Raw genomic sequence first — 104,694 nt, forward strand, 5'->3', positions numbered from 1 at the left:
CAAAGGTCATTATCATTAAGTAAAATGGCCTGTTGAGAAACACTACTTTTGAGGCACTGGAAGGGGTGATCTCTCATCCCAGATCTCTCATGAAGAGATCTGGGACGAACACTATCGTTTTTAAACTTAAAACTTTTACATTTGAAGATATTATGAATTGCATTTAGCAAAAAGACTGTTGCTTAATTTCTCTTACAGAATGTTGTGTTAAATATTTATAGAATTGACCTGAATTCATCTGCCGTTGTGTGGAGAATTTCAGCATGGTAGCTTACATTATCGGATCAGGAGCTGTTTTGCTGCTTGCTAGGTTGAACAGTGTCAGTGACTGAGTTTGAAGAGGACACTCTGTACCCGGGGGTTATCTTTTTATTCCTATATTGTAATTGATTGTGTGGTATCTGTGTAACTGCTAACGTTTTATTGATAATATATTCACATTAAATTGCATTCTGTATGTGTTTGTATTGTCTTTGAGTCATTCATTTTGTTGCATCGGAGAACATTCTGGAAACAGTAATATAAGCCTTTATTTATCTATTAGTAATATCTCTAGCCTCTTGTTTTTCCTCTAGCAAGCAGTGGTGAAAAAAGTACCCAATTGTCAGAATTGAGTAAAAGTATAGATACCTTAATAGAAAGTTACTCAAGTGAAAGTCACCAAGTAATGTACATCTTGAGTAAAAGTCTAAAAGTATTGTCTCCTTTGTATGAAGGAGACCAAGGCGTAGCGTGATATGCGTACAATCTATTTATTAAAAGAATGAACACCAAACAAACAAACAAACCGTGCATCTATACAATATAGTGCTGACAGGCAACTACACATAGTCAAGATCCCTCACCAGAAAGTGGGAAAAAGGGCTACCTAAATATGATCCCAAATCAGAGACAACGATAAACAGCTGTCTTTGATTGGGAAACACATCAGGCCAACATAAATATACAAAACCCCTAGACCTACAAAAACCCTAGACATACAAAAACCCTAGACATACAACAAAACCTAGACATACTAAAACCCCTAGACATACTAAAACCTCATAGACATACAAAAAACCAGAGTACCCACCCTAGTCACACCCTGACCTAACCAAAATATTTAGAAAAACAGAGATATCTAAGGTCAAGGCGTGACAAGTATTTATTTTTAAACATACTTAAGTATCAAAAGTAAATGTAATTGCTAAAATATACTTAAATATCAGAAGGAAAAGGAAAATTATAAATCTTTTCAAATTCCATATAACAAGCAAACCAGATTGCACCATTTTATTGTTTTGAAAATGTATGATTAGTCAGGGGCACACTCTAACACTCAGGCATAATTTACAAACGATGCATTTGTGTTTAGTGAGTCCGCCATATCAGAGGCAGTAGGGATGACCACGTGTTCTCTTGATAAGTGTGTGAATTGGACCATTATCCTGTCCTGCTAAGTACTTTTGGGTGTCAAGGAAAATATATGGAGTAAAAAGTACATGATTTTCTTTAGAAATGTAAAGTAAAAGTAGTCAAAAATATGAATATTAAAGTAAAGATAAACAAAGTGTTAAGTAGTACCTGAAATCATTTTTACTTAAGTACTTTACACCAGTCAATATCATACAAGTTCATACACTGAGATGTGTTTTTCACCCTTATTCCCTTGCTGATCTATCCAAGTCTGTGGTGAGAGGGTTACATATAAGTATCATATTAGTATCAATAGCATATGGATATTAGTCTTACCTGGGGTTGTGCCTGGCTTCAGTTGAGAATAGACTGAATCTGCCTCAGGTGGGGTTGTTGTTTCTGTACGGAGTGAGGATAAAATACAGAGATATTCAATATGTGGTCAGAGGTGTAAGGTTCTGAAAGGGGGAATATGGAGGGAGGGATGACCAGTCTTACCTCTTCTTCTTGGCTTTGTTCTTCTTTTGGAGGACAACCTCAGCATAGGTCACATCAACAGGTCCAGCTGCTGATGACAATGGACATTTACAGTCAACAAGTGAAGGAATTGGTTATTGCATTTCCCGCCTCTTCATCAAAACTCTCAAATTGTGAATTTATTGACTAACTGCCAACTAGTAGAATGGGTCTTACTTGTGGCTTTCCCTGTCTTCACCTCAGAGTAGACTGGACTTCCTTTTGGATCAGCTGGCTTTTCTGAGAAGGAGGAAGAGGAGCAGAGATTTTGTAGATTTTGTTGTATTTTTTAAAAATATATTGAAATGTTTCAACTAATCATTGATACACTGCACATTATTAATTGATGTCACAGTTGAGTCACCTTTTTCTAGTCCAACTTTTTGAGTTGAATCTGGGCGTATGTCAAATGACTTGGTCCAACAGCAGCATCTGAAACATACAGGCGATACGCTAATATCTCTACTTAGGACTCTATTCAGTCTGTATTGATGAAGGGTTACAGATTGACAGGCAGAAATGTAAAGGTCATTTCTGATTGAGTCTAAATATACAGTGTTTATCTTGAATGTAGTCTCCACTAATGGGGGAACATTGCCTTTAAATTTAAATCCACTGTAACGCTGAACTTCCATGATACGGACTGCATACAGCCCTTAGTCTTAGTGTGTTAGTCATTTTAAACACATGAAGAACAGCAGCAGTATCTATACTGTATTCATATTAAACACATGAAGAACAGCAGCAGTATCTATACTGTATTCATATTAAACACATGAAGAACAGCAGCAGTAATATACTGTATTCATATTAAACACATGAAGAACAGCAGCAGTAACTCTATACTGTATTCATATTAAACACATGAAGTACAGCAGCAGTATCTATACTGTATTCATATTAAACACATGAAGTACAGCAGCAGTATCTATACTGTATTCATATTAAACACATGAAGTACAGCAGCAGTATCTATACTGTATTCATATTAAACACATGAAGAACAGCAGCAGTAATATACTGTATTCATATTAAACACATGAAGAACAGCAGCAGTAACTCTATACTGTATTCATATTAAACACATGAAGTACAGCAGCAGTATCTATACTGTATTCATATTAAACACATGAAGAACAGCAGCAGTATCGATACTGTATTCATATTAAATACATGAAGAACAGCAGCAGTAACTCTATACTGTATTCATATTAAACACATGAAGAACAGCAGCAGTAACTCTATACTGTATTCATATTAAACACATGACGAACAGCAGCAGTATCTATACTGTATTCATATTAAACACATGAAGAACAACAGCAGTATCTATACTGTATTCATATTAAACACATGAAGAACAGCAGCAGTAACTCTATACTGTATTCATATTAAACACATGAAGTACAGCAGCAGTATCTATACTGTATTCATATTAAACACATGAAGAACAGCAGCAGTAACTCTATACTGTATTCATATTAAACACATGAAGTACAGCAGCAGTATCTATACTGTATTCATATTAAACACATGAAGAACAGCAGCAGTATCTATACTGTATTCATATTAAATACATGAAGAACAGCAGCAGTAACTCTATACTGTATTCATATTAAACACATGAAGAACAGCAGCAGTAACTCTATACTGTATTCATATTAAACACATGACGAACAGCAGCAGTATCTATACTGTATTCATATTAAACACATGAAGAACAGCAGCAGTATCTATACTGTATTCATATTAAACACATGAAGAACAGCAGCAGTAATATACTGTATTCATATTAAACACATGAAGAACAGCAGCAGTAATATACTGTATTCATATTAAACACATGAAGAACAGCAGCAGTATCTATACTGTATTCATATTAAATACATGAAGAACAGCAGCAGTAATATACTGTATTCATATTAAACACATTAAGAACAGCAGCAGTAATATACTGTATTCATATTAAATACATGAAGAACAGCAGCAGTATCTATACTGTATTCATATTAAACACATGAAGAACAGCAGCAGTATCTATACTGTATTCATATTAAATACATGAAGAACAGCAGCAGTATCTATACTGTATTCATATTAAACACATGAAGAACAGCAGCAGTATCTATACTGTATTCATATTAAACACATGAAGAACAGCAGCAGTATCGATACTGTATTCATATTAAACACATGAAGAACAGCAGCAGTATCGATACTGTATTCATATTAAACACATGAAGAACAGCAGCAGTAACTCTATACTGTATTCATATTAAACACATGAAGAACAGCAGCAGTATCTATACTGTATTCATATTAAACACATGAAGAACAGCAGCAGTAATATACTGTATTCATATTAAACACATGAAGAACAGCAGCAGTAACTCTATACTGTATTCATATTAAACACATGAAGAACAGCAGCAGTAATATACTGTATTCATATTAAACACATGAAGAACAGCAGCAGTAATATACTGTATTCATATTAAACACATGAAGAACAGCAGCAGTAACTCTATACTGTATTCATATTAAATACATGAAGAACAGCAGCAGTATCTATACTGTATTCATATTCAACACATGAAGAACAGCAGCAGTAACTCTATCCTGTATTCATATTAAACACATGAAGAACAGCAGCAGTAATATACTGTATTCATATTAAACACATGAAGAACAGCAGCAGTAATATACTGTATTCATATTAAACACATGAAGAACAGCAGCAGTAACTCTATACTGTATTCATATTAAACACATGACGAACAGCAGCAGTATCTATACTGTATTCATATTAAACACATGAAGAACAGCAGCAGTAATATACTGTATTCATATTAAACACATGAAGAACAGCAGCAGTAATATACTGTATTCATATTAAACACATGAAGAACAGCAGCAGTATCTATACTGTATTCATATTAAACACATGAAGAACAGCAGCAGTAATATACTGTATTCATATTAAACACATGAAGAACAGCAGCAGTATCTATACTGTATTCATATTAAATACATGAAGAACAGCAGCAGTAATATACTGTATTCATATTAAACACATGAAGAACAGCAGCAGTAATATACTGTATTTATATTAAATACATGAAGAACAGCAGCAGTATCTATACTGTATTCATATTAAACACATGAAGAACAGCAGCAGTAACTCTATACTGTATTCATATTAAACACATGAAGAACAGCAGCAGTATCTATCCTGTATTCATATTAAACACATGAAGAACAGCAGCAGTATCTATACTGTATTCATATTAAACACATGAAGAACAGCAGCAGTATCTATACTGTATTCATATTAAACACATGAAGAACAGCAGCAGAAACTCTATACTCTATTAATTTTAAACATAACATACACTTTACAGTACCATTGTCAATGTTATCTGAGCGATTGATCGTATCGTAGATGTGATCACCACCTGTTGGTCAAAGAAGAGAGAGACAGTTTAGTTTGGTTGGTTCTCCCTCAGGGGCAGAGAGTACAGTAACATGTTGTTTTATAAAGTGGATGTTGATGAGTCAGTGTATGAGGTTACAGAGAGTGGTATAGTCTGGGCTGAGAAACTGACCATGCTGCAGACATGTATACCCAGCATCAGGAGCCTGACCCTGGGTAGATCCTTGGTCCTGTTGGGGGTCCTGGTTGGTGCACTGGGGCTGGGGGTGTCTAGTGGGAAAGATACTCATGAAGAACTAAGACGATATGTTACTGAATAATCATAGTTGAGAGACAGGTGTACTCACAAGTATATTCTGTTAAAACTGTAACCTGTAATGAGAAATGCAAACTATTATATATAGTGTAATTTATGTTTTAAACTATTGTACTTAGATATGTTTCTAACTAAACATGAACTAAAAGGTTAAATTATTATAAAAACACCAAAGGTGAGATTGTTTTGTTATCGACACAGCAGGACCAGGAGAATGACCAGTGGAACACCAGCAACAGCCAGACCCACAACCACTCCTACTAGGACTGATGTAGAGGATCCAGGAGCTACGGCTGGAGAGAATACAGCAAAACACCAGACTCCGAACAAAAATATAAACTCAACGTGCAACAATTTCTATGATTTTACTGAGTTACAGTTCAAATAAGGAAATCAGTCAATTGAAAAAAAATCTATGGATTTCACATGACTCTCTCTTGGTCAGGGAGAGAGATGGTGATGGTTTCACTGGTCTGACTGGGCCTGGGAGGGCATAGGCCCACCCACTTTGGAGCCAGACCCACATACTGGAGAGCCAGGTACAGTCAATCAGAATGAGTTTTCCCCCGAAAAGTGCTTTATTACAGAGAAATACTCCTCAGCACCCACAACAACCCTCACCCCTGCCACCCCCCCTCCCCACCCCCCCACCCCCCTCATATGATCTGCAGGTGAAGATGTCAGATGTGTAGGTACTGGACTGGTGTATAGACCGGCCTATATCTTTTGATAATTTTTTTGAGAGATCATATTTTCTATGGAGAACAAATCCAAATGTATGTTAACATCAACACTAAAATAACTATCACACAGATGATGAAAAGGTAACTTGTGATCAGAATCGTTTTCTCACCTCTCACTGTCATCCAGCTCTCTGGTGATTCTCCTTTGTCAGGGGATTTGCATTTGTAGAATCCTTCATCTGACTTGGATACTGCAGGGATGGTCATCTCTCCTGTGGTCTCATTCTTGATGAGTATTCCATCTTTGTAGAAATCAGCCTTGATGTTTGAGCTGGTTGTCCTGTATTTGCAGCGCAGAGTCACAGAGTCTCCTTCAGTCAGAGGATGGACAGGGCTCTCCAGGATCACATCACCAGCTGTTTAACATAATATATAAATACTGTAAATCTGCATACTGGAGTCATCACCCTCAAAATATTATGATCTTGTATTTTATAAGAGATGCAATTCAGTTACAGAATTGAACATCCTATCATACATTGAAATGTTGTTGTTGTGTGTGTGAATGTCATACAATAGACGTACCATGCACTGTGATGTTGACAGCATTACTGTACTCTCCTGATCCAGACACACACCAGTACACTCCACTGTGCCATGTGTATGTGGACCTGATGGTACATGTGGACCCTGTTATTGATCCCCAGTTAGAGACACACCCTGACTCTACTCCTCTCTCTGTGTATCTCATCAGTCTCCATCCAGTAGAGTTCCCCTTCTCCTCACAGCTCAGTGAGAGAGACGTTGATCTAAAGTGTTGAGTTGTGTTGGGACTTATTCTGAGAGACACTGAAGACTGCAGATCTGAAACAATGAGAGATAGTCAAATCTTTAGTTATATAGACATGAGGGTGACTTAAATATATGATTCACAGCAGTTTCAAAGCAGTAATTTACATCCTGACCAGAGAAACTGAGGTTCACTGTAGAGTGTGTCATAGACTGGGTCTCCTCTCCCAGCTCTACACACATATCCTCCTGTGGGAGTAGGACCAGCAGGGATCAGAGTGTAGGAGTCTTCACTAGTCACATTGTCAGATAGGGGCTGTAGAGAGTAAGACTTGTCTGATAGGGAGGGTGACCCAGCTCTGTAGGGAACAGTCCTGTACCAGGAGAACCTCCAGCCTGTAGACATCTTGTCAACTTCACAACTCAGAGACACTGAGTCTCCAGGGTTCAGCCACTGAGGAGAGATACTCAGGACAGGTTGAGGTTTCTGTTTTTAGGCCAGAGAGAGTCAGTTTTCAAACTTTCAGTCTTAGCAACCCATGGAGATGTTGGCATGATTAGATAGACTTACCAGACACATTCAGTTGTACATCATCACTGGTCTTGGAGAACTTGTTTCCCTTTACACCCTCACAGGTATATGAACCACTGTTAGACATGTAGACAGGACTGATTCTGTACTCAGGCTTTGTGTTAAATAGGATCACTAACTGACTATTCTTATACAATCTGTCTCCTCCTGCCTGTATGTCACATCTCATAGGAACAGTCTCTCTAATGAATATTTGGGTCCAGTTGGGTTGGAGGGTCAGAACAGCCACATGTCTCTGCACACACAACTAAATAAAGAATTACACCATTTTAAATGTATTTATTTATCAATAGGTCTACTCATGAATATAGCTTCAAGTTAGCGACAGTTGTTGGGATACAGTAAGTAGACAAAATATTACACCCTAAATTATATTCGATCAATGTAAAATGGTTTCAATTTATCATAAAACCATTTTAGACTCACCAGTAACATGTATCTGGACTGGGTCACTGTACAGGGTGTAGTAGACTGGGTCTCCTCTCCCAGCTCTGCACCAGTACTCTCCAGCACATCTGTCTCCAACCATACAATCACACAGAGAGGGGGAGGGGGAGAGAGAGTACAGGCGAGAACTGCAGGTCACCGGATGAACACCAGAGGGCGTAGCAGGAGCAGATGTGACAGATGTGGGTCTGGATCTTCTCTCTCCCTGACACCAGTAGAGACCCTGGTCAGACTCAGCAGCTCCACTGATGGTGAGGGTGTGTCCTGTTATAGTGTGTCTGACAGACTGGGATACTACATTATCATTCCTGTCTTTGTACCACTTATAACTCTAGATACTGTCAGACCCTACTGAACACATCAGAGTAACTCTCTCACCAGAAAACACAGGTTTTGGCTCTACAGTCAGTGTAGTTTCAGGCAGAGCTGATAAAATTCAGAGCAGAATATTAAAACATCTGCATATATGCATGGTGATTGAAAATAACTGAGCTGTTGCTGTAAAGTTTTGATAAATTATAATTCCATAGGGTGTATGTTGACTCTATTTAGTTAGAATTTACGGTATGCATGTCTGTATTCAGTAAGATTAACCCACATTGGCTCAGACTTGAGAATATCTAGATTGAAAATAGCTCACTAGTGACGATGATGGGGAGAGATGAGCTGAGATTTGACCACCGGGGCTGACTTGTCCTTTTCCCCTGACACTGGTACTGACCAGCTTGGTCAGGGAGAGAGATGGTGATGGTTTCACTGGTCTGACTGGAAAGCTGTTGGTTGTCTCTGGACCAGAGGCACGTCCAGTCTGTGTAGTCTGATATGTCACACTGCAGAGTGACTGTCTCTCCAGGGTAGAGGAGACCCAGTGGAGACACACTCACAGGCCACAGGCAGAGCTGTAGAAACACAAACGAGATGTATCCAATATACACTGATTGTACAAAACATGAGGGACTTTCCATGACATAGACAGATCAGGTAAATCCATACGTTACCTGTTAAATCCACTTCAATCAGTGTAGATGAAGGAGAGAGGACAAGTTAAAGAAGGATTCTTAATCCTTCAGACAATTGAGACATGGATTGTGTATTTGTGCCATTCAGAGGGTGAATGGGCAAGACAAAAGATTGAAGTGCCTTTGAGAGGGGTATGGTAGCAGGTGCCAGGTGCACCAGTTTGCGTCAAGAACTTAAACGCTCCTGGGTTTTTCACACTCAACAGATTCACTTGTGTATCAAGAATTGTTCACCATCCTAAGGACATCCAGCCAACTTGACACACCTGTAGAAGGCATTGGAATCAACGTGGGATAGCATCCCTGTGGAACACTTTTGACACCTTGTAGAGTCCATGCCCCGATTAATTTGAGACTCTTTCAAGGGCAAAAAGTGGACGGTTGCAACCAATATTAGTAAGGTGTTCTTAATGTTTGTACGCTCAGTGTAAATGATTCTAGTTACCCATGTAGATGTTTAAGTGATTAGTTAGACTTATCAGAAATTGTCAATTGTACAGCATCACTGGTTTCAGAGCGCTTGATTCCCTTTTCACCCTGACAGGTATATGAACCACTGTTCAAACCAAGTTTACATACACCTTCGCCAAATATATTTAAACTCAGTTTTTCACAATTCCTGACATTTAATCCTAGTAAAATATTCCTGAATTAGGTCACCAATTTATTTTAAGAATGTGAAATGTCAGAATAATAGTAGAGAGAATGATTTATTTCAGCTTTTATTTATTTATTCACATTCCCAGTGGGACACAAGTTTACATACACTCAATTAGTATTTGGTAGCATAGCCTTTAAAATCTTTAACTTGGGTCAAATGTTTTGGGTAGCATTCCACAAGCTTCCCACAATAAGTTGGGTGAATTTTAGCCCATTCCTCCAGACATGTAACGGTTCTCGTCTGGTGAAGGAGAAGCGGACCAAAATGCAGCGTGGTATTTTTGAGACATGTTTAATGACAATGAAAAAACATGAACAATACAAAAACAACAAACGGAGCGTGAAAACCTATACAGCCTATCTTGTGACAACAAACACAGAGACAGGAACAATCACCCACAAAATACTCAAAGAATATGGCTGCCTAAATATGGTTCCCAATCAGAGACAACGATACACACCTGCCTCTGATTGAGAACCACTCCAGAAAGCCATAGACTTTGCTAGATAACCCCACTAAGCCACACACCCAACACCCCACAAAACCCCAAGACAAAACACACCACAATAAACCCATGTCACACCCTGGCGTGACCAAATAAATTAAGACAAACACAATATATTACGACCAGGGCGTGACAAGACAGAGCTGGTGTAACTGAGAAAGGTTGGTAGGCCTCCTTGCTCACACACGCTTGGCTGATTTCTTTAGATTTTCCCATGATGGCAAGCAAAGAGGCACTGAGTTTGAAGGTTGGCCTTGAAAGACATCCACAGATGCACCTCCAATTGACTCAAATGATGTAAATTAGCCTATCAGAAGCTTCTTAAGCCATGACATCATTTTCTGGAATTTTCCAAGCTGTTTAAAGGCACAGTCAACTTAGTGTATGTACACTTCTGACCCACTGGAATTTTGATACAGTGAATTATAAGTGAAATAATCTGTCTGTAAACAATTGTTCGAAAAAATTACTTGTGTCATGCACAAAGTAGATGTCCTAACCGACTTGCCAAAACTATATTTTGTTAACAAGAAATTTGTGGAATGGTTGAAAAACGAGTTTTAATGACTCCAACCTAAGTGTATGTAAACTTCCCACTTCAACTGTACTTGTGGTGGTGGAAATGTGTTGTCTGAATGCATCTGTATCAAACCTTTGGTAAGAATTAAACTTGGTTAAGCTTTTCTAGTGTCTGTTGAGTGTTGTACTCTGAAAATTAGAACCTAGCAATATATTTACATCAACAAATAATTTATTAAAACGATTGTTTTGCAATGAAGGTCTACAGTAGCCTCAGCCGCATTCTGTAGGCCAGCACCATGGTATAGCTGGAGGACAGCTAGCTTTTGTCCTCCTCTGGGTACATTGACATTAATACAAAACTTAGGAGGCTCATGGTTCTCACCCCCTTCCATAGACTTGCAAAGTATTTATGACAGCATCCAGAGGATGTCCTCCAAACTATCAGAGCTCTTGCAGCATGAACTGACATGTTGTCCACCCAATCAAAGGATCAGAAAATGAATCTACATTTTTTAGATTTAAGTAAAGTTTTTTTGCAGGCGCTTTTATTCAGAACAATTTATAGTAGTGAGTGCATTCATTTTCATATTTGTTCGTACTGGTCTGTACTCTAAGCATATGCTACATATAGCTAGCACTGCAGTGCATAAAATGTGGTCAGTAGTTGACTCAAAGAGAGAGAAAGACAATAGTTGAACGGTTTTGAACAAATAAAAAATATAAATGCAACATGTAAAGTGTTGGTCTGTCACGCCCTGACCTTAGAGAGCCTTTTTATTTCTCTATTTGGTTAGGTCAGGGTGTGATTTGGGTGGGCATTCTAGTTTGTATATTTCTTTGTTGGCCGGGTATAGTTCTCAATCAGAGGCAGCTGTCTATCGTTGTCTCTGATTGGGGATCATACTTTTTCCCACCTTCAGTTGTGGGATCTTGTTTTTGTTTGTTGCATGTGGTGCACGGCAAAGCTGTATGTTCGTTGAGTTGTTTATTTTTAATTTTTTGGTGGAACATTTAATAAAGAAAATGTATGCCTACCACGATGTACCGTGGTCTGGTCATTCTTCTACAAACGAGGAGCGTAACATGGTCCCATGTTTCATGAGCTGAAATAAAAGATCCCAGAAATGTCCAATACGCACAAAAATCTTTTTTCTCTTAAATGTTGTGCACAAATTTGTTTACATCCCTGTAAGTGAGTATTTATCCTTTTGGCCAAAATAATCCATCCACCTGACAGGTGTGGCATAACAAGAAGCTGATTAAACAGCATGATTCTTACACAGGTGCAACTTGTGCTGGGGACAATTAAAGGACACTCTAAAATGTGCAGTTTTGTCACACAACACAATGCTACAGATGTCTCAAGTTTTTAGGGAGTGTGCAATTGGCATGCTGACTGCAAGAATGTTCACCAGAGTTGTTCCAGATAATTTAATGTTAATTTATTTTCCATAAGCCACCTCCCACATCTTTTTAGAGAATTTGTCAGTATGTCCAGCCGGCCTCACAACCGTAGACCATGTAAATGGCGTCATGTGGGCAAGTGGTTTGCTGATGTCAACGTTGTGAACAGAGTGCCCCATTATGGCGGTGGGGTTATTGTATGAGCAGGCATAAGCTACTGACAATGGACACAATTCGATTTTATCGATGGCAATTTGAATGCGCAGAGATATTGTGACGAGATTCTGATGCCAATTGTGGGGCCCATTTCTTCTAAGTTATCTGTGACAGACAGATGCATATATGAATTCACAGTCATGTGAAATCCATAGATTGGGGACTAATGAATTGATTTCAATTGACTGATTTCCGCATATGAACTGTAACTCAGTAAAATCTTTTAAATTGTTACATTTATATTTTTGTTCAGTATATATTTTGTAGTATATATTTTCACTTTCACTTACTTAGCTAGCATCAAATGCAGATAGCTAGTTTAGCCTACTCAAACACCCAGCTCAAACAGATAGGGATGATATGTTAGATATGGCTATGGCTATCCAACACTGGAACTCTTCCAAGTTAAGGTAAGCTTTTGGTTTTATTCATTTATTGCCATCAGGACCTGCCGGTGTAACTGCTAAAGTGCTTGCTGCTGACTGTACACTGTACTGCAAGATTATAGCAGGTTTACTAGCACGTTAGATCTGGTAGCTACGTCGTCTATGATGTGACAACGATGTTGGCTGTGTGCAGCAGTTAGTGGTCATGATATAAAGGTTTCGGTTGGAAAGTTTTTTATCGTCTCGGCACAGACAGCTGATGTGTTTTGCACTGAAGTCCACAAGCCATGGGAAAAGGCGGGAGGAGGAGAGTGCGTAGATGGATGCAAGAAGGAATTATATATACAACAAGCTGTTTGTATGTGGCTGCTATGAAAGTGAACTGTGTTTGCATGTGATTCTGTTTTCTAAATGGAAGCAAATGGAACAATACAGAGATAAACATATCTGAATTTGTCCAATAGAAACTCTTGTTTGCAACTGTTGGACTATTGATTACACCCTACATCAGCAGGCAAGAGTGTGCAAAGGGAAAGTTTGAGTATCATGTAGTAGCCTAAACCTATCAATGTTACATTGAACTGTGTGAATGGAATATGAATGACAGTCATCCAATATATATATTAATCCTCCCTCATCTTCAACAGCAACGACCGCCACTGGTGTACATATACACATGGGTCTTTATGGTTTCTTAATTCGACTAGTTTCTTACAGCAGGAAATGGATCCTGCATTAACAGGAAATGTTAATTATTATGTGGATAATAATTAATGGACATTGTTGTAGGGGTTGATTCATTTTTTAATCTGATGAGGACGGTTCCACTGAGTTGAGACTGCTGGGGCCGATCTCTCCTGGTCCCTTTACACAGGTACTGACCATCCTGGTTGGGGAATCCACTAATTTGAAGTCGTGTCCACATACTTTTGTATATGTTGTATGGATCTCAAATCAAATCAACGTTTTTTTTGTCACAACAATTGTAGAGCTTACCGTGAAATGCTTATTTACCAAATAAACTAGAGTAAAAAATAATAAAAAGTAACACAATAAATTAACAATAACAAGGTTATATACAGGGGGTACCGGTACCGAGTCAGTGTGCGGGGGTTCAGGTTAGTCAAGGTCATTTGTACATGTACTGTAGGTACAGTAGGAGTGAAGTGACTATGCATAGATAATAAACAGCGAGTACCAACAGTGTATAAAACAGATGGAGAGTGGTGGTTGTCAGGTGGCCATATATTCACTGGTGAGGCCATATCTGGTATAAAACTATAGATTCCTAATGTTTCTCAGGTTCTTATATAACCTGATTAAAAGCTGCAATGACCAACGACTCCAACTCTCACACTTGACTTTTTCCCCTCTTACTAGATCCGACTTTGCTGATAGCTACTTTACTGAGGAAAAATGTACTCGCTATGACTGTGATATGTGGATGTCTCATCTAGTTATCCTAAGATGAATGCATAAACTGTAAGTCACTCTGGATAAGAGGATCTGCTAAGTGACTAAAATGTACATGTAAATGCTCTATAAAGGGTAAACACAGTGTAACCAAACAACGTCATCTGTTCCCACATTTATTGTGCATGTATGACATACTTGATATTCTATAAATAAATAAATAAATGTATTGTCCAATAAAGGAAATAGTTAGCTAACAACATTCATAAATACAGATAAATACATGAATCATAATGTAATAGTCACAGAGCAGCATATCAAGTGAAGGGTTCTCCATTCTGAGCAGCTGGTAAGTGACTGAAGACACCAGCATTTCTTCTGGACCAGAACCCTACAGTTCCTATGGTTGTGACACAAACGGGTCTTTGTCAGAATTAGAAAGTTACAGATCCTTAAAGAGAAACAGAATAAATGAGCATCTGATGTCGTGTTAATCTTGACTCAACTTCTTTCTGTAAAAGCAGTGTACAAAGCAACACTCTTGTCTTACTGGAAGACAGAACTAATTAAACTAAATTACACATCTGTAAGTATCAGGATATAAGAGAGCCTACAATTATTTTGTTTATTTTGAAAACTTTTATTTCAACCTTTTTTTTAACCAGGTAGGCCAGCTGAGAACAAGTTGAAGAACAAATCCTGTTGTTGCAGGAAATGCAAACGTGTGTATTTGAGGTTTAAAAAGTATCCTAAAGTTAGTTTTCTCTTAAAATGGTAGTCTTGATTTGCCGATGAGATGTGGGCAGTGGGAAGGCAGGCCCCTAAATGGTGGGCAATCCAAGAAAGAAGACGGGTAGACAGCCAGCACGTTGCAATAAACCTTAGTGAACTATTAACAGAATATATTTCCATAAGAATAGATGTAGGAGCAGTCAGCACAGTACATCAGGACACACAACTGCAATGCGTTTCAACTACGATAGTCCACCGTGGTAACGGCTGGAGGGGAATTAGTGGAATGGTATCAATTACATGACATTCCATTTGCTCCGTTCCAGACATTAATATGAGTCGTCCTCCCCTCAGCAGTCTCCAGTTATCCTCAGGCAGCATTGGTTGATTTGCCCTAACAAAAATGCCAGCAAACTGGCTCAAATTAAGATCTTACATCTGTACTTAACTGACATAGAACATTTAATGGTCCTTGTGTTAGTCCTTGTGTTGTCCCATGTAAGATGATTGACACATTGTAACTACAGCCAGCTACTATCCGACCTACAGTAAATTCTACAGGCCAAAAGAGCATGATAAGCCAATTGTCTTGGCACTGCCTTTCGAGATGGTAACAGTATGAATACCGGGTTGTTAGTTTACAACATATTCAAATGAAGCTCAGGGGAAAAAGGGAACTGAATATGAGTTCGGTATTTGCACCTTGCCCACTTACTCAGCATTCTCCTGGGACGTGTGTGTGGAGTGCTTGTGTGTGCGCAGTGTGTGTGAGGGAATGTTCCTACTCCTCCCAGCTTCAGTAACCTTGTTTGTGTTGTCATGTGTTATAACATATTTATTATACTGTATTATGAGGCTATGGCTAGCTTTTTTTGGCCGTGGGATGGTAGGTCTTTTTGACTTCCCTTACAGTTTTGTTGTCATGTTGTGTTGCTGTGGGTTGTTGTGTAGTTGATTCATCCTGTTTTGAGTTGTTGTGTTGTGTAGTTGAGTCATCGGTGACGTGTTATTGTGTTGTGTAGCTGAGTCATCAGTGTTATATTATTGTGTTGTGTAGTTGAGTCATCCTGTGTTGTGTTGTGTAGGTGAGTCATCCTGTGCTGTGTTATTGTATTTTGTAGTTGAGTCATCCTGTGTTGTGTTGTGTAGTTGAATCATCCTGTGCTGTGTTATTTTGTTTTGTAGGTGGGTCATCCTGTGTTGTGTTGTGTAGCTGAGTCATCAGTGATGTGTTATTGTGTTGTGTAGCTGAGGCATCAGTGTTATTTTATTGTGTTGTGTAGTTGAGTCATCCTGTGTTGTGTTGTGTAGTTGAGTCATCCTGTGTTGTGTTTTGTAGGTGAGTCATCCTGTGTTGTGTTGAGTCATCCTGTGTTGTGTTGTGTAGTTGAGTCATCAGTGATGTGTTATTGTGTTGTGTAGCCGAGGCATCAGTGTTATTCTATTGTGTTGTGTAGTTGAGTCATCAGTGTTGTGTTGTGTAGCTTGGGTGGGCTGCACCCCCGGGGTCAGGTGACCAACACAGATGAGAAAGGTCAGGTGAGGACCCTGCAGACACACTTGAAATATTCATATCAGTCTCTCCCAATATGTTTCTGTGGTGTTATATCATGCTATACCCCTATCTCTCTTTCTCTCTCTCTCTCTCTCTCTCTCTCTCTCTCTCTCTCTCTCTCTCTCTCCCCCCCCCCCTTTCTCTACACATATCTAATTTCTTTCACTTCTCTCACTCCTCTCTTCACCCTTCTCTCTCATTTATCCTCCTTCTCTTTAACACTCTCTCTCCCTTAAACTCACCCGCTTTTTAACACTCGCTCCCTTTCTCTTCCCATCTCTGTCTCTCTCAACCCCCTCCCCTCCTCTCCCAGGATGTAGGTTCTAGTGTCCTCTTACTGGGAGTCCAGGGTGTCCAGGGTGCTGCAGGGTTCCATCATGGCTGCTGCCCTGGGAGAGCCAGCTGTGGTGCGGGTCGACCTGGTCACCCTGACCCCCCTCCAGGACACAGACTGGTACTCTGTAAACCACAGCCGAGCACAGATCCTAGTGTGGGGAGAGGGTAAGGGATATATTCTTTGTGCCGGTACATTGACACGGTTTATACCAACAACTTTTCATAAATGAACCAAAGAGATACAGTAGTTAGAATATCTGTCAAAATCAAGGAGTGGAAGAGAGGAATGTGGTGTTGTATGAGTGATCTATGTGTACCTGCTTAGTGGTCATAGTGATTTAGTGGGTGTATCTTCTGTAGGTGAGGGAGGAATGTTTGGATCACTGTCCTGTCCACCAGCCATGACAACTCCTCCTCTTTCTTCTGCATGGGCATGTAGTGTATTCTGACACAGAGCCTGGGACTGAGGAGAGCGTGAGATGTGAGTTTATATGAATATCCCACTCAACCATCCTTACAGCAAACAACAGTTTCTCCATTCCTCAATGTTTTCTATATCTATTCTGTAACTCAACCTCACTCTCTGTTTGACTTGTGTTCTGTGTCAGCTGTTTAGGGTGTCATTGTCTCCACCTCCACAAGGGGAGTGCTAGACTGATCTGGATGGTGTCTCATTTATAAACCTCTGATAAACAGGGTGAATCTTCTGCTCTTCTTCACCTATTTGACTTTTCTCGTATCCTCTGCTCTCCATGACAAACCACTATTTCAAACATGCTTCCTTCTCTTCACTTCCTCTACCTTTCTCTCCAATCCAAAATTAAATCTAGAATCGGCTTCCTATATCGCAACAAAGCAACCTTCACTCATGGTGCCAAACATACCCTCGTAAAACTGACCATCCTACCGATCCTCGACTTCGGTGATGTCATCTATAAAATAGCCTCCAACACTCTACTCAACAAACTGGATACAGTCTATCCCAGTGCCATCCGCTTTGTCACCACAGCCCCATACACGACCCACCATTGCGACCTGTACGCTCTCGTTGGTTGGCCCTCGCTTCATACTCATCACCAATCCCACTGGCTACAGGTTATCTACAAGTCTCTGCTTTGGTCATCTTTCCTTCCAGTTCTCTGCTGCCAATGACTGGAACGAACTGCAAAAATCTCTGAAGCTGGAAACGCTTATCTCCCTCACTAGCTTTAAGCACCAGCTGTCAGAGCAGCTCACAGATTACTGCACCTGTACATAGCCCATCTATAATTTAGCCCAAACAACCACCTCTTCCCCTACTGTTTTTATTTATTTATGCTCCTTTGCACCCCATTATTTCTATTTCTACTTTGCACATTCTTCCACTGCAAATCTACCATTCCAGTGTTTTACTTGCTATATTGTATTTACTTTGCCACCATGGCCTTTTTTTTGCCTTTACCTCCCTTATCTCACCTCATTTGCTCATATTGTATATAGACTTATTTTTCTACTGTAATATTGACTGTATGTTTTGTTTATTCCATGTGTATCTCTGTGTTGTTGTATGTGTCAAATTGCTATGCTTTATCTTGGCCAGGTCGCAGTTGCAAATGAGAACTTGTTCTCAACTAGCCTACCTGGTAAAATAAAGGTGAAATAAAGGTGAAATAACATTCAATCCCATTTACTCCTCTCTCTCTCCTCTTTCTCTTCCCTTACTCCTCTCTCTGTGTTTTCCTGTAGAGTGAGTGCTGGAAAAAGGAGAATGAGAGGCAGATTCTGTGACAGAGGACTGAAGTGTAGAGATGTACTGTTTACACATCCGCTACTTCTTCTCTAACCTGAGCAGAGAGGTCTGTGTGTGTGTGTGTGTGTGTTTCTGTGCAGCATGTTTTTGGAGAAAAAGTGTGTGAAAGTGACACCTACCCATTATTGTAGTTTCTCTCGACCTCTCACTCTCTGTCAAAATGCATCCCTCTGTCAGTAACTCTTTGGTGGGGCGCTGCTACAGATACAGGTGTACTGGGCTGAACAGGTACCAGATAACAGTGTCTGGCTCTGACTGGATGGACTGGCCAGTAGGAGGTGCCATTGAGGTCACTGAGTTTGATGAGCTTGAATGACTTTTTTTCCAAATACCTCTCCGTATCTCTGTCATTCAGTCATTCAATCATTCATTCATCAAGTGACATGTTACAGGGGTTTAGTTTTCTGTCATGACTTCGATTCGACCACCAACAACAAACAGGTCCCTCACTCTCCAACTGCCTCTATTACAGACCCAACGATCACTGAGAAGTGAGTATAGCCGAGTAGGAAGTGGAGTTACAGAACAATCTGTTTCTCACAGAACAATACATAATTGCAATGCAATACATATATTCAGTATAAATAAAGTCTTTCTTCTCATCTCTTCCTCCGTGATTCCCTGTTACATCAGAACACAACCCCTTTATATATTTTATACATAAATCTTCCTCTAAAAATGCTTTCACCACCTTTGATGTCACTACCAAAAAACACACAAAAGACTAGAATGAACAAACAATTATACCCAGGAAATGGGATTGCACCCCTCTGCGTCACGGTCACATGGTGAGTAATCTGTCTGATAACATTTTGAAGAAATTGAGTAAACAAGTTAATAAATCTTGTATTTTTAAGTAGTGCCAATACAGAACATATAATATAAAAAAAGATATGTCATAAGTTTTTGGGATGTACGTCTGTCTGAAGGATAGCTAGCTAGCAATGGGGATTCATTAAAGTTAGAAATAAGTCTAAATTGCGAAGAATTGACACATAGAGATGGACAGTTTTCTCTTTGTGTCATTAAGGCGTCTGTGGATGCATGGGCAGCAACACTGAGGATATCTCCATTTTAAAGTTGCAAGCGCCATGCTCTGCCAACTGAGCTACAGACAACCACCATGTGGGTAGTGGACAAGTGCACTTCAGATGATACAGTATCATAACATTTTGTGTGCAGTTCTTCATGACCCGAAGTTACTTTTTGTAGCAGGTTAGGAGAGCATTTTAGCTAACCTTAACCCTAACTATTTTCCTAACCTTAACCTAAGTCTCTTATCCTGCCACGTTCATTATACTAACCTGCTTCGTAATTCTCCTAGCCTGTCACAAAAAAGTCAGAATCACGTTTCAGGTAACATCTTGTGGTGTTTCCACTTCCTGTGTCTGGTGGTGTCCGTGAGGAACTGCTTATGTCTGGTGGTCTCCGTGGGGACCTATTGTCTGTCTGTCTGACCACATAGACACAGAAACCCCCTAACTTGAGCAACGGCCTTACCAACCATGCAGGGACACTGAAAATAGCGAGTCAGACAACCACAAGCTTAGAGTTTTGCTATCAGCAATGTGGTTGAAACTTGCCATCCTGGCACTTTGTCTGTAATGTTAAAGAGGAAGTGATGCACGGTACCAGTACTGACCAGCTCTTCAGAACTGCTGCAGAGGGGAGACACAAAGACATTTCTAATTTATGTTCTTCAAGATTAAATGGGTATATAATATGGATTTAAAAGTTTTAAAAAATGTACGTACCAATTACATATTGCCCATTTAACTCACACTTTGAGGTCTCCAAGAACTCTATTAGGCTGAAAGGACGGCTGGCCAAAGTTGGTTGGCTGTATGAAAGAGTTGACCATAATGACAGGATGGCAAGTTTCAACCACATCCATTTACTGTAAAAAATAACAAATGCTATCTGGTGGATGAAAAAAAGATGAGCTTAATGCAAAGATATTGTCAAAGTGCAGCTCATTAGGAGAAAACATGTATAATACTTATAATATTTTGAGAAATTCATATACAAATATTATTATTGTTATTCAATACATTTCAATACTTTTACAACACAATAATTTCATTCACAATATAAAGCAGATACAATTGTTGTAGTTGCAGATAAGATACTGTATGTTATCCCCCCCAACTATGATGACATATCTACAGTATTTAACTTTTTAATGTGTATAGTATTGCTTACCAGTTGTTGTCTAATGAATTCTGTAACCACTCCCTCTTCAAACCAGGGCTGATTGGAAAAAGCTGTTCAAAAGAGGACATTGTACTATAATTGATTTGTACTCCCTGACAAAGGCCGTGCAGCCAAAATGCATCAGAGTACTTAAACATTGTTTCTATTGAACATGCCATACAATATTAGGCATTTCAATTAATTACATGAAGAGTGCCTTGGTCCTCCTTTCTTTTTGATGACCATTTATTTGTACTGTTCTAATTACGTTGGTAACCAGTTTATAATAGCAATAAGGCACCTCTGAGTTTGTGGTATATGGCCAACATACCACGGCTAAGGGATGTGTCCAGGCACTCTGCGTTGCGTCGTGCAAAAGAACAACCCTTATTCGTGGTGGATTGGCAATATAGCACACCCCCCAGGCCTTATTAATTAATTAAATCAAATATCAAATCAAATCAAATTTTATTTGTCACATACACATGGTTAGCAGATGTTAATGCGAGTGTAGCGAAATGCTTGTGCTTCTAGTTCCGACAATGCAGTAATAACCAACAAGTAATCTAACTAACAATTCCAAAACTACTGTCTTATACACAAGTGTAAGGGGATAAAGAATATGTACATAAAGATGTATGAATGAGTGATGGTACAGAGCAGCATAGGCAAGATACAATAGATGGTATCGAGTACAGTATATACATATGAGATGAGTATGTAAACAAAGTGGCATAGTTAAAGTGGCTAGTGATACATGTATTACATAAGGATGCAGTCGATGATATAGAGTACAGTATATACGTATACATATCAGATGACTAATGTAGGGTATGTAAACATTATATAGGTAGCATTGTTTAAAGTGGCTAGTGATATATTTTACATCATTTCCCATCAATTCCCATTATTAAAGTGGCTGGAGTTGAGTCAGTGTGTTGGAAGCAGCCACTCAATGTTAGTGGTTGCTGTTTAACAGTCTGATGGCCTTGAGATAGAAGCTGTTTTTCAGTCTCTCGGTCCCAGCTTTGATGCACCTGTACTGACCTCGCCTTCTGGATGATAGCGGGGTGAACAGGCAGTGGCTCGGGTGGTTGTTGTCCTTGATGATCTTTATGGCCTTCCTGTAACATCGGGTGGTGTAGGTGTCCTGGAGGGCAGGTAGCTTGCCCCCGGTGATGCGTTGTGCAGACCTCACTACCCTCTGGAGAGCCTTGCGGTTGTGGGCGGAGCAGTTGCGGTACCAGGCGGTGATATAGCCCGCCAGGATGCTCTCGATTGTGCATCTGTAGAAGTTTGTGAGTGCTTTTGGTGACAAGCCGAATTTCTTCAGCCTCCTGAGGTTGAAGAGGCGCTGCTGCGCCTTCTTCACGATGCTGTCTGTGTGGGTGGACCAATTCAGTTTGTCTGTGATGTGTATGCCGAGGAACTTAAAACTTACTACCCTCTCCACTACTGTTCCATCGATGTGGATAGGGGGGTGTTCCCTCTGCTGTTTCCTGAAGTCCACAATCATCTCCTTAGTTTTGTTGACGTTGAGTGTGAGGTTATTTTCCTGACACCACACTCCGAGGGCCCTCACCTCCTCCCTGTAGGCCGTCTCGTCGTTGTTGGTAATCAAGCCTACCACTGTTTCGTCCGCAAACTTGATGATTGAGTTGGAGGCGTGCGAGGCCACGCAGTCGTGGGTGAACAGGGAGTACAGGAGAGGGCTCAGAACGCACCCATGTGGGGCCCCAGTGTTGAGGATCAGCGGGGTGGAGATGTTGTTGCCTACCCTCACCACCTGAGGGCGGCCCGTCAGGAAGTCCAGTACCCAGTTGCACAGGGCGGGGTCGAGACCCAGGGTCTCGAGCTTGATGACGAGCTTGGAGGGTACTATGGTGTTAAATGCTGAGCTGTAGTCTTTGAACAGCATTCTCACATAGGTATTCCTCTTGTCCAGATGGGTTAGGGCAGTGTGCAGTGTGGTTGAGATTGCATCGTCTGTGGACCTATTTGGGCGGTAAGCAAATTGGAGTGGGTCTAGGGTGTCAGGTAGGGTGGAGGTGATATGGTCCTTGACTAGTCTCTCAAAGCACTTCATGATGACGGAAGTGAGTGCTACGGGGCGGTAGTCGTTTAGCTCAGTTACCTTAGCTTTCTTGGGAACAGGAACAATGGTGGCCCTCTTGAAGCATGTGGGAACAGCAGATTGAGATAGGGATTGATTGGATATGTCCGTAAACACACCAGCCAGCTGGTCTGCGCATGCTCTGAGGGCGCGGCTGAGGATGCCGTCTGGGCCTGCAGCCTTGCGAGGGTTAACACGTTCAAATGTTTTACTCGGCTGCAGTGAAAGAGAGTCCGCATGTTTTCATTGCAGGCCGTGTCAGTGGCACTGTATTGACCTCAAAGCGGGCAAAAAAGTTATTTAGTCTGCGTGGGAGCAAGACAACCTGGTCCGTGACTGGGCTGGTTTTCTTTTTGTAGTCCGTGATTGACTGTAGACCCTGCCACATACCTCTTGTGTCTGAGCCGTTGAATTGAGATTCTACTTTGTCTCTATTCTGACGTTTAGCTTGTTTGATCGCCTTGCGGAGGGAATAGCTGCACTGTTTGTATTCGGTCATGTTTCCAGTCACCTTGCCTTGATTAAAAGCAGTGGTTCGAGCTTTCAGCATTTCACGAATGCTGCCATCAATCCACGGTTTCTGGTTTGGGAATGTTTTAATCGTTGCTATGGGAACGACATCTTCAACGCACATTCTAATGAACTCGCACACCGAATCAGCGTATTCATCAATGTTGTTGTCTGACGCAATACGAAACATATCCCAGTCCACGTGATGGAAGCAGTCTTGGAGTGTGGAATCAGCTTGGTCTGACCAGCGTTGGACAGACCTCAGCGTGGGAGCTTCTTGTTTTAGTTTCTGTCTGTAGGCAGGGATCAACAAAATGGAGTCGTGGGCAGCTTTTCCGAAAGGAGGGCGGGGCAGGGCCTTATATGCGTCGCAGAAGTTAGAATAACAATGATCCAAGGTTTTGCCAGCCCTGGTTGCGCAATCGACATGCTGATACAATTTAGGGAGTCTTGTTTTCAGATTAGCCTTGTTAAAATCCCCAGCTACAATAAATGCAGCCTCAGGATGTATGGATTCCAGTTTTCAAAGAGTCAAATAAAGTTCGTTCAGAGCCATCGATGTGTCTGCTTGGGGGGGAATATATACGGCTGTGATTATAATCGAAGAGAATTCTCTTGGTAGATAATGAGGTCGACATTTGATCGTGAGGAATTCTAAATCAGGTGAACAGAAGGATTTGAGTTCCTGTATGTTTTTGTGATCAGACCATGTCTCATAGCCATAAGGCATACGCCCCCGACCCTCTTCTTACCAGAAAGATGTTTGTTTCTGTCGGCGCGATGCGTGGAGAAACCCGCTGGCTGCACCGACTCCGATAGAGTCTCTCCAGTGAGCCATGTTTCCGTGAAGCAAAGTACGTTACAGTCTCTGATGTCCCTCTGGAATGCTACCCTTGCTCGGATTTCATCAACCTTGTTGTCAAGAGACTGGAAATTGGCGAGAAGAATGCTAGGGAGTGGTGCACGATGTGCCCGTCTCCGGAGTCTGACCAGAAGACCGCCTCGTTTCCCTCTTTTACGGAGTCGTTTTTTGGGTCGCCGGCGGTGATCCATTCCGTTGTCCTGGGTGAAAGGCAGAACACAGGATCCGCTTCGCGAAAGTCATATTCTTGGTCGTACTGATGGTGAGTTGACGCTGCTCTTATATTCAGTAGTTCTTCTCGACTGTATGTAATGAAACCTAAGATGACCTGGGGTACTAATGTAAGAAATAACACGTAAAAAAAACAAAAAACTGCATAGTTTCCTAGGAACGCGAAGCGAGGTGGCCATCTCTGTCGGCGCCGGATGTGTGTGTGTATGTGTGCATGTGTTTTTGTTTGAGTGTGTGCTTGCTTTATTTACAGTGCCTTGCGAAAGTATTCGGCACCCTTGAACTTTGCGACCTTTTGCCACATTTCAGGCTTCAAACATAAAGATATAAAACTGTATTTTTTTGTGAAGAATCAACAACAAGTGGGACACAATCATGAAGTGGAACGACATTTATTGGATATTTCAAACTTTTTTAACAAATCAAAAACTGAAAAATTGGGCGTGCAAAATTATTCAGCCCCCTTAAGTTAATACTTTGTAGCGCCACCTTTTGCTGCGATTACAGCTGTAATTTGCTTGTGGCATGTCTCTATCAGTTTTGCACATCGAGAGACTGACATTTTTTCCCATTCCTCCTTGCAAAACAGCTCGAGCTCAGTGAGGTTGGATGGAGAGCATTTGTGAACAGCAGTTTTCAGTTCTTTCCACAGATTCAGTGGTAGGCTTGATTACCAACCACGACGAGACGGCCTACAGGGAGGAGGTGAGGGCCCTCGGAGTGTGGTGTCAGGAAAATAACCTCACACTCAACGTTAACAAAACTAAGGAGATGGTTGTGGACTTCAGGAAACAGCAGAGGGAACACTCCCCTATCCACATCGATGGAACAGTAGTGGAGAGGGTAGTAAGTTTCAAGTTCCTCGGTGTACACATTACAGACAAACTGAATTGGTCCACCCACACAGACAGTTTCTTGAAGAAGGCGCAGCAGCGCCTCTTCAACCTCAGGAGGCTGAGGAAATTCGGATTGTCACCAAAAGCACTCACAAACTTCTACAGATGCCCAATCGAGAGTGTCCTGGCGGGCTGTATCACCGCCTGGTACGGCAACTGCTCCGTCCACAACCGTAATGCTCTCCAGAGGGTAGTGAGGTCTGCACAACGCATCACCGGGGGCAAGCTACCTGCCCTCCAGGACACCTACACCACCCGATGTCACAGGAAGGCCATAAAGATCATCAAGGACAACAACCACCTGAGCCACTGCCTGTTCACCCCGCTATCATCCAGAAGGCGAGGTCAGTACAGGTGCATCAAAGCTGGGACCGAGAGACTGAAAAACAGCTTCTATCTCAAGGTCATCAGACTGTTAAACAGCAACCACTAACATTGAGTGGCTGCTGCCAACACACTGACTCAACTCCAGCCACTTTAATAATGGAAATTGATGGGAAATGATGTAAAATATATCACTAGCCACTTTAAACAATGCTACCTAATATAATGTTTACATACCCTACATCATTCATCTCATATGTATACGTATATACTGTACTCTATATCATCTACTGCATCTTTATGTTATACATGTATCACTAGCCACTTTAACGTGTTCACGCTACACGTTCCCCAAGGGCACCCCCCCAGCAACTCAAAAGATGGCGCACAGAATGCAAAAATATTCTTAGAAATATTTAACCTCCATACTTTAACAAGTCCAATAGCTCAAATGAAAGATAAACACCTTGTTCATCTACCCAGCGAGTCAGATTTCTAAAATGCTTTACGTCGAAAACATAGCACATATGTATGTCAAACCACCACAAAGACACAGATGATATTTAGCCATTTTGTCGAACAAAAGATGCAATCACAAACGCTGGATTAAAAGAAAAATAATTCACTAACCTTTTGAAAATCTTCATCAGATGACAGTAATAGGACATGTTACACAGTACATTTATGTTTTTTTCAATAATATGCAATTTATATCCATAAATCTCCGTTTACATTGACGCCATGTTCAGAAAATGCTGAAAAATGTCCGGAGAAATGATAGTTTGCTCCGCCAGATAACGCCAGATAACAGCAATACACATCATAAACTTTGACTAAATATACATGTTCTACATATAGTTAGAAAGATACACTGCTTCTTAATGCAATCGCTTTGTCACATTTATTTTTAATGTTACAGAAATCGTTCACTATTCAATAATCTGAGACTGCGCTCAGACATAAGCAATATTTCTCCGCTATGTTGGAGTCAACAGAAACACAAAATTACAACATAAATATTCCCTTACCTTTGATGGTCTTCGATCAGAATGTAGTGGAAGGAGTCATACTTACCCAAAACATCGTTTGGTTTCAAGTCGTGTGTCTTTGTATTAGCATATGCTTCAAGTTCCAGCTGAAATGCATCCAAAATGACTTCTGGTCCCGAACAGTTGCACATCAAAACTTCAAAATTACATATTATATGTCGACTAAACTGTTCAAACTAAGTGCAGAATCAAGCTTTAGGATGTTATTAACGTACAAAACAATTGGCGATACAACCGGACAAAAGCAATTATTCTCAGACAATCTGGAACGGAGGAATGACTGTGTACAATTCGCGCCCGAACGCACATCTATTTTCTCGCGACACTCACAATTTTGCCTGCCAAAGGGTCAAAGCTCGCGTGATTTGCACAATTAAACACTCTACTGATAGAGGACATCTCGCGGAAGACATAGAAACTGTTCCCAGATCCATAGCTGGTTGGGAAGGGTGGGGGGGATGACGTCAAAGTTGGCCCGACTTTCTGGATGAGAAAACTAGTTTGGGAGATTGGTTGCCTTGTGAGTTCTGCTATACATACAGACTCTAACGGTTTTAGAAGCTTTAGAGTGTTTTCTATTCAATAATAATTATTATATGCATATATTAGCAATTTTGGACAGATTTGTTTTCAGTTTACTATGGGCACGCAATTCATCCAAAGGGGGCAGTATTGTCCCGAGCCTTAACAGGTTTTAACTATGACACTTTGTTTACATACTCATCTCATATGTATATACTGTACTTGATACCATCTACTGTATCTTGCCTATGCCGCTCTGTACCATCACTCCTTCATATATCTTTATGTACATATTCTTTATCCCCTTAGACTTGTGTCTATAAGGTAGTAGTTTTGGAATTGTTAGCTAGATTACTTGTTGGTTATTACTGCATTGTCGGAACTAGAAGCACAAGCATTTCGCTACACTCGCATTAACATCTGCTAACCATGTGTATGTGACAAATAAATTGGATTTGATTTTGATTCATAGCTTTACCAGTAAAACTGCATGCCAGCCATTTGATCTCAATCCGTTTCATGGTAATATGCATTTAGATCTTCTTAGTAATGGACAGAGTTGTTTCAACTTGTTTACAGTAAACACATTTTAGAGCAGATAGTGTTAAACTGTAACATACTGTACCTGTGCTGTACCCGTTTTTTGTTTCAATCATAGTGTGTAAGAGGTGATTAGCTTGTCTGTGCAGAATAAGATAGATCGAAGGCCCAACTGTCTAACTGCGGTTGCCACAGCTCACACTATTCTCTGATCCTTTCCACACAGTTCTGGCAGAAGTGAAAAACGGGATGTGTCACATTAGTGGCTGTCAGTGCTGTTTATGATGAGGGAGGACACTTTTTTTTTCATGAGCATGGCCTTATTTCTATTACAGCATATTGGATGACTGTCATTCATATTCCATTTATCCAGTTCAATGTATGATTGATAGGTTTAGGATACTACATGATACTCAAATTTCCCCTATACCCATCATGAGGCTGCTACAACCTAGCCTATGAATGAATGTTTACAACGTAGGAACATACAGGTCAAGAGAGTGACACATGGGTGCATAGAGGTTGACATACAGTGACACATGGACAGACAGTGACACATTCAATACCACCTTGCACACTCTTGCCTGCATCTAGCTTATCTAAGGTGTCATTAGTCCCAACAGTTGCAACCAAGAGTTTCTATTGGACAAATTCAGGTATTTTTTTATCCTCGTTTCATTTGCTTCCATTTAAGAAACGTTATAACATACCTTAGAGTGTTAGGCTTTCACAATCTAATTCAGGGAAACAGATCTTAATTGTGTTGCCAGAGAAAGGAGTCAGAATGAGTGCATTCAGGTGTGTGTCATGTGTCACGTTTATCACAAAAAACAAACAAACCAACACCTCAAGACACAATGCCTCTCCCCATGTGACCTACTTGTTGTGTGTATGCACTGACATGTAGAACTGATTGATGAACAGACAAACACACTACATGTTCATGTTTTTAAATGTATGTCAATTGTAAAGTATTAGTGTGTTTTTAGTTATGTGTCGGATCCCAGTAAGATTAGCTGTCGCCATTGGCGTCGGCTAATGGGGATCCCTATAAAAAATAAATCTAATCAAAATAGACAAAAAGGCAAGTTATTATTTTAATTATTTTAATTTCGGTAGACCAGTTGAGAACAAGTTCTCATTTGCAACTGTGACCTGGCCAAAAGAACACGTACAGTCAATAACACATTAGAAAAATCTGTATACACTGTGTGCAAATAATGTAAGGAGGTTGATTACCTCTTGAAGCTAGGGGGCACTATTTTTATGTTTGGAAAAATAACGTTCCCAAAGTAAACGGCCTATTTCTCATGACCAGATGCTAGAATATGCATATAATTGACAGATTAGGATAGAAAACACTCTAAAGTTTCCAAAACTGTAAAAATATTGTCTGTGAGTATAACAGAACTGATATTGCAAGCAAAAGCCTGAGGATCGAATGAAGCCTGTTTCTTCGTGATGTTTTCTGTCCTCTGGTACAGAGAGCTGTCTGCAGATGAAGAGGTCCCAATGAATGTCCTAAGAGAATAAGGATACATACTTGTATTCCATGGGTTATATGTGTACCTATGTTAGCAAATGTTGTGAACAAAAATATTGAATCAAAAGTCACACACACAATGTATAAAACTGTTACAACTGGAGCAGGTCAACCCTGCTGGGTGGGCAGGCTACTGTTCTAGCCCAGCACTAATACACCTGATTTGACTTATCAAACCTAATTAGTTGGTAATCCAGTTTGCTATTGCTGGGCTGGAATAGAAGTCTGCTCACTAAGTAGATCAGAGATCAGTGGAGTGAGGTTGGCCACCTCTGGAATTTACTTTCTTTACTTGAAATTACGCTTTAGTAATAGTCTACTTCAGGGCTATTGAACTTACCCTATGAGGTCCAGAGTCAGCATGGTTTCCCCCCATGATTAAAGGGGGACATGACTGAAAGTGTTTGGGATGCACTGATCCACAGTGCCTATAGAAAGTATACACCCCCCTTGGATTTCTTTACATTTTATTGTGTTACAAAGTGGTATTAAAATGTGTAGAATTGTCTTTTCACTTTGACATTATAGAGTATTTTGTGTTGAATTACCAATAAAAATACAATTAAATCTATGTAAAGTAACAAAATGTGAAAAAAGCAACCCCATGCTTCAGCCTTTTTATTTATAGCCATTATGCTGCACCATTGGGGCTACAGGTGATAATGCTTATTGCTAAATGGCGCAGCAGCCTGATAATATGGACCAATATGTTGTTAGGCTCATTTCTGGAGGGGGAAATTATATTTTTGATGGTGTCAGCATAATTTTATATTAATAAAAAAAAATGACATGCCAAGCATGGTGAAGGGTACACAAATAAGAATAATGTGTTATGACATTTAAATGTAGTTAAAGAGGGGGTTCGGTGGTGACTATTTGTACTGTTATCAAATCAAATTGTAGTAGTCACATGCGCTCTATACAACAAGGGTAAATCTTACAGTGAAATGCTTACTTACAAGCCCCTAACCAACCATGCAGTTTAAAAAATACAAATAAGAATAAGAAATAAAAGTAATTAAAGAGCAGCAGTAAAATAACAATAGCGAGACTATATACAGGGGGTACCGGTACAGCATCAATGTGCGGACGCACCGGTTAGTCGAGGTAATTGAGGTAATATGTACATGTAGGTAGAGTTGTTAAAGTGACTATGCATAGATAATAACAGAGAGCAGCAGCGATGTAAAAGAGGGGGGAGATGCAAATAGTCTGGGTAGCCATTTGATTAGATGTTCAGGAGTCTTATTGCTTGGGGGTAAAAGCTGTTTAGAATCCTCTTGGACCTAGACTTGGCGCTCCGGTACCGCTTGACATGCGGTAGCAGAGAAAACAGTCTATGCCTAGGGTGGCTGGAGTTATTTAACAATTTTTAGGGCCTTCCTCTGACACCGCCTGATATAAAGGTCCTGGATGGCAGGAAGCTTGGATCCAGTCATGTACTGGGCTGTAAGTATTACCCTCTGTAGTGCCTTGCGGTCGGAGAGCGAGCAGTTGCCATACCAGGCAGTGATGCAACCAGTCAGGATGCTCTAAAGGTGCAGCTGTAGAACCTTTTGAGAATCTGAGGACCCATGCCAGGAAAAGGAGGTGCATGGACCATGTTAGATTGTTGGTGATGTGGACACAAAGTAACTTGAAGCTCTCATCCTGCTCCACTGCAGCCCAGTCGATGAGAATGGGGGCGTGCTCGGTCCTCCCTTTCCTGTCGTCCACAATCATCTCCTTTGTCTTGATCACGTTGAGGGAGAGGTTGTTGTCCTGGCACCACATGGTCAGTTCTCTGACCTCCTCCCCATACGCTGTCTGGTCATTGTCGGTGATCAGGCCTACCACTGTTGTGTCATCGGCAAACTTAATTATGGTGTTGGAGTCGTGCCTGGCCGTGCAGTCATGAGTGACCAGGGAGTACAGGATGGGACTGAGTAGGCACCCCTGTCCAGGATCCAGTTGCAGAGGGAGGCGTTGAGTCCCAGGGTCCTTAGCTTATTGATGAGCTTTGACGGCACTATGGTGTTGAACGCTGAGCTGTAGTCAAAGGTGCTCCTTTTATCCAGTTGGGAAAGGGTGGTTTGGTGTGCAATAGAGATTGCATCATCTGTGGATCTGTTAGGGTGGTTTGCAAATTGGAGTGGATCTAGGGTTTCTGGGATAATGGTGTTGATGTGAGCCATGACCAGCCTTTCAAAGCTCTTCGTGGCTACAGACATGAGTGCTACAGGTTGGAAGTCATTTAGGCAGGTTACCTTAGACTTCTTGGGCACAGGGCCTATGGTGGTCTGCTTTAAACACGTTGGTATTACAGACTCAGACAGGGAGAGGTTGAAAATGTCAGTGAAGACATTTGCCAGTTGGTCAGCACATGCTCGCAGTACACGTCCTGGTAATCCATCTGGCCCTGCGTCCTTGTGAATGTTGACCTGTTTAAAGGTTTTACTCAAACCGGCTGCGGAGAGCATGATCACACAGTCGTCCGGGACAGCTGGTGCTCTCATGCATGTTTCAGTGTTATTTGTCTCGAAGCGAGCATAGAAGTAGTTTAGCTCGTCTGGTAGGCTTGTGTCACTGGGCAGCTCTTCGCTTTGCTTCCCTTTGTAGTCTGTAATGGTTTGCAAGGCCTCCACATCTGACAAGAGTCAGAGCCGGTGTAGTACGATTCAATTTTAGTCCTGTGTTGACGCCTTGCCTTTTTGATGGTTCGTTGAAGAGCATAGAGGGATTTCTTATAAGCTTCAGGGTTAGAGACCCACTCCTTGAAAGTGTCAGCTCTAGCCTTTAGCTCAATGCAGATGTTGCCTGTAATCCATGGCTTCTGGTTGTGGTATGTACGTACGGTCACTGTGGGGACGACGTCATAGATGCACTTATTGATGAAGCCAATGACTGTAGTGTTCTCCTCAAGAATCGGAAGACTCCTGGAACATATTCCAGTCTGTGCTAGGAAAACAGTCCTGTGGCTTAGTATCTGATTCATCTGACCACTTTCTTTTGTTGGCTAAGTCACTGGTGCGTTCCTGCTTTAATTTTAGCTTGTAAGCAGGAATCAGGAGGATAGAATTATGGTCAGATTTACCAAATGGAGGGTGAGAGAGAGCTTTGTACGCGTCTCTGTGTGTGGAGTAAAGGTGGTCTAGAGTTATTTTCCTGTGGTTGCGTATTTAACATGCTGTTAGAGTTACTCTTAGAGCTCTTAGGCCAACAGTTTAAATTAATACATTATTTTTTTTCAGTGGTGGTAAAGATGGACAAAAAAATACTATATTAAAAAAATACTACCCTTAATAAAGATGAACAAAAAATACTATATAAAATAAATAATACATGTACTGAGCTACAGTATATTGTATGGTAAAAAAAGATTGTGAACAAATTATCTTTTGTTTAACAATACAAATTATTGGATCCCTTGTTTTCAATACTCCAGCACCCCGACACTGAGCTGTTTTCTAAAATGTTTCATGATATTGGAGAACACATTGGGAGGGATCTTAGACCACTCCTCCATACAGAATCTTTCCAGATCCTTGATATTCTTCGTCTGCACTTATGGACTGTCCTCTTCAATTCAAACTACATGTTTACAATGGTGTTCCAGTCTAGAGACTGAAATGGCCATTTTAAAATGTTGATTTTGTGGTCAATTAACAATTTCTTTGTAGATTCTGATGTGTGCTTCGGGTCATTGTCTTGCTGTGAAGATAAACCTGCGGCCACGTTTCAGCCTCCTGGCAGAGGCAAACTGTTTTTTGCTAAAAGGACTTGGTACTTGGTAAAGTTCATGATGCCGTTGAACAGTCCTAGGACCAGTGGATAAAACATAGCTACGTTACATCAAATATCTACCACCATAATTTACCATTTTAAAGTATTTATATCTTCCAGGGGGAGGGTGGGGTTATGGAATGGAATCTGGTGTGTTGATCCCGGAACCCATTGACCCTGACCCCCAATATGCAACATAGAGTTATGCCCTTGCTTATCCCTTGTCCTCCTTTGTTTGGAATTTGCCACCTACATGGTACCCTCTGCTGAAAAATGAACTCCTCTGAAATCAGCTGACTTGGTGAGAGGGGGAGTACTATACTGGTGAGGTGGGAGGAGAATACTGGGAAATATAAGACCTTGCCTCTTTCTCTCTCTCCTTCTCTATTCCTCTGACTGCAGAACTGAGTCAAAGCATTTCCTGGCACAGAGGTAAGTTTAAAGGTACAATATTCAACCTGAAATATATTATCCCCAGCACCATAGTGTCTATATGTAAAAACAGTTTTTTTTGTGGTGAAAAAGATACAATTTAAAAAAAAGTTGAGTTAAGCCCCATGCACAAGGCAAGTTCAGGTGGTCCGGGCGTGCTGTCCTTGGTTGGACCACACATGTTGTCCTGTACTTGCTGTCTGGGTTGCTCCATGTTGGTCCGTGTCGGAGTTGGTCCGTGCACATTGTCTGGTTGGTCTGTGCGAGAGGATGAATAGGTTTTTATAGTTTATAAGGCTATGCTTGTTAACATAGAGGAAGGGTCATGTAGAATGAACAGTAACAGTCTAGGACAAGAAAGTGGATTTTTTAGAATATGACTGGGAGTTAATCACACAATGTACTGTATGAAGCTATATCATAAAAGTACAGTGTGGCAAAAAAGTATTTAGTCAGCCACCAATTGTGCAAGTTCTCCCACTTAAAAAGATGAGAGAGGCCTGTAATTTTCATCATAGGTACACTTCAACTGTGACAGGCAAAATTAGAAAAGAAATCCAGAAAATCACATTGTAGGATTTTTAATGAATTTATTTGCAAATTATGGTGGAAAATAAGTAAGCTTATATCGGGGATACTTATTAGTATATGTTACTTTGATATGGTTATTTAAGACAGATGGTTACTTACAGCAAAACTGTCTAGCAACCCAAAGGTTGCGAGTTCAAATGTCATCACTGAGATTCCAACATGGATTGTCTACTCAGTGAAAACAGGGTGATGAGGGAGTCGCTACTAGACATACAACCCGTAGCATGCGTGAAAAAGTAATATTTTAGGGGATTCCTCAGGACGCATCCCAATGATCCAGAAGTGGCAATCAGAGAGTTCTTGCAATCCGCCTTGAAACTTCCTCTAGAGACTAAACAAGGTGGTATTCCACCGAGGGTTACAGACTGAGGGTCCCTGACCTATCTTCGCAAAAATCTGAACACTACCAGCAAAAGGAGCTGAACAAAAGCAGGGGAAGGGAGCCTAAAGGGACCAAATTCGGTCTCAATTACCAATTTCCCCATGAGTTAAATTAAGATCTCAAGAGGCTGTATCCTGTGCAGAGGCAACAGAGGGAGAGGGGTAAGCGTGCCTTTCTCATTGTGGACAAACTCTTTATAGCTGGACAGCTCTTCTGAGACAGCTCCATAACACTATGGCTGTACTAAATTCTTCAGGGACGTCAGGTTACAGAAAAGTGGGTACTGTAAAAATATCTGAACTCTATCAAGTTCATATGCGCACACACACTTAATTACACGCTCGCTTACACATACGGATGCATACACACACACTTGATCTCTCTTTCTTCTCTCCCTCTATTGTCGAGACCTAATTTTATATGTTTTGTTTGTCTATCTTTTGTACGTCTTTGTCTACATGTTTATCTATGTTCACAATAAACAATGGGAAGATATCAGAATAGGGACGTTGGGGAATAATGACATATTGTACGGGATACATTTGTACTGTAGTGAAGCTGTTTCTAGAGTAATGCAAGGTCTCTTTCATAATGTGAAACGTCAATTGCCATGGAAATGCTGGGATGTGTTTTTCTATGAAAATTATGTTAAATGTAATTATGATGCAACTATGATGGTGATATGATATGGATTACAATTATCATCCTGAATATTAAGGCTATACTCACTTCATGTTACACACATAACCATGCAAATTGGCTGGGTTATTATTTATTTGGACATCACACATTATATTCTTACTCTTATCCAGACATCATATACACTCACTAAATCACATCCAATATCACAAACATCAACCTACTCAGATTTACTACACACATATCTTGACTACATTTTTTTATATCTGTGGCATTGGCTCACAGGCAAGGGAATAAAACTAATATTGCTTGAACCTGTTTCTTGAATTCTAAACATCAGACATTTGAAAGCTCTAGTTTTGACCTTCATAATACCTCTGATGGCAGTAACTTTACAAACACTAATTATGGTCAATTTTGACTGAGAAAAGTATATAGTTGTGGTAAGGGGTGAAATAAGTTATAAAGAGCCAGTTATAATTGTAACGGTTTAGCAGATTATTAAAAATAAGATCACTTTACATGGCTCAAAGAAAAGGAATATAACATATACTGTTTACAGAAAACTCACTCTACATCCTTAGAATAAGTTGTTGTAACGGATCTCCTCTTCATCTGAGGAGGAGTAGGAAGGAGGAATCAATATTCAATCATATTCAATCAATCCCTATACCAGTCTGCTGTTCCCACATGCTTCAAGAGGGCCACCATTGTTCCTGTTCTCAAGAAAGCTAAGGTAACTGAGCTAAACGACTACCGCCCCGTACCACTCACTTCCGTCATCATGAAGTGCTTTGAGAGACTAGTCAAGGACCATATCACATCCACCCTACCTGACACCCTAGACCCACTCCAATTTGCTTACCGCCCAAATAGATCCACAGACGATGCAATCTCAACCATACTGCACACTGCCCTAACCCATCTGGACAAGAGGAATATGTGAGAATGCTGTTCATCGACTACAGCTCAGCATTTAACACCATAATAACCTCCAAGCTCGTCATCAAGCTTGAGACCCTGGGTCTCGACCCCGCCCTGTGCAACTGGGTAATGAACTTCCTGACGGGCCGCCCCCAGGTGGTGAGGGTAGGCAACAACATCTCCACCCCGCTGATCCTCAACACTGGGTCCCCACAATGGTGCGTTCTGAGCCCTCTCCTGTACTCCCTGTTCACCCACGACTGCGTGGCCACGCACGCCTCCAACTCAATCATAAAGTTTGCGGACAACACAACAGTGGTAGGCTTGATTGCCAACAACGACGAGACGGCCTACAGGGAGGAGGTGAGGGCCCTCAGAGTGTGGTGTCAGGAAAATAACCTCACACTCAACGTCAACAAAACTAAGGAGATGATTGTGGACTTCAGGAAACAGCAGAGGGAACACCCCCCTATCCACATCGATGGAACAGTAGTGGAGAAGGTAGTAAGTTTTAAGTTCCTCGGCATACACATCACAGACAAACTGAATTGGTCCACCCACACAGACAGCGTCATGAAGAAGGCTCAGGAGCGCCTCTTCAACCTCAGGAGGCTGAAGAAATTCGGCTTGTCACCAAAAGCACTCACAAACTTCTACAGATGCACAATCGAGAGCATCCTGGCGGGCTGTATCACTGCCTGGTACGGCAACTGCTCCGCCCACAACCGTAAGGCTCTCCAGAGGGTAGTGAGGTCTGCACAACGCATCACCGGGGGCAAACTACCTGCCCTCCAGGACACCTACACCACCCAATGTCACAGGAAGGCCATAAAGATCATCAAGGACAACAACCACCCGAGCCACTGCCTGTTCACCCCGCTATCATCCAGAAGGCGAGGTCAGTACAGGTGCATCAAAGCTGGGACCGAGAGACTGAAAAACAGCTTCTATCTCAAGGCCATCAGACTGTTAAACAGCAACCACTAACATTGAGTGGCTGCTGCCAACACACTGACTCAACTCCTGCCACTTAAATAATGGGAATTGATGGGAAATGATGTAAAATATATCACTAGCCACTCTAAACAATGCTACCTAATATAATGTTTACATACCCTACATTATTCATCTCATATGTATACGTATATACTGTACTCTATATCATCTACTGCATCTTTATGTAATACATGTATCACTAGCCACTTTAACTATGCCATTTTGTTTACATACTCATCTCATATGTACAGTGCCTTGCGAAAGTATTCGGCCCCCTTGAACTTTGCGACCTTTTGCCACATTTTAGGCTTCAAACATAAAGATATAAAACTATTTTTTTGTGAAGAATCAACAACAAGTGGGACACAATCATGAAGTGGAACGACATTTATTGGATATTTCAAACTTTTTTAACAAATCAAAAACGGAAAAATTGGGCGTGCAAAATTATTCAGCCCCCTTAAGTTAATACTTTGTAGCGCCACATTTTGCTGCGATTACAGCTGTAAGTCACTTGGGGTATGTCTCTATCAGTTTTGCACATCGAGAGACTGACATTTTTTCCCATTCCTCCTTGCAAAACAGCTCGAGCTCAGTGAGGTTGGATGGAGAGCATTTGTGAACAGCAGTTTTCAGTTCTTTCCACAGATTCGTGATTGGATTCAGGTCTGGACTTTGACTTGGCCATTCTAACATCTGGATATGTTTATTTTTGAACCATTCCATTGTAGATTTTTTTTGAAGAACACCCTTACCTGCCGATCTATAAATGATTTCTCTGTAATCTAGCATGGGTAGGATGGTCATCTGAATCAGGGTTCGTTTGGCAGCTGGGGTGAAAGAGGAGCAATTACGATAGAGGAAACCATGTGTAGATTTAACTATAGACTGCAGCTTGGATATCTTCAGAGAGAAGAACAGTGTACCTTCTAGCCATACTCCCAAGTACTTGTATGAGGTGACTACCTCAAGCTCTAAACCCTCAGAGGTAGTAATAACACCTGTGGGAAGAAGGGCATTCTTCTTACCAAACCATAAGACGTTTGTTTTGGAGGTGTTCAGAACGAGGTTAAGGGTAGATAAAGGTTTTTAGACACTAAGAAAGCTTTGTTGGAGAGCATTTAACACAAAATCCAGGGAGGGGCCAGTTGAGTATAAGACTGTATCATCTGAATATAAATGGATGAGAGAGCTTCCTACTGCCTGAGCTATGTTATTAATGTAAATTGAAAAGAGAGTAGGGCCTAGGATTGAGCCTTGGGGTACTCCCTTGGTGACAGGCAAAGGCTGAGATAGCAGATTTTCAAACTTTATACACTGCACTCTTTAAGAGAGGTAGTTAGCAAACCCGGCCAAAGACCCCTCAGAGACAACAATACTCTTTAGCCACAAGAATGGAATGGTCTACCATATCAAACGCTTTGGCCAAGTCAGTAAAAATAGCAGCACAATATTGCTTAGAATCAAGGAAAATGGTGACATCATTGAGTACCTTTAAGGTTGCAGTGACATATACATAACCTGAGTGCTAACCAGATTGCAGACCCGAGAGAATACAATAGTGTATATACTGTACTCTATCATCTACTGCATCTTTATGTAATACATGTATCACTAGCCACTTTAAACTATGCCAATTTGTTTACATACCCTACATCTCAAATGTATATACTGTACTCTATACCATCTACTGCATCTTTCCTATGCCGCTCTGTACCATCACTCATTCATATATCTTTATGTACATATTCTTTATCCCTTTTCACTTGTGTCTATAAGGTAGTAGTTTTGGAATTGTTAGCTAGATTACTCGTTGGTTATTACTGCATTGTCGGAAGTAGAAGCACAAGCATTTCGCTACACTCACATTAACATCTGCTAACCATGTGTATGTGACAAATAAAATTTGATTTGATTTGATTTTGATTTGTTAAGAAAGTTGGAGATAGGCTTGGCAATTATAGGGGCAGCAACCATAAAGAAGAAGGGTCTAAACCATCTGACCCAGTTTAAGGAGCTCCTTTAGCACCTTGGACTCAGTGACTGCCTGCAGGGAGAAACTTTGTAGCGGGGCAGGGGAAAAAGAGGGAGAAGCATCAGGGATAGTTGCATTAGAAGGGGTGGAAGATGAGGAAATGTTGGAAGAGTAAGGGGGGCATGGCTGAGTCAAAAAGATATCCTGACTTAATGAAGTGGTGATTAAAGAGCTCAGCCATGTGCTTCTTGAAGTAACAACCATATCATCAACATTAAGAGACATGGGCAGCTGTGAGGAGGAGGGTTTATTCTCCAGGTCTTTATTAAACGTTTTCCAGAACTTCTTAGGGTTAGACCCACAGAGAGAGAACTGCTCCTTAAAAAGTAACTAACTTTGGCCTTTCAGATAGCCTGAGTGCACTTATTTCTTATTTGCCTGAATGATAGCCAGTCAGACTGAGTATGCGTGTGCCGAGCTTTTTGCCAAATACAATTCTTGAAGTGGAGTAGCTCTGCAAGATCACGGTTGAACCAGGGTCTGAACCTGTTTTTAATTCTTGGTTTCTTTATGGGGGCGTGTTTGTTAACAATACCACTGAAAATATAAAAAAGAAGGTTGGGGCGTCTTTGACAAAGGGGATCAAGCTGGTTTTATACCATTTTACAGAGGCCAGTTCATGAAGGAAGGCTTGCTCATTACATTTTTTTAGCAAGCGTCCATGACAAATCAGAACCGGTCGTTTCACTGAGCAGCCATTACGAACACAGGCTGTAAAACAGTGATCACTAAGGTCATTACAGAAAACACCAGACTGATAACTAACAGGATTATTTATGAGGATAACATCGAGGAGAGTAGCCTTTTCTGGGTGTTTGGAGTCATACCTTGTGGGATTGGTAATAATTTGAGAAAGATGTCGGGAGTCCCATTGCTTTAGGACTTGGTCAGGTGGTTTAAACATGTCCCAGTTTAGGTCACCTAGCAGGACAAATGCAGACTTAGTTTAAGGGACCAGGAGAGTGCTTAGGGCAGGTAGGGTACAGGCTGGTGCTGATGGAGGGTGATAGCACCCAGCAACAGTCAACAAAGAGCCATTTGAAAGTTTAATGCTTAAAACCATCAAATCAAATTGTTTGGGGACAGACTTGGTGGAGACAACTGAGCGCTGAAGGTGATACTTGGTAAAGATTGTCACTCCCCAACCTTTGGAAGAGCTGTCTTGCCAAAAAAGGTTATAACCAGAAAGGCTAACATCAGTATTCAAAACACTCTTCCTTAACCACATCTCAGTAATGACCAACACATCTGGAATGGAGCTGTGAATCCTCCCTTTCAATTGATCCATTTTACGTAATACACCTCTAGTGTTAACGTGCAGAAAACCCAGGCTTTTACGAGAGCAGAAATCAGTGAAGCAGATATCAGAGCACAAGTCAGAATTGGCGCTAGCAACAGTAGATGGGCAGGGTGTACATGCACATTTTCAGATATCATCAACAGTTATACAATCAAGGCACAACATAGTACAGGAGGAGCTCTGCAGTGCTGGTTTATGACATCTGAATGTGTATCAGATGGCAACAAGATCTTAAAAACACATTTTGCCTGTGCTTAGCTCTATTCCATTTATTTTTTACACTGAACAACTCCCTAGTCTTTACTGGTGACAAACATACCCATAGCATGATGCAGCAACTACCATACCTGAACATATGAAGAGTGGTACTCAGTGATGTGTTGTATTGGATGTGCCCCAAACATAACACTTTGTATTCAAGACATAAAGTTATGTAATGCCACATTTTTTGCAGTTTTACTTTAGTGCCTTATTGCAAACAGGATGCATGTTTTGAGATATATTAATTCTGTACAAGCTTTTTTTTACTCTCTCAAATTGGTCAGTTTTGTGCCATAAATACAATGCTGTTGATCCATCCTCAGTTTCCTCCTATCACAGCCATTAATTATCTAATTGTTTTAAAGTCACCATTTGCCTCATGATGGAATCCCTGAGCGGTTTCATTCAACTGAGTTATGAAGGACAAATGTATCTTTGTAATGACAGGGTGTATTGATACACCATTCAATATGTATTTAATAACTTCACCATGCTCAAATGGATATTTTTACCCAGCTACCAATAGGTGCCCTTCTTTGCGAGGCATTGAAACACCTCCCTAGTCTTTGTGGTTGAATCTTTGTTTGAAATTCACTGCTTGACTCAGGGATCTTACAGAATATTGTATGTGTGAGCTACTGAGACGAGGTAGTCATTCAAAAATTATTTTAAATGCTATTATTGCACACAGAGTGAGTCAACGCAACTTATTATGTGACTTGCTAAGCATATTTTTTACTCCTGACCTTATTTAGCTTTAACATAATAAAAGGGGTTGAATACTTATTGACTCAAGACATTTCAGCTTTTCATTTTTTATAAATTTATAGAAAATTCTAAAAACACAATTCCACTTTGACATTATTGTGTATTGTGTGTTGGCCATTGAATTTAATACATGTTAAATTCAGGCTGCAACACAACAACATGTGGAAAATGTCAGGGTGTGTGAATACTTTCTGAAGGCACGGTACATTCATTGAATACCTGGGTGAAAGTGAGTTGTTGCTCTTGTTGTTTGTATTGTTATTATTGGGTTATCTATTTTATATGTTCAGGTGTTTACATGTGTATGTTCATGTTTACATTGACATTTTTACAGTCGGTACTTCATTCATTCATCATTTATTAATTACTTTCTAAACATTAAACACACTCGGAGCTAAAAAAAAAATGATGTTGTGTGAATTTGTACATTCATATTTTAACTTCAAATAGCTAGGTTGACTGGACAAGGAGTTTAGTTTGCTGAACTTATTTAGCCTCAACTTTTCAACAATTCAAATTGTGTTGGGGGTTTCAAAAAAATAAATAGATATATTTGGATCATTTGTGAGGGATTGTTAGGATTTGTTCCTTTTGTCCTTGTCAATCATTGGCTCATTGGTGAAATTAGCATTATGACTATCTTTAATTAAATCATTCAAAAGCCTTTATTAATGCAATTGCAGACAGAAGTTGACAATCAGGAACATATCACTCATGTGTCCGAGTAAGTTCTGCACCAAACAAAAGGTCTTCATTTGTTTTGTTAACCTGTTGTGACTAGGGGGCAGTATTTTCATTTTTGGAAAAATGATGTTCCCGTAGTAAACGGGATATTTTGTCAGGACAAGATGCTAGAATATGCATATAATTGACAGCTTAGGATAGAAAACACTCTAAAGTTTCCAAAACTGTAAAAATATTGTCTGTGAGTATAACAGAACTGATATTGCAAGCGAAAGCCTGAGTAAAATCCAATCCGGAAGTGACTCATGTTTTGAAAGCTATGCGTTCCAATGCGTCCCTATAGAGCAGTGAATGGGCTATCAACCAGATTACTTTTTCTCCGTATTCCCCAAGGTGTCTGCGCATTTATGTTGAAGAATATCCGTAAGCGGCTGCATTGCGCAACTGGTCACCTGATGGCTCCCAGAGTGATTTTCGCGTAAAAAACAGAGGTAGCCATTATTCCAATCGGTCCTACTGAAAAAAAAACAATTGTCCCGGTGGATATATTAATCGAATAGATATTTGAAAAACACCTTGAGGATTGATTATAAACAACGTTTGCCATGTTTCTGTCGATATTATGGAGCTAATTTGGAATATTTTTCGGCGTTTTAGTGACTGCAATTTCCGGGCGATTTCTCAGCCAAATGTGAAGAATAAATGGAGCTATTTCGCCAACAAAAATAATATTTTGGGAAAAAAGGAACATTGGCTATCTAACTGGGAGTCTCGTGAGTGAAAACATCCGAAGCTCATCAAAGGTAAACGATTTAATTTGATTGCTTTTCTGATTTCCGTGACCAAGTTACCTGCTGCTAGCTGGACAAAATGCTATGCTAGGCTATCAATAAACTTACACAAATGCTTGTCTAGCTTTGGCTGTAAAGCATATTTTGAAAAGCTGAGATGACAGGGTGATTAACAAAAGGCTAAGCTGTGTCTCAATATATTTGACTTGTGATTTTCATGAGTAGGAATATTTTCTAGGAATATTTAAGTCCGTTGCATTATGCTAATTAGTGTCCGTTGATGATTACGCTCCCGGACCCGGGATGGGTAGTCACTAGAGGTTTAACGAAAGGCTAAACTGTGATTTCATGAATACAATTTTTTTTCTAGTAATATTATTTGACTGTGGCACTATGCTATTCAGCGTTGCTGATGACAATTATCCCGGATCTGGTATGGGTGGTTCAGAGAGGTTAAACCCTAAGTCTAGCCCTGGTGACGTTACTACCTACGTCATTACCTTTTTACGCCTGAGACCAAAACCATGCCTACAAAGCTATATAAACAACTGCTTTTAGTGTTATCTAAAAACTTAGCAGTGAACGTCCACTCCCCAAAGTAGATTTATTGTAGAATGTTTGCCTAGTCTTATCTTATAGAGAGAGAGAGAACTAGAAAACAACTGTGGAACAATTCTAAACCTCTATAATGAAAATATATATTGTTAATCTGTAGTCTAGGACCCTATAAATGTAAGGAGGGAGGGGTTTTATAACTCCCCTTCTATTAATACAATATAAGCATAATCAATTATTCTAATACATCAAGCATTTTGGTACAACCCTTATCGTGACCCCTAGGTGAACCCAATAGGATCATGAAAAAAAATGTTGAGTTTTACAGCAGCCTTTCTTCAACATAAATTACTTATCGTTCCATATTATAGTTAATCCCATTTAAAATTTATAGTACTAGAAATCATAACATATTTTCCCAACTCATTAATGTAAAATGTTTATTCCAAGTTGCCTACTGTCATAACTCTCCTGTGGTGATCTGAAGGATCAGGTTATAGTGGGTACGCTCTACAGTGCCCTCTCTCCCCCACAGAGGTGGAGGTGAGCGCTTTATGGCGGTTGAAAAATACTCTACTTCTGGGCTCTGTAGTATCGAGATTGAAATGTGACTGTTTAGCACAGAGCGACACCTGGACATCAAAGGTATTTGATGTCCAGGTGTATTTCTTGTTGTATAAAATAAATGATTGAGTATAGGAATACTTTTGGAAAGATACCAATGTGATCTTAGTTTTCATAGTAACTAGGATCAGTCATTGGCCACGCTCCCGTGAGCACAGACATTACACTGCGTCATGGAACACCCCCTTTCTTCTCCAGTATGAAACCCACTTCCGACAAAATGTACATTAGACCAGAAAAGATGGAAGCTGTCGCTACATGTTGAAATGTTTGGCAACTCTACCAAAAGATAAGACAAGAGAACGTGGAGATCATTCCCACGTTGAAACGTCTAAGAAATCTACGAACTGAAGAATAATTACGCAGACTGCAGCTGTTTAAGTACTTTTTCTGGTAAACAAAACCGGTCAAATGACCGAATGGTACTCTGACATATCCGTTATAACAAGCTACAACAACGAAAGACTTTGATCACTGGTGGACAAACCAGAGATTTTCTGATGATTGACTATCCAGCAGAGGGACCAGCGATCGCAGTGAGGGACAACATAGGCTACACTCGTCAATATGTCATTTGCTATTTATTTTCGAATGAGCGGTTGTTCATGTTCAAAGTATATGCATTTCCATGAGTGTAGTGTAGTCGACGTAATGATAATATAACGGTCTTCACATTTAATGACAGCAAATGCCACGACACTACATTAAACTTACAAATGCAGTGAAACCAGCTACCTTGTCTTTTTAAGTTGGCATGAAAGTATACTAACATTCCTGCTTTCTGTTTACAGAGCTTAATCACCGGTCAACTGTATCTTCCTTGAGTGGATCACACAACCAAGAGACCATCATGGCAAGCAAGTGAGTCTCAGCAGATTTCATTGTTATTACAAATGTTATTGAATGTATATTTTTTTTACTTCTAACCTTCCACTACTCTCAACCCCTCCCATCTATTTCTGAATACCATCCAGATTGATTTATATTTGCCATATATTTTTAACTGTTCTGTTTCACAAACGTTTTGTACCTATATACATTTTACAGACAGATTGAACGTTTTATAGATTATTGATGAATGCAAACCGTACAAATCTATTTTCCGTTTTGTCAGACCCAGGTTAAGCCTAACTCTGGTCTAAAATGCATTCTGAATGGAGAATCTCCATTGAAAGTGTTGTTTTTTTGTTAAGGAAAAGGCTTAATCTGGATCTGGAAAACCCGTCCCCACAGTCCACTTGATTTGATAAGTGCCATTGGTTGAAAGCTATATGACATTTTAAACAAAACAAATTGCCTTATTGGTAAAGTCTTCATCTTTTTGCCCTCTGATCTCTGAGATCTCTCAGAGAACTTATGATTCTTCCTATACAGTAAAACAAAATTATAAAGTACATTTTATATTATATTATATTATAACATATGTTAATTTATTTCCCATGATTAGAGACACATCGTCAAACATTCAAGACATGATTGCAAGTAACCTTATCGACGAAGGACCTCCTGCAAGGTATCAGCTGGAAACAAAGAAACAGAAGCTAGATGATGAAGGCCTGCTCAGAAGATGGACCTTTGGAGAGAGAGATTCCACCAAGGTTAACAGAACCGTTCTGATAGTGGGAGAGACAGGAACAGGGAAGTCATCTCTCATCAATACCATGGTCAATTATTTCCTGGGTGTAAAACAGGAGGACAAAGTCTGGTTTGAGATTGTGGAGGAGGAAATAGAGGATGATAAAAAGTCTGAAAGTAAAAAAAAAACTGAAAGTGAAACTACAGGGATTACTGTTTATGAGGTATTTTGGTTTGAGGGATCTAAATTGCCATACTCTCTCACCATCATCGACACTCCTGGGTATGGAGACACCAGAGGGATTCAAGAAGACCAACTAATCGCTAAAAAACTATTTGAGTTGTTTAGATCTGAATACGGAGTCCATCAAATTGATGCTGTTGGTTTAGTGGTGAAATCAAGTGCAAATCGACTCACTGTTGAACAGAAGTACATATTTGATGCAATTTTGTCCTTATTTGGCAAAGACATGGAGAAGAACATCGTGGCCCTCATCACACACTCAGATGGTTTTGAACCTACTGATGCTCTACAGGCCTTAGAAGATGCTCAAGTCCCCTGTGCAAAAGATGACAGCAATCAATCTATTTATTTCCTATTCAACAACTCTCAAAGAAAGAGTGTCACCTCTGTGAAAGCAACCCAGGCCAAGAAAGAAGAACGTATCTTGAAGAATTTATGGGACGTATCAGAGGAGAGCATGAATGAATTCACAGAGTTCCTGGGTAGAATTACACCTCAAAACGTGAAGATGTCTGAAGGAATTCTGAGAGAGCAGAAACACCTGGAGGTGTGTGTCAGCAGCATACGCAAGCAGGTCCACCTGATTGATCTGAAACAGAATGAAATCAAGCAGACTCAAGAAGCACTCGATAAACACAAGAAAGACATGGAGGAAAACAAGGACTTTACATATACTGTTGACGAGAAATACAAAGGAAAGGCAGATACAACAGACGGTGAGGCTACCACCTGCACAGTCTGTGAGGAGAACTGTCACTATCCAGGCTGCTGGTGGGTCAAAGATCTCTCATGGTGTACTGTGATGAAGAACTATCACTGCACAAGGTGTACTGGGAAATGTCACTACACTGAACATGTCAAAGAAAAGAAAAGGTATGTTTTTATGACCAGGACGGTTATAAGGACGAATGAGAAATTGAAAAAGAAATATGAAATCATTGAGAAAGCGGCTGGGGAGAAAGAGACTCTGATCAGCAGACTTCAGTCAGAGTTGAAGCAGTTCACATCTGAGAAAGCCCGACTGGTGGAAGAATCATACCAGTGTGTCATCAACCTTGAAGAGAAAGCCTTAAAGACCAGCTCACTGTCCACTGCTCAGCATCTGGACTTCCTGATTGAGAAGGTGAAGGAGACAGGAAACACAGAGAAGGTTCACAAACTGGAGAAGATGAAGAAGAGAGCTGAGGAGGAATACAAGGGAGCTTTAGATTACTTTAAAGCTGGTATGAAGAAACATTGAAATCATCTCTTACAGAAGTACTGAGATAGTAAAGCAAAAAAATAACATGTGAAAAATAAACATGACCGTAGGATAGAAAAGAGATGCTGGGTGGAAATGAAAGTTGTTCTTCTTAATTATTTTTCTCTTCAAGAAATAATGTACATTTAATGTCAACTACATAATGTGTTGTATGAGAATAACCAATGCTATTTTTTGTTTCTTAATCATAACCTCAGATGATGGATACCTGCCTACATTAATAACACTTTCTTCAATAGCTTGCATATATGGCATTCTTTGTAAATAAAACACCCACAAATGGGGAGATTAATGAAGAAGTTCAGAGAGAACACAAACAACTGGAGGCATTTGGCAGCATCTTACGTGAGTGAATCCACATGACTGATCTGAAGCAGGATGAGATCAAACAGACTCTAAACAACCATGGAGGAACGCAAGAAAGACATGGAGTAAAATAAGGACTTAACATATACTGTTGAAGAACATTACAAAGAGAATGTCCCCATAGAATCACCATGGTGGTATTAAACTAAATGTGTAGTATTCTGCAGTCTGTGAGGAGAACTGCCACTTTCCAGGCTACTGGTGAGTTATCGTGTAGTGTGATGAATAACAAACAATGCACTTTGTATAAAACTAAATGTCACTACACCAAGCATGTCAAATAATACAAAATGTATGTTACCAAGAACAGATCGGTTCTCAGGACATGTGAGGAATTTAAGAATAGGTTTGAAATCAATAAGAATGCAGCTGTGGAGAAGGGGGGTCTGATCAGTAGACTTCAGACAGAGTTGGAGCAGCTCACACCGGAAAAAGACAGACTGGTGGAGGAATCCTATCAGTGCTTCATCAAAATGGAAGAGATCATATTTTAAGGCTGTCTCACTGTCCACTGCTCTGCATCTGGACTTTCTGATTGTGAAGATGAAGGAGACAGGAAACAGAGAGATGGTTCAAAAACTTGAGGAGGTGAAGAAGAGAGCTGAGGAACACAAGGGAGTTGGGGATTTTATTAACGCTGGTGTGAGTAAAGGGTGGAATCATCTCCAGGGAAAGTAGTATTGAAACATATAGTAAAGCAAAAACAATGATGTGGATGTATGTTACATGTATGTAACCTATATACATGTATTTATATACTTTTTTGTCACTGGAATTGCATTTTATCCGATAGTATCATTGATTATCTTCATCAAAATGTATGGGAACCTAAAAATCAAAAATCTTTCAGAATATATTTGTTGTGAAGTATTTCTCACATACTGTTGATAGGGAACCCTGAAACATTTGTGCATGTGGTCTAGATGTTTCCACTAAGAAATATATTAAATAAATCATCACAAGTGAATTATATACGTTCTGACTCTTTTTATATTGTCACTGTCTAAGCTTTTAACTGCCATAATTTGACCCATTTTTCTAGTGATTCACCAAACCAGGCGTATATGACTTTGATTACATCAACACTGAAAACAACAACAACACTAACAGATAATAGTTGGGGTTTGTAGTATTTTGTGAAAATTGAGACTGATGAGACACCTAGTGGAATGTATTGGATGTTCACTATACCAGACAGTATAACATTATTGTAATATGGAGAACTGAGGACGTCAGTAAGATATTTCTGAAGCTCAACATTGTCGTCTCTGAATTTCAGCTGTCTCTGACTGGAATAGAGGGGTAATGTACCTCCTATTGTGCAGTACACCGTGTGTCTGGTTTGTTGACATTATTCCTAAATGCTTCTGCTTTTAGCTGTAATTGACTGTCATACTTTTGTAGTTCCTCCACACAACCAACTGGATGTGACAGAAGTTACTAAAATTGATATATCGCTTTTCTAGATATGTTCAGGGTTGGGTAGGTGACATTTGAAATGTAATGCGTTACAGTTACAAGTTACCTGTCCAAAATTGTAATCAGTAGCGTAACTTTTGGATTACCCAAACTCAGTAATGTAATCTGATTACATTCCACTACTTTTAGATTACTTTCCCCCTTAAGAGGAATTAGAAGAAGACAACAATGTATATTGCCAAATGATTGACATTTATTGCAGGATAAATCAATGTTAAAGTTTACATAGCTGACCATATATGGATGTTAAATGTTACTTTATGGGTTGGTTATGTAGGTTTCTTCTAACCTATCGCTTTCTACTACATATAATAATACGATTAAATTATATCTTTACATTAAAAAAAAGAATTCCAGTCATTCCAATAAATTATATACCCCTTGATCTTCAAGAGTAGGACTTGGAAATGTGGATGTATAGAATTGTTTTACCTGAGCATGACCCCAAAACGAAGGACTTATTAGCCAGCCCTACTCTGTTGTTTATGATTTTGTTGTCATGGAGGACTGATTGGGCTCAATGATTCAAGTTGAAAAATAAATGCTGTGTTCATGGAATGGCATGCTTTGCCAAGAGTGTGCAAGACTGTCATCAAGGAAAAGGGTGGTTACTTTGAAGAATTCAAAATCTAAAACATATTTTGATTTGTTTAACACTTTTTTGGTTACTACATTATTCCTTATGTGTTCTTTCAAAGTTGTGATGCATTTTCTATTATTCTATAATGTAGGATAATACATGGATGTAGCAACTACAGATTGCCTCTCTCAGTCTATCAAAAGTGTGCAAGTTTGAGCATGTGTCCATGAGGCCTATTGATTTTTTTGATTAATCAGCATGAATTAGATTGAGCAATAAAAGCCCCACTGTTATTCCATAGGCTTGGATCCGCACTATGCAGCTGTTGAAAGAGCGCATTTCCACTGGCTGTCCACTGGTTTCAGAAACAATGATTGATAGGCAGTTTAAACTTCTTGAATTCAAACATTATTGGGTTCAAATACACATTTAGATTTGTGAACAGCCATCCACAACAACCACAATCAGTAAGGCGCAAATAACTAAATGAGAGCAGCAGTGTGATTCACATCAATGTGCTATGTAGAGATCAATAATAAGTGATATCCGTATCGCCGTAGACTACAACACTACTGTCATCCTGACCTCCAAGCGTTTATTCAAGTTGGATCATCTTTGGATGCCGACAGCAGTCACACCATTGGAACACACATCTTGGACTGTCGCCTACAAAAGTTTATTCCTGCTCTTTCCCCGGGATCCATCAAAAAATTGGTGTGTCATCATAGTGGTCTCTGATTTGTGGTCAGACTCGCTCAGGTGGGTCAAACTTAAATGTGCACCTTTTTTCAATGCTGATTTGAATGTCATTGAGAAAACAGAGAAAGATATGTTTTTTCTCGCAACCATCCTTTCTGAATTTAAAAGTAATCCACGATGTAATCATCTAGTTTTTCAAAAGTATCGGTAATCTGATTACGATATTTTTGCTGGTAATGTAACGGATTACAGTTACTGTTTTTTTGTAATCCCTTACATGTAATAGGATTACATGTAGTCTGTTACTTCCCAACCCTGCATATAGGCTACTGTTCTAATCATTCAATCATGAATTTGTTAATATCACTACACAGCATACAAGTCATTCATGTTTTGAAATCAATCATTTTAGTTTTCAAGTGAATTGACAAAGAGAGCCTTGAATAATTATCCTAAACAATATATGCACTGCAATTGCATTCAGGAATGCATGTGACTGTTTTTAGTCTTTGCAGTTATAAAGGCTTTACCTTTTTTTCTTGTTAGAACAGACTCGGTTACATTTCTAATTTATTTAGTATGGTTTACACTGTTCCAAACAGACAGATTTATTTTGTTATAATGTAAGCCTCCACAACTAAGTCAAATGTCTTCCATTCATCAGACTTCCCCTTTCCCTCCTGAGACACCAGTAAACATTCCTCTATTTCAAGCTTATTTTTCACATCATCCGCATCCATTATGTTGTCACATGTGTTATGGTATTGGAGTTTGTTATAACCAATTTATTGATTTGATTATGATATGCGTTTAGCTCCTATTGGTCACGTATGTGATGCATTCGTGTCATATGAAGAGAGCAAGGGTTGAAGGAATAGGGAATGTTTTTCGGTAACAGGGAATGGATTTCGGTAACAGAACTTTTCAGTCAGAGAAGGCAAGAAACATGAAATTGCTGTAAATATGTTGCTGCTTCAGCACCATGGATAGCGCGATAAACCAGGTTGCTATGCTATGGTCCCTAGTCGCTGCAGCAGGGAGGAGAGAGAGAATGTGTGCAAGTCACACAGTCACTCGCTGTCATTTTTTTTGACACAGCAAGTCAGAGCCTGGCACAAATCCATTTCCATCGGGCTCCCTCTTGAGTCATGTGTCTCTTCATTATTTCATCAAACAGTGTGTGTAGTTGATTTTATTACAACACATAGGCCTAGGGTGTTTTTATAGGCCTATAGAAAAATACAAATGTTTTAATTTGATTGGTCGAAAGAATAGTTGACTCGCGGACGACCAAGACCGACAGCCCTGCTCCTGATACATTGCAGGCTTACCCGGTATTGAAGGCTTAGCTTGACATTCTCAATGTCATGTACCTTTTTGGTATATTGTAACAGATGTCTCTTTTCATTCATAAAATGGCCGCTGCACAGTTTTGATTTATAGTTTTTTTTTTAAATAAAGAAAATACATATAAAATACAAAGATTTAAAAAACTGGCTGAGATTGCACAATAAGTCGACTTAATTATATTGTTTCCGTATTATTTCAATTTTGGGTCGCTACTTTTGACAGAAACACAGTGGGGAGAACAAGTATTTGATACACTGCTGATTTTGCAGGTTTTCTAACTTACAAAGCATGTAGAGGTCTGCAATTTTGATCATAGGTACACTTCAACTGTGAGAGACGGAATCTAAAAGAAAAATCCAGAAAATCACATTGTATGATTTTTAAGTAATGAATTTGCATTTTATTGCATGACATAAGTATTTGATAAATCAGAAAAGCAGAACTTAATATTTGGTACAGAAAACTTTGTTTGCAATTACAGAGATCATACGTTTCCTGTAGTTCTTCACCAGGTTTGCACACACTGCAGCAGGGATTTTGGCACACTCCTCCATATAGACCTTCTCCAGATCCTTCAGGTTTCGGGGCTGTCGCTGGGCAATACGGACTTTCAGCTCCCTCCAAAGATATTCTATTGGGTTCAGGTCTGGAGACTGGCTAGGCCACTCCAGGACCTTGAGATGCTTCTTACGGAGCCACTCCTTAGTTGTCCTGGCTGTGTGTTTCGGGTCGTTGTCATGCTGGAAGACCCAGCCACGACCCATCTTCAATGCTCTTACTGAGGGAAGGAGGTTGTTGGCCAAGATCTCGTGATACATGGCTCCATCCATCCTCCCCTCAATACGGTGCAGTCTTCCTGTCACCTTTGCAGAAAAGCATCCCCAAAGAATGATGTTTCCACCTCCATGCTTCACGGTTGGGATGGTGTTCTTAGGGTTGTACTCATCCTTCTTCTTCCTCCAAACACGGCGAGTGTAGTTTAGACCAAAAAGCTCTATTTTTGTCTCATCAGACCACATGACCTTCTCCCATTCCTCCTCTGGATCATTCAGATGGTCATTGGCAAACTTCAGACGGGCCTGGACATGTGCTGGCTTGAGCAGGGGGACCTTGCATGTGCTGCAGGATTTTAATCCATGACGGCGTAGTGTGTTACTAATGGTTATCTTTGAGACTGTGGTTCCAGCTCTCTTCAGGTCATTGACCAGGTCCTGCCGTGTAGTTCTGGGCTGATCCCTCACCTTCCTCATGATCATTGATGCCACACGAGATGGATCTTGCATGGAGCCCCAGACCGAGGGTGATTGACCATCATCTTGAACTTCTTCCATTTTTTATTTTTAATATATTTATATAAAATAAAATAAAAACTGTTTTTTTTGTGTTGTCATTATGGGGTATTGTGTGTAGATTGATGAGGGGGAATAAGGCTGTAACGTAACAAAATGTGAAAAATGTCCAACGGTCTGAATACATTCCGAATGCACTGTACATAAGATGGTACATCACCCAGAGACTAAGTCTGCTCCTCAAGAAGTTTGACGCCCACAGGATGTCATATGTAAAACATTTATAGTTTTGTGGAGGTGCCTTACATGTTACAGACAAAGGTAACTACAAGTTTTTTCTTGAACATGTTATGTTTTGTTATAACACACTTTTTCATTAGGTTGTATAATTTAAGGCATTTAGGTAGATTGCCTTTTTTTTAATAGTTGCATTGTAATGTGTGTTTTTCAGTGTGTTCCTTTATAGCCCTCATCCTCGATCTGTACCTTCCCTTACTTTGGCTCTATCAGTGATTTTCCAATTTACCTTTTGATTTATGAACAGAATTGTTATATGAACTCTGCAGTTGCGGGGGGTCTAAGAGGTGGACATTAAGCTGCTATGAGTCCTATGAGAAATACATCTGGTATGTCTTTGACACCTACATCAGTCAGGTAAGGGACACTTCACTTTTAAAATCTAGGATATACTGTACCACCACAAAAACCATGCTACTCCCTCAACATGCATACCATCCCTAGTTATAGTTGAATGGATTGCTTCTCCTCTCTTACGGCTCAATTCAAATCTATTTGAACAAGATTGGAGTTTTAGGTAAATCTAACTTAAATTTTAAGAAGATGCTGGTGTGCTTTATTTGCTAACTTGTGTCTGTTTAAAGCTATAATCGTTAGTTCCTACATCCATTTTGGAAAAATGTATGTTATATACCCATTGATTCTTGAATAATAAAACGTATAAATGCCTCATGAGCTTAAGGATTCTAGCTTTAATGAGGTGTAATTGTCAAATTTGGAAGGCCTTTAGGTAAATCATTCTTATTCCATTAATGTAGGTATCTGCACAGGAAATGTAAGTTAACAAATGTGAACTATCTTTTTGTATCTATGTGGTCCTATTTTATCCATGTAATTCACGTGATTCAACTTCTCCATATGGTAAAACATTCCACTCTTCAGAAATCGCAGTGAACCTACAGTGCCGTGAGAAAGTATTTGCACATTTTCTAATTTTCTCTGCTTTTGCATATTTTTGATACTGAATTTGATCAGATCTCTATCCAAAACCTAATATTGGATAAAGGTTAACTGAGTGTACAATTACATACTTATTTAATAAACAAAGTTATGCAACACCAAACGCTCCTGTGAGAAAATATAATTGCCACCTTACACTCAATAACTGGTTGTGCCACCTTTAGCTGCGATGACTCCAACCAAATTCTTTCTGTAGTTGATCAGTTCCTCATGCCACTGTGGGGGAATTTCAGCCCACTTTTCCATGGAGAACTGCTTTAACTCAGCAACATTGGTGTTTTCCATGCATGAACTGCACATTTTGTGTTTCAGATGATTGTCTTGCTGCATGACCCAGCTACGCTTCAGCTCACATTTTTTTTTTACATTTTATTTAACCTTTATTTAACTAGGCAAGTCAGTTAAGAACAAATTCTTATTTTCAATGACAGCCTAGGAACAGTGGGTTAACTGCCTGTTCAGGGGCAGAATGACAGATTTGTACCTTGTCAGCTCGGGGATTTGAACATGCAACCTTCCGGTTACGAGTCCACCACTAGGCTACCCTGCCGCCCCATCCATAAGGATGACCTGACATTCTCCTGTAGAATTATCTGACACAGAGCAGAATTCATGGTTCCTTCTATTAATGCAAGTCATCCAGATCCCGAGGCAGCAAAGTATCCCCAAACCATCACACAACATCACCATGCTTGACCGTTGGTATAAGGTTTTTACTGTGGAATGCAGTGTTTGGTTTTCATCAGGAAAAATGGGATCCATGTTGTCCAATAAGATATACTTTGACTCATCTGTAACGAGATAATCACTGACATGATGTCAGCTGGTCCTTTTGAGGCATGGCTGAAATGCAGTGGAAATGTTTTTGGGGGATTCAGTTAATTTGCATGGCAAAGAGGAACTTTGCAATTAATTGTAATCCATCTGATCACTCTTCATAACATTCTGGAGTATATGCAAATTTGCATCATACAAATTGTGTCATTCTCAAAACTTTCGGCCACGACTGTAGGTTATATTACATAGAAGTGTAGGCTACACCTACATGTACGTTTTATATTCATTATTATAATCATCCACTTCGTTACATATGCATTATTTGAAACGAGCATCGAGGACCAGCCGTGAACAATGTTTTTCTAACAAAAATGCCTCACGCATGCCAAAACCACGTTCAATGTGCACTGTCGTTTTACAGTCAACCGCTTCAGCAGTGTGTGCCACCAGGAAGCTATGATGATAACGTTACATAACAGCTATTTGACAAGTCCTTAAGTGTCTTCTGCTTTTTTTCTACAATGTACTATAACCTTAAATGCTGTATAGACCTCCTTTATCTTTGTTTCCTTAAAGCACATGTGTGAAACAGATGAGTAAAAACGTGGGATATTGTCATATATGCAAAAAAGCGTGCTGAATTTTGTCTCATGTTTGTAGCAGGAAGCCTTATCAATAATGCATCATGCAATATAGGCACTACACCTGAGATGGACCAAATGGAATAGGTTGAAAATATCTCTCTGGTGGCCCAGTTGACCTATTTTATGAAATGCCATTGGAATTTGTTACAGTATATAATCACTGCCTTCTACTCAGGTTAGCATAGGGCTAAATGTTATGTCATGTGGACAGCTAACATGTAGTGTTTGATCACATGCAACTACATCAATGATGGAGAAACAGTTTAAACCTAAACATTTTCTAATGTTCTCAAGTATGGCGAGGGATCCAAGAAGACCAACTGATCTCTGAAAAACTGTTGGAGATGTTTAGGTCTACCAATGGGATTCATCAAATGGATGCTGTGGGTTTAGTGGTGAAGGCAACTGAGAATTGACTCAATGACAGACAGAAGTACATCTTCGATGCAGTTTTGTCTATATTTGGTAAAGACATGGAGAAGAACATTGTGACCCTTATCACACACTCAGATGGGAGGCCCCCAAAGAATGCCCTTGAAGCTATTACAAGAGCAAACGTTCCCTGTGCCAAAAATGACAGGAATCAACCTGTTCATTTTGCATTCAACAGCTGTCAATGTGAAGTCTTTGATGAGGATGATGAGGATTGTGAGGAGTATATGTCTAGTCAGAAGACATCCTGGGACAAGGGAGCAAAGTCCATGGACAAGTTTTTAAACTATAAAATAGAACCGAAAAATGTGAAGATGACTGAAGGAGAACGCAAACATCTGGAGGCGTGTGTCAGCAACCTACGCGAGCGGATCCACATGGTTGATCTGAAGCAGGATGAAATCAAGCAGACTCAAGAAGCACTCAAGGAACACAAGAATGACATTGAGGAAAACAACAACTTTACATATACTGTTGAAGAGCCGTACAAAGAAAAGGTTCCTACAAAAGTGGGGAATGCAACTACCTGCACAGTGTGTGAGGAGAACTGTCACTATCCAGGCTGCTGGTGGGTCAGTAATCTCTCATGGTGCAGTGTGATGAAGAACAACTACCTGCTTAGTGTGTGAGGAGAACTGTCACTATCCAGGCTGCTGGTGGGTCAGTAATCTCTCATGGTGCAGTGTGATGAAGAACAACTACCTGCACAGTGTGTGAGGAGAACTGTCACTATCCAGGCTGCTGGTGGGTCAGTAATCTCTCATGGTGCAGTGTGATGAAGAACAACTACCTGCACAGTGTGTGAGGAGAACTGTCACTATCCAGGCTGCTGGTGGGTCAGTAATCTCTCATGGTGCAGTGTGATGAAGAACAACTACCTGCACAGTGTGTGAGGAGAACTGTCACTATCCAGGCTGCTGGTGGGTCAGTAATCTCTCATGGTGCAGTGTGATGAAGAACAACTACCTGCTTAGTGTGTGAGGAGAACTGTCACTATCCAGGCTGCTGGTGGGTCAGTAATCTCTCATGGTGCAGTGTGAGGAAGAACAACTACCTGCACAGTGTGTGAGGAGAACTGTCACTATCCAGGCTGCTGGTGGGTCAGTAATCTCTCATGGTGCAGTGTGAGGAAGAACAACTACCTGCACAGTGTGTGAGGAGAACTGTCACTATCCAGGCTGCTGGTGGGTCAGTAATCTCTCATGGTGCAGTGTGATGAAGAACAACTACCTGCACAGTGTGTGAGGAGAACTGTCACTATCCAGGCTGCTGGTGGGTCAGTAATCTCTCATGGTGCAGTGTGATGAAGAACAACTACCTGCACAGTGTGTGAGGAGAACTGTCACTATCCAGGCTGCTGGTGGGTCAGTAATCTCTCATGGTGCAGTGTGATGAAGAACAACTACCTGCACAGTGTGTGAGGAGAACTGTCACTATCCAGGCTGCTGGTGGGTCAGTAATCTCTCATGGTGCAGTGTGAGGAAGAACAACTACCTGCACAGTGTGTGAGGAGAACTGTCACTATCCAGGCTGCTGGTGGGTCAGTAATCTCTCATGGTGCAGTGTGATGAAGAACAACTACCTGCACAGTGTGTGAGGAGAACTGTCACTATCCAGGCTGCTGGTGGGTCAGTAATCTCTCATGGTGCAGTGTGATGAAGAACAACTACCTGCACAGTGTGTGAGGAGAACTGTCACTATCCAGGCTGCTGGTGGGTCAGTAATCTCTCATGGTGCAGTGTGAGGAAGAACAACTACCTGCACAGTGTGTGAGGAGAACTGTCACTATCCAGGCTGCTGGTGGGTCAGTAATCTCTCATGGTGCAGTGTGAGGAAGAACAACTACCTGCACAGTGTGTGAGGAGAACTGTCACTATCCAGGCTGCTGGTGGGTCAGTAATCTCTCATGGTGCAGTGTGAGGAAGAACAACTACCTGCACAGTGTGTGAGGAGAACTGTCACTATCCAGGCTGCTGGTGGGTCAGTAATCTCTCATGGTGCAGTGTGAGGAAGAACAACTACCTGCACAGTGTGTGAGGAGAACTGTCACTATCCAGGCTGCTGGTGGGTCAGTAATCTCTCATGGTGCAGTGTGATGAAGAACAACTACCTGCTTAGTGTGTGAGGAGAACTGTCACTATCCAGGCTGCTGGTGGGTCAGTAATCTCTCATGGTGCAGTGTGATGAAGAACAACTACCTGCTTAGTGTGTGAGGAGAACTGTCACTATCCAGGCTGCTGGTGGGTCAGTAATCTCTCATGGTGCAGTGTGATGAAGAACAACTACCTGCTTAGTGTGTGAGGAGAACTGTCACTATCCAGGCTGCTGGTGGGTCAGTAATCTCTCATGGTGCAGTGTGATGAAGAACAACTACCTGCTTAGTGTGTGAGGAGAACTGTCACTATCCAGGCTGCTGGTGGGTCAGTAATCTCTCATGGTGCAGTGTGAGGAAGAACAACTACCTGCACAGTGTGTGAGGAGAACTGTCACTATCCAGGCTGCTGGTGGGTCAGTAATCTCTCATGGTGCAGTGTGAGGAAGAACAACTACCTGCACAGTGTGTGAGGAGAACTGTCACTATCCAGGCTGCTGGTGGGTCAGTAATCTCTCATGGTGCAGTGTGAGGAAGAACAACTACCTGCTTAGTGTGTGAGGAGAACTGTCACTATCCAGGCTGCTGGTGGGTCAGTAATCTCTCATGGTGCAGTGTGATGAAGAACAACTACCTGCTTAGTGTGTGAGGAGAACTGTCACTATCCAGGCTGCTGGTGGGTCAGTAATCTCTCATGGTGCAGTGTGATGAAGAACAACTACCTGCTTAGTGTGTGAGGAGAACTGTCACTATCCAGGCTGCTGGTGGGTCAGTAATCTCTCATGGTGCAGTGTGATGAAGAACAACTACCTGCACAGTGTGTGAGGAGAACTGTCACTATCCAGGCTGCTGGTGGGTCAGTAATCTCTCATGGTGCAGTGTGAGGAAGAACAACTACCTGCACAGTGTGTGAGGAGAACTGTCACTATCCAGGCTGCTGGTGGGTCAGTAATCTCTCATGGTGCAGTGTGATGAAGAACAACTACCTGCTTAGTGTGTGAGGAGAACTGTCACTATCCAGGCTGCTGGTGGGTCAGTAATCTCTCATGGTGCACTGTGATGAAGAACAACTACCTGCTTAGTGTGTGAGGAGAACTGTCACTATCCAGGCTGCTGGTGGGTCAGTAATCTCTCATGGTGCAGTGTGATGAAGAACAACTACCTGCTTAGTGTGTGAGGAGAACTGTCACTATCCAGGCTGCTGGTGGGTCAGTAATCTCTCATGGTGCAGTGTGATGAAGAACAACTACCTGCTTAGTGTGTGAGGAGAACTGTCACTATCCAGGCTGCTGGTGGGTCAGTAATCTCTCATGGTGCAGTGTGATGAAGAACAACTACCTGCTTAGTGTGTGAGGAGAACTGTCACTATCCAGGCTGCTGGTGGGTCAGTAATCTCTCATGGTGCAGTGTGATGAAGAACAACTACCTGCACAGTGTGTGAGGAGAACTGTCACTATCCAGGCTGCTGGTGGGTCAGTAATCTCTCATGGTGCAGTGTGATGAAGAACAACTACCTGCACAGTGTGTGAGGAGAACTGTCACTATCCAGGCTGCTGGTGGGTCAGTAATCTCTCATGGTGCAGTGTGATGAAGAACAACTACCTGCTTAGTGTGTGAGGAGAACTGTCACTATCCAGGCTGCTGGTGGGTCAGTAATCTCTCATGGTGCAGTGTGAGGAAGAACAACTACCTGCACAGTGTGTGAGGAGAACTGTCACTATCCAGGCTGCTGGTGGGTCAGTAATCTCTCATGGTGCAGTGTGAGGAAGAACAACTACCTGCACAGTGTGTGAGGAGAACTGTCACTATCCAGGCTGCTGGTGGGTCAGTAATCTCTCATGGTGCAGTGTGAGGAAGAACAACTACCTGCACAGTGTGTGAGGAGAACTGTCACTATCCAGGCTGCTGGTGGGTCAGTAATCTCTCATGGTGCAGTGTGATGAAGAACAACTACCTGCTTAGTGTGTGAGGAGAACTGTCACTATCCAGGCTGCTGGTGGGTCAGTAATCTCTCATGGTGCAGTGTGAGGAAGAACAACTACCTGCTTAGTGTGTGAGGAGAACTGTCACTATCCAGGCTGCTGGTGGGTCAGTAATCTCTCATGGTGCAGTGTGAGGAAGAACAACTACCTGCACAGTGTGTGAGGAGAACTGTCACTATCCAGGCTGCTGGTGGGTCAGTAATCTCTCATGGTGCAGTGTGATGAAGAACAACTGCTGCACTGTGTGTACTGGCAAATGTCACTACACCGATCATGTCAAAGGATATAAAATGTATGTTGCAAAGACCAGGCAGGTTACAAGGACATTTGAGGAATTGAAAAAAAAGTATGAATTAGAGAAAGGGAATGTGATCATCAGACTTCAGGCTGAGTTGGAGCAATTCACTCTCCAGAATGCCACACTGGTGGAGGAATCATACCAGCACCTCATCAAACTGGATGAGATTGCTTTGAAGTCCCTCTCTCTGTCCGCTGCTCTGCATCTTGGCTTCCTGATTGACAAGATGAAGGAGACAGGAGAAACAAAGAAGGTTCAGAAACTGGAAGAGATGAAGAAGAGAGCTGAGGAACACAAGGGATCTTAAGATTACTTTAAAGCTGGTGTGAGTAAAGGGTGGAATAACTTATGGGGAAAATAAAACTGAGACATAGTAAAGCAAAGAAGTTGTTGAAAAGAAAAAAGGAGTGCTGTTGTTATTCAGGATTTTTCTATTCAAGTTCTCTGTGACATTTTATAGACACACTCTTATACTCCTATACACCCCAACACACACACACACATATGAAGAAGTTCCACTACCACACACACATAGAGAACAAAGAAGAATGAACATTGAGAGAGAATTGATATTGAAAGAAAGTTTAAAAAAAATACATTTGGACTGGAATTTATTGAGATAATAATGAAAGGTTAAATATGTTAGATACATGCTGAAAGTATGAGGAAACATACAGTAGGGGGATAATAAAAGGGGGAATAAAGTAATGCAGTAAAATAGTTCATGTGACACTGTTGTTTAAGGTATGACACATATCGACTATGTTTGTTAATGAAGGTTGCTAATGAAAGGCCATATTGTTGAGATGTTGTAATGATGAAATGTTTGTGTTGTTGGATATTTAAGATGTAATGGGAGTAATACATTGAGTTGGAGTAAGATTATAATTGGGTGAAGTAAGGAATGTTAATGTTTAAACATTTCTGTTTAGAAATGAATGGTTTAAACTTAAACTTCTATTGGGAACCCTAAAGTTTAGCCCATTGATTTAAGTGTGTTAAAGTAGTGGTTAGGGTTTTTAGACTCTGTCTGAGGGACTGATCATCCTGAGGTAGGAGCCCAAAAACTGCTGATAGAGTTGCAGAAGGTAAGAAACTGTTTTTCTTGTTATTAAATATTGTGCATCTCATAAAATTGTAATATACAACAAATATTTTATTTGCACACCCCAATAAGGGTTTAGTTAAGGGCGCTGAAAGGGTCTATCAATTTCATTTGATGTTTGACTATCATTGATTGGTGATATTGATTTGTGATTGTTCGATTGTTTTGGGAGTTTTTATGCCTGTAATTTTGAATAAACCTGCTTTACTGTTCTGAAACCCTGCGTCATCAAAGATTCATACAAGTGCGTGTTGTTTTACTTTCTGTCTCTGGAATAGACTTGATTAATTGAGGATTTTTTCAGCATATGGTTAGTTAGTCTATCAGGGACCGTAGTGGCTGGTATAAAGGAACCTTACCTGAGAACCAACTACAGGTACTGAGTGCATTGTTAGGAGTCGTAGGGAGGGGTGTCTCTGGGCTAAAGCCAACACAGGGGAGGGCAACCCACTCATAGTGTGCTGAGGTTGAAATTCTGGCCCGGACAATCTTGAGAAGGCGCTGGGTTTATAAGGTTCAGGGTGAGAGAGCGTAGGCACTTGACTTAGGGGATAGCCCACTTTACTCTAAGGCCTTTACAGTTCAGTTTGAGGAACTAGTCCCTAGCTGTAGACTAGCTCAGTGGTAAGGCAGAATGGCATCTATTAGATATGTAGGGATTAATGAGGACTGATAACTGACCTGCCGTTGAGTTGGCAGGGTTGAATTGTTATAATGTACATTTTATGTTACCAGATAATTTTATTTTATGTTACCAGATAATATGCTGTATGAGACTATATACAGTATAAGGAGGACCATATTTCTTTTTCTGTAATGTTTTGTGTATTAATCTGAAAAGTGTTATTACATTATCATTGAGCTATATCCTTAGGTATTATTTAGCTGTCTAGTTGTCTACACTGGAAAGTTTTAAGTTCCTCCGCGTACACATCACGGACAAACTGAAATGGTCCACCCACACAGACAGCATTGTGAAGAAGGCGCAGCAGCGCCTCTTCAACCTCAGGAGGCTGAAGAAATTCGTCTTGTCACCAAAAACACTCAAACTTTTACAGATGCACAATCGAGAGTATCCTGTCGGGCTGTATCACCGCCTGGTACGGCAGCTGCTCCACCCATAACCGTAAGGCTCTCCAGAGGGTAGTGAGGTCTTCACAACGCATTACCGGGGGCAAACTACCTGCCCTCAGGGACACCAACACCACCCAATGTCACAGGAAGGCCAAAAAGATCATCAAGGACAACAACCACCCAAGCCACTGCCTGTTCACCCCGCTATCATCCAGAAGGCGAGGTCAGTACAGGTGCATCAAAGCTGGGACCGAGAGACTGAAAAACAGCTTCTATCTCAAGGCCATCAGACTGTTAAACAGCCATTATTAACATTGAGTGGCTGCTGCCAACATATTGACTCAACTCAAACCACTTTAATAATGAAAAATTGATTCCACTTCATATAATGTTTTCATACCCTACATTACTCATCTCATATGTATATACTGTACTCTATACCATCTACTGCATCTTGCCTATGCCGTTCGGCCATCACTCATTCATATATTTTTATGTACATATTCTTTATCCCTTTACGTGTGCGTATTCATATTCATTCATTTACACTTGTGTGTATAAGGTAGTTGTTGTGAAATTGTTAGGTTAAATTACTTGTTAGATATTACTGAAGATTACTCATTGGTTATTACTGCATGGTCGGAAGTAGAAGCAAAAGCATTTCGCTTAACTCGCATTAACATCTGCTAAACATGTGTATGTGACAAATACATTTGATTTGCAAGTCTATAAATGCCTACAATAATATTCAAACTTTTGCCAATGTTGTTCATATGCATGTATACCCTTCTTCGTAAATGCTTTTTGGGGGGGGGGGGGGGGGTAGATCTGCTTTAATAGTACAGATACAGTTGAAGTCGGAAGTTTACATACACCTTAGCCAAAGACATTTAAAATAAGTTTTTCACAATTCCTGGCATTTAATCCAAGTAAATATTCCCTGTTTTAGGTCAGTTAGGATCACTACTTTATTTTAAGAATGTGAAATGTCAGAATAATAGTAGAGAGAATTATTTATTTCAGCTTTTATTTCTTTCATCACATTCCCAGTGGGTCAGAAGTTTGCATACACTCAATTAGTATTGGGTAGCATTGCCTTTAAACTGTTTAATTTGGGTCAAATGTTTCGGGAAGCCTTCCACAAGCTTCCCACAATAAGTTGGGTGAATTTTGGCCCATTCCTCCTGACAGAGCTGGTGTAACTGAGTCAGGTTTGTATGCTTCCTTGCTCGCACACGCTTTTTCAGTTCTGCCCACAGGGTTTGAGGTCAGGGCTTTGTGATGGCCACACCAATACCTTGACTTTATTGTCCTTAAGCCATTTTGCCACAACTTTAGAAGTATGCTTGGGGTCATTGTCCATTTGGAAGACCCATTTGTGACCAAGCTTTAACTTCCTGACTGATGTCTTGAGATGTTGCTTCAATATATCCACATCATTTTCCTTCTCATGATGCCATCTATTTTGTGAAGTGCACCAGTCCCTCCTGCAGCAAAGCACCCCCACAACATGATGCTGCCACCCTGGTGCTTCACGGTTGGGATGGTGTTCTTCAGCTTGCCAAACAGTTCTATTTTTGTTTCATCAGAACATAGGGCATTTATCCAGAAAGTACGATCTTTGTTCCTATGTACATAGTCTGGCTTTTTTATGGCGGTTTTGGAGCAGTGGCTTCTTCCTTGATGAGAGGCCTTTCAGGTTATGTCGATATAGGACTCGTTTTACTGTGGATATAGATACTTTTGTACCTGTTTCCTCCAGCATTTTCACAAGGTCCTTTGCTTTTGTTCTGGGATTGATTTGCTCTTTTCGCACCAAAGTACGTTCATCTCTTGGAGACAGAACGTGTCTCCTTCCTGAGCGGTATGACTAATTGTCTGTATCATTTCTAATCCCTATATTTTGTATACATATATATATATATATATATATATATATACACATATATATATATATATATATATATATATATATATACACATATATATTTTTTAAATATATTTTCCTTTATTGTTTTCCCTTACACCTACCACCCTCTCCTATTTGGAGTAAACTAATGGACAACAACACTTAGGTGTCTATTTCCAGCTCATACAGTTGTAGTCGGAAGATTAAATACACTTAGGTTGGAGTCATTAAAACTCATTTTTCAACCACTCCACAAATTTATTGTTAACAAACTATAGTTTTGGCAAGTCGGTTAGGACATACTTTGTGCATGACACAAATATTTTTTTACCAGGATTAAATGTCAGGAATTGTGAGTTTAAATGCATTTGGCTAAGGTGTATGTAAACTTCCGACTTCAACTGTACATACTATATACATTTTACGGACACAATGTAATTTACATTAGTTCTCTTTTGTTTGTTTTTTATCCTATACTTCAGCTCCACTCAACCGTTCCCATCTATCTCTTAACACCATCCATTCTTTATTTATTTTGACCATAAACTCAGCCAAAAATAATACGTCCTCTCACTGTCACCTGCATTTATTTTCAGCAAACTTAACATGTGTAAATATTTGTAGGAACATAGCAAGATTCAACAACTGAGACATAAACTGAACAAGTTCAACAGACATGTGACTAACAGAAATGGTTTAATGTGTCTGTGAACAAATCAAAAGTAACAGTCAGTATTTGGTATAGCCACCAGCTGCATTAAGTACTGCAATGCATCTCCTCCTCATGGACTGCACCAGATTTGCCAGTTCTTGCTGTGAGATGTTTCCCCACTCCTCCACCAAGGCACCTGCAAGTTCCCTGATATTTCTGGGGGGAAATGACCCTAGCCCTCACCCTCCGATCCAACAGGTCCCAGACTTGCTCAATGGGATTGAGATCTGTGCTCTTCGCTGGCCATGGCAGAACACTGACATTCCTGTCTTGCAGGAAATCACGCACAGAATGAGCAGTATGGCTGGTGGCATTGTCATGCTGGAGGGTCATGTGTCAGGATTTGGCCAGGGTTGTTCCGGGTTTTGGTCAGTAGATGCCCCCATTGTGCTTTTTGTCCCTATGTTTTTCCCTTGATCCCCATTATTATTTGCACCTGTGTCTCGTTTCCCCTGATTGTATTTAAATCCTTTGTTTCCCTCAGTTCTGTGCTCTGTGTTTGTATGTTAGCACCCTGCCCTAGTGTTCTGTGTGCTCTTGTCGATTCCGGGTGACGTTCTTGTGGTATTCTGTTTTTTGTTTTTGTTTATTTTTGGTGAGTTTCTTTTGAGGTCTTTTTGTGTTTTACCTACCACCTTTTGGATTTGCCATTTTTTGTATTTTAGGATTTTTTCTTTATTAAATACACCGTCTTAAGTACTGCTGTGTCTGCCTCATCTTCTGGGTTCTGCTGTCTATTCGTGGCTCAGTTGGTTAAGTGACTGTTTCTCACTCCGGAGACCCAGGTTCGAAACCGGGTCCTGACAGAAACACAGAGCCAAAAATGAACCCAGTGGCAGCCAGTTCCCAGGACCTTTTTGCCATGCTGTCCCACCACCAGGAGACTGACCAACGCCACGAAGCCGCCCTGGTTCAGCAAGAGGCCTTAATGGCTAGACATTCTCAGCTTCTGTCGGAGATGCTGACTTCCATTAAGCAAATATCTGATCGACTTACCCCGGCAACAGTTCCCGTTCCAGTACCTCAGGTTCACGTACCCATGGCAGTTAACCCCCTGGCTGAACCTCGTCTTCCACCTCCCCAACGGTTCTCAGGTGATCCAAGTGCTTGTAAAGGCTTTCTCACTCAATGTTCTCTCTCCTTTGAGCTGCAACCCTCGTCGTTTCCCACCGACCGGTCTAAGATCGCATATATCATCACCCTGCTGTCGGAAAAAGCCCTGGCCTGGGCTACTGCTGTGTGGGATGCCCATAGTTCCTGCTGTGCCAGCTACTCTGCCTTTGCTGAGGAATTCAAACAAGTGTTTCAAGGCCCAAGCAGTGGTTCTGACTCAGCCAAACAGCTCCTGACTCTCCATCAAGGTTGGCGCAGCGTGACGGACTATGCCATCCAGTTCCGCACGGTGGCAGCAGCGAGTGGCTGGAACAACGAGGCGCTCACGGTGTGCTTTCTGAAAGGCCTTTCCGACACTATCCAAGATGAACTGGCCACTCGGGAACCACCGGACAATCTCGAGTCCCTGATCAAGTTGGCCTCACGCATTGACCAGCGTCTGAGAGAGAGAGAACTCAACCGTAGACCTCTAGCCCCTATCAGTCCCAGCTCCGAGTCCCCACCTTTATCATCGCTGGCTCCACCGGAACCCATGCAGATTGGACGCATCTCCCAGGCTGAGAGAGACCGCCGGATGAGGGAGCGACGCTGTCTATATTGCGGCAAACCGGGCCATTTCCGTTCCACGTGTCCCGGGCTCCAGGGAAACGCTCTGTCCCGTACAGACCGGGGGAACTGTAACGGGAAACATAACCTCCTCCCATCCGTCCAACTCCCGTCTGCTCATTCCAGTCACCCTCTCCTGGGACAACCACAAGCTTCACCTTCAAGCCTTGGTAGACTCTGGAGCCGCAGGTAACTTCATGGATGGTGTCTGGGCGAAGGAGAATGGCGTTCCCTCTGAACCTCTAAGTGACCCCATGAGGGTTACTACATTGGATGGAAGCCCTTTGGGATCTGGACTTGTCACTCATGTCACTACCTCCTTGAGACTTTCAGTTTCACAACACCAGGAATTGATGAACTTTCATTTGATCTCCTGTTCCGAGTTCCCTCTCGTCCTTGGATACCCCTGGCTTCACAGCCATAACCCTCACATCGACTGGTCTGTGGGCACTATCAAGCAGTGGGGTCCTACGTGCCAAGCTACTTGTATTTTCCAGAATTCTCCGAGTTCTACTCCCGAGTCTTTAGAATCCATCGACCTGACCCGAGTTCCCGAGTGTTACCATGACCTCAAACTGGTGTTTAGCAAACAGAGGGCCACCATGCTACCACCCCATAGACCTTACGATTGCCCCATCGACCTGTTTCCGGGCACTTGCCCCCCAGGGGTCGGATCTTTTCCCTATCTCCACCCGAACGAGCTGCTATGGATACCTACATCAAGGACGCTCTGGAAGCAGGCCTCATGCGTCCATCCACCTCCCCGGCGGGAGCAGGGTTTTTCTTTGTGGCCAAGAAAGACGGTGGATTACGTCCTTGCATCGACTACCGGGGACTCAATGACATAACCGTCCGTAACCGTTACCCGCTACCCCTTATGGCCACAGCCTTCGAGCTGCTCCAGGAAGCAGTTGTTTTCACTAAGCTTGACCTGCGGAACGCATACCATCTTGTGCGGATCAGACCTGGTGACGAGTGGAAGACCGCTTTCAACACGCCTACTGGTCACTATGAATACTTGGTGATGCCCTTCGGCCTGACCAACGCCCCAGCGGTGTTCCAAGCGCTCATAAACGATGTGCTTAGGGATATGCTTAACATATTTGTGTTCGTTTACTTGGATGACATCCTCATCTTTTCGAGCTCCCTTCAAGAACACACTAAGCATGTCAGACAAGTACTCAAACGCCTCCTGGACAGCCATCTGTACGTTAAGCCGGAAAAATGTGAATTCCATTCATCCCGAGTACAATTCCTGGGATTTGTAGTGGAACCCGGTCGAGTCCAAATGGATCCTAGGAAGGTAGGGGCGGTAGCGGATTGGCCCACCCCCAAATCCGTTAAGGATGTTCAGCGTTTCCTGGGCTTCACAAACTTTTACCGCAAGTTCATCAAGAACTTCAGTTTGGTGGCAGCTCCTCTCTCAGCTTTAACCAAAGGTGGCAATGCAAGGTTTTTGTGGGGAAGAGAAGCTGAGACGGCCTTCCAAGGACTCAAGATGCGCGTCCTCTCTGCTCCCATCCTGATACTACCGACTACGGATGAACCATTTGTGGTGGAGGTAGACGCATCAGAGGTTGGTGTTGGAGCTGTCCTGTCTCAGAGGGGTGAAGACAAGAAGCTTCATCCGTGCGCTTTCTTCTCACACCGGCTTACCCCGACTGAGAGGAACTACGATGTGGGGGATCGTGAACTCCTAGCGGTTAAGATGGCATTGAAGGAATGGAGACACTGGCTCGAGGGGGCTTCTCACCCGTTTCAAGTGCTTACGGACCACAAAAATCTGGAGTATATCCAGCAGGCGAAGCGATTGAACTCTAGACAAGCTAGATGGTCTCTTTTCTTCAATCGATTCCAGTTTATCCTCACCTATCGGCCCGGGTCGAAGAATCTCAAACCGGATGCCCTGTCCCGAGTCTACGCTCCTGCCATTCGAGATGACACGGACATGCCTGTCCTTCCTGCTGCTAAGATTGTGGCTCCGATCTCGTGGCAAGTTGAGGATACCGTGAGACGTGCTCAAGCTAGCGAACCGGACCCTAAAGGAGGCCCTGCCAATCGGTTGTTTGTCCCCAAGGCAGTGAGGACTCAGGTCCTTCTGTGGGGGCACTCCTCTCGCCTCACCTGTCATCCGGGCGTAGGTCGCACCTTGGAGTTCATCCAGCGTAAGTTCTGGTGGCCTACCATAAGAGAAGACGTTGCCACTTTCGTCAATGCCTGTCCCGTGTGCTGCCAGGGCAAATCTTCTCACCTCCGCCCTCAAGGACTCCTTCACCCTTTACCTGTTCCCCACAGACCCTGGTCCCATATCTCATTGGACTTTATTACTGGACTTCCTCCATCCCATGGCAATACTACTATCCTAGTCATAATCAACAGGTTTTCAAAGGCGGCCAGGTTCGTCCCTCTGACTAAGTTACCTTCTGCCAAGGAAACGGCTGAGTTGGTAATTAATCATGTGTTCCGAGTCTTCGGCATTCCTCAAGATGTGGTTTCTGACAGAGGTCCCCAGTTCGCCTCAAGGTTTTGGAAGGCCTTCTGCCAACTCATGGGGGCTTCTGCCAGTCTATCTTCAGGGTACCATCCGGAGTCCAACGGCCAAACAGAGAGGATGAATCAAGAGCTGGAAACCACCCTCCGATGTATGACTCGTGACAACCCGTCCACATGGTCATCCTTTATTGTTTGGGCAGAATACGCGCACAACACCTTGCGCTCCTCCTCCACTGGTATGTCCCCGCACGAGTGTCAGTTTGGCTATGCTCCTCCATTGTTCCCGGACCAGGAGGCAGAAGTCAGAGTGCCTTCAGTCTTGAGGTTCGTCAGACGCTGTCGGCTTATGTGGAGGAAGACCCGTCTTAATCTGATGCGTTCCTCACAGAGGTATCAACAACAAGCCAACAGACGTCGCCGTCCCGGGCCTACCCTGCGCCCCGGCCAGAGAGTCTGGCTTTCCACAAGAGACTTACCTCTATGGGTGGAGTCTCGCAAGCTGTCCCAAAATACATCGGTCCCTTCAAGGTTGCCAGGAGAGTTAACCCAGTTTCTTATCGCCTACACTTACCCAGATCCCTTAAGATTAATCCCACATTTCATGTGTCATTGTTAAAACCTGTTGTTTTTTCTCCCCTTGTCCCGGCAGACAGACCTCCCCCTCCGCCTCGTGTCATTGGAGGCCAGCCGGCTTATACCGTCCACCGGATACTGGATTCCCGCCGGGTGCAGCGGTCCTGGCAGTATCTGGTGGACTGGGAAGGCTACGGTCCTGAGGAGCGCTCCTGGGTTCCTGCCAAAGACATCCTGGACCCTGACCTCATTCGTCAGTTCAGGGCCCTCCACCCTGAGAGAGCTGGTAGGAACGTCAGGAGCCGTTCCTAGGGGGGGGATTCTGTCAGGATTTGGCCAGGGTTGTTCCGGGTTTTGGTCAGTAGATGCCCCCATTGTGCTTTTTGTCCCTATGTTTTTCCCTTGATCCCCATTTATTATTTGCACCTGTGTCTCGTTTCCCCTGATTGTATTTAAACCCTTTGTTTCCCTCAGTTCTGTGCTCTGTGTTTGTATGTTAGCACCCTGCCCTAGTGTTCTGTGTGCTCTTGTCGATTCCGGGTGACGTTCTTGTGGTATTCTGTTTTTTGTTTTTGTTTATTTTTGGTGAGTTTCTTTTGAGGTCTTTTTGTGTTTTACCTACCACCTTTTGGATTTGCCATTTTTTGTATTTTAGGATTTTTTCTTTATTAAATACACCGTCTTAAGTACTGCTGTGTCTGCCTCATCTTCTGGGTTCTGCTGTCTATTCGTGGCTCAGTTGGTTAAGTGACTGTTTCTCACTCCGGAGACCCAGGTTCGAAACCGGGTCCTGACATCATGTCAGGATTAGCCTGCAGGAAGGGTACCACATGTGGGAAGAGGATGTCTTCCCTGTAACACACAGCGTTGAGATTGCCTGCAATGATAAGTCCAACAAGTCCAATGATGCTGTGACACATCGCCCCAGACCATGACGGACCCTCCACCTCCAAATCGATCCCACTCCAGAGTTCCTTCGTCGATAAACGCGAATCCGACCATCACCCCTGGTGAGACAGAACCGCAATTCGTCAGTGAAGAGCAGTTTTTGCCAGTGAGCACTGGTCCAGCGACGGTGGGTTTGTGCCCATAGGCGACGTTGTTGCCGGTGATGTCTGGTGAAGACCTGCATTACATCAGGCCTACAAGCCCTCAGTTCAGCCTCTCTCAGCCTGTTGCAGACAGTCTGAGCACTGATGGAGGGATTGTGCGTTCCTGTTGTAACCCGGGCAGTTGTTGTTGCCATCCTGTACCTGTCACGCAGGTGTGATGTTCGGATGTACCGATCCTGTGCAGGTGTTGTTACACGTGGTCTGCCACTGCGAGGATGATCAGCTGTCTGTCCTGTCTCCCTGTAGCGCTGTCTTAGGCGTCTCACAGTACGGACATTGCAATTTATTGCCCTGGCCACATCTGCAGTCCTCATGCATCCTTGCAGTATGCCTATGGCACGTTCACGCAGTTGAGCAGGGACCCTGGGCATCTTTATTTTGGTGTTTTTCAGAGTCAGTAGAACTGCCTCTTTAGTGTCCTAAGTTTTCATAACTGTGACCTTAAGACACTAACAGCTTACAGATGGTAGGCAATTAACGACCGTTCCACAGGTGCATGTTCATTAATTGTTAATGGTTCATTGAACAAGTACGGGAAACAGTGTTTAAACCCTTTACAATAAAGATCTGTGAAGTTATTTGGATTTTTACAAATTATCTTTGAAAGACAGGGTCCTGAAAAAGGGACATTTATTTTTTTGCTGAGTTTATATTTTCCAACTGTTTTTGCTGTGATGGTTCAGAAATTTTGTGAAACTTTCTAAATGCATCTTTAAAATTAAATATATTTTTGTAACTCACATCCCGTTGTGTTAATACCAAAAATACAGCCAATTTTGACTTTGCAATTGGCCCATCAACTAAAATCGCTCAGTTCTGCCTGTAGGGGCAAGAATCACACTTATTGTCAACTGGCCCATCAAATTACACCCATTCAACCATTCCATTTGTGTCCCGCTCTTCCTTGCGTGCCAAACACAGGATCCCAGCACTATCTCCCCGATGATAGTATTATGGGGCTGCAGGGTTAATGTTTAGCCAGCCCTTTGACTGTGTGCACCTTATTTTCTATCTAGAACCAAAAAGAAGAACCCCTTTTCGGGTTCCCAAAATAGAACACAAGGGCTCCAAAAGGGTTCTGCGGCTGTCCCCATAGCAGAACCCTTTTTGGTTCCAGATAGAAATAAGAGCGTGGCCATGTTAGGTGGATTCCAGTGGTATGCTCAGCTCCAACACAAACCAACCAGCAGTCATTATGAAAAGTCTCAATGGGTAGAAAAATTGATGGACCAATCAATTCTCCCCTTTAACATAAACATTGTAGAGCCCAAGGACACTATAGGCTAAAAGGAGGGATGACCAAGAGCTGACTGACAATCAGTTTACTGTAACAGTGCACCATCAAGTGGATTATCAAAAGAAGTTTATTTAAAAAAGCACAATGCAACGATATTGTAAAAGTACAGGTCATTAGAAGAAAACATGTATATGTGAACTGTATTAACAAAATGTTATTCTATCATCTGAATGACAGAAATAATGAATCAATGACAATACATTTCAGTACATATTACAACCCAACAATACAATACACAATACAAAACAGATAGAATTGCTGTAGCTGCAGATCAGATCCATCATAATGAAATAATATAATGTATGTTACAGTAATAGACAATTAAACTACGATAAAAATATATATGTTCGTAAATAAAATAAGATAAAAATCCTTCATGTACAAGGTGTTGTGTGTGTGTGTATAACCCATGTTCCCAGATTGCTCCTACTTAACCTCTGATGTGTCCCTCCATCTCTCAAGGACCTGTAACATATCACCACAAAGTTATTTATCCCTCAAGGACCTGTAACATATCACCACACAAAGTTATTTATCCCTCGACCTGTAACAAATCACCACACAGTTATTTATCCCTCCATCTCCCTCCAGGACCTGTAACATATCACCACACAAAGTTATTTATCCCTCCATCTCCCTCAAGGACCTGTAACATATCACCACACAAAGTTAATTATCCCTCCATCTCCCTCAAGGACCTGTAACATATCACCACACAAAGTTATTTATCCCTCCATCTCCCTCAAGGACCTGCAACATATCACCACACAAAGTTATGTATCCCTCCATCTCCCTCAAGGACCTGTAACATATCACCACACAGTTATTTATCCCTCCATCTCCCTCAAGGACCTGTAACATATCACCACACAAAGTTATGTATCCCTCCATCTCCCTCAAGGACCTGTAACATATCACCACACAAAGTTATTTATCCCTCCATCTCCCTCAAGGACCTGCAACATATCACCACACAAAGTTATGTATCCCTCCATCTCCCTCAAGGACCTGTAACATATCACCACACAGTTATTTATCCCTCCATCTCCCTCAAGGACCTGTAACATATCACCACACAAAGTTATTTATCCCTCCATCTCCCTCAAGGACCTGTAACATATCACCACACAAAGTTATTTATCCCTCCATCAAGGACCTGTAACATATCACCACACAAAGTTATTTATCCCTCCATCTCCCTCAAGGACCTGTAACATATCACCACACAAAGTTATTTATCCCTCCATCTCCCTCAAGGACCTGTAACATATCACCACACAAAGTTATTTATCCCTCCATCTCCCTCAAGGACCTGTAACATATCACCACACAAAGTTATTTATCCCTCCATCAAGGACCTGTAACATATCACCACACAAAGTTATTTATCCCTCCATCTCCCTCAAGGACCTGTAACATATCACCACACAAAGTTATTTATCCCTCCATCAAGGACCTGTAACATATCACCACACAAAGTTATTTATCCCTCCATCTCCCTCAAGGACCTGTAACATATCACCACACAGTTATTTATCCCTCCATCTCCCTCCAGGACCTGTAACATATCACCACACAGTTATTTATCCCTCCATCTCCCTCCAGGACCTGTAACATATCACCACACAGTTATTTATCCCTCCATCTCCCTCAAGGACCTGTAACATATCACCACACAGTTATTTATCCCTCCATCTCCCTCCAGGACCTGTAACATATCACCACACAGTTATTTATCCCTCCATCTCCCTCAAGGACCTGTAACATATCACCACACAAAGTTATTTATCCCTCCATCTCCCTCCAGGACCTGTAACATATCACCACACAAATTTATTTATCCCTCCATCTCCCTCCAGGACCTGTAACATATCACCACACAACATTTTTAGTGCCTGCAGGTAAACAAAGTCCTAAGAATAAAACAGAGATATACTGTCAATAGATACATTATACTATGATATATGAGCATCAGTTCCATGTAAGTGTAATACCCTAATAAACCATTTCTTAGAAACATGTTGTTTTACTACAGCCTCTGCTGTTAAGCCTATGTTATATTATTTTCATGTGAAAGCATCAAAGAAATTACACGTAACAAAATTCCGTCCCACTAAAACATGCTGAAGCGTCTATCAGTCTTTTCAAAACAGCTCTTAAAATGAATGGGCATTATTGTAATTTTAACAATTTCAGAGTATTATTGCAACATTATCCCCCAAAGCCAATTTTTCCTTTGGTCGCCTCTCCTTCCAGTTGTCTGCTGCCAAATACTGGAACGAACTGCAAAAAATTCTGAAGCTGGAGACTCATATCTCCCTCACTAGCTTTAAGCACCAGCTGTCAGAGCAGCTCACATATCACTGCACCAGTACATGCACCTGTGCACAGCTCATCTGTAAATCGCCCATCCAATCTACCTCATCTCCATACTGTATTTATTTACTTATCTTGCTCCTTTGCACCCCAGTATCTCTACTTTCACATTCATCTTCTGCACACCCTACCATTCCAGTGTTAAATGGCTATATTGTAATTACCTCGCCCCCATGGTCTATTTATTGCCTTACCTCTCTTATTCTACCTCATTTGCACATGCTGTTTATAGATTTTTCTACTGTATTATTGATTGAATGTTTGTATATTCCATGTGTAACTCTGTTGTTGTATGTGTTGAACTGCTTTGCTTTGCCAGGTCGCAGTTGCAAATGAGAACTTGTTCTCAACTAGCCTACCTGGTTAAATAAAGGTTAAATAAAAATAAATAAAATTCATAGTGTGGAAATATATAAAACATAGGAAAATCATGTTTTTGATTGCACTGGGCCTCTCAGAGTCACAGTTTGTTGAATTATTTGATGTACAGTCCACTCAATTATTTGGACATTTTATGTTCATGTAAACTAAGTAAACTGATTTGGTTTAACCGATGAGAAGCCTTGTTAAAGTTTTGGGACAATCGCGTAAACTCCTGGTTTGCTGTGGCAGAGTACTTTTGAGGCACTAGAAGGGGTGATGCTGCTGGAGACATGAGGAGAACTGAGACGGACACTATTGTTTCTGAACTTACACAACTTTTCCATTTGAAGCGATTACGGACTGCATTTAGCAAAGTGACTGTTGCTTAATTTCACTTACCTCTTACAAGTCTACAGAAGGTCTTGCTAAATATTTATAGAATTGACCTGAATTCATCTGCCGTTGTGTGGAGAATTTCAGCATGGTAGCTTACCTTATCGGATCAGGAGCTGTTTTGCTGCTTGCTAGGTTGAACAGTGTCAGTGACTGAGTTTGAAGAGGACACTCTCTGTACCCGGGGGTTATCTTTTTATTCCTATATTGTAATTGATTGTGTGGTATCTGTGTAACTGCTAACGTTTTATTCAAAATATATTCACGTTAAATTTCACTCTGCATGTGTTTGTATTTTCAATGAGTCATTCATTTTGTAACGTCGGAAAACATCCTGAAAACAGTAATATAAACCTTTGTTTATTGATTAGTAATATCCCTAGCCTCTTGTTTTTCCCCCGAGTAAGTCAATATCATAAAAATTCATACACTGAGATGTCCTTTTCACCATTATTCCCTTGCTGATCTGTCCAAGTCTGTGGTGAGAGGGTTACATATAAGTATCATATTAGTATCAATAGCATATGGATATTAGTCTTACCTGGGGTTGTGCCTGGCTTCAGTTGAGAATAGACTGAATCTGCCTCAGGTGGGGTTGTTGTTTCTGTACGGAGTGAGGACAAAATACAGAGATATTCAATATGTGGTCAGAGGTGTGAGGTTCTGATAGGGGGAATATGGAGGGAGGGATGACCAGTCTTACCTCTTCTTCTTGGCTTTGTTCTTCTTTTGGAGGACAACCTCAGCATAGGTCACATCAACAGGTCCAGCTGCTGATGACAATGAACAGTTCCAGTCAACAAATGAAGGAATTATGTTATTTAATATTCTGCCTCTTCATCAAAACTCCCAAATTGTGAATTTATTGACTAACTGCCAACTAGTAGAATGGGTCTTACTTGTGGTTTTTCCTGTCTTCACCTCAGAGTAGACTGGACTTCCTTTTGGATCAGCTAGCTTTTCTGAGTAACATAATATGTTACTGAAATAACATAGTTGAGAGACAGGTGTACTCACGAGTATATTCTGTTAAAACAGGATCCTGTAATGAGAAATGCAAACTATTATACCGGGTATTATCTGTATTAAACTATTGTAATTTCACATTTTTCTAACTAAACATGAACTACAGAGTTAAATTATGAATAATAAAATCTCACATTTGGTGTTTTTAAATCTCCACAGCAGGATGAGGAGAATGACCAGTAGAACACCAGCAACAACCAGACCCACAACCACTCCTACTAGGACTGATGTAGAGGATCCAGGAGCTACGGCTAGAGAGAGAACAGCACAACATCAGACTCAGAGGTAATATAGGAATATAGACTGGCCTGTAGCTTTTGATAATTTTGTTGAGAGATCATATTTTCTATGGAGAACAAATCCAAATGTATGTTAACATAAACACTAAAATAACTATCACACAGATGATGAAAAGGTAACTTGAGATCATAATCGTTTTCTCACCTCGCACTGTCATCCAGCTCTCTGGTGATTCTCCTTTGTCAGGGGATTTGCATTTGTAGAATCCTTCATCTGACTTGGATACTGCAGGGATGGTCATCTCTCCTGTGGTCTCATTCTTGATGAGTATTCCATCTTTGTAGAAATCAGCCTTGATGTTTGAGCTGGTTGTCCTGTATTTGCAGCGCAGAGTCACAGAGTCTCCTTCATTCAGGGGATGAACAGGGCTCTCCAGGATCACATCACCAGCTGTTTAACATAATATATAAATAATACTGTAAATCTGCATACTGGAGTCATCACCCTCAAAATATTATGATCTTGTATTTTATAAGAGATGCAATTCAGTTACAGAATTTAACATCCTATCATACATTTAAATGTTGTTTTGTGTGTGAATGTCGTACAATAGATGTACCATCCACTGTGATGTTGACAGCATTACTGTACTCTCCTGATCCAGACTCACACCAGTACACTCCACTGTGCCATGTGTATGTGTAGCTGATGGTACATGTGGACCCTGTTATTGATCCCCAGTTAGAGACACACCCTGACTCTACTCCTCTCTCTGTGTATCTCATCAGTCTCCATCCAGTAGAGTTCCCCTTCTCCTCACAGCTCAGTGAGAGAGACGTTGATCTAAAATGTTGAGTTCTGTTGGGACTCATTCTGAGAGACACTGAAGACTGCAGATCTGAAACAAAGAGAGACAGAGTCAAACCTTTAGTAAAATAATATATATTATACACATGAGGGGGACTTAAATATGTTTCAATGCAGTTAGTTACCTCCTGACCAGAGAAACTGAGGTTCACTGTAGAGTGTGTCATAGACTGGGTCTCCTCTCCCAGCTCTACACACATATCCTCCTGTGGGAGTAGGACCAGCAGGGATCAGAGTGTAGGAGTCTTCACTAGTCACATTGTCAGATAGGGGCTGTAGAGAGTAAGACCTGTCTGATAGGGAGGGTGACCCAGCTCTGTAGGGAACAGTCCTGTACCAGGAGAACCTCCAGCCTGTAGACATCTTGTCAACTTCACAGTTCAGAGTCACTGAGTCTCCAGGGTTCAGCCACTGAGGAGAGATACTCCGAACAGGTTGGGGTTGATCTGTGATTAGGCAGAGGACACGTTTAAAACTTTCCATCTAAGAAATTATTCTAGTTGCCCATGGAGTTGTTTGCATGATTAGATAGACTTACCAGACACATTCAGTTGTACAGCTTCACTGGTCTTGGATAACGTGTTGCCCTTTACACCCTCACAGGTATATGAACCACTGTTAGACATGTAGACAGGACTGATTGTGTACTCAGGCTTTGTGTTAAAGGAGATCCCTAACTGACTAGTGTTATATCTGTAGTTCCAGTCAGAGTCTCCTCCTCCCTGTATGTCACATCTCATAGCGACAGTCTCTCTAATGAATATCTGGGTCCAGTTGGGTTGGAGGGTCAGAACAGCAACAGGTCTCTCTGCACAGACACAACACAGACAACTAACTGAACAAACAATTTGAATATATTTATTAATCAATAGTTCTACTCATGAATATAGCTTCAAGTTAGCTACAGTTGTTGGGATACAGTAAATAGACAACATATTATACCCTACTTTCTATCAATGTAAAATAGCATCTTATTTATCATAAAACCATTCTAGACTCACCAGTAACATTTGTCTGGACTGGGTCACTGTACAGGGTGTAGTAGACTGGGTCTCCTCTCCCAGCTCTGCACCAGTACTGTCCTCCATCAGAGACACTGACCCTGCTGAGTGTGTAGGAGTTTCCAGAGGTTATGGTTACTGGTATAGAGTCTGGTGTGTGTTTGTACCAGTAACACTTCCATCCAGGAGACTGTACAGTACAGCTCAGTGTCACACTGTCTCCTGTGAATACATGCTCTTTGTCTGAACTCAGTGTTTTCCATGGCTGATATGTTGGTTTTGCAATAGGTTTGAGTGGAAAGATCCACTTTACTGACACACACAAACTACAACAAAAGCAACAGCAGCAACAACAGCAACAAAGTAACTCACCATTCACAGTGAGGGTAATGACATTACTTGGTTGTGAAGATGTGGGTCTGGATCTTCTCTCTCCCTGACACCAGTAGAGACCCTGGTCAGACTCAGCAGCTCCACTGATGGTGAGGGTGTGTCCTGTTATAGTGTGTCTGACAGACTGGGATACTACATTATCATTCCTGTCTTTGTACCACTTATAACTAGATACTGTCAGACCCTACTGAACACGTCAGAGTAACTGTCTCTCCAGGGTACACAGGGTTTGGCTCTACACAGTTCAGCTTTGTGCAGGGCTGTGAGAAAAGAGCATCAAATTAATCTGATTATTTGAACATTATTTGATATACATCATGTGTATACATTTCCAACAATTTAGCTGTCGGAGAGTATTGCACTTTTCTTAAATAATTCCCTATTTCTTCTAAAATAAGTTGATATTTACAGTCAGTATAGCTGGGCAGGGCTGAGAAAACATAGATTTGCAGATTAGTTACATGCTATACATGACCAAAACTGGATACGAGTAGCTATGTCAAACGACTCTAAAGAGAAGTTCTCTCAGAAAGTTCAGTTCGTGAACTGTGTTTTATTTTTCCAGGTAAATTGACTGAGAACACGTTCTCATTTGCGGCAACGACCTGGGGAATAGTTACAGGGGAGAGGAGGGGGATGAATGAGCCAATTGTAAACTGGGGATTACTAGGTGACTGTGACGGTTTGAGGGCCAGATTGGGAATTTAGCCAGGACACAGGGGTGAACACCCCTACTCTTACGATAAGTGCCATGGGATCTTTAATGACCTCAGAGTCAGGACACCCATTTAACATCCCATCCAAAAGACAGCACCCTACACAGGGCAGTGTCCCCAATCACTGCCCTGGGATATTTTTTAGACCAGAGGTAAGAATGCCTCCTACTGGCCCTCCAACACCACTTCCAGCAGTATCTGGTCTCCCATCCAGGGATGGGAGACCCCAGCTTCAGAAACAAGGCTGCAGTGGTATACAGGGTGGTATGCTGCTGGCCATGTGAACCATGTGTGTGGTTAATGATGAAATGCAGCAAAATACATCCACAAGAACAAATAGGAATAGGTGACAGGCAGCAGAAAGCAGTGGTGGAAAAAGTATCCAATTGTCACACTTGTGTAAAAGTAAAGATACCTTAATAGAAAATGACTCAAGTGAAAATCACCCAGTAAAATCCTACTTGAGTAAAGTATAAAAGTAATTCAAAAATATACTAAAGTATCAAAAGTGAAAGTATAAATAATTTCAAATTCCTTACATTAAGCAAGTCAGACTGCACAATTACATTATTTTATTTTATTTACAGATAGCCAGGGGCACACTCAGACATCATTTACAAACAAAGCATTTGTGTTTTGTGAGTCTGCCAGATCAGATGCAGTAGAAAGTACATTATTTTCTTTAGGAATGTAGTGAAGGAAAATAAAATTTGTCAAAAATAAAAATAGTACCCAATAAAACTACTTAAGTTGAACTTTAAAGTATTTTTACTTAAGTACTTTATACCACTGGCAGAGAGACCAGGTGCATCATTGTGCATTAAAAAAAACAGTGGAGACATGTAGCTCAAGAAGCTCGTCTATTGATCTTGTTTAAGGACAATACAGTTATCTAGATTAGCCTACAACACAACAATGCAATGAATAATTGCATTATTGTTTTCAAATTATTCCAAAATTCTACACTAGGCTGAAAATGTCATTTAAATAACGGTGCAAAAACTCTGTGATTTGAATGTTTCATTCCATTTGTATCAGTTGCAGGTCTACTCTCAAGAGTTCATAAGGTCTAGTAAGGCACCTTAGCAGGCCAGTCTGGCTGTATTTTAACTTTTTAATACTAAGATGCTCTGTCTGTTGCTTGTCATCCTTCTCCCATATTGTCCTATAATAATGTGGCTACATATGCTCCCGGCAAGAGCAGTTACTCAGGAAAGCTTAACATGCTCTCATAGCCATGGGAAGTAGGGGTGCAGCACCCGCTGAAAAATCACCTAAATATATTTACAGCAGCAGTAAAACATTTGGACACACCTAGTCATTCTGGGGGTTTAATTCCTTTTTTTTACAAATTTATACATTGTAGAACAATAGTGAAGACTTCAAAACTATGAAATAACACAAGGAGTCATGTAGTAACCAAAAAAGTGTTAAACAAATCAAAATATATTTTATATATGATATTCTTCAAAGTAGCCACCCTTTGCCTTTATGGCCGCTTTGCACACTCTTGGCATTCTCTCAACCAGCTATATGGTCACCTTGAGTACATTTCAATTGTGCCTTGTCAATAATACAGTAGAAAAATATGTCTTGTACAATCTGAGCAAATTAGGTGAGATAAGGGAGGTAAATACAAAACAAGGCCATGGTGGCGAGGTAAATACAATATAGCAAGTAAAACACTGGAATGGTAGATTTGCAGTGGAAGAATGTGCAAAGTAGAATTAGAAATAATGGGGTGCAAAGGAGCAAAATAAATAAATAAATACAGTAGGGGAAGAGGTAGTTGTTTGGGCTAAATTATAGATAGGCTATGTACAGGTGCAGTAATTGCTTAAAGTGCTTAAAGCTAGTGAGGGAGATAAGCATTTCCAGCTTCAGAGATTTTTGCAGTTCGTTCCAGTCATTGGCAGCAGAGAACTGGAAGGAAAGACGATCAAAGGAGGAATTGGCTTTGGGGGTGACCAGTGAGATATATCTGCTGGAGCGCGTGCTACAAGTGGGTGCTGCTATGGTGACCAGTGAGCTGAGATAAGGCGGGGCTTTACCTAGCAGAGACTTGTAGATAACCTGTAGCCAGTGGGTTTGGCGACGAGTATGAAGCAAGGGACAACCAATGAGAGCGTACAGGTCACAATGGTGGGTAGTGTATGGGGCTTTTGTGACAAAACAGATGGCACTGTGATATACTGCATCCAGTTTGTTGAGTAGAGTGTTGGAGGCTATTTTATAGATGACATCACCAAAGTCGAGGATCGGTAGGATGGTCAGTTTTACGAGGGTATGTTTGGCACCATGAGTGAAGGATGCTTTGTTGCGATATAGGAAGCCAATTCTAGATTTAATTTTGGATTGGAGATGCTTAATGTGATACCTAAATACCTAGGTATTTGTAGTTGTCCACGTATTCTAAGTCAGAGCCGTCCAGAGTAGTGATGCTGGATGGGCGAGCAGGTGCTGGCAGTGATCGGTTGAATAGCATGCATTTAGTTTTACTTGCATTTAAGAGCAGTTGGAGGCCACGGAAGGAGAGTTGTGTGGCATTGAAGCTCATCTGGAGGTTAGTTAACAGTGTCCAAAGAGGGGCCAGAGTATACAGAATGGTGTCATCTGCGTAGAGGTGGATCAGAGAATCACCAGCAGCAAGAGCGACATCATTGATGTATACAGAGAAGAGAGTCGGCCCGAGGATTGTACCCTGTGGCACCTCCATGGAGACTGCCAGAGGTCCGGACAACAGGCCCTCCGATTTGACACACTGAACTCTATCGGAGAAGTAGTTGGTAAACAAGGCGAGGCAATCATTTGAGAAACCAAGGCTGTCGAGTCTGCCAATAAGAATGTGGTGATTGATAGTCGAAAGCCGTGGCCAGGTCGATGAATACGTGAATCAAGCCATCATGGATGAATTGCTGCAAAGAAACCACTACTAAAGGACACCAATAAGAAGAAGAGACTTGCTTGGGCCAAGAAACATGAGCAATGGACATTAGACGGGTGGAAATCTGTCCTTTGGTCCAAATCTGGTTTGCGCTTAGTTGGACTATCATTTGTTTTTCAACAGGACAATGATCCAAAACACACCTTCAGGCTGTGTAAGGACTATTTGACCAAGGAGAGTGATGGAGTGCTGCATCAGATGACCAGGCCTCCACAATCACCTTAACTCAACCCAGTTGAGATGGTTTGTGATGAGTTGGACTGCAGAGTGAAGGAAAAGCAGCCAACAAGTGCTCAGCACATGTGGAAACTCTAACAAGACTGTTAGAAAAGCATTCCTCAGGAATCTGGTTGAGAGAATGCCAAGAGCGTGCAAAGCTGTCATCAAGGCAAAGGGTGGCTACTTTGAAGAATCTCAAATAAAAATTATGAATTGATTTGATGAATAGTTTCTTGATTACTACATGATTCCATGTGTGTTATTTCATAGTTTTAATGTTTTCTCTATTATTCCACAATGTAGAAAATAGTAACCCTCTGGGTTCTCTATTGTGTTTTAGGTCAGGGCGTGACTAGGGGGGTTATCTAGTATTTTGTATTTCTATGTTTGTTGGTGAGAATGCTTCCCAATTAGAGGCAGCTGTTTATCGTTGTCTCTAATTGGGGATCATACTTAAGTTGTCATTTGTTCCCACCTGCTTTGTGGGAGATTGTTTCAGTTAGTGTCTGTGTGCGCACTGTACTTCACGTTCGTTGTATGTTTGGTGGTTTTTGTAGTTTCACTTTGAAATAAAGGATATGGAGCTTTACGCACACTGTGCCTTGGTTCGCTCCTTATAATATCCCACCAACGCAGGACCAAGCAGAAGTGTTATGAAGATAAAGGACCTTTGGACATGGGAGGAAATCCTAGGAGGATGCGAGACCCTTCCTTGGAGTGAAGGAAGATGGAAGGACAGCGACGACGCCGGGGTCCTTCCATGGGGATACCAGAGAGGGATACCGGAGAGAGGTGTTGGCAAGGAGCAAGCTGCAGAGCAGGCGTGCTGAAGAGCGTGTCTTCAGTGTCTGCGTGTCTGCCACCTGTGTCGGCTCCATGCACCAGGCCTCCAGTACGCCTCCCCAGTCCAGTACATTCTGTGCCGGCTCCCTGCACTCGCCCTGAAGAGCGTGACTTCAGGCCGGTGCCACCTGTGCCGTTGGGGAGGCAATGGAGCTGTTGGAGGAGCGAGAAAGGTGAGAAATGTTAGTTTGGTATGTTTTGCACCACATTTGGCCTGAAGAACGTGTCATCAGTCCGGTGCCATCTGTGTCGGCTCCACGCACCAGGCCTCCAGTGCGCCTCCCCAGCCCGGTACGTTCTGTGCCGGCTCCCCGCACTCGCCCTGAGGTGCGTGTCATCAGTCCGGTGCCACCTGTGCCGGCTCCACGCACCAGGCCTCCATTGCGCCTCCCCAGCCCGGTATGTCCTGTGCCAGCTCCATTCTTTTTTTCATGACTACCTCATATCTGCACCCCACACATCTGTAAGGTCCCTCAGTCGTTGTCACGGGAATATCATAATTCCTATATGTGTTAATTAACCAATTCAATTAAAATCACTCTGTCTGTTTCTAAAAATGTGTAAGATCCTTATTTGCATAAAATAGACAGAGACCAGTCTTATCAAAATTAAATAATAGTATTTATTCTCGGAGCGCGCTGCCATAGAACCACAAACAACAGTTTATATATAAAATATGACGTCATTGGTTATAGAATGAATCTCCTCCTCTCGACGAAGACAAAGCAGGTTCAAAAGTTTATTCCAACCCACTAGAGCACACTCCTGACACACACACTATATCAAGATTAACTTCTGAAGTCTCACCCTTAGCTATCATTACTTAACAGACAATTCCAGATACGGAAAACCTGGAGAGGCTCTCGCTGTCTTATTTAACCGGCACAGAGTTATAGCTGAGTGGGTTCAAACATAGGTTAATGAGCCTCTTTGCTTACTTCAAACACACAACATATACCTCTCCAGCTAAGTTGGAATGGTGTTTATGTTTAATTACTCCTTGTTCATGCTACATAATCTCTTATGAACTAACATTATTAATCAGATATTGTAAAACAGGGTAGAGTTTAATTAGTTATAGTTCTATTTAAATGTAGATATTGTTTAGTCATTATTCATAAAATTCCTATCAGTCGTGCAGTGAATTTCAAACACAGAATCATAAAGATATATATTTTTAACCTGTAAGCTTATGTGAGAAGCTGATCCATCAAGTCAATTAAGTCATTCTAATCATGTCATCTATCATTTTCAAACATTCAGTAACTTTTTGATATTTTGCTGACAGTATAAAAGCAATATGAACTAGATGAGACAATGGCCTGTGCTTAAATGTTTATTTTATTCCATGTCATCAGTTTGCATTGTGTTACTGTCATTCCTCTTGTAACATCAAAGACTAGCTAGCATGATACTTGAAACGTATGCTGTCATTTAGTCACTATATGGGTTAAGAAAATGACAAACTGAAAAACAAGGGGGTGGGAGTGGGGGTTCTGTGGGCTTATTTTAAGGTATTCTTTGAAGAGGTAAGGTTTCAGGTAGGACTCCACTGTCCTAGTTTCACCATTGGGGTGCCTGGACAGAGAAGAGCTTGGAATGGGCTGAGCAATGCTGTGTCCTGTCTCTGTCGCTTTTGGGAATCTGTCAGTTGCTATTTGCACAAAAAACAACAACAATTGGCCGGTATGGTGGCATCAAGGAAAAAAATGTCCTGTGTGGAGGCCTCAAGGTAAAAAATGGGCCAGAAATGCCAAGGCAATTTCTGGTCCCAGTCTGCCCCTGGAGGTCAATTTCAGTCTTGTGTCCTATTATAAACACTGACATGGAAAGACAAAGTGAAAGCTGAAAGCAGCTGTAAGAAATAGCCAGAGAGCAGACTTGGCTCACTTGCTAAGTCCGATTCATAACTCACTTCACAGCATAGTGATAGCAGCAGTTGAAAGACAAGATGGGGAACAGCAAAACAACCCAATGCCAAAAGAAAGAGAAGCAGGAGAAAGAGAAATGTTATGACCCCGGAGACAAGACGCTCAAGTTTGTGAACAGAGATGACGACATTAGTAAGATTTTCATTAGTTTAAGACGTTAGACAATTGAAGAGTAAATTAAGCTAATAATTTGTTCTGCATGCTATGTTACCCTAATGTCAACTGTGGCAAGAACTAAAGCATTTACTTTAAAAATGTAATAGAAGCTTATAGGTTTACATATCAGATACATGTTGCATATGGGTCGTTCTTCAATTGTGGTGGCATTTGCGTCACTCGTCTTTGCAACCATAAAAAACCCTTTAAAATTTACAAATAACTACAAATGTTGTTCATATTGAACGGCTTATCAATGACAAAATATTATAGACAATTTATACTGCAGCATTTAATGTTCTGATGGGTAAGCAAATTAGCCTGTCCCAGCAGTGACTCAGTGTTTTATGGCATTTATCTATTATTTTTAATGCTAGAAAGTAAACAAGTATTTCATAACTTGTATATGTCAATTGAATCAATTAGGGGTATTACAATATTATACTGATTCTACAAATATAATATGTCTTTAAGTTTGTCATAGGTGTTACCGCTTTGAAAATCCCTCATTACAAAGATTGAGCATTCCCCCCAGCGGAAAATTGTTATTGGGGGAGGGGTCTATATTTAAAACAATTATTAGCTATTCGTACCCATTTCGTATGTCATACATTTTAAGATTCGATTGGACATTTGGTGTGTCTAAATTCAAAGTGACAATTGACGATTTAAATGAAAGGAAATTACATTGTAAGCAAAATGATTAATCATATCACTTTAGTAAATCATTTTTCCTGGGTTATAACCTTAGATATGAGCATCTGTGACCTCCATTACAGAAAATGCTAATTTAAAAGGAATACCAGTAAGTAAAATTCAAAAGAGAAACATATTGTTTGTGCTGTGTTTCAGTTGGCGGGGTTATATATGAGTCTCTGAGGGCAGAGATGTCCTGTGGTCACGCTGTCACCCCAGAGTCATTGACCAGATGGTGCCTAAGCCTACTCGATAAGGTAGGCTACTTATGCAGCTAGGAACTCTGGAAGAAAACAAGCTCAGACTGGGAAAATTCGTCATCCAACTCGGAATTCCAAGCTGGGAACGCGGGCCTCTTTTTCGAACTCTGACTTTCTGACCTCAAAATCACTGGTAATTATTTTACCAGTTTTTTTCCCCCAGTTGTCTTCAGCGCACCATCTGTCTTCAGCCATAATTGTATGACAGTACAGGCATGTGCACAGATAGAGCACTGGGGATGCTGGAGCACCTGCCCTTTTCGCCTAGGGGCATCAATTGAGTATAGCAGTCGCCATACTCCAGCTCAACACCAACAATTTAAAATAAAAATACTTGATATACAGTCAAAAGTTTGGACACCTACTCATTCAAGGGTTTTTCTTTATTATTACTTTTCTACATTGTAGAATAATAGTGAAGACATCAAAACTATGAAATAATGCATATGGAATCATGTAGTAACCAAAAATGTGATAAACAAATCAAAATATATTTTAGGTTCTTCAAAGTAGCCACCCTTTGCCTTGATGACAGCTTTGCATACTCTTGGTATTCTCTCAACCAGCTTCATGAGGAATGCTTTTCCAACAGTCTTGAAGGAGTATCCACATTTGCTGAGCACTTGCTGGCTGCAGTTCCTTCACTCTGCGGTCCAACTCATCCCAAACCATCTCAATTGGGTTGATCTCAGGTGATTGTGTAGGCCAGGTCAGATGATGAGGCTCTCCACCACTCTCCTTGGTCAAATAGCCCTTACACAGCCTGGAGGTGTGTTTTGGGTCATTATCCTGTTGTATTGCTGCAGAATGCTGTGGTACCCTTAATGGTTAAGTGTGCATTGAATTCTAAATAAATCACAGACCATGTCACCAGCAAAGCACCCCCACACCATCACACCTCCTCCTCCATGCTTCACGTTGGGAACCATACATGCGGAGATCATCCGTTCACCTACAGTACATCTCATAAAGAAACGGCGGTTGGAACCAAATACCTGAAATTTGGACTCATCAGACCAAAGGACAGATTTCCACCGGCCTAATGTCCATTGCTCGTGTTTCTTGACCCAAGCAATTCTCCTTCTTATTGGTGTCCTTGAGTAGTGGTTTCTTTTCAGCAATTCGACCATGAAGGCCTGATTCACGCAGTCTCCTCTGAACAGTCAAAGTTGAGACGTCTGTTACTTGAACTCTGTGAATAATTTATTTGGGTTGCAATCTGAGGTGCAGTTAAGTCTAATGAACTTATCCTATGCAGCAGAGGTAACTCTGGGTCTTCCTTTCCTGTGGTGGACTTCATGAGACCCAGTTTCATCATAGCGCTTGGTAGATAGAAGTCTTGAGGTTTTTGCTCACTTGAGGTAGAGTACCTTATGATCAGCTGTACACCACACTATCTACCAAGAGAGTTCCCATCTATATTATTCATAGCTGTCCACCACAAAACAATGCTGGCTCTAAGACTGCACTCAACCAGCTGTATAAGGCCATAAGCAAACAAGAAAATGCTCATCCAGAATCGGTGCTCCTAGTGGCCTTTAATGCAGGCAAACTGAAATCAATTTTACATAATTTCCACCAGCATGTCACATGTGTAACCAAAGGGGGGAAAACTCCACACACAGAGATGCATACAAAGCTCTCCCTCATCCCCATTTGGCAAATCTGACCATAATTATATCCTCCTGATTCCTGCTTACAAGAAAAAACTAAAGCAGGAAGTGCCAGTGACTCACTCTATACGGAAGTGGTCAGATGACGCGGACGCTACGCTACAGTACTGGAATACGTTCCGGGATTTATCCAATAGTATTGAGGAGTATACCACCTCAGTCATCGGCTTCATCAATAAATGCATCAACGACATCGTCCCAACAGTGACCGTACGTACATCTCCCAACCAGAAACCATGGATTACAGGCAGCATCCGCGTTGAGCTTTCGCTTTCAAGCAGCGGGACACTAATCCGGATGCTAATACGAAATCCCGCTACGCCTTCAGACGAACCATCAAACAGGCAAAGTGTCAATACAGGATTAAGATTAAGTCCTACTACACCGGCTCTGATGCTCGGTCGATGTGGCATGGCATGAAAACTATTACAGACTACAAAGGGAAACCCAGCCGTGAGCTGCCCGGTAGCACGAGCCTACCAGATGAGCTAAATGCCTTTTGTGTTCGCTTCAAGGCAAGCAACACTGAAGCATGCATGAGAGCACCAGCTGTTCCGGACGACTGTGTGATAACACTCTCTGTAGCCGATGTGAGCAAGACCTTTAAACAGGTCAGCATTCACAAAGCTGAAGGGCCTGACGGATTACCAGGAAGTGTACTCAAAGCATGCGCGGAGCAACTTCACTGACATTTTCAACCTCTCCCTGACCGAGTCTGTAATAATATGTTTGAAGCAGACCACCATAGTCCCTGTGCCCAAGGAAGTGAAGGTAACCTGCCTAAATGATTACTGCCCTGTAGCACTCACGTCGGTAGCTATGAAGTGCTTTGAAAGGCTGGTCATGGCTCACATTAACAGCATCATCACGGATTCCCTAGACCCACTCTAATTCACATACCGCCCCAACAAAAGGAACACCTATGTGAGAATGCTGTTCATTGACTACAGCTCAGCGTTCAACACCATAGTTCCCTCAAAGCTCATCGCTTGGCTAAGGACCCAAGGACTAAGCACTGCCCTCTGCAACTGGATCCTGGACTTCCTGACGGTCCGCCGTGGTGGTAAGGGTAAGCAACAACACATCTGCCACGCTGATCCTCAACACTGGGGCCACTCAGAGGTGCGTGCTTAGTCCCCGCCTGTACTCCGTGTTCACCCACAAATGCGTGACCAAACACGATTCCAACACCATCATTACGTTTTCTGACGACACAACAGTGGTCGGCCTCATTACCGACGATGATGAGACAGCCTATAGAGAGGAGGTCAAAGACCTGGCAGTGTGGTGCCAGGATAACAACCTCTCCCTCAATGTGAGCAAGACAAAGGATCTGATCATGGACTCCAGGAAAAGGAGGACCGAACAGGCCCATCGATGGGGCTTTAGTGGAGCGGGTCGAAAGTTTCAAATTCCTTGGTGTCCACATCACCAACAAACTATCATGGTCCAAACACACAAAGACAATTATGAAGAGGGCACTACAACACCTTTCCCCCCCCAGGAGACAATGTGGAATGGGTCCCCAGATCCTCAAAAAGTTCTACAGCTGCACCACTGAGAGCATCCTTACCGGTTGCATCACCGCCTGGTTTGGCAACTGCTCGGCGTCTGACACTACAGAGGGTATTGCGTACAGCCCAGTACATCACTGGGGCCAAGCTTCCTGCCATTCAGGACTTATATACTAGGCCGTGTCAGAACAAAGCCCTAAAAATTGTCAAAGACTCCAGTCACCCAAGTCACAGACTGTTCTCTCTGCTACCGCACATTGAATAGTATTGGAGCGCCAAGTCTTGGACCAAAAGGCTTTTCAACAGCTTTCTACCCCCAAGCCATAAGACTGCAGAACAATAAATCAAATGGCACCCGGACTATTAACATTGATACCCCCCCATCTGTTTTTACAATGCTGCTACCCACTGTCTATTATCTATGCATAGTCACTCACTGGACTCTTCCCACACACTCACTGGACTCTACCCACATATACTGCACTGACACTCCAACACATATGAACTCAACAAATAAAGAAACGTCCTCTCATTGTCAACTGCGTTTATTTTCAGCAAACTTAACATCTGGAAATATTTGTATGAACATAACAAGATTCAACAACTGAGACATAAACTGAACAAGTTCAACAGACGTGACAAACAGAAATGGAATCATGTGTCCTTGAACAAAAGTAACAGTCAGTATCTGGTGTGGCCACCAGCTGCATTAAGTACTGCAGTCCATCTCCTCCTCATGGACTGCACCAGATTTGCCAGTTCTTGCTGTGAGATGTTAACCCACTCTTCCACCAAGGCACCTGCAAGTTCCCAGACATTTCTGGGGGGAATGGCCCTAGCCCTCACCCTCCGATCCAACAGGTCGCAGACGTGCTCAATGGGATTGAGATCCGGGCTCTTCGCTGGCCATCGCAGAACACTGACATTCCTGTCTTGCAGGAAATCACGCACAGAACGAGCAGTATGGCTGGTGGCATTGTCATGCTGGAGGGTCATGTCAGGATGAGCCTGCAGGAAGAGTACCACATGAGAAAGGAGGATGTCTTCCCTGTAATGCACAGCGTTGAGATTGACTGCAATGACAACAAGCTCAGTACGATGATGCTGTGACACACCGCCCCAGACCATGATGGACCCTCCACCTCACAATCGATCCCGCTCTAGAGGACAGGCCTCGGTGTAACGCTCATTCCTTCAACGATAAACACAAATCCGGCCATCACCCCTGGTGAGACAAAACCACAACTCGTCAGAGAAGAGCAGTTTTTGACAGTCCTGTCTGGTCCAGCGACGGTGGGTATGTGCCCATAGGCAACGTTGTTGCCAGTGATGTCTGGTGAGGACCTGCCTTACAACAGGCCTACAGCTGGACTCTTCGTGTCTTAAAGTAATTATGGACTGTCCTTTTTCTTTGCTTATTTGAGCTGTTCTTGCCATAATATGGACTTGGTCTTTTGCAAAAAAAGGCTGTCTTCTGTACCACCCCTACCTTGTCACAATACAACTGATTGGCTTACACACATTAAGAAGGAAATAAATTCCACAAATTAACTTTGAACAAGGCACACCTGTTATTTTTTAAATATTTTTTTTATTTAACTAGGCAAGTCCGTTAAGAACAAATTCTTATTTACAATGACGGCCCCTTGTTCAGGGGCAGAACAACAGATTTTTACCTTGTCAGCTCGGGGATTCGATCTAGCAATCTCTCAGTTACTGGCCCAACACTCTAACCACTAGGCAACCTGCCGAGAATCATTCCAGGTGACTACCTCATGAAGCTGGTTGAGAGAATGCCAAGAGTGTGCAAAGCTGTCATGAAGGTAAAGGGTGTGTCACACCCTGGCCATAGTTTACTTTGTATGTTTCTATGTTTTGATTGGTCAGAGTGTGATCTGAGTGGGCATTCTATGTTGGATGTCTTGTTTGTCTATTTCTGTGTTTGGCCTGATATGTTTCTCAATCAGGGGCAGGTGTTAGTCATTGTCTCTGATTGGGAACCATATTTAGGTAGCCTGGGTTTCACTGTGTGTTTGTGGGTGATTGTTCCTGTCTCTGTGTTTTGCACCAGATAGGGCTGTTTTCGGTTTTTGGAGGTTTGTTATTTTGTTAGTTTATCGTGTATAGTTTCCGTATTTAATAAAATGAATCAAAACTACGCTGCATTTTGGTCCGCTCCTCCTTCCCACAACGAAAGCCGTGACAGGGTGGCTACTTTGAAGAATCTCAAATATAAAATATATTTTGATTTGTTTAACACCTTTTTGGTTACTACATGATTCCAAATGTGTTATTTCATAGTTTTGATGTCTTCACTACTATAGAAACAATAAAGAAAAACCCTTGAATGAGTAGATGTGTCCAAACTTTTGACTGGTACCGTATGTTTTCTAGTTTGTTGAAATACTTTGCAAATGCAACTTATTTCTATGTGAGAACTGAAATGGTATTTTCATTATTTTCCCAGACGCTCTTATCCAGAGCAACTTACAGTAATGAGTGCATACGTTTCTGTACTGGGCCGCTGAGGGGATTGAACCCACAAGCGTAAAAGTGATCACTTGAAACATGTCCCATAAGCTACCCTAGATTTAGAGCTATTTGGCAACTTTCGTTGGGAATGATACCAACCTTCGAATGTCTTAGAAATCAAAATATATATGGGCTGCATGATGTGACTATAGGCTATTGATTTTTTTTGTTAAATTAGTTTTGATTTAGAATGGCCCATTATCAAATTCACTATTATAGACAAACTCTGAAAGCCGCCATGCAAAATCAATGAACCAACAGCATCGTATCCCAGACTCATGAATAGAAACCAGTGTAGCATAAGATAACCAGTCCATCCAGTAAGCATACAGACCACACTCAAAGGTGATTACTAGAATTTGTTTAATTTTTTAATTTAGGCTAGACCAATTAAAGACATATTAAATCCATTTTTTATGCTTTTCTGCATTGCGTAATATGCATTGTATAAAGAAGGGCACAATCATTATTTTAACTGGGTTTTTTTCAGGCTTGGGCACACATATAGGCCTATGCATACAGTGCGTTCAGAAAGTATACAGGCCCTTGACTTTTTCCACATTTTGCTATGTTACAGCCTTATTCTAAAATATATTAAATATATTTTTTCCTCAAATTTACACACAATACCCCTGTCGTGACTGGACTATCATTAAATGTTTGTAACGGCAGATCTCCTCTTCGTCTGAAGAGGAGTAACAGGGATCGGACCAAAACGCAGCGTGGTGAGTGTCCATAATTATTTATTACGAAAACAACTGAACACTCGAACAAAACAAAAATAACGTGCATCAACGAAACATTTCTGTGTGGTGACAAACACTGACTCGGAAAACAAACACCCCACAAACCAACAGTGAAACCCAGGCTACCTAAGTATGATTCTCAATCAGAGACAACTAACGACACCTGCCTCTGATTGAGAACCATAGGCCGAAACAGAAACCAAACAGAAAATCAAACATAGACTGTCCACCCCAACTCACGCCCTGATCATACTAAATAAAGGCAAAACAAAGGAAATGAAGGTCAGAACGTGACAATGTTAAGACTTATTTATATCAAATCAGTTCTCTCGGTTTGATTATTACGGGATTAAACTAATCATGTAAACATTCATTAACGAGGAAGTCGGGGCACCACGGAAAAATGTTTACAGAGTTATTATTTCCCGAATATAACTCTTCAGATATTTTCATACCTTATCGATTACAGTCTTCTATTAATGATTATTACCTCTGTTTGTCTCATTCTGAACGTCGTAAAATTATTGCTTGTCTGCACGAACCCAAGTCTAAATGATGAATCAGCAATATACAATATGGCTTAATTATTTATTTACTAACTAACTAAATAATCACAGAAATACATAGTATAGTTATTGGTTACTAACACAATGCAATAAAAAGTCCCTAGTGGGCTAAACCAATCTGATGGCTTGGTAGATAATGGAAAGGGGTGGTAACAGGTAAAGAGCGGGAAAGACAGAATGGACCCACAATACACAGTTCATAATTATACTAATTGAAATGCTAATACTTAGCACATGAACGGCCGCTCATTTGAATATAATTGCAATGTATATATTTACGCCCGTATGTCTTGTTGTCTCTCTGTTGAAATCGCAGGTCCGTCTGCTGGGGAGTCAGTCGACATAAATTCTCTGGTTGTGTTTATAATGGTTATATCAGGTGTACCAATGGTCGTTGCTGGGAGAAATGTTCTTGAGAATGGATCTTTCCGAGTACAATTGTTCTTCGAGTTGGTATGGTTAATAGATGGTTCCGCGGTTGTCGGTATTCTCATCCTACGCTACGTACATTTCCAGCTGCAGGCCAGTTGTTTGACGGCCTAGGATTTCACACTTATTCTGTAGTGATCGATAGTGTCAGAGTGTAACCATTTCCAGCCAGGTAGCCAATGCGTCACACTGTCTGGTCTTGTCCTTTGGTAATAGAGTTGTAGCCATTTCAACGTGGGGACTCCGAGTCCTTACGTTCTTTGACTTAACTTCTTGAAACTCCCCACCCCGGATCCGGGTTTGTGACTAAAGCCTCAGGCTCATTAGCATAACGCAACGTTAACGATTTCTGAAAATCGCAAATAAAATGAAAATAATGCGTCTGCTCTCAAGCTTAGCCTTTTCTTAACAACACTGTCATCTCAGATTTTCAAAATATGCTTTTGAACCATAGAAATTGACTAATTTGTGTAAGAGTATGCAAAGCTAGCATAGCATTTTGAGTAGCATTTAGCACGCAACATTTTCACAAAAACCAGATAACCAAATAAATAAAATCATTTACCTTTGAAGAGCTTCTGATGTTTTCAATGAGGAGACTCTCAGTTACATACCAAATGCGCAGTTTTTCCTGAAAGCGTCTGTGTGTAGGAGAAATCGTTCCGTTTTCTACATTGCGTCTGGCTACCGAAACGAACCGAAAATTCAGTCACCTACAACGTAAAACTTTTTACGGATTAACTACATAATATCGACCGAAACATGGCAAACGTTGTTTGGAATCAATCCTCAAGGTGTTTTTTCACATATCTCTTCATTGATATGCAGTTCGTGGAAGCTTGCTTTCCTCTCTGTATCCCATGGAAAAATACTGGCAGGTGACTTTTGCGCACCAATTTCGGCGCAGGACACCGGGCGGACACCTGGTAAATGTGGTCTCTTATGGTCAATCTTCCAATGATCTGCCTACAAATACGTCACAATGCTGCAGACACCTTGGGGAAACGACAGAAAGGGCAGGCTCATTCCTCTCGCATTCACAGCCATATAAGGAGACAATGGAAAACAGAGCCTCAAAAATCCTGCTCATTTCCTTCCATCTTGGTTTTGCCTGAAGCTCACGTTCTAGGGCACGCACAGAGAATATCTTGGTAGTTTTGGACACGTCAGAGTGTTTTCTTTCGAAAGCTATCAATTATATGCATAGTCGAGCATCTTTTTGTGACAAAATATCTTGTTTAAAACGGAAACGTTTTTCATCCAAAAATGAAATAGCGCCCCCATAGATGTAAGAGGTTAACTTCTTGATGCACCCATCCCGTTAGCGGGATCCTTTTCGTCAACATCCTCTGAATTGCAGAGCGCCAAATTCAAATTAAATTACAAAAACATTTAATTTTCATGAAATCACAAGTGCAATATAGCAAAACACAGCTTAGCTTGTTGTTAATCCACCTGGCGTGTCAGATTTCAAAACAGCTTTTCGGCGAAAGCATACCAAGTGTTTATGTAAGGACATCTCTCTCAGCAAACATTACAAACAGCTAGCAGCCAAGTAGATTGGTCACGAAAGTCAGAAAAGCAATAAAATGAATCGCTTACCTATGATGATCTTCAGATGTTTGCACTCACGAGACTCCTAGTTACACAATAAATGTTCATTTTGTTCCATAAAGATTATTTTTATTTCCAAAATACCTCCATTTGGTTGGCGCGTTATGTTCAAAAATCCACAGGCTCGAGTGGTCACGACCAGGCAGACGAAAATTCCAAATAGTATCCGTAAAGTTCGTAGAAACATGTCAAACGTTTTTTATAATCAATCCTCAGGTTGTTTTTACCACATATAATCGATAATATTTCAACTGGGACTGTAGCTTCTTCAATAGGAGAGAGAGAGAAAATGTCTGTTCCAAGCTGTTGCGCATGCAAAACGCTGCTGGCACCCAGGCATCCAATGACGCGATGTCATCTTTCTCGCTCATTTTTCAAAATAAAAGCCTGGAACTATGTCTAAAGACTGGTCACAACATGTGGAAGCCTTAGGAAAAGGAATCTGGTGGATATCCCTTTAAATGGAGCGAAGGCAGGCAATGGAACAGAGAGCTTTCAGGAAAAACAGCACTTCCAGGTTGGATTTTCCTCAGGTTTTCCCCTGCAAAATCGGTTCTGTTATACTCACAGACAATATTTTGACAGTTTTGTCAACTTTAGAGTGTTTTATATCCTAATCTGACAATTATATGCATATTCTAAATTCTGGGCCTGAGAAATAGGCAGTTTCATTTGGGTACGTTTTTCATCCAAACATAAAAATACTCCCCCTGCACACAACAGGTTAATATAAATGTATACACTTCTGGGAAAAGGTTCGGTCCATGACGCCGTTGTAGTGTCTGTGCTCACGGACTTGGTTAACATCACATTACATCTTCTCACAAATAGTTTCATATTTAATCCTATATTTTCCCCCACATTTGGATGTGACTGACAACTAGCACATTTTTACATTAAGAGATACAGTTATGTTGTCCTAAGGTCTTTAGTTACATCACAAATTATTAACAAATTCGCCAGGATTGTTCTTTAAATACCCACAAACAATTTAAAATGGTTGGAATAGAGAAATATTGTTACATTATTCAACCCTTTGACGTTACCGTACTGCAAAGTCGTTCTCCTTGGTAACAAATGGATTCTCAACCTTCATTTTGGCCGAGTGGGGTAAAGAGTTTTAGGTATTTATGACCCCCATAAGCCTGTGTTGGGAGAGAGAGAGGGGGCTATGATCCTCATGAAAAAGGGCACCTCGTGACACCCCTTAATGAAAAAGCGAAACAGGTTTTTAGAAATGTCTTACAAATAAAAACTGATTAAGTATTCAGACACTTTCAGACACAGTATCATGCTGTGGGGATTTTCTTCAGCAACATGGACTGGGAGACTAGTCAGGATCAAGGGAAAGATGAATGGAGCAAAGTACAGAGAGATCCTTGATGAAAACCTGCTCCAGACCGCTCAGGACCTCCGACTGGGGCGAAGGTTCACCTTCCAACAGGACAATGACCCTACGTACACAGCCAAGCCAACGCAGGGCTTCTCCATGCATCGCGCCCACAGAGATAAACACCTCTCTGGGAAGAGGAAGGGCAGGGGTGTATGATTCATGATTAACAACTCATGGTGTAATCATAACAACATACAGGAACTCAAGTCTTTCTGGTCACCCGACCTAGAATTCCTTACAATCAAATGCCGGCCATTTTACTTACCAAGATAATTCTAGTCAGCTATAGTCACAGCTGTGTACATTCCCCCCCAAGCAGACACAAAGACGGCCCTCAAGGAACTTCGCTGGACTCTTTGTAAACTAGAAACCATATATCCTGAGAAGGGATTTATTGTAGCTCGGTATTTTAACAAAGCAAATTTGAGAACAAGGCTACCTTAACTCTATCAGCATATTGATTGCACTCCGTGCAGGGCCAATACACTCGACCACTGCTACTCTAACTTCCGCGATGCATACAAAGCCCTCCCCCGTCCTCCCTTTGGCAAATCCGACCACAACGTCATCTTGCTCCTACCATCTAATAGGTAGAAACGCAAACAGGATGTACCAGTGACGAGATCCATTCAACGCTGGTCTGACCAATCGGAAGCCACGCTTCAAGATTGTTTTGATCACGTGGACTGGAATATGTTCCGGTCAGCCTCAGAGAACAACATCGACCTATACGCTGACTTGGTGAGTGAGTTTATAAAGAAGTGCATTGGAGATGTTGTACCAACTGTGACTATTAAAATATACCTTAACCAGAAACCATGGATGGATGGCGGCATTCACGCAAAACTGAAAGAGCGAACCACCGCATTTAACCATGGAAAGAAGTGTGGGAATATGGCTGAATATAGACAGTGTAGTTATTCACTCCGCAAGGCAATCAAACAAGCAAAATGCCGGTACAGGGACAAGGTGGAGTGACAATTCAACGGCTCAGACACGAGACGTATGTGACAGGGTCTACAGGAAATCAGACTACAAAAAGAAAACCAGCCACGTCCTTGACACCGACGCCACGCTTCCAGACAAACTAAACACCTTCTTTGCCCGCTTTGAGGATAATACAGTGCCACCGCCGCAGCCCGCTAACAAGGACTGCGCCCCCTCCCCCCTTTCTCCGTGGCCGACATGAGTAAAACATTTAAACGTGTAAACCCTCGCAAGGCTGCTGGCCCAGACCTCATCCCTAGCCGTGTCCTCAGAGCATGCGCAGACCAGCTGGCTGGTGTGTTTACAGACATATTCAATCACTCCTTATCCTCGTCTGTTGTCCCCACATGGTTAGCATTGTTCCTGTACCCAAGAAGATAACTGAACTAAATGACTACTACTAGGACTCACTTCTGTCATCATGAAGTGTTTTGGGAGACTAGTCAAGGATCATATCACCTCCACCTTACCGGCCACCCTGGACCCACTTCAGTTTGCATACCGCACCAACAGGTCCACAGACAACTCAATCACCATCACACTGCACACTGCCCTATCCCATCTGCACAAATGGAATACCTACTGTATGTAAGAATGCTGTTCATTGACTACAGTTCAGCATTCAACACCATAGTACCCTCCAAGATCATCGTCAAACTGGAGGCCCTGGGTCTCAACCCTGCCCTGTGCATTTGGGTCCTGGACTTCCTGACGGGCCGCCCCCAGGTGGTGAAGGTAGGGAACATCTCCACTTCATTGACCCTCAACACTGGGGCCCCACAAAGGTGCGTGCTCATCCCCCTTCTATTCTCCCTGTTCACCCACAACTGCGTGGCCATGCACGCCTCCAACTCAATCATCATGTTTGCAGACGACACAACAGTAGTGGGCTTGATTACCAACAATGACGAGACAGCCTACAGGGAGGAGGTGAGGGCACTCAGTGTGCTGTCAGGAAAATAACCTCTCATACAATTTCAACAAAACAAAGAGATGATCGTGGACTACAGGAAACCGCAGAGGGAGCACCACCCTATCCACATCGAAGGGACAGCAGTTGAGAAGGTGGACATTTTTAAGTTCCTCGGTGTACACATCACAGACAAACTGAAATGGTCCACCCACACACACAATGTGGTGAAGAAGGCGCAACAGCGCCTCTTCAACCTCAGGAGGCTGACAAACTTTAACAGATGCACAATCGAGAGCATCCTGTCGGGCTGTATCACAGCCTGGTACGGCAACTACACCGCCCTCAACCGCAAGGCTCTCCAGAGGGTGGTGCGGTCTGCACAAGGCATCACCGGGGGAAAACCACCTGCCCTCCATGACACCCGATGTCACAGGAAGGCCAAAAAGATCATCAAGGACAACAACCTCCCGAGCCACTGTTCACACAGTTACCATCCAGAAGGCGAGGTCAGTACGGGTGCATCAAAGCTGGGAGCGAGAGACTGAAAAGCAGCTTCTATCTCAAGGCCATCAGACTGCTAAACAGCAATCACTAACTCAGAGAGACTGCTGCCTACATTGAGACCCAATCACTGGCCACTTTAATAAATTGATCACTAGTCACTTTAAACAAAGCCACTTTAAATAATACCACTTTAATAATGTTTACATTTCTTAAATTACTCTTATCACATTTATGTACTGTATTTTATACAATCTACTGCATCTTGCCTATGCCGCTCGGCCATCGCTCATCCATATACTTATATGTACATATTCTCATTCACCCCTTTAGATTTTTGTGTATTAGGTAGTTGTTGGGGAATAGATTACTTGTTAGATATTACTGCACTGTCGGATCGAAAAGCACAAGCATTTCGCTACACTCGCATTAACATCTGCTAACCATGTGCATGTGACCAATAACATTTGATTTGAGGGTCTGAATACTTACAGTACTAGTCAAAAGTCTACTCATTCCAGGGTTTTTCTTTTCTTTTTACTATTTTCTACATTAGAATAATAGTGAAGACATCAAAACTATGAAATAACACACATGGAATCATGTAGTAACCAAATAAAATTATTTTTAAAAATAAATTCTTAATGAGTGGGGCAGCAGGTAGTCTAGTGGTTAAAGCATTAACTGAAAGGTTGCAAGATCGAATCCCCGAGCTGACAAGGTAAACATCTGTCGTTCTGCCCCTGGACAAGGCAGTTAACCCACTGTTCCTAGGCTGTCATTGAAAATAAGAATTTGTTCTTAACTGACTTGCATAGTTAAACAAAGGTCAAGTTTAAAAAATGAGTGCATTGATGCACTTGTTGCATGCACAAGCCACAAGGGGTGAGTTTGAAATGAACACTACCTGTAGTAGGTTACTTTGAAGTTGTCTTGTGGTCAGGGACAGAGAAGAGGGCAACTGCTCTTTGACAGTTTGTCAGTAGCAGAACAAATTCAAATCAAGTAGCCTATAACTAGTTAGCTTGTTTTGACAGCATAGCCTAGCCAACTAGCGGATTAATCTAGTCTACATAAGTGATGATCAGATTACATAGAAACTGAAATCTACAAATTGTTATACACATGCTTTTTTCATCCAGTTTGCAAGGCCGATATTTCAGTGTTTCCTGATTCCGATTAGCTTGTGAACGTGGTAATAGCACTCTCCAGTAGTGGTTCCAGCAAACATACTTAATTAATTCCTTTCAATCTTTGGTTCTAGCTTGTTAGCCTACAATGTGTGATGGGTGACTGTGTTTTTGCAGAAAAGTATGACCTAATAATGGAACATTTAGCAACAGGATCAGTTTAAGTTTGTATTTGGGGGGGGGGGTACATTTAGCGTCTGCCCCACCAAAGCTCTGTGCACTGCCTTGTGACAGTACAAACATTTATTTAAAATCAACCATTATCCTTTTCAGAATACTCAATTGTTCTGAATTTCTGAAGCTTATAACTTGCTGTCAAGATCAAGAACAAAGCTATTTGAATAGAGTATTTGGTATTTCTCACCGCTGACCACAAACTGTATTTTGTGATTCCAGAAAAAGTGCACATTCATTTGCCCTGCATCACGTGATGATGGTGAAATGTGTGGTGCGGAGTGGTCTTACACAGAAGTGCGTAAACTGGCTCTTCTGACTCCTGAGGAGATGAAGAAATTTGAGGAGACAATGGCTGACTTGGTTTCAGCCCAGAACTCTTACAAATCGGTCAGTATTTTCTGAAATTGTTTTATGCATTCAACTATCCAGTCATTCAAACTATCTCTTTTCAAAGAACTGTGAGTATGCAATGTTGCAGGATAGAATCAAGCCTATTTAGTATTCATTTGTACTTATTATCCTACACACCCCACCTCAAACAAGTGTCCAGGCTGCAACTCATATGTTGCAAGGACTGACCTCTCCAACCTGAGAGTCCACTGCACAGTGTGCTCAGCAGAAAAGGGCCAGATGTACGAGTTCTGCTGGCTGTGCCTGCAGCAGTGGAAAGGTTCACAACAGAGTTCTGACTACTGTGACAACAATGACTGCATGACTGATCTGGAACTGCTGAAGACCTGCCCTACTGTCACATTTGCTGATGTCCAGGGGGTCACCGGCTGCCCATCCACACGTGCCTGTCCCACCTGTGGTGTATTGTTAGAACACGATAAGACTGGCTGTAAAAATATAGAATGCAAGAATTGCAATAAAGAGTTCTGTTTTGTTTGCCTTAAGCTCACAACTGAGTGCTTGAAGACCAGCAAATACTACATAGGCTGCTCTGCTGGTGTGGCCCCCAGGCAGACTGCTATACCCTCATGGAGTGATAAATAAAGATTTTATCCAGGTGTACCACTTTCCTTCCTACGGGCACTTGAATTACTTACACTGATGCAGAACAGGCATAATAGCACAGCAATTGGCATGTATTAACACAAAAATATTATTGAAAATGTCAATGTATTGGTACCTAACTCAAATTGTGTATAAAGTCAATATGTGCGTAGTAATACATGTGTAAGAATGTGTAATAATGTATTAGATTCTATAATGTTTCATGATTAACAATCCATATACTACTGATTATTATCTGATCTATTTCTGTTGTTTTATCTGTGCCTGAAACAAAAAGAAAAACGCAAATAGAAATAATAATAATTTCAAAAATGTAATCAATGGTCAACAGAAATGTTTGCCCACTTAAAATAACCTGGATGTTTTAGAAAAAGTTTTATGAATGCGGTTGTTGTATGAGACATACATTGCTGATAATATTTCCATAATCATGTTATTGTCAACCCTAACCCTAGGTATTGTTCAAGGGGTCCTCTTCTAAATATGTTACCAGTATTGTGATATTGTTTCCTTTATCAATGATTTCCCACTGGGTACAAGAACAATGAATCATCAAACAAATACACATATTTAATAATAGTTATATAATAATGATAATAATGATAGTATCAACAGAAATGATAGTAATAATAACACATTTAATTTGTGTAGAGCTTTGCATGACTCTCAACACTTTTACATAAACCAAGCACACCAAGACAATTGTGAAGAGGGCACGACAAAACCTATTCCCCCATATGAGACTGAAAAGATTTGGGTGTGTCCTCAGATCCTCAAAACGTTCTACAGCTGCACCATAGAGACTGGTTGCATCACTGCCTGGTATGGCAACTGCTCAGCCTCCGACCACAAGGCAATACAGAGGGTAGTGCGAACGGCCCAGTAATTCACTGGGGCCAAGCTTCCTGCCATCCAGGACCTCTGTACCAGGTGGTGTCAGAGGAAGTCCCTGAAATTACCAAAGACTCCAGCCACCCTAGTCATTAACTGTTCTCTCTGCTACCGCACGGCAAGTGGTACCAGAGCGCCAAGTCTAGGTCCAAGAGCCTTCTAAACAGCTTCTACCCCCAAGCCATAAGACTCCTGAACATCTAGTCAAATGGCTACCCAGACTATTTTCAGGGCCCCCCCCCCCCACCCCCTCTTTACACCACTGCTACTCTCTGTTGTCATCTATGCATAGTCACTTGAACAACTCTACCTACATTTACATTTACATTTAAGTCATTTAGCAGACGCTCTTATCCAGAGCGACTTACATGTACATACTACCTAAACTAACTGGTGCCCCCGCATATTGACTCTGTATCGGTACCCCCCTGTATATAGTCTCGCTATTGTTATTTTACTGCTGCTATTGAATTACTTGTCACTTTAATCTCTTATTCTTATCCATACTTTTCTGAAACAGCATTGTTGGTTCGGGGCTCGTAAGTAAGCATTTCACTGTAATGTCTACACCTGTTGTATTCGGCACATGTGACTAATAAAATTTGAATTGATTTGACATGATGAAACAATATCCAATTTGTCGTGCCTTCAGAAAGTATTCATACCCCTTCATTTATTTTACAACTTTTTGTTACAGACTGAATTCAGAAAGGATTCTTTTACAATTCTCACCCATCCACACACAATACCCCATAATGATAAAGTGAAAACATGTTTTTACATTTTTTTGAATATGTATTATCTTAAATATAGAAATTATGCATTATGCAGCTGTGAGTCCTTCTGGGTAAGTCTCTAATAGCTTTGCAAACCTGGATTGTACAATGTTTGCACATTATTCTTTAAAATAAATATTCATGTTCTGTCAAGTTGATTGTTGATCATTGTTAGACAGCCATTTTCAAGTTGAACTGTAACTAGGCCACTCAGGAACAGTCAATGTAATCTTGGTAAGCAACTCCAGTGTGTATTTGGCTTTGTGTTTTAGGTTATTGTCCCGCTGAAAGGTGCATATGTCCCGCAGTGTCTAATAGAAAGAAGACTGAACCAGGTTTTCCTCTAGGATTTTGACTGTGCTTAGCTCTATTCCATATATTTTTTGACTAAAAAATTCTCTAATCCTTGACGATGACAAGCATACCCATAACATGATCCAGCCACCAACATGCTTGAAAATATGACGAGTGGTACTCAGTGATGTGTTGGATTGCCCCAAACATGATGCTTTGTATTCAGGACATGAAGTTAATTTCTTTGCTACATTTTTTGCAGTTTTACTTTAGTGCATTATTGCAAACAGGATGCATGTTTTCTGCATGCATCCTTTGTTTAGGTTAGTATTGTGGAGTAACTATAATGTTGTTGATCCATCCTCAGTTCTCTCCTATCACAGCCATTAAACTCTAACTGTTTTAAAGTCACCATTGGCCTCATGGTCAAATGGTGGTTTCCTTCCTCTCCGGCAACTAAGACATTTGTATTTTTGTAGTGACTGGGTGTATTGATCAATGG

The 104,694-nt window shown here is 41.5% G+C and overlaps 3 protein-coding genes and 2 pseudogenes across 6 annotated transcripts; 3 read left to right on the forward strand and 2 right to left on the reverse strand.

Moving 5' to 3' along the window:
- Positions 1–1,707: 1,707 nt before the first annotated feature.
- On the reverse strand, positions 1,708–8,253 carry LOC135510072 (uncharacterized). Its single transcript, XM_064930873.1, has 11 exons — positions 8,147–8,253; positions 7,706–7,957; positions 7,301–7,623; positions 6,929–7,207; positions 6,514–6,759; positions 5,860–5,953; positions 5,517–5,614; positions 5,316–5,366; positions 2,089–2,151; positions 1,894–1,963; positions 1,708–1,794 (listed from the first exon to the last, which is right to left on the reverse strand). The coding sequence occupies exons 1-11, from the start codon at positions 8,251–8,253 to the stop codon at positions 1,776–1,778; spliced, it is 1,602 nt and encodes a 533-aa protein (XP_064786945.1). The 3' UTR covers positions 1,708–1,775.
- A 25,393-nt stretch (positions 8,254–33,646) lies between these two features.
- Positions 33,647–48,648, forward strand: LOC135510499 (uncharacterized). Of its 4 annotated transcripts, none has more exons than XM_064931488.1 (3): positions 33,647–33,686; positions 45,028–45,097; positions 45,684–48,648. In XM_064931488.1, the coding sequence occupies exons 2-3, from the start codon at positions 45,087–45,089 to the stop codon at positions 47,293–47,295; spliced, it is 1,623 nt and encodes a 540-aa protein (XP_064787560.1). In that variant the 5' UTR covers positions 33,647–33,686; positions 45,028–45,086; the 3' UTR covers positions 47,296–48,648. The 4 variants fall into 4 exon arrangements, with proteins under 4 accessions (XP_064787560.1, XP_064787563.1, XP_064787561.1 ...); XM_064931491.1 differs by having other exon boundaries at positions 33,659–33,698; XM_064931489.1 differs by lacking the exon at positions 33,647–33,686 and adding an exon at positions 44,435–44,629.
- On the forward strand, positions 48,226–60,868 carry LOC135510073 (uncharacterized; annotated as a pseudogene).
- Positions 60,869–76,640: 15,772 nt separating this feature from the next.
- On the reverse strand, positions 76,641–84,357 carry LOC135510074 (basement membrane-specific heparan sulfate proteoglycan core protein-like; annotated as a pseudogene).
- A 1,437-nt stretch (positions 84,358–85,794) lies between these two features.
- On the forward strand, positions 85,795–104,045 carry LOC135510500 (potential E3 ubiquitin-protein ligase ariadne-2-like). Its single transcript, XM_064931493.1, has 4 exons — positions 85,795–85,999; positions 86,876–86,976; positions 101,434–101,601; positions 101,758–104,045. Exons 1-4 carry the CDS (start codon positions 85,888–85,890, stop codon positions 102,208–102,210), a joined length of 834 nt encoding a protein of 277 aa, XP_064787565.1. The 5' UTR covers positions 85,795–85,887; the 3' UTR covers positions 102,211–104,045.
- Positions 104,046–104,694: the final 649 nt, after the last annotated feature.

This window comes from Oncorhynchus masou, chromosome 23 (genome assembly GCF_036934945.1).
Source record: "Oncorhynchus masou masou isolate Uvic2021 chromosome 23, UVic_Omas_1.1, whole genome shotgun sequence".
Lineage (NCBI taxonomy): Eukaryota > Metazoa > Chordata > Actinopteri > Salmoniformes > Salmonidae > Oncorhynchus > Oncorhynchus masou.

Bases quoted from the DNA above. Each gene is read 5' to 3' on its own strand.
- LOC135510500 (XM_064931493.1), top strand. From the start codon at position 85,888: ATGGGGAACAGCAAAACAACCCAATGCCAAAAGAAAGAGAAGCAGGAG. The intron at 86,000-86,875 runs GTAAGATTTTCA...GCTGTGTTTCAG, and splicing joins GAACAGAGATGACGACATTA to TTGGCGGGGTTATATATGAG. The intron at 101,602-101,757 runs GTCAGTATTTTC...ACCTCAAACAAG, and splicing joins CCCAGAACTCTTACAAATCG to TGTCCAGGCTGCAACTCATA.
- LOC135510072 (XM_064930873.1), bottom strand. From the start codon at position 8,253: ATGGTTGGAGACAGATGTGCTGGAGAGTACTGGTGCAGAGCTGGGAGA. The intron at 5,954-6,513 runs GTGAGAAAACGA...TATTCTCTCCAG, and splicing joins GAGCTGGATGACAGTGAGAG to CCGTAGCTCCTGGATCCTCT. The intron at 5,367-5,516 runs GTCAGTTTCTCA...TTTGACCAACAG, and splicing joins GTATACATGTCTGCAGCATG to GTGGTGATCACATCTACGAT.